Raw genomic sequence first — 144,179 nt, forward strand, 5'->3', positions numbered from 1 at the left:
TAAATTGGAATGGGCAGCTTTATAAGCATGTTGTTTGTTTGTTGTAGTTTTGTTAGGTTTAACGTCCCAAAGCAACCCAGGCTATGAGAGAAGCCGTAGTGGAGGACTCCGGAAATTTCGACCACCTAGGGTTACGCGCACTGACATCGCACAGCACACGAGTGCCTTGCTTTTCGCCTCCATCGAAAAGTGGCCGCCGAGGCCAGGATTCGACTTCACATCCTTGGTCACAGTAGTCGAGCGCCGTAACCACTGCGCCACCCCGGCGGGCTACAATGATGTTCGCACGAGGCGGGATAAACTGTGTGAACAAAAAAGATTGCGCGCAGCCTGTCTTAATTTTGCTAATCATGATAGTGAATTGGTCACTTCTCTTAAGACGAATTCAAGCTTTACGTTTTGCTACTGGCTACGAAACCAACCAGCCTTTGTCAGTAATTTGAGGGCGAGCAATTTAAGCATAGGACTGCGCATACGTCACTGCACGCCTTCCTGATAATCTCTTACCTTGGTATCCGTATGTTGCCATAAACAAGCCTCTTTTCCAAGTTCATCTTGCTCTCGAGTTCAGCCTCAGTGATGTTGTCCCCTTGTGTTATTCTCCGTATTACGCGCAATGTGTCTTATCATCTTTTGTTTGCGCAGCTGCAGGATCGCGCAGCGCTACCGAAGGAAAGTCAGGGGCCTTCGTAGCTGCTGCCTACAAGTCCACACATGGGGAACCTGTTCAGCCGTCGTGGAGGCAAAACCTCCCAGCCCTCTCTGGCGTCGTCCGAAGCCGTCTGCCGCGTACGTGCGGGGCCTTGCACAGCCACAGAATCGGGTCGCCTCTGCGCCATCTTCAACAGGCTCAATACCCTCAACGACTGCCTGCGGCCAATAGGACTCGAGCTGATTGAAGTGCTGCCCGGAAGACTGTCCCTGGAGTGGTACGAAGCACCTTGGATCGTAACCGCGGTTGAAAACGCGTCCCGATACCAACCACGGAAACTGGAAGACTTCCAGAATCTCCCAGGTTGCGGAGACAATGGGTGTTTGACCGAAGAGGACAGACTGACGGCGCTATCCGTTGTCCAAGGCGTCGTCAGGAACCACCGCTGCGTCGTGTCGGTAGACGTTGTGGGCTACGCTTTCGCCGGTCACGAGGAACTTATCTCCGAGGCCATCACCCGGGCAGGGCCGTTTCTGAGGGCTCTCAGGATCAGATCCGTTTACCGAGTAAGCCAGGCGCTCGTGGACGACTTGGGCCATGCCATCGGATCCCTCAACCATTTGCAAGAGCTAGCTTGGACGCACGACAAATTGCAGAGGCCCCCTTCGGACAAACTCCTGACCTTTCTGCGAATGAGCACAACCCTGACTACTCTCGAACTGACCGAGGTGCATATGCCAGCGCCGCACGCAACAACGCTGTTCAAGGCTCTCAAGAAAAATAGCAGCCTCAAGACTATGTGCCTCAGCGCCTGCCTTGTCATCCGCGACCCCAATGTGACGAGCGCAATAATACGGGACTACGTCAGCAGCCAAAGCTGCGGGCTGCTCTCCTTGACAGTCCGCAAAAGCTGCACCAGTTATCCACCTTCCCTCAAAGCCATTGTGGACGGTGTCTGCATGAACAAAAACCTGCAGGAGCTGGACGTCGCCGGCTTCTTCCTGGGTAGATGGAATTTCACCATCATCGCCAAGCTGCTCAATGAGAACCAGACGCTGCGACGCATCACACTCATTGGTAGTTCCTGGTTGGAGGCCTTCCAAGGGCGCTTTGACTGCAAAGAGCGCTGGAAGAAATGTGACAAGGACGGACCGAACGACTTCTCGCGATGCCTCAGGGGTATCGCTTACCACAAGTCCCTGGAACAGTTCGACGTGGATATCTCGACTTTGACGGTCAACGAGTGTCTGTCGTTTTGCAAGGCCGTGAGCTGTAACAAAGTTATCCGCATGGTCACGCTAGCCCGCATGCACAACGAAGACGTGAGCGCCATTTGCGGCGTCATCCGTCAGACAGGCACGGAGGACCGCATACGCCTGGATCACAGCTACGTCCTCAAAGAGCGCTCGGATGATCTGATTGAGTACCCCAACCTGATCAAGACGGTGGTTTTAAACCCCGCAAACTTCCGGGACGCGCAGTTCTTTGGAAAGTCCCTGGACTTGTTTTCTCGCTGCGCGAACATCACCACGCTGTGTCTGAGCGTGGGCAACGCTCGCTTGTTCGACGCCGACGCACAGTCCGTCGTCGCAATGTTCTTGGAAACGACGACGAACCTCAGAGCTCTGGAACTCAGGTTTCCTATATGCGGTGTTCCGCAGTGGAGTCACGGCCGCCTGCTAGAAGCCTTGTCCACCAACAGAAGCCTCCGGACGCTCCGACTTCACGGGATGCGACTCAACGAAGCAGAGACGCGGCAGCTGACCTTTGCAGTATCAGGAAGCAGAACGCTATGCGACTTCGGCTTCTTCGTAAGCCAGTGCGACCTTGCTGTCTTGGAAATGTTCCTCTTCGAGCTGGCATCGTGCTTCGCGAACAACTACACGATGCTTCAGCTGAGCCACAGTCCAGTAGCTGAGTGGACGGACTATCTGAACATTCAGCGAGTCATCAGGCGCAACCGCGCCTTAGCCATGAGGGCTGCGCACTTCGTGATGGGCGTCACACAAAGCAAGAGCTGCGCCAAAGCCCTCGAAGAGGTCTCTACCGGACAAGGAGTGATCAAGCAGGTCGCCGAGTTTGCTGGAGTAGACGAAGCCATGGCGACCGCTGTCGTGAAGCAAGCACTGGAAGGTCTCGTTGAAATGGACGGCTACATGAGAGCTACAGGCGTCGTGCGAAAGAGCGTCACTTGCCGCTGGGCACCCGATGACATCAATCGGCCGGTGCAACTGGACGGGCTAGATGCAGATAGTTGGCGCCATGTGCGGCAGTTCCTGAAATTGGTGGATGTGGTGGACAGCGAGTGAAATGTCTGCCTCATTGAATGTGCTTTGGTCGAGCGCTGCTGTAAAATAGAGCTTGAATAAAGGCAAATTAAACCCTGCACTGGTGATATTGGTGTAAATGCGAGACGCGTTCAGGCGCTTTAATTAGCTGCCAAACGTGGTCTTTGCGTACACTTAGCTGACGCTGGTCGAGGCGCTTTCTTGTAGAGAAGCTTCTGCAAGCCACCATTAGCCCCCCCCCCCCCCCCCCCCCCCCCCCCCCCCCCCCCCCATCCCCCCATAACTTAAACAGCACACTCTCTTTGCAAGGTTCTATGGGTAGCCACGTAGCGGTCGAAACAACAGTCTATCGTCTCTTGTAAAATTTGCTTGGTCCTGCAGCTTGACCAAGTATATGCTGCGGTTGTGGTGGGACACTTTTTCTCACAAAATTTGCTTTTAAATTCGTTGCACAGTATCAACGTTGAAAACCTTTGTCGATATATACCTAGCCGCTGCAAAACCAGAAATCCGTTTAGAGGTATATGGGTACCCTGTTTCAGAAAGGTCGCCACCTGTGCACATAAGCACCAGGTCACGATTGAGATTTGTAGCCGAGCGTCAGTGATAACATCCGTTTCAAGAATTTTGAAGACGCGATTTTGCTCGCTTTGTGGCTCAACTAATTTGGCTAATTCTTGCAGAATTCGAAAATAGCGCGCCTGCAGTGCTCGCATGACGACTCCTCTCTCCATGCTTCGTGCGCCACAGAGCATCGCTTTGCACGCAACACGGACGCGCGTTTTTTGAATTCCGCGTCAAATGGCCAACTGTAGTTAAGCCGTAGTGCTGAGGGTAATCGCGTTTTCGGAGTCCTAGAAACAGATATATAGCTATTACTAACCGTTAGTTTCAAAGTCACGGGTATCGTGACACTTTTTCAATCACTGCTTCTATACAGCTTAAGCGACATCTAACTCTTGTATGTAAGCATAGTAATTAGACATTGATCTGTCATAACAAACCACGGTTTCAAAAAAAAAACTTTCTAGCGCTCTGTAATTGCATTTAGGCGAGGCAAAACGCGACGTTGCAGTGCTCTGTGCAGTAAATATAATGGTGTTATTTCTCACTGCAAAGCTCGTCTCGTTTTGCCGACTATAGCACGCACGGATGCGCAAGATACGATAAAGCTTTCTAGAGCAGCGAGCAACACCGAATCCGCATAGCGTTGCGCTCCTCACAGACGCCTGTCACGAAAAGAATAGTAAATGAGGAGTGAATATGAAAGGCGGTAGGTACTGCATCAAATGTAACGATGAGCGAATATTGCCGCGAAATATTGTTACGTTTATATGTAATTGCTGCTGGATAGACGCAGGTATTCTGCCTTATCATTTTGCCTGTGACAGTACGTTCTATGCAATGGCACGATGGCTTTTGTTTTGTTTGTGCATGCTCAAAACTGATGGGCACGAGTCTATCGTATTCTTCGTCGCGCAAGATGCACCGAGATGTGTGTCGAACGATTCTAGGGATTCGCATCTGTTTCCCCCTTGCTCCATATGTTGTTCTATAGTAACCTCTGCGGCTTTATCAAGATGTTAGGCAGAAGCTTACCGGTATCGCTCAAAAGAAAAGTATACAATAGCCCCTACGGGGCTGAAACAGGGTTTTACGTAATTGAGGACAACGCAGATAGCTGTGGAACGAAAAATGGTATGGGCACGGCCGCTCGATGGAAGCGCACTAGGTGCGGCCTGCTACATCGCCCGAAACCGGCGGGAGGCGCCTACTTCCAGTCGCCACCGCCGCGGCGCCACCGTTCGGGGACAGCCACGCGCTGAGAGCTGCGCCTGGCTGCGCTTTGAGAGAGGTGTAGGCGTGGTAGAAGTGCTTTATTTTAAGGATATGAGAGCTCCGATTCACACAATTTGGCAACAAGAATTAGTATATACTGTCATGTCTAGTGTGACCATGTCAGCACTTAGCACTTGCTCGGCAAGGATGTACACTGGAGAGTACCCCGAAAAACTTAGTCACGGTGGTTGAAGACCACTTGAATGGAGAGCTCACATCACCGTGATGTTGCATCGGATCCAGTTGTTCGTCACATAAAATGTGACCCGGCTGTGAACAATTCGAAGCTGTTCAGCTGCCATGGTAGCCTAATGCATAACCGCTTAACTGTGTCGCGAATTCCGTGTGTCATTTTCATACCATTTACTCATTCCTGCATACAGCTTTTATACACAAATTGATGTCAACCTGTTCTAAGCTGCCAGCGCTATCCAATAAAAAAATGTCCTACTATGAGCAACCTCTGTGAAAATGCGACATGTAACCAACCTTTCTATCTCATTCTGACAAATGTTACTGTGGAAATATGAAGATGTTTATTAGGTTAAGTCTAGATGATAACCTGGGATTTTCGACTCAGTTGGAGACCTTAAACTTTGTACGCCAGAACGCTATCCGTCATGGCTTCCCGCATTTTGCATGACCGGACAAAGTAAGCGCGCTTGATAGAGCCGGTCTGCCTCAATGTGCTACATATATGCTCCGAAAGATTTTAATAATATTTTTATTGGCTGCTAGCAAACCCATACAGTTTTGCTGGTTCGTAATTTTCAATGGAAGAACGCGCATCGAGTGTTGCTGTTGTGAAACTATTAGCTGTAATCACAAGAATGTTCACGTGTCAGAGCGCAACTGCAGCCGAGATTCAGCGAGCAGCCGAGCACGCTTATTTAATGGCTACACAAAAAAGGAAGAAAATTACCAATCGCAGACGGAAAACCTTTCTTGAGAGAGGTTTATGCCATAGCCATAAACATTGCTCCACTGTTGAGTTGACGTTTCCAGCCCAGCTCGCTATCAGTGGGGGCAGCAACTTAAATATATCTTGCATAGCGCCTTAGCATGGGAATGATCATTGTTTTTATAGATTAGCTGCAGGTACTGTGTACAGTGAGAAAACAAATGATTAAACCAAAAGTTTACACAGCTTGCTACTTCACCGGACCTCTTCAGACTTCATCATCCTGTTATGAAGGTGCGCGTAAGCTGACAAAGCTTTATTACTTCCTTTTCAAGACTCCATTGTTCTTGGTTTTCATTAACCTGTAACTGGTCCAGTTGACTATATTTCCTGCAACAGGCTCTTGCTCGACTGACATGTCGCTTCAAAATCATTACCAAATATCGCATAAATTAAGCAACAACCTGGTAGTGATGAAGAAATCTTGGGGTTCTTAAGTCTCCTTGAGGAGCCTCATCAGAGTGCCCGCACTTTGCTAGCTGCTTATTCACCATATCCCGTAATTGCTGCCTCTGTCTCATATCATTAGAATGCAGCCTTAAGCCACCGCATTATGTGAAATAGCACCCCACACATAGCTATATAAAGCCCCTCTTTACCGCAGCCGTACGAACGTGCCCTATAGGAGTATAGTGTGCCTGACTTGGGATCTAAGGGTCCTCCCGCTTTCAATAATTCCCATTTCACCCTTACATCTTATTGACTCTCTCTGGTTTGGCAGCTCCTGCCACATTGAACATGTCATGTGTTCTCATTGCGCCAAAGGTTTGTGGCCATATCACCAACTAAAGTGCCTCTTACCACAGAGGTTTTTTTCCTACTGTCCGCCGAGAGAGCGGGCGCCGGATTTTCCGTGGAACGTGGCTTTTCGGTTTATCGCATCGGCTCAAACAGTCTCAACAGTATAAACAAATGTATGCACAGGCTCCTTTACTTGCAAGGCCACTCAGACTAGCCCGGCAAAATTTAGAATAAATTGCATGCTTATATATATATATAAAAAAACACTTCGTAGCTTTTTCTGATATGTCCTCGCAACATAACCTGCGAGAAAAGCTTCTGGTGCTACCTCATCGTGTTCATCTGCTTCACAACACATAGTTAAAAATCCTAGTTCACTGGCCAGCTCCCTGGTAACTAAATAGGTTAAACAACGTGACGGGAACACAGGAAAAGAGGACGACACAACTAGCGCGGTTATGCCGTCTTCTTCTCCTGTGTTTCCGTCGCGTTGTTTGCACGGTTAACCTAAATTAATCACCAAAAAAATCCAGTCTGCTGTCTCTTGTAGCAAATTCAATGGCAGCTGATAGGGCATTATGCTTCAGCATCTGGACTTTTTAACCGCAGCGCTGCTTTCATTTCAGAGGAAGCGAGTGCATTTCCACTCCTCGCTGCTGTCTGCCTGAAGCGAGCTCAGCAGATAAAATTACAGGGTCTCTTAGATGTCTCTTAAGCGCGGCACGGCGAAAGCCTACCCTTCTCCTATGATTTGCCTCTCATCGTTTGTCACAGTTCGTCATTTCAAGTCGTCGTTTGATATATTGGTCGTTTCTCAGTCATGATGAGCCTGTCTGCGTAGTCATTGTAGCCCTTATCACTCATAACTATGCAGGTTACTCATTTAGAATCAGCAGTGGTCATTACATATCGTTTCACATATTGATCATTTCGTTGTCATTAACCGTAATGATGAGTCATTTCTAGCTATTATAGTCATTACCACACATTTCTAAGCACTTTTATTCCTTTCTAATCAATTGCGGTCATTACATGTCGTAGCTTGATATACTGGTCATTACAAATCATTTTAGTCATTAACCATTATTAGTTATCAGTATTAGTCATTATCTCTATCAATGTCTATAACTTTTATTGATTACCTATCACCATCATTCATTTTCATTCTTAATCTCCCTCCTTGCACGTCCGCTTATGCGACTGGCACACCAGTGCACAGATGCGACGCACAGATAACAGGCACAGCTTCTGCGCATAAAGTTTCTTTCCATGGCCATAGAACGGCTTTCGCCTTAAAAAACAAACGCATCCAGTCTCAACGTTAACGTGCTTGCACACGCGCGCACAAAAAAGTTTGCCTTTACCACGCAGACGCGAGGCGAACGCGCTCAGACCGGAAGCAAACCGCGCGCTCAGAGCCGGCGACCCCGGCGGCGACGTGTCCCCGAACAGTGGCGCCCTCAGCAGAAATAGCGGGCTCAACTGTAAACTCCCCAAGGACGCGCTTGCCCATTGACGGCGGCGCGACGCAGCAGGCCGCACCCAGTGCGCTTCCATCGAGCGGCTGTGGTATGGGTAACGTTATCGGTATCGTGTACCTAAATAGCTCTTTGTCCGCAGCAAGTGACAAAGGTCTGTAGAAGCAAGTCACCATTCCGGTGGTGGTGGTGGTGGTGGTGATGAAAACTTTTATTGACCGGAAGAGGTGACACCGGAGTTCCGGTACCACTCGCAGGCGTCCAGAGAGCCCGATGTCACCCTAAGATGCAGGGGTTAGTAGACGAAACGGTTTGCCGCTTCGGTTGCCAGACGGACAATGTTGGTCTGTCACCGTGGGTCTTCGCTATGAAGCGAGGTCTCCCGTGCTTCTGCGTCCTTGAATAAATTGTAGCCCGGGGAGTGGCTGCACTCCCAGAGGATATGTTTTAGAGTTCCCATATAGTTACAGAATTTGCAGAATTGGTCCTCCGAATTTCCAGTTTGCATGAGGTAACAGCTTGGCTAGTGAATCGATTTATTCTGATTTGTATCAGTGTCACAAACCCCCACCTTTACGGTCAAGAGGCGCGGGATCCCCTTTACGGTTACCTGTCGTCCCTCTATAAGGTTTGAGAACACAAAGTTAGGCCGGTCAACTGTAAAGGGGATCCCGCGCCTCTGTTGACCGTAAAGCCGGGGGTTTATGACATAATTGGCGCCCGCGAACAGGACTGGTCAACCAAGTGTCGGTGAGAGAGAGGAGTAGGTGCAATTTTTTTTTAGTGCTGTGTCTTAGCACTGCATGACGCTTCACCCCTAAGATGGCTGATGCAGGATTAGAACGGCTTGTTGAGTATGGCCTAACTTTTGGCTTTGCGGGTCAACAGCTGCTCAAATGGGTAGATCAGGAACGAGCTCGTTGCAGAGAACGCAATGAGGAACGTGCGCTCTGGGAAGATTGTCTTCTGGGCCTCTCTCGCGGCCGCTCCGGGAAAGCGTATTGTGTTTCATCGGGCTCGCGATCGACGCATCGTTCTCCTCACCTGTGCGGCCGCAACCCAGCCTTCGACGCCTCAACTAGCAAGAAAGTCGTGAGAATTCTATTTCGTCACAGTGCTGTTCAATCAAACATTATTTTCGCTTTTTTGTTAACCTTTACCTGACTTAGTAATATTTTTTTCTAGGCTGTGTTTTCTATGTAACCCTTGCCCATACTCATTATATCTGGAATACTTGCTTTATCTTTAGTCTTTTTTTATCGCAGCGTTTTGTTAATTGTCGGGTTTTCCTCTTGTCATTTAACTAGTCGACTTTCTGTCAATATCTTGTCGTGGCGTTTTATTTTATTTTATGGTACTCTATTATTAATGCGAAAGCGTTACTTCGCTATGTTCACAAATTTCTGTCCGCAGACCGTGTCCGCAAAATCCTGTCCGCAGCAATTGCGAGTCATTGAGAAGTGGTAGAGGTTAATGAATGGTGTCAATCGATAGCGGCTGATGTAATGTTGCCGCAGAAATAATAATTAGGCCAATAAGATAGTTAGGTAATTAGTTAGAGGCAAATGAAAAAGTAAAGGCAAAAATGATCTCATTAGCAAATGGCTTGGCGCCACATTTTAGTGTATCGAATACTAAAATAGTTAATTAAATCCGTCAATTAAGGTGACGTCAAGGATGTGACGTCATACAACCGGAAGTAGAGACGAAAAGGGGCATAGGAAGGGAATGGCGCCTGGGATAAGATCGGGATAAGATTGGGAATTGGGATATTTTACAGGCCAAGAGAGAAACCCAGCCTCACATGTAGTAACTGTAGGCGGTTTGGGAGTCGATGGCGATGTATATGGAATCATTGTGTGTAGTGGCTAATGCGATCGCTGCCTTCTCTATTTGCGCGACGCCTAATTTATAGCCGTCAGCCCCGCAACCGTATAGCCTCGCCGAGTGACGGCTACTGTTGTGACGCCTTTGCAGGGACCCATAGCATCCACAAAAAAAAAAAACTCCTTTATCCTTGGAGTTCTCAACCATCGTCCTACAATGAAAATTATAGTTACTATATATCTGCCTTCCTTTAATATCCTTACTGGTATGGATGAAAATTTGATTTTCACAATATCTAGTCCTTTTCATTGCTGCAATTTATTGAAAAGGATTTCTATTTAGTTCAATCTACTGTACTGATATTTGAAATTACTTGAAAGTAATCTGTAATGACATTAATAACTATTTGATATATTATTCAATTCACACCCAGTTTCTATTATTCACATTCACTGTGACCACAGTTCTGATACTTGCACACCCAGCAACAACTCCAAGCCTGAGTACCAATTGCTGCATGGTCGAAGCGAGAACAGCTACTCAATTGAAAGATTCTGGTGATGAATCATTGAGTGGACTCAGTGCTCACTAACCAACAGTTCCATTCAAAAGCTCGTGTTTACACATTGCGAATCAAACCAAAGCGCAAGTCTTCTTGATAGTGCTGAGCTGAAGACCAACTATGATGGTGCACTCCACTTCTAGCCATACACAGTCACTGCTTTCAAAGTACCATTGCTTCCGACCCTGCTATGTAATAAAGTCAAGTGGCATACCATGCGAAGCACCTCCTCTATGTCCCTCCGTGCATTTACTGCTTTGCTTAGATATGCGCCTGTGTAGGATGCAATGTTGCTTTGAAAGCAGTGACCATGTTATAGCTAGAAGTTGGTGGCCCTGTACAACAGAAAAAAACTGTTGCAATGAAGGCATTCAGAATTATTGACTAGGCAGGTTAAAGCTTTTTAGTCTGGGTACACAGTGCAGAGTTTAGTCTGGGTACACAAGTGACAAGACTTTGAAAGTCTAGACTTTTACACTGCTAGTATTCATTGCAAGGATGAGCAACTATGAGAAATGTTGTACAGATGAGCTGGCTCAGGGAGTTGAAATGTTATGTCCAATAAATATAAATTTTTACAGGTAGGTGTCACTGTTTTCTCCATTGAGCAGTTATCTTGATATTAAAAGGGCATCACAATTTACCATGCAAAGAGGGACAAAGTGCAATATGTCCTCCTTTGATTGGCCTTTAAAGGCTTTAAATATTTAAATGCGCAAAAACACAGGACGAAGACGATGAGACAATGTGTCTCCTGCCGCTTCATCCTGTGTTTTTGCACGTATGTGTATTCAAGAACATACTGCAACCAACTAATCCGGCAGCAAGTTCTTATATACATGCCAGTTTTCATATTTTTTTGGCTGCAGTAGTAGATTAAGTCCACTCACTACGAACTTCGGATATAACAAATGCAGTCCGTAGGACTGTTAGGGTCTCTGTAAATGAGACAATGTTATCTTTGCACCACATTCTGTAAGGTCATCGCCTCCTTAGGAAATGTGATGCAAGAATGGTAACAAATTTGGCAATATTTGTTCCTTTTTAGAACTGAATAAAAATAACAGCAACAGTTTGCAAATAGTATGTTTTATTCTGCCTCATTCGCCCTTGACTGTTAAGATGGCATAACGTCAATACTAGTACTATATGCACCACTAAAGGTGAACACAAATTTTTAAAACAAGATACAACCACAGTTTCTGTCTCTGTTTAAAGAATTAATGATAGCAGTAAAACACAAGTCATTCGTACACGTAGCAACCTCTCACAAAATGGAAATTAGCCCTTTCAGATGCTACGCACAGAATTTGTGTAAACGCAAACTCGCAGCTTTTTTTGAGATTGCCACTCCTGAAAAGAATTTCTTTGTGGCGAATTTCCCATCCTTATGTAACGAAGCACAAGAGTATGGTAGGAAATAGTCCATCATTCTTGCAGATATTTTGCCTGCAGTACAGTCTTTTTTCAGAAATTTCAATTATAACATGCATCTTCGAAATCAAAATTATTTCCATGATCCTTCAGAGGTTTACTTGATAAGTCGCAGCATTTCAATGTTTCAAGCAATTATTCCACTTTGTGTGGAATTTGGCATATTCCTGCAAAAGCTAGAACACTTGTATGCTGCACTTGAAAACAAATTACAGTTTCAGCTATTAATGTGGACAGTTCAGTTCTTGAGGAAAGCTGTTCATAAAGTGGGCAGTTCGTAATAACAAATCTCGAAGAAAAAAAGACTCTGTCCCTCAAAAAATTAATTACGAGATTAAGGTGTGCATAGTGGTGTGCCACAAAGTGGAACATAGAAATATTTTTTACACCCTAATATCTATTACCATAGTAGCACACACACTTTGAGGCACCTACTAGTGGTACAGCATGAGGAGAGCCTTGCAGCATAATGATGAATCTCCTACGTAGACTGCTCAGAACTCGTGAACCACAAGTACATATTTGTACTTAACCAGTTGACAGCTGCTGGATGTGTACTTGGCACGAGGTACTTTATTGCCCCTCATGCAATATGGCAAATATAGCAGCACATGACTATACCTGGCTCCCTGCCACATTGTGACTGGAAGCCGAACTACTCATGCAATGACTCGGGATTACAGTGGATATCGGCATTCAATGAGCCCCTCCATTTTGTGCCCTATTGCAACTGCCGTAATCCTCAATTAAAGAGTTTTATAGCCCATCACTCTGCCTGAGTGGCCTGCCACTGGCGTCGGCAAAACCAAGTGTATTCTAGAGCTCTCGGTATAAAAGCTAAGATATGAAATGTTTGAAACATTAATGTGCAGCTCAGAGTTGCTAGCCTTTGTTGGGTAAAGCTTACACCAATGTCTTAAAGCTGTGTCATTAAGAATAAAACTGAATGCCAGATTTAGAAACTTGGAAACAGCAACTTTTTATTCCCACTCGGGTAACAGGAACATGATATGAATCATTCAAGTTCAAACAGAAAAGCAAAAATCACCAAATGGCACACATTGCAAGATCAAAAGTTCCACAACTGTCAAAAAAAAGTGTTCTCAAAGCTTTTTAATCTCATGTGGAAGTATATCAGTCCTAATTATGATTTCAGTGCAAAAATTGCACAGGTTGGTTTTTTTAAAGTAGCCATTCTGCAGTTGCATTTTCAGTTCCTGGGACAGCAACAATGTAACATATGACAATGCATGTTCCCTGAATACTAATCCTCAGATTTTGCGCTCACATCATATATTGCAAGTGAATTAAACTTTGACACCTCCATGGCCTATGTTTATCATAGCAGCATCAATATTCATGATGAAATACTACCTCCATGCCTCCCATTGAAAGTCGCAGTCTTAAAGATGGCCAGCTCACAAAACTTGAGTCTTATACTTGAGCTGAGGGCTCAGTCACATTATACGTTATGTCCAGGTCCTCAGTAGGTCAAAAGCACTTTAAATGAGCAAATTAGCTGAACCAGCACCAAGTTAAAGCTGAACTCGCCTCTACTGCACACTTTAGGACACTACAAACATGTAGTCTGCTTCAACAACTCATACCATATCCACCTCACTTAGCATCAAAACAATCCAATCTCCAGCCTCTCACAATCGTCAGCTTCCCTACCTTATTAAAATAAAAGTGTGCTAAACTGCTCATTGACCAGCGCCTATCGATGCCCTTGGAAGTGAAAAAATATTAAACTAGCCAACTTCTAAAACATTTCATTTAGCTCTTACCAATCTAATAAAACGATGTCAAGTCTCAGGAGCAACCTTTCACTCCGTGCTGCCAGAAAAACAGCATTCAAATCCAGGTAAGGGCTGTCCAACCACACTTCAACATTCTTCTTCACCGAAGTTGCAACAGGAACCTAGAGGAACCTTTAGCACTCTGCAAATAACATGTGTATATAACCAGCACACGTAGGTGTACTTGTAACATGGATGTAAAGACTTGTTTCGTGTCATGCTTATCGCAGTGTCCAGACACACAAGTGTCGCAAGGAGGCCTCGAACGCAACTTCAGAGCTTGCAGAAGAAACCGCCGGCCACAGGAACATTCTCGCCAGTCACGTAACGGGCATCGTCAGACACTAGAAATGACACAACTCCAGCACAGTCCTCTGGAGTTCCCAGCCTACAAAATACATTCAGCCAATTTACCAAAGATGAACAGGATATATGGACTCTGACGATAATAGAGACCAAGAAAAGCATAAGGTCAGCTTTTTTTTTTTGAATATGTGGCACTCACTAACGGGAAATAAAAGATTGTTTTTTTACGGCTGGAAGATATATCACCAAGTTTTGAGGAAAAAAAAAACCACATGCCGTCAATGGGTTCCGGAGTCATGAGTTCAAACCTGATCAGAAGCATGTGGGTTCTCCTTCTACTTACTAATCAGCTATTTTTCAGCCACAAAAATGAGAATATATTATTGTTATATTTCACATGGATCAAGCCACAAATTAAAGAAAAAAAATACATTCCTCAAAGCTTTCATTGTTTATTGTGGCTATTGGCTTTGCTTATATATACAGGTCATAACAAGCCCCTCAATCCCCTCTGTCTGCTAAAAATGAATAATGACACAGGGGCAGATGGTTGGAAGACCCTGCCATGAACCTCTCATAATACTTTAAGAAAATTTATTTCATTTAAAGGAAAATGTCAAGAATTTTTTTCCTTTCAGGTGACATTGGAACCGAAGAACGCTTGCACGGATTGGGAACAAGGGAGAGCTTATATGCATGTATGTGCATGCACAGAATACCTGTGCAGAATGGCCTGCATAAAGTACTGTACAAGGTCATCCACTCTTAGTGTGAGCACGTAAGCAGATGGTCACTCTTTCTCTCTTCAAAACGCCATTGCACTCAACATGGCCTGATATTGAAGCGAACAGGCACGGGCAAAAGGCCTGGAAAAGCCTGCTTTGCATAGCCTGCCACTTCGCCTCAATGCATCACCACTTCCGACACAATGGTGCTTTGCAGAGAGCAACTACCTGCTTGCATGTTCGCCCTAAGACTGGATGTAGCCTGTACATGAGGACAAGCACTTGTTACATGCCATTTAACTGTCTCTCATTCATGAATAGATGTGCCCTTTGAATAGTTTCTGGAATCTGGGTTTTAACAAATTTTCAACTAAGTATGTATAACAACGCTAACAAGGAAAAGTTTGCCCATCCTCAGGTGACCTGCGTACTTGTACCATAACTTGCCTGTAAAAACTATGTTGGCAAAGTGCTCTCCTACTCATTTTATGTGTACTTGACTCCATCAAAGTTGCCTATGTTTCAGAACATTGAAACAATAGACACCAAATTTTTAAACGTGTGCTTTCTTCTTCAGGCTATTGCACAAAACAACAGTGTATATGCAGAGAAATGCAATAAAGTCAGGCAGAGAAATTCAGCTAGGCCTGCTTGATAATAAAATTTTTAGTGTGTTAGCATTAATACCCCACTTCATGTCAAAAACCAGGCTTCTGAAGGTGATTTGACTTTGACTTTTATGACCCACAAACATAAACAAACATGACCAAACTGCAAGGAGCCTGGATTTCAATACCCACGCTGGTGCAAACAAATCAGCTTCAATAACCACTGCACCAGAGTGCCGTGCAATCACTGAAATCAATCACCCCTTGTTAAGTGTCACCCCTCGTGCTTTGTATTACATGCCGTCATCTTCATCCGTTTACACCCCTACTCAATAGATCCAGAATATACACCGTTATCATATCACATTGTTAAGGTACTTTAAGCAATTTCAAAACTTTATACCATGCTAAAAAACTTCAATGCATTCGATGGTTTTGTGCAATTCCAACTCTTGGGCAGGCTTATGTAAGAGTTGGTGTAGCAGTGACCATACTGCTGCAGCTTTATGTCTTGATCGACTTCAAATTGTCTAAGACATCACAGCAGCTACCTCTCTGTTCAAACCAAAACAGCACGAGACAAAATAATTACAAATTGGTGTGTCAACTCCTTTAAGTCCTGGACCAACATCTAACAGAGGAGTTCTGTTTGCTACATGCATGTGAACAGCATGACAAGAATACTGACAGTGGCCATAATGAATGTGCGTTCAAAGTAATATAGGTGACTTCCAGTGCTGAGTGAGCTCACAGGTGGCCTTAGAAGCCTGCCACGATTTATAGCATGAGAGCATACAACAGAAAACATGAACCAATTGAAAGGTTATGTATAGTCGATCACACAGAGCTAGGCCAGCCGTGCCTCTAAAAATCAGACCAGAAATCAAATGGTAGATGCAAAACACATGCAATTGTGCATGCTGAAAGCAAACTGTTGAGTGCAAGAATATTTTGAGAGACAAGCATTGATACCTTATTCCGTTCATTCTGACAAGGACATTCACAAATGGCCCGATTTCATGAGATTGAAAGAAGAAGTAGAAGCCTTACAACAACAGCGAAATACGCCAGCAGTTGAGTGCTCTTGTTTGCACTATTTTCTCCAGTGCCACATCCTTGTGGCCCAGTATTCAAAGCAATGCACAAACTAGCCCAACTGCCTATACTGGAAATCTTATATTCTTGATGTACGTCCTGTTCTTTACACCTTACAATAATTAAGATTGCACCGCAAGCAACTAGCCCAAAAGTAAGCTCTCTGCCCATAGTGGCTTGAACATTAGCAGGTTCAGAAAAGTGTATAGGCTACAGTGTGCCTTACCTCTTCTGTGGAACTTGTGCAATTATGGCCTCTTCTATGGACTTGTCTTTCCATAGCTGCAATGCCCAAAAGTAAAAGAACATAAAGTGAGGAAATGTGAAAAGAGAAAGCCTCTACAGGCTATACAAGCCGAGGCTGGGCATAATTCTAAGAAACTAAAGCAGGGCAGGTAGAAACAGAAAACAATGCAACACATATGAATTGAAGCACTTCTGTACACAGGCCATCTTATGCACCAAATTAGGCTTGTTAATGCTTGTGAGTGCAAATTAGATTACAATATATCATTCCACCATGTACTGGGAGTTGGAACCTACTCGTTAGGATTCCTTACATACATGCACAAAAGTAACAATATGCCATTAATTTTGAACTCTACAGCATTGTAATATTCTATATTTTGTGTGTTACCATGTTTGCTTACATACTCATCTTAGTTCTGTAAAAAAAATTTGGAGCTAAGTAGAACCCCGCTATAGTAAACTAGGATATAGTAAAGTGAAACTGAACTCCCAATTTGTCTTCCCCTTACAGTAAAGACATTTTTGATAAAACTCTGTTATAGTAAAGCGTCTCTGGCCGCGGCGACATACTTCTTACAAAATGACATTGCCACACGCGCGTTACCTAGGATCACGAAACAAATTTTTCCGCAAAAAACAAAAAGAAAGAAGCGCTCATTTTAGGTAGCTTCACCACTTCACCACCAGGCCCACTAGCACTGAGGAGATGCCAACTTTACGCAGGCCTTGGTGCCGCGGGGGAAAGTATACGATGGGTAGGAAAAAAGTACAGCTGGCTATGAAAGTGGAAAGAAGGCAGTGCGGTCACTTCAGAAAGTAAGAAAGAATAAAAGTGCAGCAAGAAATAAGGGAGGGAAGAAACAGCCGAACATTCACAGCACCGTGCAGTGGGAAGAACAAGGCAAGGGTGGCAAGAAGTGGAGGCATGCCATGTGTGGCTCAAGTCACGCACATATTTCTCATATATACTTCCTCTTAAATAACAGAAACAGTGGAAGACGACGCCATGTTCATGCAAGGCATTGGTTTTTACATGAGCTCAAACTTAGTTGTATTCGTAGCTATACTGTATTCATGCTTAAAAGGTACTTCCACAAGATATTAAAAAAAATGTTAACTGAAAAAAAAAGGCACACAGATAAAAAGTATTTTAGAGCATTTTTTTTTTCTTTTTTTCATGAAGTAACAATTAAGGCCTATTTCGAAAGTAGCCATGTAACTACCAGACAGCATCTTCAGGGCCAAGTTATCACCAACTGATAGACCAGACACTCTGATATATTAAACATTTTTGCAGGTCCAAGTGAGTTTACTATAAATGGGTTCTACTGTACTATAGTTATTACACACGAAAAATGTGCACTGTCAGGAATTATAACTTTTTCAAATATCAATGATTAATGCATGGGATGCATTTGCCTTGTTTAGTTTGTGGGGTTCAACCCAGTCAAAAAAAAACAGTTGGTTACAGCTGAAAAATTTCCAGTTGGTACCATTTGAATTTTCCAGTGTTTTGCCCCCAATTGTACCAGTTGGCACCAACTAGCTAGAATTTGGACAAAATGGGATCAGTATGCCCGGGCAAATGGACTGCATCCAGGATAGGGTACCTCCTGTGCAACATTTTTAAAATATGCTTGCGCCCCCTTACATTTTTGTAACATTCCGATGAAGCGGCAGTTGGGGTGCACATGGGATGTGCTAGCTGATATTTTACAATACAAATGAAACAAATGTTCTGAAATAAATGAATCATTAGAACAAGCCAGGCACATATATATCAAACTTAAGTCACACACTGCATAGACAGGCACATACAGAAACATACTTCCTACACATGTCGCGTATACTTTTGAATTTATATATTCAAATTTATATATTCACGGGGTCAACAAAATAAATGCAATTGCAAGCTCGAAATGTCCAGGAAGTTTCACACACTGACTTTAAAAAACATATTTGACATGATGGTGTATCTGAAAAATTCCTCACTGAAATAAATTGCTTCAAAAGTTCCATGAGAAATGATTAACGCAACTGTTTCCTCATGTATGGTTCCAGAAGAGTGCACGTCCACACTATGTTTTACAATAGCTAGAGTGCAGTGCCAACAAATCCTCTGCTCACCGCTTGACTGAAGTTGGTCTTGATGACGCCTGGAGCGATGCAGTTGACGCGGATGTTGAGTGGCGCAACTTGCTCAGCCACAGCTCGCGTGAGGCCCAGCAATGCTGTTTTGGACACGCAATACGCCCCCAGAAGCTGCACGCAGGAGTTAATGACGTTCAAAAAGACGAAAACAATGACGCACAACACTACCGACTGTGAACAAATAAATTATGTTTGGGGATGTGCAATGAAGCCAACAGGCAAATTTAAACCCACTGAAGTCAGAGAAGTCAGAACTTCTACATGGGGCACCAGAACAGTGGTCCAGCAATTAAGAAAGCTCTTGTCTTATAGATTTGCCATGCTTGTATTGAATATACGCCAACCTTTGCTTTCAGTGAGAATTTGTGAATTTCAGTCTCGTTGAACCAATATGTCATCTAGGTACATGTTTTCAAGAAATTATGGAGACCATGCAAAGTATGCATGGTCTATTACACTTTCTCTACTCCTCGGTTTCTTCTGAACTCTAACAGTCACGGTAACTTGCGCATGCCTAAAAACAAGCAGATACCGTTGTAGAAAAGTTGGTATAAATGGTGCATACGCTGGCTGATGTATCATGTTCTTCATGCACATTACCTGTAAGACTAGGCTATGAAATCAGTTTCTCTAAAGCAAGTGGTAAGCTCTCATCGCGCTCACTAAACCTGTTATAATTAAACTCAATTCAAATGCTTAACCAATACAAAGCAATTATGCTTCACCTTTTTCCTTTTTGCATTACAGTAATCAGAAAAAGCAGCCATATTATTTTACCTACATTATTAACGGCTCACCAACTTTAAGAACACCCGCAGGCTTACACAAGAGTACCCAGGTTTAACTCAAAACAACTGACCTTAGGTGCTAGTTTATCTTTCCTGTCTTCTGTGAATGACCTATGCACCAATAGTTCCATTTCACTATCTTTCTTCAGTTCAGGACTAGAATCTAAATAGTCATAGTGGCGCATTCAACTAGTCAACAGTCTGCCCTGTTCAAGTTCCATACCCCTGCCCTTTATTTATTTGCTTTACCTCCATCCTGGTTCAGTTCTTGTGACTTCTTTATACTTAATTGCATTGTAGTACCATATTCAAGTGTTTATAAGTCTATGATTGCATGCTATCGAAAGAGCCATAGAGCAGACACAAAATTATAACACAGCTGCAGCATCCCTAAGGTCTCTCCTGTACTGGTGGTGCCATACTTTGGTTTCTGCAAGTTGACACTCCCCTGCCTCTCCGCTTTCAAATATTTAAAGAATTCAAGTAGAGTTGCAGTTCTGTAAATATGTTACTTGCTGGTTTAATTTTTTAATGTATTCATGATCAGTCTGAACTCACAAATGTATTCTTCACAAGCATGCTATAGTCCCGTATTGAGAGAGACTGTAGGCTTGCCTGATTATGTCAAATACTCACAGAAACATTGAATACATAGTGGTTGTAAACAAAGTATACACACATGCAAAAAAGTGAAACAGTGCAGCATGTATATCACACACCAAGTCAACAAGGCTTCCTGCTTGCTGCAGGCCTCCTGAACCAATCAGGAGAGTGAACCCATTCAAAGCTGTCTGTATAGCTGGCCTTCTTTGAACATTACTACAACCTAATAGAATTACTTGAGGTTGTTTATTATGCCCTGACACTGCATCACACAAAGGCACCAGTGCATTTGACCAAGAAGGAATGCCGCCACCACAGCTGGGATTCCATCCTGCTACCACAACGTGAATTCACAGTTAATATAGGTATGCATGTTCCCCCTTTGAATCGTTGCTTTGGGCCCATAAAGCCAACAACAAAATAATCGAGTGGAATGCTGAGAGCATACTTACTGGGATTGATTGATAGGCCCCTATGGACGAGACATAGACAATGGAACCTCCCCTGAAGTAGGAAAAAGGCAGAGTCCTCAGTTACAGTAGGAAAAAAGGCACAGTTGTCAGTTAGCTGACCCATATAAATGGAAATGAAAGAAACGACAGTTTTTCACAGAAAATCTGTGGCTCACCCTCGCTTCTCCAGGTGAGGCACCACTTCTTTAGTGAGCAGGAAAGCACTTTTAACATTGATGTCAAAAATCTGGCAAGAAAAGAAAAAGAGAGAATAGTTATTTCAGGGCTCCTGAAAAATGGCTGCCCAATGTATTTCACTTCTAGCCAGCACTTCAAGTCTCACTATAATGCAAGCTGACATGGCAGCATGGTCCATTAATTCCCATCGTACAGAATGAAAGTGCAGCCAAGCTGGTCCCACCACCAAGAATATCAAAATAAGGCAGAAGTAAACATTACCTTGTCCCAGGCACTCTCTGGCGTCTGGCAAGGCACAGTTGCATGGGAACAGGAAGATGGAAAGAAAAAAAAAACACGCATCATTCAATTAGAGTCCAGCAGAAGCAAAACACTGTTGGCTCAAATTTAAATTAAGGTATGAAATCGCTGGTCTTAAGTGAATGAAGAAAAAGAAACCTGCCACGAAAGATCACAGCAGTGTGCCTGCAAGCCAGATGTACAACAAAGAAAGGACAAAAACTCACCAAATGCCTAAGCCTCTGGTAAATGGTAGAAGTAACAGCTGCTGAGATAGCTACAGTAGTGAGAACGACGTGTGAGGTGGATGTGGTTGCAACTAGCTATGCTCCATTTACAGCCTATAGCAATCTCTACAAAAGCTTTTTGCCTAAAGCGCCTTTTTCAAACATTAATTTTAGTGTTCAGGAAACACATGAAGACTGGCTAGATGCTAGATCAGTTTTGTGCACGCTTACAAACACAAGCAAGTTTTTCTGGGTCTTCTGTTCGACATATGTACAACTAACTATATACAGTACAGTACAGTGCAACAGTACGATCAACATACGACTTTACTTCCACACATGCAGTAAATAATAAATGAACAACTCACATCTAGGACAGGGGCCATCACTGGGTTTATGCCAGCATTGGAGACCAGGATGTCAATGCCACCATGCTTCTCAATGGTCTGCACAAAAGTTTGAACAGTCAGAGTAAATATGACTGGATTAAAGGTAAATCAAATACTTCAGCATTATTTTATGCAGTCAGTCCTACAGTAACGATTAATAAACAAAGGCTGGTAATACAATGAATGCATCTATGAAACATGTTATACTTACTTTCACGAACTAAAATGTGCACAAAAATAGGGCAATAATTCTGCACGCAAAAAAAATATATATATATATATATATTGGAGTAAGATTTACAAATACTGCTGCTGCACTCATTGAAAACGTGCTTCACCCACATCTTCGAACATGCTCATTACAGACAACAACAGAACAGCTGTCATGAAAACATTTATCCGGAACAGATACTATAAAAAAAAGAGGAAAAAAGAATAATGCTAGGTAGATGGTCAACAATGAGACATGAAAGGAAAATAAAGTGAAGCTCAGCTGTTAAAATATGTTTCAGGGACAGAAATGCCATGCTTCGTTGCCGGAAGGGCCAATGGCAAACACATTATGGCAGCTATATTATTTGCCCAATCAACCATAAACAATGGTATGCTTCAAACGGTTGTGACAAAAGTATACACATGACAAAAGTATGCCACCCACTTATGAGCAGGAAAATAGTTCACACAAGGATTGCATAACACCCATAATCTTGGGATAACAAAGCAACCATTGCTTGGGCTTTGAGGCAGTTTTCAGGTCAGGGCACAAAGGGGAAAAAAGTGTCTGCCAGCACCCTGCTCTTGCAGGCTGAAGCAAGAAGCGAGGCTTTTTCCTCTGCGATCTGTCTACACATTGTCAGAATTGCAAGAACTACAAGGCAAAAAGACACAGATGAGGAAAAGGCGTGCCTAGCAAGCGTCCACAACTGTACGCTAAGCCTTCAGGAGAAAGCAGTACACTCACTGCCCTTTAAGTAAACAACGATAGCAACCATCTGCACAGCTGTCGGCAAAGTACTGGCATTCAAAGAGGTTGCCATTCTTCAAGCCCCACACCTCATGCCATGCATGTGCGTTTCAGATTTTAACCAGCCGTATACAAGCAAACCACCATTTCGATTCTCTTGTGCTCTTTACTGGTGACAGTATAATAATACTTTGAAAAGCAAATATAGCTTTGAGGTCATGCAGCTCACCTAGAACAAATTGCCCATAGAAGTGGTACATAAATGATTTTTTTTCTCCCCTAGCTGTTTCCTTTATTCTATTCTGACTATAACAGCACTTGCCACTGTGAAATTGCTTGCAAAGATGCTTTTGCGCACATATTTTGTCTTCACGCGCACAGTACACTAGCCTGCTACTACACGGAATAACATTTTCATTTTGCTTACTATAACAAGAAAAAGTACAAGCCAATACTAGCATCCACTGCTACAGATACTAGCAAGCAAATTAACTAGAATTTGTATATTGCTCTTTTTGCACTTTCCTGGGACTCCCCAAAATTTAGAGAAATTCCCAGTCAGTTCTCTAGTTCCCAGCTCCTATGTAAATACCCTTTCTTAACAAATCTGAATGAACCATGCAGCCATTCGAAGAATTTATCATCCAGGTTTCAGCCTCCAGACTGGAACTATTCTGAGCAAGCACTGACCAGTGCATTACAACTGCTGTCAAGAAGACTAAACAATGTGAAGGGGTTACCCCACCAAATAGCAGGAACAACAGTTGCTAATTATGGGCTATTTATTGCACATGGTGTGAGTGTTACTCAACTGAACAGCACACGAAATCAGTTTTTTTTTTTTTCTTTTTTTAGTGAACTGCGAAGTTCACCCATGCCCAGCCCCACAAGTATTTGCAAGAGCCATCGTTCCGACTGGCTAGGCGGCTTCGTGACATCACAGCCACGTGGCCTCGCGCGGTTAATTCAAACTAATACGGATGACGCCATTAGCCGCTGCCCCAGTTACCGTATGACGTCACACTTGACGTCACACTTGACGTACGCGGAGACCTGGCATTTCGCGCTACGCCTCACTAGCATCCATGGCATTCTAGCCACCCTACCCATGGAGCCCAGGCAGTGCCGGGCAGGACCGTCAGGATTTGTGAATACAGGAGCGTCGCAAAAGCGGCGCTGTTCGGTCACGACGGACGCCGCTAAACTTGGCGACAGTAAGCTTTGGCGGCAGCCGCGACCCCGTAGCAACGAGAAGCTAGACTGGCGGCGAAGCGGGAACGTGGCCGGGTAAGACGAGCTGCCCAAACACGTCGGAACCGCGGGATACCAGACTGCAGCGGCTCGGCGTATGTGAAATCAGGCAGCGGGTGAGAAGACTGCAGATGTAAGGCTGCTGAAGCGTTGGCCGAGGTGCTAAACGTGACCGAAGGCGACGACCCAGCAGCACGCCTTCAAAAAGAGGCTTATTTGGCTGCAATTGCGGCCATTGGCGATATATATATATATATATATATATATATATATATATATATATATATATATATATATAGGTTAAAGGAATAGCTTTAACAGCGGAACAATTTATGCCACGGAGGATTTGAGTGAGGATTTTACCCGCGATATTTAGTTTCCCTTTTCTTACCTAATTCTGCATTTCTCTCATATCTGATGCTTGTGCTAGTAAAAGCCGGAACAGTGCCAGTGCCCAGAAGCTGTAAGCTGTCTGTGCACCGTGACATCATCAGAAGCAGCAGCATACGCCATCACCAATTGATAAACTATGGTGGTACGGAACTAAATGGGGGTCCAACGTTCATCGATACTTTTATTAGGGTACAAACTTCGCCTCTGGCAGCTGAAAACTGACACGTAACCCAGTCGGAAAACAAAAAAAAAACTACAGAAAATGTTCTGCTGTCCCGAAAGAACTTTTGTGCAGTTTTTGACAATTAACCTGTTGTGACAACAGAAATGTCTGTAGTAACATAAGAATTTTCTGTAGTTACAACAGAAAAGTACTACAGGACTACAGATTACAACAGGGTACTACAGAAAAAAAGGTACAGTACTACAGGTAGGTATACTACACAACTGCAGAATATGTTGTATTTTTTACACGGTTCTGTAGTTCTTATTTCCTTTTTTTTTTTTTTTTTTTTTTTTTACTGGGGCCCTAAATTAAAGAATAAAGTATTAGAGCGAGTTTCACATTTGCCACAGGGGCTCCGCAGCACTCGGGCCACTCACCAGTTTGATGAGGTTGGCCCGGTCCTCCGCCTTCCCCACATGGCACGGCGCCCCAATGACGTCCAAACCCTGCGCGGCCAATCGCGAGGCAGCCTGGTTCACCTTGTCCTCCTTGCGGCTGCTGACGACAACCTTGGCGCCATCTTGCGCCAGGCGTTCGGCGATGGCGTAACCAATCCTGCAAGGGTGGAGAACGTCAAAAGCAACCTCAAAGATAACTGTACCCTCACACTTATAAAAGGCGACTATAGTAGTATAGCTATCAATGCGGAACACCACCACAAAGACGTCGAGGCGACTTGCCGAAATATACAGAATTAACAAAAGAATTGTGCATTGTTTGTGACTCGGGACAAGGATGTAGCCTTGGTTCCTGCATTTTGCATAAGGGGGCAGTCTGCTTAGAAGGATCAAGCCGCTCCTGAGATCACGCATCTGAGACTTGCACTAATGCCCCCAACGACCATATACACAGTGCTTTATCAAGGGTCTCGACGTAATCACGCCGTTGGTTCGCGCAGAGAGACAAAGATTCAGGATGCGTAAACAAAGACGTTTTAAGGCCTGCGCGGCTTCCTCGCCAGTTTCATTGTATACCCGCGGAGGACCGGAAATACGCAAACCTTCACTTATTCGCCGTCTCTGAGCCAGAACACCCATGTCTGATCCCAAGAGGACAGGCGAACCTTGGTGCTCGGACACAGGCATTTAAAAATTAAGAAAGACTCGGGGCAGAGAAGCAAAAGAATTAAGGCACTGGTGGCAAGGTATACAAGGATATCTTGTTCGTCTTTTTTCTTCAAGCCTCCAAAGGACACAGCTAGAACGCTGCGAAGAGCGCTTATTGAAGAACGGAGAGAGGCTTGTTGACGAGCCTTTCTGTCGCCCCACATGCTACGTGTCGTCATATATCACATAGTTAAATTGCGCAATATAACTGGATCAGAATTATTTCGCAGGCTTCAGAACATTGAACGACAGAAAATATATATATATATATATATATATATATATATATATATATATATATATATATATATATATATATATATATATATATATATGCCATATTAGCTATGGTTGCTTAAACTTAGCCCTAGAATAGTAGTAACACCAAATCATCAGTGAGTTATAAAATCTCCCAAGCTTACATATCACGCATACAGATCAGCATGTAAATGCGAATGACCGTGGCCTCAAAATTTATACTGGCCAAACAGGCGTACGTTCGAAAGGAGACTCGCAAGAGGCACGATTAAGAAACTATACAGCTCTAGCGCAGCCTTCGCATGAGTATGACGGATTCAAACATTTTCGGGAAACACGGCATGCATAAGAGGGCGGTCAAAAAACATTTGAAGCGCATTATCTCCGTCGTTTATTCATAGCGTCCAAAAACTCGCGCTCATACGCGCCACAAAACCGCACGTCACAACACCTCTCTGGTTTCGTCTCAAAATGTGATGCGATGGTTTTAGCGAGGTTTAAAGGTGATATCGCGGTAGCTGCAACAGTACCGCAAAAAGAAAAAAAGAGCGGCTACGTGGAAAGCACGGTTACAGTGGCTACAAAAACAGTGGCTACAAAAATGGTTTATGAGCTATTATAGCCCAGTCATCAGGATCTGCGACATTATAGATATACCTGTGTGAAGTTTCAGCATGTGCCGTGTATGGAAACAGCACGCCCATCAGCTATCTCAAACCTGAACGTGAGTCATCAACAATTTCAATCCTATTGCCCACTGATCAGGGAAATACAAGGCTCCCCCACGAACTAAAAATGAAAAAGCAAACAAATGAGCGCGGTGGAAGAGCATAAATAAATAAGGCACGAAGAAAATGCGCACTTTTATGGGAAATCGTTAGAGTGATGCAAAGCGTCGGCACCGAGGTAAGCGCGATCCATGAGCGCCACAAATATGCCCCCTCCCTTCACGGATATCCTGTGTGTGGAATGTGATTCATCAAAGATGACGCATTTCGAGAAAAGCGCCCGCAAGAAAATACAGCAGACTTGGCTGTACAGCAGGCCAATTATGTACAGCAGGCCAGCAGGCAGGCCAATTCATTGGACAGCTAGCTGCCCGAATGTTAATCCGCGGACGGCGGCGGCGACCGGCAAGAGGAAGTGCGCAACCGATGATGGCCTCGGGCAGAGACATATATTGTTCGCGAGAAGTCGCCAATGTAAGCAGTACTGAACTAGATAAGAACAGGAAAAAAGACTGCCCGAATACAAAAAAAAAAAAAAAAAGAAAAACGAAAAAGTTATTGCGATGCGATCTCTGCAATCCGTTCGCGTGCGAGGCCCACGTGTGCGGCGCGCTCCACCGGCGTGTCGTCTGTTCGATGAAGAAGCCACAGAAACATACTGCAAGGTATACCAAACAGAAACAAACAAAAAAAAAGCCGGCCCAAACCTGTCGCCAGTATCTAGATACAAATTTTCGAGCAGCTTCGGGGGAGAAGCATTGGCGGAAATCTAATTACTACAGTTCTTGCTATAAAACAAAAAATAATTTTCGTCTTTCTGGCATTTTTGGCGCGCGTCCGGCCGCAAAAGACATGCATACGCGAGAACGTTGGAGTTATCGTCCAGCCATTAGATTTAAATTCCGGGCGTCATGATAGAAAGGAACCGACCGCCAACAATTTAAGGCGTTTTCAGAACGCCGGTGCGCGTACAGCCTCTGAGATCTGCTTAGGTAAACCGGTGTCTACGCATGCACTTTAGTTGCAGAATCGGCCGTTGACGGCGACACCTGCACTTTGTTTTAGAGCGCAGCTGTTTGGAGCCCGCTCCTCGGTTGTTTCGCGTCGGAGTCGGCCTCATAACCAGCTCCGTCCACCTTTCAGTCTCCCAGCTCAACCTCCCTCTTCCTGCGTGGCACCGACCGCGCGTGTTATCTGATTGCGTTAGAGTCTTACAGTGGGGGAACGTAATCATTTCCTCTGTACTCTGACGCCAGCGGGCCATAATACGTGGCGTGTGAGCAACCGTAGAACTCTAACGCGCGGCGGCATATCTTATCTACTCTGGGACTGCCCTGCTTTTTCTACCGGACGCTCCAAGGTCGAATCCTACCGCCTGAACTACCGTTCCCTTCTAGAAACTGATGCTAACACAGATGATATTTGCCAAGTATGGCTCACATAGTGGCCTGGTCAGAGCAATATGAATTGAGTGACTACCTGTTCAAACAATGAAGATTCTGCCTACTCCCCTTTACCCCCATTCATGGCCATGAGCCTTCTTATTCAATAAAGGACGTTCAATCAATCTGATTGCTGCGCGCGCTCCCCCGTTCGCCGCTGCTTATACCCCCCCCCTCCCCCCTCTTCCAGCGTGGCGGCGAAGGTGCTCTCCGGTTGCCGAAACGCCGGCTCGCTATCAGCGGATCACGGTGCGTGCAGCCCAAGCCGAAACGCAGAGTCACGTTCTCTTCACTCGCTAGCTGCGTCAGCGGCATCAGTCAGTCGCTGCTATTTTATTGAGGGGCTTTAGCTGCTATCTGTTCGTCGCGCAACGTTCCTATGGGCCCACGCGCTACCTCCCGCAACCTCCCGATAACTTAATTGCTATCTTCATTTCTCCGACCACAAAGCTTCTTTCATGAAAGCCAAGAACTGTTAGGGGGTATTTCTTGAAGAAATACGTGTGAAAAATTAAAAAAAAAAGTTGTCTGTGATTGTACATACGTGTCTTGTTCGAAATCTTTGCCTCAATCTATCGAAAAGGTGTAACAGCTGATGAGCTGCGCTGAAATTTCGCATTAGGAAGTAACGTAATCATCGGCATTTTTTGTGTCTTCGTTCAACTTATAAAAGCTTCTTTCGCAGTGGTCGGATTCGGTGATAATGATTTATGACCCGACTACTCCTGCTCGCGGGTTCGTACCGGGTTGCGGCGGTCGCGTTTTGATCGATGTGAAACGCAAAACGCGCCCGTGTGCTAAGCTATACAGTACATGATTTCCAGGCCGTCGATGTTAATCATGAGCCTTCCACTACGGCATCCCTAATTACTTCAGCCTTTAATCTATCTACAATCTGATCTATAATCTAATAATCTATTATTCGACGTATTGCAACAATAAATGACACCGCAATTAGGCCAGCAAGGTTGCGGGGATAAGCGCTGACCTGACTTCTTCGCAAGATGAATTGATTACGGACATACTGGCATATCAATGACCACAAGGTTATTTTAACACAGTGCGGCAATAACGCGGAAACGACAACATGGCGCAATATATATATATATATATATATATATATATATATATATATATATTCCTGCATTGAAGATTGCCAGCTCGTTCCAGAATTCTGCTGCTAGAGCTGAAATAAGCTGGAGCGTTTGCGATGGCGCATTTTTTTTTTTTTTCTTGCTCAGCACCTCATAGACGTTTTGTTCTCGCGAGCCTTCTATGAACGCCTAAGACAGCCTTCATAGAATAGCGGCTTTTGCATGAAATGCAAACAGCGTCGTCAGTTTTGCCTCCAACCGACCAAAGCACATTTTCCTTTACTTCCCAGAACGTGGCTTCAAAACACGCTTGACATGGTACCAAACAGGCAGTAAAGAGCTCATCTAACATATGCACTTTCCACCTAGATATGCATTGTCCGTACTGCCCTAAACGATCCGTACGCCGGACATGATGTCGGTAATTCGTATTATTACACGGAAACGCCCATAGTTCTGGTTCGCCAAAACAGCGGCTACTGCAACCAATGAACTGATGTTTGGGCGAGATGGCATGCCATTTCAAGAACAGCAGCTCAACTTAGAAAAAAAATAATGAAGGAAGACACGGACAGGCGCTGTCCGTGTGTGCCTTCCTCCCGTCCTTGTCAGAGTCGCGATGTTCCTGAAATGGTCAGACAGCCTTGTTGGCAACGATACATGCATTGTTCAAGGAAGTAGTCGATGCTTACAAATGCTGGACCAAGAAATTAAGCAAAAAGATAACTCCATGAAGCTACCGACAATCAGCAAGGCAGGCAATAAACAAAAAGGCCAATTAACAAGTGGCATGCACGAGGCACTCGCGTGTGCAAGGACTGGGCGCGTCGCATTCGCGGCCAAGAAACAGAAGAACCTTGTTTCGTAATGTTGAGGCAACTACTATTACACAAGAAGAGGTAAGGGGGGGGGGGGGGGGGGGGGGAGCACATATACGAGGAAAAAATGTTTACAAAAAGAAAACTGCGTTGCGAAGAATGCGGTTGCGAAATGTGTAAGCGCAGTCACGAGAAGGATGCAACAGGAAGGTCTCAATCGTTCATTTCGAATCGAACGTGAGGAGATGCAAGAAATGCTTCGACCCGGCTGCTGGATTTCAATGACACGGTGACTTCGTTCTCGCCCAAAAATTACAGCGACGCTACAGTGCTCTAGAATATTCTAGAGCATTCTAGAATATTCTAGAGCACTGTAGCGACGCGTTCGACGGTTGTCCAAGCATTTGAGACACTAATCTCCCGCATGCTATCTGCGCACCATGTTTAATGGTTCAAACTTTTTGCTTTGTAGACTTTCAAGAGCAAATAATGCGTCATTTTTTGCTTTCAGAACTCTCTATCGCGGCATGTCCCGCTTAGGCACACCGGTCTAGCCCGTATAACCCCCTGTGAAACAAATTTTAACCGTATTTTTCGAACAGGGTTTGATGTAATAGCCTGCGCATTGTTTCGCTGTTACCTTTCGCCGCCCGGTGCATGACACTGACTAAATGTGACCGTGCTGCATCGCCTCGCATTTTACTGGTGTTGTGCAAGCCACCGGAATAATGAACATTTCATTCTCTTCACCTCCGTCCACGTCTGTTGCGCTGTTTTTCTATCAAGTCCCCACATTCCTGTCATCAGAAAGCAAATGGGAGAGGGAAGTGGGGAGAGGGGGAGATATGATGGGTTCAAATGCGTTTCAGGAACTCCTTAAGTGTCAAAGCCGTTCAATAAAAAAAAAAAATTATGGAGGCCACTTAAGGTCCGACGTGAAAGGTACGACGCGGCATGCTAATGGCTCCCATCTGCGCGGCTCCCCTTCCGTATCCTCTTTCGCGGTTGTGCATTTATTATATCGCGCGCGCATTAGCATACAATCGCAAACTACTACATTAGCACGCAGATAGCGTCGACTTTCCGTAGAATGGGGCCCTTAACGCTAACCTGTTAATACACCATACTAATACTGCTCAAGAGGAAAGCCTAGAAGAGCCAGTGTATCTAGCAATACTCTTACCTGGCTCAGCCGAGTGAACAAAACATGTATTGGAAATAGAAAAAAAAAATCTTGTAATCGAACGGGTGGCGCCCTATATTCCAGAAAGCCATGAAACACCGCCGACACCAGGGCCTTCACCACCAGACCTCAACCATGCGGCGAAGATTAGAGCAAGTCAATTCTTCCTCCCTTCCTCCCATCGCTCAGGCGTCGGTTTTATATAGGTTTCGATATCTGGGCCGTGCTGGTAGATCACTGCGATACAGATTTGCTCTGCTGGTTGTACACTGACATGCATTCAGCCTCCGAAGCCTGAGAGAACAGCCAGATAAGTACGTACGGCTTATAGAATAAATTGGTTTGTTATGCTTATGCTTATGCGTACACCCGTATACCGAACCTGTCAAGTTCCCTATTCTATGATGCCAACCACTACGGACCACAGTAACCACGTCGACGGGTTCGGCCTGATGGCTGTTTCAAATCACCGCATAAAATGCCCGCTTATTTAGGAAACATTGCACGATGCGGCCCAGTTCTGTAGCCCAGCGTTGTAACGGGTAGATTGGGCACCGCGAATGCTTCAGGTCACCCGGCAGTGAATAACTCGCCAATTCGCTTACAGGCTTTTCCACTGCCGTGGCACGGCTTGTGCCTACGCGAATTGATTGGCGGCAGTCAAGCGTGGACGAAAATAGAAGACCTCGACTGCTGCTGCTGCTGACGGCGTTGTACGTCGCCTGCTCTGACGCTCCTTCTACAAGCAATGGAAAACTGGTTTGGGCGTGCTGCAGATGCGAGCAGACGACAAAAAGCGCGCTAGGCTCGAAAAATAAAGAAACTGAAAAGACTACACCCTAGGTGTCGTTCTCGCGGCTTTCTGATGGATTCCGCATCGCGCCGTTCCTCACCTGCCCCGCCCCGCGGCCCATCACACAGTTTCGCTCATCGGTGATGACAGAAACAGCACGTATGTGGAGATGAAAAGGAGAAATATAATTGCCGCGCGGTCGTAAAAGGCGGAATGCATTCATCGCAGGCAGCTTCCGGCAAGCTCGCTCGTCTGCGTCTCACACACGTAGCAGACGACAAACCAGCGGCGATATGGCTACGCCTACGTGCAAAACGTCCGAAGTCCAGCCTTTTGCTATAAATGCAACACGTATATGTGACACAAGGTCGGAGCAGAACCGGTATTTGCACCTGACTTGGCTAGCTGCATTTTTTTTTTTCTACGTTATCCGGCAATAGATGAGCGCGCACCGGGGAAATTGAGAATGCAATGCAGACTACGCGTGAAAGCATTCTAAAGACTATTCCAGAAATAATGCTGGCAGGACGAACAGAGAAGGCTATTTAAAAACCTTGAGCATTTTGTAATGTGGCCAAAGAACGTGACGCCGGTGATTCCCAGCAGCCAATCAACATCGTCGTACAAGACAAGAGCGCAACGGTCAGGAGTCTTCCGACGTGGCGCCTAGCTGTATCCGCAAACAGCGAATGAAGCGGCGGTGCGGTTGTCACCCACTCTTGAACGCGTTGTCATGATGTTGTTGAGTTCGTCTGCAAATCGAATGGGTAATTCACTTTTCACCGCATGCCCGGTAAATAAAAGGAATTATTTTAGGTTGACCATCCAGTACTGCGACAGCGTTCGGAGACGAAAAGAATGCGACCATTCAAACAGCACGGTAATCAATCAGTTTCTGGCGGCGCTGTACTAGCTGTCCCTTGAAAGGCCCCGTCCAACACATCGTCTGCTAGTGTTCACTATAGCAGGTGAATGCAGTTTTTCGGTTCCCCATATAGTGATCCCAGAAGCAGAACAAAATTAGCACAGATTAGCCGCTAAAGGAAATCTGAGCGCAACTGCCCCCCAGTAAAATAATCTGCCATGTTTCTCGCTAGTTTGTCCAGCAACAACGCAGGCTGCTGATAAAACTGAATGTAAAGATACTTCCCCTACCAGATTCAAGCATGCTATCGTCCATTCAAAGAAGCACCAGTTGCCGCCATATTGAAAAGGGCGGCCAGGTAGCATGCCTCCATGATCATCGGCGTTTAGTCGCTCGTTTGCTGTGCGTTGTCAGCGCACGTTCAAACACCACAGGTGGTCGAATTTTCCGGAGCCCCTCCACTACGGCGTCTCTCACAGCCTAGTCGCTTTGGGACGATAAACACCACAAGCCAAACCAAAAAGTAGTTGCTCACGTATACCTAATTTACTCGCGAAATCGGCTACGCCTGTATTTGGATTTTTCAGCTTAAAAAACCTCTGTCCAATGAGAGTGTTTTTCGACTGTCGTAGTCTTGGCACAGACAACCGGCGTTGCACCACAGTGTCCCTTTAAATGTATTCAGTCGACGGCATTCTCGCAAGAGCGGACACCAGACTGCGTTATGCAAATATAGAGAGAAAAACGCATTGAAAGCCCGCCGAGGAAACCTTCCGACAGCAGCGACAGCGAAGAACAACTAGTTGACCAAGGTGCATGTAATTATATAGCGGGGACACCAGAGGCCAACCAACTGGCAGACGGCCGAAAACGATTACCAAATCAAACGGCCTCCGTGACCTGGTCAGTTTGGTTTGGTTGATAGTGTACGTTTAACGTCCTGGGGAGACCGAAGTCATGCCGCGAAGGACGTCTAGCAAAGAACTCAGAAATTTCGGTCACAGTGTATCTTTTTTTCCTTTTTTTTTTTCTTTTCTTTTAAGTGCACTGACACAGCACAGGATGCCGGCGCGGCCGCCGTATCCGGGTACCACTGAGCCACAGCGGAGAGGGGAGGAGGAGGAAGGAAACAGTCCTTCGCAGCATACGGTCCAACCCTTAAATGAGCTGACGATTACCGATTCGGCGATCACTGACCGTTCAACTGGGTCAAAATTCCCAAAACATAGACGGCAGTTTACATTAGGTAGCGAAATACTGGAGGTAGCAGGCGAATATGTCTACTTAGGACAGGTAGTAACCGCAGATCCGCACCATGAAAAGGAAATAACAAGAAGAATAAGATTGGGATGGAGCGCATTTGGCAAGCACTCGCAGATTATGACTAGCAGCTTACCGGCATCGCTCAAGAGGAAAGTATACAACAGTTGCATCTTACCTGTACTCACGTGGTGCTGAAACGTGGAGACTAACCAAGAGAGTTCTACTTAAGTTGAGGACAACCCAGAGGGCTATGGAACGAAAAATGGTAGGGGTAACATTAAGAGATAGAAACCGTGCAGAGTGGGTCAGAGAAATAACTCAAGTTACCGACATTCTAGTGGAAATTAGGAAGAAGAAATGGACATGGGCAGGACATGTAGTGCGAAGAGAGGATAACCGATGGTCGCTGAGGGTAACAAACTCGATTCCAAGGGAAGGAAAGCGTAGCAAGGGGCAGCAGAAAGTTAGGTGGGCGGATGAGATTAAGAAGTTCGCAGGGGTCAAGTGGATGCAGCTAGCACAGAACCGGGTTAAGTGGAGAAATATGGGAGAGGCCTTCGCCCTGCAGTGGGTATAATCAGGCTGAAGAAGAAGAAGAAGAAGAGGACGGCATGTAGAGGGGATTTACTTTCAACACAGATGGAAGGCACTGCAGAAGTCTCCAAACAATGCCCGTCGGGAAAGAGAAAAGCGACTGAAAATTACGCATACATATACGTACAAACGCTTCAAAAAAAGAAAAAAAAATAAGTCGGCCTCTGCAGGTAGCCAAACGTCAGACCTCAGATGCTAGCTATAAACGCTGAAGTGCACAGGAGACATAAAAATAAAGCACACGTATACTGGCGAACACCCTTGCAGATAAGTGAAAAGCCTCAAATTATATATATAAGATGGTATCAATAGGTGCAGGGAGTATATAGATTGAGGCTGATAGGAGGCTGATCGGAGGCAGCCTCCCCAGGGACACAAGCGTTGGCGAGACGCCAGCAGCGGATTATAAATCTCTGACGCATAGCGTTTGCCAACTCGACGGAGATGTGCGAGGAGGTGTCTTATTGACCCCCAGACATTTCGGGTCTTTCATCTGTACGCAACGCGAGTGCTGCATAACTGCATGGATCTGTACTTATTACACATACATTACCTACGCATATACTTATTACGTATGCTTTTCGATGGGGGCGAAAAGCAAGGCGCCCGTGTGCCGTGCGATGACAGTGTGCGTTAAAGATCCCCAGATGGTCGAAATTTCCGAAGCCCTCAACTGCGACGTCTCTCATAGCCTAAGTCGCTTAGGGACGTTAAGCCTCATAAACCAAGCAAAACCAAACTTATTACACATACTTATTTTCTTTCCCAGGCTGCTTTGCTGACACTCGCTCTCTTCCTCACACGTGTACTCACTGGCATACAGTCAGTTGCAAGCTACATTATGTAAAGGACCAGAATATTTTATATATATATATATATATATATATATATATATATATATATATATATATATATATATATATATATACACACACACACACACACAGGGACGAAAAGAGAGAGAGAGAGAGATCTCCGCTTAACTAAGCAGTGCGGACGCCAAAGTATTGGAGCCGGGATGAAAGGTCGCATTGCAATCTCACCTTCCTGTATCTACTGCCCCAGTTTGCACTCTTGACGTCACGCGGTTTCGTGACATCCATGTCATCTGCCTGAGTGCCCGCTATCAAGGCTTTACATCATGCGTACTCCTCGCACTGCGTCATCCGCCCTCTAATATGGTGGCACATTAATAACGCCACCTTGAAGAATGCGCTGGCATCAACCGAAGAACCAAACAGTAAAAGGCCCCGGCCAGCCGACAAAACAAGCGAGATAGTTATTCGCAGCGAAATAGGCGAAGCGCCCCAGTTAAAGAAAAAAAAAAAAAAAAACGTCTTAGAATCATTGCAAAAAGTAAAAGCTACCGAGCCCCGAATGCGTGGATGGGGGGAGAAATGAGCTTTCCTCGAAAGGGGCCGTTACGAAGTCAAGACGGGTACATCGGAAAGGAAAGGCGAAGAGAAATGATAGGAGCCGTCACATGCCACAGTATATAGCAAGCATCTGCTTTGGGGTTATAGTCTGCTCTTGATTAAAGACGTGCTAACGGGTACATCGGAAAGGAAAGGCGGAGAGAAAGGATAGGAGCCGTCGCATACCACAGTATAGCAAGCATTTGCTTTGGGGTTTCTCCTCTTGTTTGAAGATTTGCTACTAGCCCAACGCTCACATCATGTCCCGTCTGCCTTGACGAGCTGGGAAGTAATCAGTAGACGCATTTCGACGAGTAAACGGCCGACAGTCGACGACCGAGCTTGACACTAGCCGCATGACGACAAATTACGCTGGATTTACGCAGGAAATTCTGGGAAAACAGGCACACAAAATTAACGCAAGGTCATACCTATTTGAAATTCAAATAAGGTATCTTTCAAAAATGACTGAATGAATAGGAGCACAACATGAAAATGAAATTACAGGAAGGAATCACGGTCACTGGCGCCAGAAGACGACAAGAGGATTCGAAGCAGTTCAGTTTCCTGCGAAACCGGCTCTTCGTTTCGATAAGCTCGCAGGAGAAGACCCGCCACGCCGTCTGTGAAAACCAAACCGACGCCTCTTTTTTTATTTTATTTTTATTTTTATTTAGAACATACTGCAGTCAATATAGACCAAGCAGGAGGGCAATACAGGACAAAAGAAAATGCATTTCAGCGCCACCATCGGCAAGCAAAAATATAAAACGAACAGGGTACAGTGCTAACATATGATGGGGAAAAAAATTGAATCAGCAAATAGGGAAGCAAAAAATCAAAGCAGGGCTTTTCGTACACCTTCTTCAAAAACTGTTACATTATTAGCGGAGAAAACATCTTTTGGAAGTGCATTCCACTGGGAGACTGCGCGGAAAAAAAGAGTTCTTGAATCTGTTAGTACGGGCAAAGATTGGTTCCAGGTTGTGATGATGATGGCTACATGCACCAGCTACATGCACCAGACTACATGCACCAGCTATGAGGTAAGTTCGTTGTCCTTGATATTTTATATATAGAAACATTTTATATAGCTGCCTCGTGGCCTTCTCTATCTCCTGCTTTCCTTTTTTAACGTTAAGAGCATTGCTATCCGGCGTCGAAAAAAAGTTAGCTGTGGTTTAGCTTGTGGTTAAACCTGGAGTTACGCGAAAGCAATCTGCTTGGCTACGCTTAGGTTCGGCTTCAATGTAAAGACATGGCTTTTGCACATAGTAATTTACTCTATGGTTTAAGCTTTATTTATGCCATAGGGGAATCACTTCACTGAGTATGAGCACCCCTTGCCTATCCTCGTTGACTATTCTCATTCGGGTGTAGAAGACGTCTAGTGGTACGGCCTCGTCTCTACACCGCCGTCACAACGTTCGAACGAACCTTCTGTCCCAGCAAACCGCTGTTGTCGTTCGCCTCTACCAACTACCTCTTCTCCTTCTGGACAGGCATGGCAAAATGGCGAGACTGTGACCAATCGCTAAAAAGAAAATTACGAGAGACTTTAGTGACTAAAGTATGAAAGGCGAAAGCCTGAGTGCCGCATTCTGCTACGCGACTGGCACTAATTAGTAATTTAGTAATCAAGTAGGCAATTGTTTACTTACACAATAATTCGTTAATTAATTAGACAATAATTGTTAATTGATGAACTAATTCATTAATTAGTAATTGATCATTGACATATGGCCATATAAGGCACGCACTCGCGCATGCTGTGGTGGTGCTCTGTGATTGGTCGAGACCTCTATGACGTCATCCCGCCTCGGCCAATCAGAACGCCGCAAAAGCGGGACACATTTTGTCCACGACAGCATGAGCCATTACAGGCTTTCGCCTTTAAAAAAATCCGCCGGCATAAGCGTCGGCCGTTTGAAGGCTCGCAGCCTCGAAAAAACAAGAGCATTCCTCTGGCAGATGGTATTTGACAGGTGACACGGCCAAGCACTGACAGATCCGAGGTGAAATGGCACGCCAGCGCTCATTTCTCTTTCGCTAATGGAAGTGTGGCGTCACGAGACCAGATGGAATGGTCAGGTCGGAAGGAGCTGCCAACCCGGGCAGCTCCTTGCATATGGATGGGAGAGACGGGAACCGAACACGCGGGACCTTTGCACACCCCCGTATGAAGCTTTGCTGCCTCGAAAAAATGGCGAGCATGACTGTTGGAGGAAGTATGCGAATGTCCACTTCTCTGACCACTAGGCTATATGGTGGTCCCATTGAACTCGAAATCGCCACCTGAAAGACACTGGACATCCTGTGTAGTATATAAGTCACTTAGAAGGAAGTGCCACCTAAAAGAAAATTGCCACCGCGTGATCAATTATTGAGAAGCGAGCAATATGTCTCTGTGACTTCTTTACACAGACGGCAACACAATCATGTAGCATGCTGTAGAAAAGTAATACTAAACCGCATATTATACAGCATGAATATCATGATTGGTTGCTTATTCTTTTTTTTTCTTACAGAATACCTACGATTGGTCCAGTAAGCTTAATAAAAGGCCAAGCAACCTTAACGCCGAGATCCCTTTTATTACCGCGAGCGTATAGAATTCAACACCAACGAAATGAAGGTACAGCTACAGAGCGTTTTTTTTTTTTCTTTTTCTTTTTTTTTTTGTCACGAAGCCTTACAGCATATTTTTTTTTCTACCCTGTTCTCCTTAAAAGCCACGGGTAAAATTGTTTTGCTCTGTGCCCTGCTGTACTATGCGACTTCAAGTGTGTGCGAGTCTTAACCTGCTAATACCATCGTTCATATACCCATTTTCACATCTGTCGAGCAAACAAAACTACATTTATTGCCAATAGTATACCACCAGAGTCCGGAGTCTGCTAGTTCTCGTAGTAATAACGTTGTTACTGCACCATTGCAGTTTAGCATTAAGCACAAGATCCTCGGCATTCTTCAGCGTGTATTCGCTAAGAAGTCCTTACATTTAACAGCTCCGCATAGTCTACTTCGTAACTGATGTCTCCATACGTATTGTGGGAGCTACAGGTTTCATCAAAATTTTAACACTGGCATCCCTTCCTGCGATCATGCTAGATTGGTCTCAAATCTTACAAACATGCATAATGAACCTATTATCCATCAAAATGTCTAAAATGTTTTTGCAGCGTTTCCGGTTGTAATGACAGTTGTTATCTTTGACGCGGGTACATCAAAGAAGCCTCCTATCTTTCCATGATGTTGGACTCAGAGAAAAAAATAAAACGTGCAGTTTACTAAAACTTCACACAGCGCTCAAGGGACGTTACCCACAGATTCGCTTCGATCTCTGAATGGCAACCTAAACCGGCGTGATATCTTGGAACAAGTATTTCTACCTCACCTCATTCCCCTGCATCTTTCCGTGTGAGCGACATACGAGGTTATTTCTTTTTAACAGCGCCAAAGCCAGCTTGGCCAGAGAGCGCCACTGTTAATTTCTTATTTTTTCCTGTCTGAATGTAAAACGTAGGGTGAAAGACAAGCATTTTGCCCCGGAGAAGGCAATGACCAAGCCAGAGAAAGGATTGTGCGGACCGCAAAACCAGAGGATATCCATGGCATCCCCGCTAATCGTGAGCCGAGAAAGTGGTAGTAGTAGTACTTCTTAGTGGTTAACGGTGCACTGGTAACTAAGACCACAATTTGCAAGCAGAGTGTGGTTATTTTTCTCGACTTTAGTCGCGGTCAGAGATTCAGGTTTGTTCTATATACTGCTTATAAACCGATCTTCCGTTTTGTGCAAATTAGATCTTCCATTTCACCTCGGTCCCTACGCAATAGCGATATAGCGATAAATCCAAGGCAGGACACAGTAGAAACAACGCGGCCCATAAACAGTACTCAGGCTAAAATTAAAGGTCGCAGGAAGTATACGCGCACGCGAAGAGAAAACAGGGGACAGACAGGATGCAAGGTCCCGAAACCGGAATTTGACCTCCGCGACACTGCTGGAAAGAGAGAGAGGAGAGGAAAAGGAAGAGAGAGAGCGCGACACTGCTGGAAAGAGAGAGAGGAGAGGAAAAGGAAGAGAGAGAGAGAGAGAGAGAGAGAGAGAGAGAGAGAGAGAGAGAGAGAGAGAGAGAGAGAGAGAGAGAGAGAGAGAGAGAGAGAGAGGCTATACCTGCGGTAGACAACGACCTTTCTTCTGCCGTGTCGGCAGTTAAAGGCGAGTTTATCTCGAGAGGGTTGTTCAAGAGCCTAGGCGCGCGGCCTCCAAGAGCGGCAACAAAGGGACGGAAAACCTCGCCCGCATTGCGCAAATAAAAGCGATTAGACACACAGATACGCCACTCCAGACAGTCTAGAGCCAACAGCACTGACGAAAGGCGGATTTGAATTCGGCGTGCACGCTACTCATATACCGTATTTACTAGAGTATAACCGCTCAACAACGAGGTCGGGCGGGTGAAGGTGCTCCCAGAATGGAGTGAAATATTCGAGAGAAACTCCGCCTCGATAGTATAACGTGGTAACGGTTAATGTAACTTTTCAACAACTGTGGTCCCCCTCTTTGCATGTTGCTGCGCACTTTTATTTATTTATCACAACATACAAAAGGCTCCCCTTTAAATCGTGTCAAACGAAGGAGGGCCCAAGGATACTGTGCCTGACTCGCGACCCGGGGGTCAAAGTTGCGATTCCTACCTAATAACATCAATTTTAATTTCAACGCAATTTTCCTTGCATCCTTAAATGCATTGCTTGTGCCTGTATATACCCACGAGGTAAGCCAACAGTCAGCGAAATCGAGGAAGGCGCAGGGGAGGTTTAGAATATTTATATTATTCGGAGTTGAGCGGAAACTAACGCTGATCGTTTTATGCCTGAAAGACAGCTAAGTAGAAGAAAAAACAACCACATGTCACTCGTGAAGTCACAACTCATCCTATGTTTTAACGACTTTCAATTTCGTGTGACGGTACGACCCTCTCGACTAATACTGATTACCACGCGCGCGTTAAAATCATTTCACCTTCCTGCGTAATATTAAAAACCAATTAAGGACGTCGTGCTCAGTGACCTAAGACATTTGCGGGTGGGCCTCAAGCAAACTGCTGTATACTGTACCATAGTGTATATATTTCTTTTATTTTTACCTACCCTTTTCATTCTCCCTATCACTCACCTCTTTGATTTCCTCTACCTTCTCCTCGCTATCCCTTTATTTCCGCCGCCCCAATTCAGGTGCTTTAGATATCAGATAGCAGATACCGGGGCTGGCAAACATCTTTTCTTTCCTTTGTATATACAATAAATAACCACTACCACCACCAATTAAGGATGTCGTCCCACCTTCCTTCCTTCTGTTACGGTGCAGTTCAGGCGTCCACAAAAAAAAAAAAAAAAAAAAAAGTAAGGAGAAGCCTTTCTATGCTCATGGAAGGAAATCCCGTGCGCGAGAGTTGTGCACGAGATCTGTCTATTCCGTGACATTCCGCTAGATGTGTTCTTGTTTAGCGTTCCTGCCATCTGCAATGCCACACTTGAACGCGCGCCAAGAACGCCACGCGACGGTGATGTACCGTCCAAACTCGCACTTGCCGGAGGAAGTGTGACAGATTCTGCGCCTTTCCTTCTTGTAAACAAATTATATGTAGCAACTGCAACGAACGCCACTAAGAGGCAAACGATGATAGGCGAATGACATTCTCTTTTAACGCGAAAGCGTTACTTCGCTATGCTGTCCGCAGACCGCGTCCGCAAAATCGTGTCCGCAGCCGTTGCGGGTAATTGAGGAATGGTATAGGTTAATGAGTGGCGTCAATCGATAGAGGCTGACGTAATGTTGTTGCAGAATAAATCAATAAATTAATTAGGTAATTAATTACAGACAAATGTAGAAGTTGTCCGCAGCAGTTGTAAGAAGTGGCAGAGGTTAATGAGTGGTGTCAATCAATAGAGAGTGACGTAATGTGTCCGAAATGATAATTAGGCAAATAAGGTAATTAACTAGATACAAAACACGCAAAATCGTGTCCGCAGCAGTTGTGAGTAATTGAGAAGTCGTAGAGGTTAATGGGTGGTGTCAATCGATAGAGGGTGATGTAATGTTGTATACGAAAAAATAATTAGGCCGATAGGTTAATTAGGGTCTAATTAGAGGCAAAAAATGAAAAAGTAAAGGCGAAAATGGTTTCATCAACGAATGGCTTGGCGCCGCATTTGAATGTATCAAATACTAAAATATTTAATTAAATCAGTCAATTAGGGTGATGTCACACAACCGGAAGTAGAGCTGAAAAATGGCATAGGAAGGGATTGGCGCGCAATACCACTCGTCTGACATGTCGATCGGCACAATTAAGCATCCTCTGAGAATGATCGCCGAGACAAGGTCCTCACCCTCTAAGCAGCATTCGATCCGGAAGGCCGAGCGTCGATTGACCTCGGAGAATGCGTGCGAAGCGCGTTCTACACAGACTACGTGCGCTGCGACGTGACGCGTGCGCGGAAGCCCTTGGAACATGAAGGGCGTTTCCAAGGCCCGTTACTCTTTTTCTATTATTTTAATTATGCAAGCAGAATACGAGTCTAGAGATAAGTGCGAACGATACAGTGGCGATAAGTCGGAATGAAGGGACCTTCTTAAAGGCCAACAAATACGGCAATCTTGATAGCCCGGCGCAACAAATGGCTTGCAGCCGAGATCGCATCGGTCGTCCTTTGGACAAGCCAAGATGCGGGAGCAGGGCGAAAATGCGCGCCTTTAATTCCACCATCGCGATGTGCACCGGCAAATATTTGTGCACGTTCACAGTCGCGCAAGCAAATTTGAATTCGGGCTGCGCGCCCACACGATCAGATTGACTTAATATCGATAGGCGATGACTGTCAAGCTGCATTATGGTTGTCTCTATTTCGCCCTCGATAACACCATTCATTACAGCCCGGTGATTTTCTGAATGACTGTGTGGATAAGGTAAGGTAGATAATGTACTCACGTAAGCGAACCACACTTCTTCGAGTTTGAGATAGACGAATCGTTGAGAAAAGGTCTTATTAGAAGGCAACCCTAAATCAGATAGGGTGATAGAGCTTTCCAACTGGCGTACCAAACGTTTAGCTCGTTAACTGATGCACTCAAACATAGACGAAAAACAAAACGAAATAACATTGGCACTTCGAGGTTAAAAACTGCCACTCTAAATATGCGCTGATAACAACCGGATGTCCGTGAAACCCAGCTTCTGGATGTAATTCAAGTGATCGACAGATACCACGCAGTAGTCAGCACGGACAAGGAATCGAGACGCTGGGAAGCATGCAATGCTTGTCTACTGCTGGTATCCGGCAAGAGATGGATGGACTGAATCATCTGATGTTGCCACTTAGCATTGCCAGATGGCGCCTCTCTGAACGAGAGAGGACGAAGAAGAAGGTGTCGCGCTTGCGCGTGTGTGCCGCTTCCAACATTCGCCTTCGACTAAACCCTGTGGCTTGCAGTTCTGTGCTTTCGTGTCTTACCCCCTGGTCACAGAGTACGTGACAATATCAACACCTGCAGTTTACACATGGTTGCAGTGTGGTCGTGTCCCGTACTCTTATTATCATTATTAATGCGAGGATGCTAACACGCTGCAATGCCACTACGTAGCTATGGCATTATTAGGAGGCGATGGTGCGCTAATTATACAAGCATGTTCATACGATTGTAAACACAGTCTCTCTCTGGCCCACTCTTTTCATCGGTGGATCGATGCTGAAGAGACACTCAATGGGCTTTCACTCCCAGTCGCCTTTGCCTTCTTTCATGCCTCCTCCTTCGCTCATGAGACGCTCGAACAGCAGCGAGACTGAACGCACCTTTCCTTGGAGCATATCAGACGGAGTGGCGGGCGATTTGAACCCCTCCGGCAGGACAACAAACTTCAACTGTCGTTGGAGTGAATGAATTCGGATAGTGAACACATGTGACTCACAAAATCGGAGTCCACGTGCTAACGCATTCTACTTCCCTTCAGCGGCATTACCGCTATTTATATCGCTTGTGATTTTATTTTATTTTTTTTACTTGGCAGTCGAAAATTCGAAGAACAGAAAGCTAGCTGAGCGAGTTGGTTTTTGTTATCCATATTAAAACAGCGCGAAAAAAGACAGAGGCGGAACAAGCCCATCGCTCGTGTTGTTGTGCTTGTTCCGTTTGTCTTTTTCGCGATTTTAATATAGATGAAAATTCACCATGCAGAACATTTCACAGAAGTCGCGCTCTGCTCTGCGCGCTTGGCAACCGCCCACCACAAGGAGCGCAGATCGGCTCGTCCGGATTTCCTGGAAGCACTAGTATCATCAGATTGTGAAATATAACCAGGAAAGCACATCTTAACTAACCAGTGAAAAAAAAAAAAAAAAACAATCTTGACTAATCCCCTCCGTAAGTACACTAATACTTATCGTTTCCTCGTTCGCGATCGACATTTTTATGAGCAGCAGGCACAGACAAGGGAGATCGAAAGAAGATAGCTTGTACGGTCGTCCCTACAACAGAGTTTGCCAGGCAGACGTAGGGTATCGAAATACAGCTAATTCTGTTCTCCAAGGTCGAGACAAATATTGTTCTCCGCTCCTAGCGCGTGGTCGACTTCAATATTAAATGAGGAACCGGAACTGTGCACGCCTTGAATGTAGGGCTGCATGTCCGCCGACGGCGTAAACATATTTCTACAGCTGGCACCGCGGTGAGAGGAGAAACAGAAACGCCTGTTATAAGACTTCCGGTAACGTAGCCATTTTTGTCGCGATGTTACAGGAGCATTGCCAAGTTTTCTTCGGCAAAGAACAAACGGAGTAAAATTGTGAAAGTGGGGGGAGACGTCGACTGTAGACGAGGCATAATTTATTATATTCTATGCACTATATAAAGTTTAGCATGGAGAGAAGACGGCGTCACACTTCCACGGTGCATATATAATAGCAACGCTACCCTGATATCCCGTGCATCCACTAACACACGGACACTAAACTGCCCAACGAAACAAACAAAAAATGTATTTAAGATGAAGTATTTCTGTACACACTCATCGCAAAATGCCGCGGAAGCGTTGTGTGCAGCAGTCACCATACTAATTATTAAAATCAGTAAATGTGGTGAGGAGATCAAGGTTGACAGATTTGCTGCGCTTTGCATTTCCAGAGCGACAGTTGGCTATACAGAGCCGTCACTGCAACAGCTGTCGCAGTTACAGTAAGCTCGTTTCCCTTTCGGACAGCTACGAGCACCTCATACGCAGCCAAATGCCATCGAGGGGAAAATAAATTATGGGTGACACCAGTCTAAGCGGTTCCTCTTTTGCGTAAATGTAGTTTTCTGCTCGCCTAATTACCAATCATTTGACTCGTGCTTCTTGAAATCTAACACAACACCTCATCCAGCCACCTGTTGTAAGGAACCGCCAAACAGATATAAGGCCCTTGAATTTACCAAGCCGTAGAACATGTCTGCTGCATGGCCTTGGACTAACGTGCCTGTCTCGACATCTAAGAGCCCCGGATGGTTCATTCCTATCAAAATCCCCCACCTCAAATTGGAAGAAGCACCTCCTAACTTTACGAGAGCATGCGCTACCTTTTACGTCACGCAACACATCGACCAATCAGGGCTCGGCCATGCCAGCTGCCGACTACCACCTGCCAGAGCCATGCTGGGGATTCTTCGCTAGCAACGGCGACTATGCCGGACTTTTGGCAGAACCAGATCTTTAACACTATTGCAACAACGTACGTCGCAAGCTACTGGCAGGCCAGATGGCTAATCATTGGCTGGTGTAGGAGGTATTCAGGTAGGACGTCACGAGCGCCATCTTGTGGTGCAGAGCCCAGCTTCAGCATTGCAAGTGTCGATAAGGTGATTCGATATGCCCGCAGCCTTTCACCTTGCTACATGCACCACAAAATGGCGGCCACAGTGAAGTAGGTGCATGCTCCCTATAAGAACAGCGCGTGCAGACGACAGAAGAGCGCCTGGGGCATCTGCCTGCGCTGTTCATCCATACGCACATACAAAAAGAAAGGAAAAGCTAAGTGGAGTCTGACCAGGGAACAAGCAAGGTCACTCTAGAAAGAAAAAAAAAACCGATATGCCCACCCCTTGTCCCAATTGCCAACAACAATTCAGCCGCCTATCATCGGCAAACTACAAATTAAGGCTCCCTTAAGGTGCACATTGGACGTCACTGACTTTTACATAAAACCACCATGATCATCAATAAACTCTCCCTTTATGAGAAAGGGGAGAACCCGAAGTCGCCGTGGTCACAGCTTGACGGACCGAAGTCGTTTCGGCATGCCAGAGCAGCAACCAAGGGTTTTCAAAAGGAAAAGGTAGTAATTCATTGTTTTTGTCATCCATATAGATTATGTGCCTGCGCCGTGGCCCCTAAAGAACATTGCGGTGCAAAAGTCAGGAGCTGACTTCAACCGTCCCAGAATCATCACGAAGCACCACAATCCCGAAGCATGCGGGCATTCGGGAAATTTCTACTGGTCAGGTATTTCGCGTCGAAATGATGAGGAACGCCCACCAAAGGGCTTTTGCATCTTTAACAACCTTTGGTCGGAATTCCTTCTTGTTTTGACACGATAGGAGGCGCTCCTTTTTCTTTATTGTTTAATATAGTTACTGTTCTGCCGAAGTGAATGGCCGCGACTGCCATGAATCGAACCCGGGCATCATGAAGCTCGGCAAAAGACCATCGCAAGCAACCGCTGAAGCCGATCTCGACACAGGAAAAGAGTGTGGCACAAGTTTGCTGAGACCTCTGACGACATCAGATAATAGAGGCATCCCCTCTGCATCCAAGTCACTAGTCGCAAGCCCATTAATTCCTAACGTGTCTCCTTAAAATTCACCATGGTAATTACGTCTCTGCCTAGATAAGTAAAGAGCTCTCTCGTTCGTATCGTCAAATATTCCTATCTTCCACGTTAAGAAAACTGGCCACATACACGCGCTGTTCCAAGTACAGTCAGCGCTGGCCGGAACGGAGTTTATCCTTGCATTCTAAAGCAGCCCTACAGAACCCACCAGTGACCACAACTGCGAACAGTCTCCACCGACCCGGCAGGCAACGCACGCACTGCGCGCGTGCGTGCGGCAACCAAGTTCAGCGTGCATGCGCTGGCAAAGTAAAAATAAAATAAAATGCGCATAAAAAGTACAGTCCATTCGTTCGGCTTGGCTGCCTTGAAGGGGAAACTTCGCTTCAAGGTCGCAGTCTTTCAACGCGTTGCACAAGAAAGACTATAGCTGCTTTCAGTTGCTTTCTTCACTTTTGTGCGACAAAAAGTATTAGCGGCGATTCCGCCGAACGATCTGAATCGCGGGCTCTCCACTGCTTCAAAGCCGGAACACGCTTACAGAAGCGATAAAGACACGCACCGGATCACTACGCAACGGACCCAATATATCAAGGCAATAGGATGGGGCGACAACGACGGATAAGTTGCTATCACCAACTGAAACGAAACTGGAGGAAAACGGAATATAACTAGCTGAAAGTAGCAGGCGAGGGGTGGAAGGGTATGCATGTATGCAAGCGCTACAAACTGCACAGGGAAGTTGTGTTATTATGACATGAATTATGCCACACGCGCGGAGGGCACGGTTTAGAGGGGAGATCACGGGGATTATGAAACTGGCCGCATATGCTTGCAGCAACCAAACTCGAAATTGCAGCCTTGGTGGTGGCTTACGGGGCAGTCGAGGACACATGGTGGGATGTCTTTCCTTCCGTGACGTTTCATTTGCCCAGCGCACACATGCAGGCTGTCGTCGCAGTCGCGCGAGTGCGACGCGCTTTTCTTTTATTTGCCGGGCAGTGAAGAAAAAAAAAATCGCGGTAAAAGTGAAGCTAGGCCTTCAAAGCTTCACGGTGTCCCGGACGCATATACCTTAAATTGTTTTGTTTCTACTTGATATCTTTGTTTAATTTTTATTAAACGCAATGCGATAGTCTTCTATCCTTTCCAGAATCCATTAACGTCAGTGCGGTGCTCACTGTAGTAAGCTCAATATCGCTATTGTTTTTTTTTCTTTTCGCGACAGGAAGTTACCAATGAATTGAGAAGGTATAGTTTAATCACAGGTGGCTCACTCAAAGCGCAGAACAAAAGAAAAAAAAAAAACATTCCGATATAATCCGAAATCAATGAAAAACATGTCATGACAATTGTGCACCTAAAATATGTGCGGTGTCAATAACAGAGCCTCGATTTGTTGTTTTATCAACAAAAAGGAATGAACATTAAGGCCAATTTTTCTGAATTTAGTAAGTCAGTATTTCTCATATCGCATGCAGTTATGCAGAGCAGACATTATAAGCGAGCTTTTATTTTTTCCGGCCGAGCTACTCGTACGGCTTTACAATCATATCCTATCGAAATTGTTTGCGCCTCAGCTGTCATTCGTACTCGCAAGGTTTCAGCTTTAGTATTTGAGAACGGTCTGCATTTTCTCGTCACTTATTGCATTGAATTTCAAATCTTTTTCGCGCCTGCATTTGCTTTTCTTTTGGGAAATGGCAGTGAGCATGTTACTGTATAATTTTGGGCTCTATTTTATTCGTACATTAAATGATGCGACAAAAAACAAAACAAAATGCACAGCATTTCGAATAGCCTGTCACCCAACTTTTAACATGCTTGCACTGAACCAACGAAGGCGAGTGTTTTACAAGATGCCGCGACGAATCACCAGTAACATTTTCCAGACATTGCAGCAGGTTCGCTATCAACAAGATGAACGCTTGTTTCATCGAGCGCTTCGCTCCATGCCTCCTCCGGCAAAATTCTTTTATGGTACTGCAAAGTGAACAGCTCCTTCCGAATCCCCGAAGAAACAGCGGGACTGAAACAATGTCGTAAAAAAAAAAAATGAATGCTCGGAAGCAAATGAATGCTCGGAAGCAAAATGACTTTCCTGTCTGAAGCCAGCTAGCTTTCTAACGGCGCCAAACGTCTAGTCGTCTCGACTCTCGAAACCTGAGCACACAAGAGTAAAACACCACGTCGGCAACACCGGGTATCGCTGAGGTCGCGATTAAAGTCACTCGCTGACACCCTTGTATGATATACCAGCCTCAACGCTCATGGCCGCTGTGCCCACTATTGCACACGCACACACCTACGAACTGCAGCGCTTCACAGACATTCAAATGAGCGCGACGCCGGGACAGCTGCAATCGCACGGATCGTCGCGCAAACGAAATGGAAAGCGAAAGCCCAGAGAACGCATCTCGCTTCGAGTGGTATCACGCATCGACAACAAGGCCCAACGTCCTTTAGTGCATCCTCGGTTCCCGTACAGCTTCGGCGCCGAAGACCGCGCCATTCATCACACATCCGTAGGCAGTCACTCACCCTTCGGTTGACGCTGTCACGATGGCAACTTTCCCCGCTAGTTTCTTGACATTCGTAGCGGTCGACATCGAAGCCCGGGCGATCGGCGTGCTTGCGGAAGAAATCCGGGTGAGGGTCGACAGCATGTGTACGGTGCTCATGTTTCGAGCTTGTTCGATCAAGTCGGCACGTATCATTCACCGGCAAAAGGACACCGCACAACCAAAGACGGCAGGGACGACGCTACTCTAGGTTTTCTTTGACAACCAGTGCTGCCGCGCAACAGTCACGAGACGTTTTGAGCTGTGGAAAGAAAAGCGTGATCACTCTCCCTTTTCTTCCCTTGCCATCGCTCTCCTCTCTAGTTTGTCGATTGCGGCGCCACTACAGCTCGTTCGGAGAAGCGGAGAACTAGTGAGATCTAAAAATGCTTGCTCTGCTGCTGGAGCACTTCGGTCTTTGGCACTCGCTGCTGCTCGCTGCTTTGGCGCGTAAACCGAGACATGGTACTATCGAGGCACCCTAGAAAAGCTTTCGCGGACCGCGGTGGTCATTTCCTTTATTTCCATATCACCGTTTTCTTATTCGTTTTAGACGCGCTGCAAGAAGTGTGCTAAAGAAAATAAACTTACAATTAAAGAAATAAAACAGAGGTGCAATATGCGATAACGTGACACTGTGCAGTCTCGGAAAATAACCAGAGCGGCCGCGATAACTTGTGATGTTATCAGTGCACGAGGTCATATATAAGCGGGTGAGTGTGACGTCAAGTCCTTCTGCAAGATATCACTATAACATCACATGACGTTCTCGTTCTCACACTGCCGAAGAATTAAGAGATTTCATGGCCGAATTGGAAGGGAATTTGGAAGCTAGCAGAAGACATGGTCGTGTGCTGATTGTTTGCCGAGATGGGTGACATTGTTAGGCCACCTGACATGAGCAAGTTTTGATGTGCTCTAGCAAATTACAATTTACAAATGTAATTTGTAAATTGTATGTGGTTGGATGCAACTCAAATATGTCAAACCTAAGACTAAAGTCTTTCTCGCAGGTTGGGCAGGAGAAAGTCACTGACAAATGGGATCCCATTTGCTAATAATTATTAGCATTATTAAGGCCGCGTTATACTGCTCTCACTAAGCTATGCTTTAAACAACATGTAACAATAGAAGACAAACTGTTTGATAAACTCAAATAATACAGGGTGTCATTATTAGGACTGCAAGTCTGGCGTCGAGTTGGTGAGGAAAGCGAGTTTGTATTGATTCATATTTTTGCAGTGCAAAATATCGATGATGTCGTGAAGATGAAAGGATTTCGCAGTACGAGTGTTTCTTTCGTAGATGGTTTTGTGGTTTTTGACTCCATCAGCGTTGTCAAGGATATTGCAAAGGCGTTGAAAGGAATATGCCAGGGTCTCAGGTGATGACTATTAAGTTACCTAAGGCAGGTTTTATACAATTTTTAGACTTGATCGCGTGTTGTGAAAGATGAGTAAGAAGAGAATATCTAAGAATTGCTTATCTGCTCCTCAGCTGCAAATCTGGGAATTACAAGTTAGTTAATGCGGACACTGTGACTTGTTGCCCGACAGCGTCCATGCCAAAATCTTGACACAATCACGCTGAGGCTAACTTCCTGGTGAAGATGCAGATGTTAAAATACGCTGGTTTTCCGGAGGAACTTTAGCGCAATTTCTGAAATCTTTGCAAAGATGAGAATGAGTGCCGTTCTTGGGAGGAAAACGATAGCGGCATGCAGAGAAGGATCAGACGCGTGAAATGCATTTAAAACATTTCTCACCGGCTAAAAATGTGCGAGCCAGATGAGGCGTCAATGTCGTTTTTCCTACAAGAAATAACTTGTACGTAGTGTGTAGTGTGATGCGCAAGAGAGGGGATTCATGGTAACTCACAAAACGAGACTCAGTGAATTCAGTACGGAGATTGTGTACAATGTCCCCCTCTCTTGTTGCAGGAACTACATCGATAAGACCGGCTGATATAATAATTGACGGCTGCCCGATGATTGCAGGTCGTTAGGTGCTTTTACTCCTAATCTTGCCTTGCATTGCGGGGACTACAAAGGGTGATTTCCTGGTTCGGATAGTACCTGTGTTCGTTCACAGCGATAAGACAAGAAGGGAAGTGATATACAGCTTACCTGATAAAGAAAGAAGCGGACCCCTATGTTGCAAAACTCTATCCGACTGCTTCACAATGGGGTATCTTTTGTTGGCCATTGTTTGCGTTCGAGGACATTATACAGGAGGTTTCTGTTGTTGTTGTTTGCTTTCGGTTGTTCCGAACCATGTTACAGGACCTAGTTACACGAGCGAAAACTCGTGGTTTTTTCATGGATTAACAAGGTTGTACACTGTTTGACGGTTTTAATTGAGGGGGACGTTTTGATTGAGTTCTCTGTGGAAATGAAGCCGCAGTATCGGTCTCGCTTTTTGGTGAACATCCACACTTATTTAGATCAAGGTTATTCGGACCCAGCGAGGCGAAAATTGCATCCTGAGTAGTAGAGTTTTTTTTTTTTTTTTTTTTGAAGACTTGCCATATGACATAGGACGGGGCCGTCCCTAACTTAACATACGTCATGTAGACTATTTATTCTCTCATAAAAACCGGAGCACGCTCCAGCTTTTAACGTTGTCCATTAGCCACAAGTGCACGTCTTCCTCTCTTGTAGCCGACAGTTTAAGCTCTTGTAGTCGTGTTGTTCTTGATGTCTGCATACCTAGGCAAGTCCATCAAAAGTGGCGCTCAGGGCATGTGCTCGATGTTGCATCTTCTTGTGAATAACCATCCGACGTTGCCGAACATGATTATCGAGTGTTAGCTCACGAGACACCACCGTTGAGGTGGTGGTGGCGAAAACATTTATTAAAAGAGAGTTTCAGACTCTGAAGACCCTGTTACATGGTTCCTTAGTCGGGGACACCGCATGACGAGGCCCCGTGTCGCGCCCGTTTTACTAGAGCCTTTAGGGCCTCTTTTGTGGAGCAGTTGAGGAGGACAGTCTCCTATGCCCCTCGGGTAGGGGAAGGGAGAAGGTGGGAACTTTGAACCCATGTCCATGTGTTAGATATGGCAAATCTCTCCAGAATGCTGGCAACGCCCATCGATGTTGGTGTCAAAGTGTTTGAGTACGGCAAGACATAGAAGAGTTCCTGTCTGCAGGCGCTGCAGAGTTCGCTCCTACACCTTATTGAGCCCCGTACCATTTGCTAGAATGTAGAAATCAGATTTGTAATGGGTGCCCACAAGTTGCTTGTAACTGTCATTCACAAAGCAGGTAAAGTTGTGAATACGGACAACCTGAGACCCACCTCACTGACCTCGTGTGTGGGAAAACTCCTGGAGACGATGGTACGGGATCGCCTTTGTTCATGCATGAAGGATAAGGGCCTCTCTGCAGACATATGTTCGGGTTCCGCCCGCACATGTCTGCAAAGGATGTCCTCCTCCAGCTACACAGGGACGTAATACGACCAACAGTCATGCAACATCACAATGACAAGGCCATCCTTGCCCTCGATCTCATGGGGGCGTTTGACAATGTCAAACTGGTAGCAAATTCTTTAGGCGCAGATACGGTACAGCATGGAAAGACCTGCTGATTAAAAACATGGAGTTTTAAGATTTTTTTCGCAAATTAATCCGCATTGGCATGTATAAAGAAATGCACAAGATACATCTCATTCAATCCTCTATTTATGAGCTTATATATAAGCTTTGACTTAATGGTTCTACGCCAAATTATTTTGTGTCAAAAACATCATGCTGAATTAGGTACAGATTTTTAGTTTTTCGGATATAGCCGCGCATCACAGTTACAGTGTTCTATGTTGTCCAGTGTTTTTCCTGCTTTCCACCTCTCGGGGGAAAAAAGAAACAGAGAACACTTTTTTTCTCACAATTCTCCTTTCCTTTTCCTCCCAAGCCTTCTCATCCTTTGAAGAAGCATTCGTTCTCGCATAGGCGGACGCGGCTGCTCCGACACTCCTCTTTCAATCTTCCTTCTTACATCGCTCACCGCTCCCTTCTGTCTACACGCGACAGTGACAGCGACCCAAAGAAACTGGCCAGTGTATTTTCCTTCCCCTCTCTTCATTTCACGCCCGCCATATCACATCGTCGTTTTTTTTTTTTTTTTCTTTTTTTGCCCAGAGTGGGAACCTATATTTTCCTTAGCTTGGCAGTAGTAATCTTCGCTTCGGAACAGGTGTCTGTGACAACACGCGCGCGCGCATATGTTTGTGTCCGTGTCCGTGCGTGCGCACCGACGAAAAAAATGAATTTTCTTCAAAGCTTTTGCGTCCATAAAAACAAAACACGCAACGTTGTAGCGACTTCTCTACCATTGATACGGGCCAGGAACCGTACCTGGTAGCCGCGGCACAGCATACGACACTTCTCGCAACGTCGCCTGTCGTCTGCTAAAAACGTGCACCGCTGGACCACGGCAACTGAGAGTTCGCTCGGCCCTTTTTATCTCTTCTGTGGTCGTTCTATAAAAGCGGTCAAGCATAAAATCGCACAGAGAACAATAGAATGACTCTCTGGTGCGCCGTCAACCACATTCCCGCTCGCTCATGCCTTTATCTCCGGGAAGAAAAAAAACAACTAACAACTTGATTGGACAAGGCCTCGGACGGAACAAAGGCTAGGCAGACGCGCTGTCTGCACGCTCCCACGCCAGAGCGTGTTTAATCCTGCCAGATGCAACACTTCCACCAAGAGCCAAGCGTCAAGAAGCAACGCAAGGCTACAGGGTGCACCAAGTTACAGATTGTCGCGTCACCTATCGGCTTTCAGAAAGACGGCTTATCAAAATCGGCACTTCCGAGGTGGAGATGGTTTTGTTGCCTAGCCTTTTCTAACGCGCAAAGAAATTATGTTCACGGTAACTACTGCGAAGGCGGCGTACATACAGAGCTTTGATGCAAACAATTTAGTCGACCTCGAATGACCCTTTTATATGTAACTGCTCCAATTGGCCCATAGAGTGCTCTCTCTTTTTCGATCCAAGGGGGTGCGCATATCGCCAAGTTTGGAGAGCACAGCCCGCTACAGTTGCTGAAATTTGAAGCGTGTTTTCTCCCCACTAAGACATCTGGCCTCTCCTCTAAGTACAGCGTAAACGCTGCGACGCGAACCAAAACAGCGCTACGCTAAAAGCGGAGAGCAAGAGGAGGTTAGGCAAGAGCGTGAAATCAAGTGGGAAGAGAGGAAGTGCATGGAGTGCGACGGTCGGCGGCTGCCCGTCGGAGTTTCGGAAGGGTCCGGCTACTTCGAGCGAGCTGCTTGGCGCGCTGTCGTCCTTCGCGACCGGCTGCGACCGCGGCAAGAGGATGTAAGACCCATCTTCGAGTGGCTGCTACGGTGCCCTTGGGGCTGTGCGAAACATGGCTCAAGGTAACGTCGCACTCAGGTGAGTACAATGTAAACGCGATGACTGCGCGCGTGCCTTCGAAAGCTCGTTAAAACTGCGGTGATCGACCTTGCTGGGAACGGTTTGTAACGTGCTGATCGTGAGCAGGGTGGAGAGAGCGCTGTGATTTCAAAACGTGTGGGCGAGCAGCGCAGGCCCGTTCGTCCGTCGCCGATGGGTGACTGAACTGAGTGCTGAACGCTTTAAGAGGAAACTAAAGCAAATCTGGGCGTGCCTTGGGGCGGAGTTTGGAGGAAACGATGGCAGTGGGGTTGTCCGCATGTGTGAGATTGTTCCAGACTAGAGAAAACAAAAACACTCGCTGTTTGTAAGGAGCACTGACTTGTGTTTACGGTGCGATGAAGTTGTCGCAGTGGGAGCGGCTTCGATTTGTGTAGCAGACGACACGCGCCGACAAAGGCACAAGCGCGCAGCGTCGTCTGCTACGGAATTCTTGCAGGTGGTGTTGCGATGAAGATGACGACGCTGTTCTGTCCGCATTCCATTATATTTTGCTCATGAATGTACATGTCTAATGCTTGTGAACTGAGCGACACGCGGCGCATGAATCAAAACAGCTCGAAAACGCCAGGCGTCGCTTGTGCTTTCTTTTATCAGCGCCTGTAAGGCATTCATTATCAATTCGATAGGTTATCGGGATCCTCAATTCTACTCTTCCTTATATGCGACCTACATCGCGAATCGCCGCTTTTCGAGGGAGTAATTGCTTGCCCGTTTTGTTAGGTTTTTGATTTTTGCTACTCCACACTCCAAGTCAGGGAACTCGCTGTTGCTGCAACTTGCCTTTCGAATTCACGGAGAGTACCTACAGAGAAGTTTGTTTAGTTGCGTAAATGAACAAGTATATAAGCCTGTCACTTAATACAAGTTGATGGGATGAAGTAAGGTCGATAAAACGATGACAAAGTAGAAATATTAAAAGGCCAGCATGACACGATCATTCATTTCGATAAACGCTTGAGAACTGAATGAAAAAAAGAAATAACAAATATTGGTTTCAATGTAATGTCTAATACCTATGTAGCGTTTTATTTCGCAACTTTTCTTCTGCGTATGGTCGACATCATCATCATCATCAGCCTGATTATACACACTGCAGGGCAAAGGCCTCTCCCATATTTCTCCACTTAACCCGGTTCTGTGCTAGCTGCATCCACTTGACCCCTGCGAACTTCTTAATCTCATCCGCCCACCTAACTTTCTGCCGCCCCCTGCTACGCTTTCCTTCCCTTGGAATCCAGTTTGTTACCCTCAGCGACCATCGGTTATCCTCTCTTCGCACTACATGTCCTGCCCATGTCCATTTCTTCTTCTTAATTTCCACTAGAATGTCGGTAACTTGAGTTATTTCTCTGACCCACTCTGCACGCTTTCTATCTCTTAATGTTACCCCTACCATTTTTCGTTCCATAGCCCTCTGGGTTGTCCTCAACTTAAGTATATAGAACTCTCTTGGTTAGCCTCCACGTTTCAGCCCCATAGGTGAGTACAGGCAAGATGCAACTGTTGTATACTTTCCTCTTGAGCGATACCGGTAAGCTGCTAGTCATAATCTGCGAGTGCTTGCCAAGTGTGGTCGACTGATGGTCGACTGACAAGTATGGTCGACTGAAATCTATAATTAAGCCTTCTTTCTGTGTTACATAGTACAATTAAGGCGGCCGACTTTTATCTGGATCATTTGTGAGGCGGCCAAATGTGAGCAGAGTTCGCGAGTTCCATATATCAGGGCATGAGCAATTTCATGCTTTCCGTGAAATGAAAAATAATTTGTATTGCTTGCTAAGACAGGCAAAATACCAAAAGTATTGAAAGCCTTTGTTCTAAAGAAGAGAAAAAAAATTGTGGATAGAGAGTCTGCGAAATAAATTTGAACATCTGGTTATTGACGATAAATTATTTTTGCTACTAATTCTTACATCAAAAAGCACCTCCGGCTTTACAGATTTGTACTTGGAATTTTGTTACATATATTAAATAGTTCAACTAAAGAGAGTAACTAATGCATAAATTGTAAAACATTCATTTGAGCAGACTCATTAGCGTTGAACAGTTAGCGAGTGATATATATATATATATATATATATATATATATATATATATATATATATATATATATATATATATATATATATATATATATATATATATATATATGTATGTATGTATATGATATAGCGCAAACTGGAGATGTCAGCTGATTATAAAATATAGAAATGAAGCATCCGGAATATAAAAAAAAAACACATAACAGTGGACTTGTTTCATCTTTTCGATCGGGGACCAATCTTTGTCAAGAATTAACGTGTACTTGTCCTTTTAAAATAACTATTCATAGAGTGGGTGAAAAAGCAGAAGGACGTGGGCGAGGTAGAAATGTTGCCTGCCGCGACGCGTAGAAACCGGACACCCAATCACAGGAAGGGGGTAGGAATTGGGGAGGCACGGAGTGCCCATCCTATATTGTCAAAGAGGGGGGAAAAAAGAGTGGGGAGAAAAAGCAGAAAAGGAAAAAGAAACGAAGGAGGGGAGGGGTAGTTTAGCCTAGAACAAAGGAAGAGTGGAGGCGCCATTTGTGAGCGACTGTGCCGCTACCAACCCTGACACCGGTGTGGATATGTATGTATGTATGTATGTATGTATGTATGTATGTATGTATGTATGTATGTATGTATGTATGTATGTATGTATGTATGTATGTATGTATGTATGTATGTATGTATGTATGTATGTATGTATGTATGTATGTATGTATGTATGTATGTATGTATGTATGTATGTATGTATGTATGTATGTATGTATGTATGTATGTATGTATGTATGTATGTATGTATGTATGTATGTATGTATGTATGTATGTATGTATGTATGTATCTAACGTCCCAGAGCTGCGAATCGACTATGGGATTAATTTCTAACTCCTGGGGTGATGACGCACGCATTTCATGCTTAGTTTTTAGTTTCTCTATACCAAGAAAGCTCCGTGTTCTGTGAGAGTCGTTTATTCGCAATAAGAACGCGGTAATCTATCGATTCAGATCCCCTTCGACTTTGCATTCGCAGTATCCTTTGAATTGGAACAGTTCTGAACACTTCATCGTGTTACTGTGCGCACCCTGGGTACGAATGATCAAAATGTCTTTTCCACAAATTATGACGCCTGTAGCGGTTTATAGAACGTACAGCGCGACGTTTTACTGAGTGCAGCGGTCACAGTTGACTGATTTCGGCGCAAAAGCAGCGGAGCGTAACAGTGCAGTATGCGTTCCTTTGCGCTGAGCTCTGTGAAAATGTGAAAGCGGCCCATTGTTTTCGTCTAAATTGCTCTAGCCCTCCTGCCGTTTATCTTTCCATTCTCAGGAGCAATGCCTCTATAATATAGCAGTTCCTGTATAATGTTGATTAGCTGGAAAGGGAAATGCGACGTTCGAATGGCCTACGCCAGTAACTTTATACCTAGAGTATTCTTTCTAAAGGCCGTAAGAGGAAATAACTAAGAAAAACAGTAAAAAAGAAACAGTCTGCCTTCTAACCGTGACGTTTAATCTTTCATATGTTTTCTTTGATTTTGATTATTCCTTTGTTTACTATGTTTACCTCTTTAGGAAGGGCAAGGCTGTTTCTCCATTGAGTAGACTATTCGAGAATTTTCTTTCAAAGCACGTTTTGATGCTACCGGGTTCGCATGAACAGGAATTTTGAGTTAGGCGAGTTCGAATGAACGCGTTTCAGCTTATGTTGCTCATGTTTTCTTTCCCACCAGGGAACTGTGGCTGGCCTCAGTGTGCGCGCTGGCGCTGTCCTCGTCTCCGTCTCTACTGTGGAACGTGGAAATACCCAGGCCCGTGCCCAGAAACGACTTTGAACCGTGCGAATCAGCCACCGTCCGGCCTGCAAAGCAGCCAACAAATGCCGGCGGTCTAGTCATTAACGTCACCCTCCTACTGCCAGCGATCCACCAGGGGGTGAGGGAGAGTGTCAAGTACCTGCAGAGGCACGGTGAGGGAGAAAGTGGACGAACATTGTTTTCACTCCCTTCTTGAGCAGTAAATATTGACACGAGTGTGTGTTGCGTAGTCGCAACGATATAGGATAGAAAGTTGAGCTAGTTGGTGTCTGAAGAGAGCAGCGCCAAGTCTGATGATAAGGAGAAAAAAAAAAAAGTAAAAACAAAAAACATTCGCAGGTTTTTAAGCTAGTCCGAGCGAAAGCTGTGCAAATGCACACTGGATTCCCTCTGCAATTCTAAAATAGGAGATTCGCGGGACAAAAACTTTCACCGCAGAAAATGCACTGGGAGATGCGAAAGCACTAGCTCTTGCACGACGTCTTTGTAATTTTTATTTTTTAATATGTTTACCTTGATTTCATTTATTTATATTTATTTGTCATTGATTTTCGTCATTTCATAATTGTCTGTTTTTATTAACGATTTTTATTTATTACTGTCACTAATTATTTTTATGTTATTATTAAGAATTATCATCATCACTGATCATCATTATTATGTTTTATACAGCCAAATAATGCTTTCGCATTAGTATTTGGTTTACAAGAAAGGAAAGGTGCAGTCTGTACACTTTCTCTGTGAACACTTGAGCCGCGTTGTAATGGAAATGAGCCCGAGCTAAACTTGGCTGTGGTGGACACCTACACTTGATCTGTGAATTGGTTTACAAGGAATGCTCCGCCGCGGTGGTACAGTGGGTAAGATGCTCGACTACTGCGTCGATGTACCCGGGTTCGATCGCGACCGCGGCGTCTGCGTTTAGGTGGAGGCGAAACGAAGTAGAGTCCATGTGCTGTGCGATGTCAGTGCACGTTAAATGTCCCCAGGTTGTCGAAATTACTCCAGCTCCCCACTACGGCTCCTCTTTCTCTCTTTCTACTTTCACTCCCACCTTCCTCCCTTCCCTCAAGGCGCGGTTCAGGTGCCTGCAACGTGATAGATACTGCACCTTTCCTTCCTGTGAACCAATTAGTGCAATTTATAGGGAAGGAAAGGCGCAGCATCTGGCGACATATTTGAAAACAGATTTTACGGACTAATGCTCTTAATAAGACTCGCGTCTAAGGGCATGACGCGATGCCGTTAATAGCTCCCGTTTGGTAGCTCTCATTGCGGATCCATATTCGTGTACACGAACTTTTCTACTCGTTAATCACTAAACCCTTAATATGCTCTTCTAATATCTCACGCATACGTTGGCATACAGTCGTATGTGAGAGAGCACCCGACGTGTATGTAAAGCATCGCTTAACTAATCCGTATGGACTTTGTGCGTTGCCTAAGGGTCGCGTGTCTGACTCGGAATGCGAGGGTCCTGGAAGGCTGGATTATGATTTCACCCTCCTCTCTCAGCGGAGAGCCCTTAGTCAACAGTTCCTGCCAAATCGGCCATGTCACGTGGTCGCGTGACGTCAGAAAACCCTATGACTAATAAGTGTCCGGCCATTCCACCCACCATGTAACACCAGTTATTAAACTATGCCTGTGATATTTCTAGCAGCTTACCGGTATCGCTCAAGAGGAAATTATACAACAGTTGCATCTTATCTGTACTCACCTATGGGGCTGAAACGTGGAGGCTAGCCAAGAGGGTTCTACTTAAGTTGAGGACAACCCAGAGGGCTATGGAACGAAAAATGGTAGGGGTAACATCAAGAGATAGGAAGCATGCAGAGTGGGTCAGAGAAATAACTCAAGTTACCGACATTCTAGTGGAAATTAAGAAGAAGAAATGGACATGGGCAGGACATGTAGTGCGAAGAGAGGATAACCGATGGTCGCTGAGGGTAACAAACTGGATTCCAAGGGAAGGAAAGCGTAGCAGGGGGCGGCAGAAAGTTAGGTGGGCGGATGAGGTTAAGAAGTTCGCAGGGGTCAAGTGGATGCAGCTAGCGCAGAACCGGGTTAAGTGGAGAAATATGGGAGAGGCCTTCGCCCTGCAGTGGGTATAGTCAGGCTGATGATGATGATGATGATGTGATATTTCACTCACAACGCAAACACCGACAACGCCGAGAACGGACCTTCTGGGTAAGAGGGCATTTAACGCTTCCGCGTTAGAACAGCACGGTTCAAGGGCCTGTGCCAACCTGGTTTACCGCAGCAATCACAACGGTCACGTGCCTGGCGCTGGTCACATGATGGCACAGCACTTCGTGTGATCGCGTGATCAAACTTTGCGATCTTTTGCTGTTAACCGCGTATAATAGCTTTTAGTCAGTAGTCAGTTTCCATTCAAACACGCGCATGGTTGCAAAGCGTACGACCCGCGCCATAGCTGCTCTTTTCTTAATACACTGGGCATAACTTACTCAAGTGGCATGCACGCCAAGAACGCGACATTCGTACCTGCCGCACGCTCGCAGGGTTCCAGAAGTCCAAGTACGAGAACGTGACCTGGCCCAGGCTGAGGCGACGTCCGGGAGCCCGGGACTTCGAGACGGTCGCCTACGCATCTCAGTTCGCCACCGAGTACATCGCTGGAAGGTATTCATATCATGCGGCGTAGACGGACTGCTTTAAATCAGCTTGTAAGCTATTTACAGCATGTTCAATGGAAACAATTTTTCTTCACTGAGAGACGGTTCAGTATACGATGTCATTGCCTCCGACGGTGTGTACTATTTCCGATTGCTTAAGCGCTTGAGCATTGAACTGCTCGCATCGATGCTGAAAAGGCTAACGGAATCAAGTCTACCCGTTTCTGCATGCACTTCATTGCGACTTACCCTCCTCCCACCCTCTCGGTTTTCCTGAAACAAAAAGGTCAGCATATAAGACTTCGGTGGGGATGGTACTCGTGTTCATTTGCTGTCTTCAAAGTGAACTATATCTTGCGATGCCTAAACAGCCGCATTAGTCCCATATATGGTACAGGAGGAGAGATAAAAAGTGCAGGAACAAGGGTCAGGTAATATGGTACTGAAGCTGAAATAAATGGTCATGAGTTAAGCGTGTATAATGTGAAGGCAAGAGAATGGATGGTCCTTTAGATAAAGCGGCAGCGATAAGAGAGGGAAGTGTAGAAAGGGATTGTCGAGAATCAGGCGGGTGAAATTAGAAAGTTCATGGGAATGAAATGATCGCAGCTGTATACTCGACTGGATCGAATGAAGGGATATGGGAAAGACATTTGTGTCGCAGCAGGCGTAGTCAAGACGACAGTAATGTTGAGGGATTTTACGCATTCTAGTGACTTCTTTACTTTAGGCGGCGACAAAATTTCCAGGAGGATTTTGCGAAGGCTTTACCAGCCCCATCAATCGGAAGAGCCGTCGGCGTACCTCCCACTTGCAGAGTGCCAATGCTCAACTGTTCGTCGACAGCAGTGTGAAGTGAGCGGGACCGTGTAGAAAGGCAGCTATGCGCATCGTGGAACATGCGTGCGAGGGGAGTAGTGACGAGAGTGTAACGTCATCGTTCGGAGCTCAAGCCAAGGCTACTCTCAACGCGCGTGCTTTTGCATCCCTCCTCGCATAAATGCGTCATACATATCGACTTGGTCTACCGGCGGACGTCTTCGGCGGCGCATCCCATTGGCCGCAACGCCAATTTGGCATGTGTGGTGCTTTGAAGAAACGTGTGCGTTCTCGATTCGACGCGACAGCAACAGCCGAAGTCCGGTTCGAAAAAGCATGCGTGGTGGCCGTACCGGTGCTGTAGCACGGAATTTGAAGAGGCTTCTGTGGCCTTTGCGGTCGTGTTCATGCTCTTCTTAGCAGTCTAAATGAATCTACCGAATTTTGATAAGTTTATTAAACAAGTTCGTCAAGTAATGAAGTTCGGGAAAGATGGCGGTGACAGGGCACCGATATCCAGCACCAGAAGATGGTTGATAATCCAACGGCAGAACCTTTGCTGCCAAAATTGATTAAGATTCTGACTGGTCGGTATAGATCATCGAAGGCTCACAGTATGTGGTGCTTATTCGTTCCTATGTTGGTGTCTAGAGGGATTCTTAGTGGCTAAATCTGCTCTGACGGTGAGGCTAATTATGAGCGAGTTCCAAGAGGCTGATGTAGCAGCCCGGAGACATGCTCTTGTGTAAAACGTTGCCGTCTTCTTTATAAGTAATTTCTGTATCTCCGTCATTGTTAATGACTGCGGTTTCTCGTCTGGCTTGCACCTGCGCAGGTTGAAGCTTAAAGCAGGTGACGTACACGGCACCGTCGTGTGCGTGGACGTGAGCGACACCGCGTTGGGCCACATCTGCCCCAAGGACCTGACCGAGGAAACCGTGTGTCCGCGGAAGGCGCTCCACTACCGCACACAGGATGGCAGCTGCAACAACTTCGACAGGCCGTCGTGGGGTGCCACCTTCTCCACGCTCGTGAGGCTCCTGCCTGCCAGGTACGCCGACGGTACGTTTTCCTCATCAGCTGGCCTTTAACTTCTCGCGAGATTAGCAGCAGCTATAACAGCTAACGCTGTCACAAAACTTTGCTCTGTAATATTAAAACATTGCAGGGATATCAAGACCTCGTGTCTCAACGGGCGGCTCTCCGCTGCCCAGTGGCCGCCTGGTCAGCCAGACGTTGACCAGCCTGGACCGCACGGGCAGGTCCCTGGACGACCCACGGGCCACACTGATGCTGATGCAGTGGGGGCAATTCGTGGACCACGACGTGTCCCTGACCACGCTGTCGGTGTCACGCACCGGGTTTCCTCCCAAATGCTGCCGGCCGCTGATGTCTGCCGAAGACGTGCACCCTGAATGCATGGCCATCGCCGTCTCGTGGCAGGACCGGTTCTACCGGAAGTTCGACGCCACCTGCATGGAGTTCAGCCGCTCGGCGCCCGCTGCCAAGCGAGGCTGCAGGTTGGGTACGACATCTGCGAAGATGCGGTCCTGATGGTCACTCGTATACTCTGGCATTTTAATTTACAGCGCAAACAGGACTTGAAAGTGCTTAGCACGTTGCTGCCGTATACAGCAACTGCTGGCTGCTGAGCTGTCGGCCATTTATTGTAAAACGGCAGGATCACTGAACTTTCGTCTGTTTTACTCTGTGTCACCCGCCGCCGTAGCTCAGTGTCTAATGCGTTCGACTGCTAATTACAAGGTAAAACGATTAGAAGCCTCATCAGGGTTAACGGTACCGAATTCTGCGGTTCGGAGTGTCGTCACCCATGTCCTAGAGGTCTACTTCTGCGTCGATCTGGTACCTTAACACACAGCAGATAAGGATCACGTCAAGAAACTACTTACGAAGATAAGGATCACTCTTTCAAGCAGGAGCTAAATACAAGCGTTTTAGGAGTGACCAATTAACCTATAGACACGGCGAACACATGACACGCCATATGAATGAATCTCTGAACTAACAGTGAAAATTAAGGAGGAAAATGAATTGGTGCTAAATCAAAGCTTTGAAGGAGCCAAAGAAATTTGTCTAGCAATATATGCTTAGCAATCTCTTCCAAGCAGTTTGCACAGTAATGAAGCCAGTCACCTCCAATATTTTAAATACAAAGAATCGACAGAACGCGCGCAGCATCGCTCCCCTATAGTCATACCATCATCCAAGCACAACAGCTGCATGCACCTCCACTCGATTTACATCTCGACGCTGCACCCGGTGCACTCCGTACCGCCACTGCGCCCCCTTGGGACGACACTGCTTGCTTGGGATCGATCCCGATCGTCGCAACCGCATTTCGATGGTGCTGAAACGCAAAATGATGCTCCAGTAATGTGCAAAGTCACTTCGGAGTCATCCACTGCGAAATGCCCATATCATAGATGCGCCTTTTGCTCGCAAAAGCTTATGAACCATCACTAACCAACATATCCGGCCTAATGTGCTGCTTTGCGGTGACTGTTAAACATTTCACTAACTAGCCAAGCGTTCCAGCTAACGTAGCCTTCAGGTTAAAGCTGTTGTGACGAGAAACACTGGCAAGAGCGAGGAATTAAAAAGACGTTTTTGATCAGCAGAGTTTTACATGATTACTGTCGTTTTACTTTGCTAAAAAACCATTGCTGGGCTATCGTATTCTTGGTTACTGTTCAGTGTTGCACATCGTACATCTAAAAACCACTCACAATTGTACGTGGTAAAAATGCTTTGAAGCTGCTACGCTTACTTCACGCGTTTTGTGATCAACTGACGCTTCTGAAATATGTCTGCAGCAAGAAGGCTATTCAAAAACGTTTTACAAATGTTTCAAAAGCCACTTGAAGGACACATCAAGTTCAAGCAACTGGCAAATACTGCAGGAATCTAGTTGGCACCCACTAGTGTAGCTCTAGTTCTCACGCAAATTACATGCAGTCAAGGCTTAAGCTAACTTTAGCGGAAGTCCTCATTGTCGTTTGGAAATTGAAGGTGCATACAGCATGCAACGCTGCCTGTCCTATAGGGTTCTACCCATCAAACTAAAGCATTTAACATCCATCAAGCTGCGGTGTTTGTGCAGCGGTGGTCGTCAATACAGAATCAACCATTCATGACATTGCCCTATTTCTCGCCTCAGGTGCACGAGACCACACGAATCAGGTCACAGCCTTCATCGACGCATCCACTGTTTACGGCTCCACTGCCGAAGAAACCAACCAGCTGAGGTCTTTTCGGAAAGGTTGGTGTGCATCATTAGTTACCTGGACAGCGATTTCTCAACATGATCATTGCAGAGCGTAATGGAGCGATATACAAAGGCCCGCTTATACACCAACGTAACAACGTGTAAGATAGTACTGCCGCCCTAATTTACTGCCATAGTGAAACACGCCTCACCACTCAACCGCTATGCTTTTTTTTTCTTCAGTTCGCCGAGAATAAAGTAATGAATCGATTATCTATAAGTACTGAACATTCTCATCCGTGGCTATAAGTGGCTGGTCCTTATATTTAATAAATGCACATAAGAACGAATTGAAGTGATAGAAATGTGAAAAAAAAAAATGTTATTCCACTCGCCAATATATATTCCATTTAAGATTCTTTTCCACTCCTGATTGGGTTCTAATTTTGATTCTATATTCCAGCCCTGATTTATTATCATTCTTTTATTTCGTTTGTATTCAAAATCGCGTCATTTATCAATTTTGCTGAATCATTCACTACCTGGCCACTCTCTCCGAAAGCAAATGAGAGGAAGGAAACCATCCTATATAAACGCCACCTGCATTGGTTGGTTGGTGGAAAAGTCGCAAAGACATCAACACCGGATAGTTTTCGCCTTCATGGAACTCCTGGTACCATATTGCATTCAGCTGCATCGCCTTAACCACAAATAATTAGCAATATACGTTCTTAACTAGATCTGTTTGTCCCGAATTTCTACACCGTGGTTAAGGCTGTCGGAGATGCGGAGCAAAGACATGACTGAAGGTCGACCATGATTGGAATTGATTTTACCAGAAAAATAACCTGAAATTTAAACGGATGTATTTTTGTCAGGTAACGATGAGGGGTCTTGAAATTTTTGTAATGATTTAATACGTATGCCTTTAGTGTGAGCAATTTGTTACGCTGCACATATTTCTTTTAGGCTGCAAGTTTATAATACAATGACGTTACTTTCAAAAACTGATCTAATCGTTTTGTTTCCATGCCTACTTTGCAGGGTCTAGAAACGGCAGATTTCTTTAAGTTCGCATTACTTGGCTAGTTTTTCTTTCTTTTTTAGGAGTGGCGTCATTATATGGCCAAGCTACGTATTGTGGTATGCACGTGGCCGCGACTTTTTTTGGACGTTACTAATTAGAAGAGTGTATGCCACACAAGTGCCGCTTGTCTGCCCACGCCCTGGTTACTGAAAGGACTCTGAATAAACATCGAGAAATTATTGTTAAATTTTATTGCTGTGTTGACGCAGCTGAACTTTTTTCCCAACCTGACACATTCCTGTCGTACAGACGTCCCTACCTTTCCTGCAAGGGCGAGCACAATCACACTCGAGCACAACCTAGATATTGATTATTTCACTTCCAATGATAGCTACATCAGGGATACTTTGGAAGGCCTATAGTGCTGTAGTACTATAGCTAGAGCCTTACACCTGCTGGCTGTAACCGAAAACTCAGTGACGTTGTGATTCCGAGTAATGTGATTTACGTCTGACCATTGAGTATGAAACATTGTCGTATTCACCTGAAAGCGGAGAATGTTCTGTGGGTCATCTGTGCAATCTGTAATTGATGTCTGTGTGACACCGCACACTACATTATATATAACAGATGACATACGCCTGCTGGAAGACAAAACTTGTTCAGTGTCGTTTCCACGCCTGCACTGCCTATTGTCGTTTGCACATAACTCGTTTCTACCTGCAGGCTTGCTTCGCACTCTGGATGTGAAGTGGTCCAAGCCTCTGCTTCCCCCGGGCTCCGAAGCCGAAATCCTCGAATGCCAGGAAAGAGGACGGAACTCTAAGTGCTTCATGGCAGGTTCGTATTTTGTACCCGGTATCCAGAATATTGAATTGCATTGGCACTGACGCGAATCAGAGCATTTCGAAACTTTGCTAAATACAAAGAATTTCTGCAAACTATGAAATACCGAAAAGCGCTTGGTTGCGCATTCCACTATAAATTGTACGAGATGACAAAGCAGCATAATAGGGCTGAAATAAACCTATTTCACTACTGCTGTTGTGACGAGCACGTTTCCAAGTTGCGCGGCGCCGGTAGCGTTGTCGGTGCAACACTGGGTGACGCCAATTGGCCAAGATGCTCTGACACCATGTATGACATCACTGAAACTATAGCTCGTGTTCAGTAGCGGGCTCACACATACATACACACACACAAAAAAAAAAAAAACACGAATGGCGGCTTTTTTTTTTTTTTTTTCGGCGCCGTAGGTGACTCCCGCGTAAACGAGCAGCCGGGCCTGACGGCGCTGCACACCGTCTGGATGCGTGAGCACAACCGTGTCGCCCGCATGTTGGCCTCACTCAACCCCAGCTGGGACGACGAGAGACTCTTTCAGGTGCGGCACGGGGCCACAGCGATGGTCCCCCGAAAGTCCCACATGTGGAATGACGTTACCATTTTAAACATTCAAGCTAAACGTTCTTGATCTAAGAACTTCCTCCCTCCAGGAGTCCCGACGAGTGGTGGCTGCCGAAGTGCAACACGTGACCCTGTGGGAGTTTCTGCCCGCCGTGCTAGGCGAGTCGGTGACGCAGATCTTTGGCCTCAAACCGGCCACGGCGCCCCGCTGGCGGGGCTACGATCCCTCCCAGAACCCTGGCGTTTCCAATGTGTTCGCCGCAGCAGCCTTCCGCTTCGGCCACAGTTTGGTGCCACACGCCTTCCACCGCTACGACAGGCGCCACAGGCTTCTCCTCAACGGTGGGTCGGCGCATGCGCTGTTGGCGTGTACACCCTATTATTGCCAAACGAACAGTGCAAGCTGTCCTGGTTTCAAGCGTCCTGCCGTCAGTTTCCTATATCCACCAATATATTTTTCATGCGTCTGCATTGTATCTGAACTTTTCTGTCCTTATATGTCAAACCAAAAAGTTTGACCTATATGCTCCTGTCCTTTTCATTCGATGCGTTACGTTTGCCAGTAGGCCGTGAGAAGGGCTTATGCGTAGCGCGCCCGATTAGTACCATCAGATTGAACTTCTTCACCATGCCTCAAGGTTCCCATAGCTTCTACTAACGATCACCAAGTAGCCCGACAACAAATTTGGTTATCAAAAGGAACGATGGCTTTTCAGCATTATGCCTTTATTTTGCATTGAAACGCGATATGGCATCCAACCTACGACCTCGCGCTCAGGAGCAGAGCGCCATAGCCTCTATAGTGTCCCCGCGGCGGATATTTGATTATCTTTTCATCCGCGCTGCAAGTATTTTTATTTACCTCCCAGCAGACTTAGCTGAGCATTTGTGGTGCGAGTAGCGGTTTCATTACACTAACTTACACACACGCACAAAAAATAAATGTTTACAGTGGAGATTTGCGAGCGTAGACGTATGCCAAATGAACCCTTGAGCGATCATGGACACGTTTTTGCCATCACGTACTGCTTTTTAGCAGTCGAATGAAAGTAACTCGGGGGTGTAAATTTACAGCGTATCTTATTCGCGACCCAAAGGCAAGAGGTTAAATTCCACAGCTTGACAACCCAATTTCCTATGTATTAATAACTAATATATTGTAACTTGACCAATCTTGATCTTCCGCCGGTTTTTACGCTGAAAGGAGCCTTCGTTACCGCGTTGAAACGCTCCGTCATTTAACCTATTCTCGCTTTACGCTCGCCGGTGCATCCAGACACTCCCCTGCACTCGGAGTTCTTCAACCCAACACACCTCTTTCGACCGGGAGCCGTGGACCGCCTGGTCCTGGGTCTCGTCAACCAGCCTGCCGCGGGAATGGACGAGCAGCTGAGTCCCGAGGTCACCAACCGGCTCTTTCAGCCCCAGGGTCAGGACTTCGGGCTCGACCTGATGGCACTCAACGTGCAAAGAGGGCGCGACCACGGCCTGCTTCCTTATGTCGCCTGGCGGCGTCATTGCGGCCTGCAGGAAGTCCGGGGCTTCCGTGACCTGGAACAGTTCATGGGACCCGCGGCAGCGCAGGCGCTCGGGAAGCTGTACGCGTAAGTACAGCAGCCTAAATGAAAATGTATATACGTTTTCTGCCTGGAAAAGAAGCTCCATCTGCTTAGCTGATTGACCGATCACAAACGCTTTAGACTGGTCGGTCTTTACGCTAACGGGTGAATAGAAAGATTCGGACAGAGCGGCGCGTGCAGTCTCTCGTCTTGATAGTTTGCCATGGACAAGTTATATGCATTACGTTTTTGTTATTGTTGTCATGCAAATATTGGAATAGTTTATAGAAATACGAGATTACTGATTTGAATGAATCAGATTTTTCCAGTGAAAATCGCCCAGTTTACAGCTGAAAACAGAGATTGTTGACTGCGTAAAGTGGTTGGGTGATATATTGGTTAATCGGCCAAACGTCAGCTGGTACCCTATATTAGTTAGTCATTATTTGCGTATGGAAGTATAATTATCGGTTGACGGATTCAGCCACTGACGCGTTGGATTCGGTGAACTGAAATGAACAGGTCGGTGGACGACGTGGACCTTTTTCCGGCGGGCATCGCCGAGAAGCCCGTGCTGGGCGGAGTGGTGGGTCCCACCCTCGCTTGCCTGGTGGCCGAGCAGTTCGTGCGGCTTCGTCGTGGAGACCGCTTCTGGTACGAGAACGGAGACCTGGCCTCATCCTTCACGGACGGTGAGCACGTATGCTGCCATATAATATATGCACCGTATGGAGGTGCACATACGCTGCGAAAAAAAAAATAATAAAGAAGGGCAGATGTCTGCCCTACACTATAGGTTGCATGCAGAAGCTGAACTCTGACACTTCGCTGTCACGAATAAGCGTAACTTACAGGTATCAAGGCGCAATTTTTTCTAAAATAATAATCACTATAGTGGGATGCAGCTCAAGGACACAGTGACAAATACGCCTCCCATGATGCACTTTAGATAATGACGTCAACTTCTATTGCTTTGACGTCCCAATTAATCCCGTTTTAGTGGGTGCATTTGCGATTTCACATTATGGGATTAACTGCGACCTCATGACAACTGGTCGACGCCATTGGCTGAAAGGCGCCTTTTGAGGAGAATGCACCGCTACTTTCCTGATTTGTATCCGTCTATAAAATGTTCGCGCCCAGCACATTGTCCGTAAGAGCAAGTTGCGTAACGTAGCGCATAAAAATTATGTGCACGCACAACACATAAGCGTTGGAAGTTTCGTGCGATTAGCAACATTAAAGATTAAAAAAAGACATTCTGCATTCCGCACTGTAGGGTCAACAAATAAGAAAATCTGAATGTTTAAAACATGGCCCGCTGACTGTATGCCTAAAGTTGCGGTAATTGAAGAGCATACCACTTTACCAGTTATATGCAAGGTGTCGCACTACTTCCTGTCCCTCCCAGCTGTAGCTGAAACTGGGGGTAGGAAATAAAATTAAGGGTCTGTGAGTGAAAATGGCCAACTATATTGCCTGGTTACTATGTACGTGATTCGCAGACCAGTTACGCGAGCTGCGCAAGCTGACGCTGGCGCGGGTGCTGTGCGACAACCTCGACGACATCGAGACGATCCAAATCAGAGTCATGGAGCAGGTGGACCAAAGACGGTGAGCTTCCATATGTGGCTACGAAGAGCGTCTCTGTGTTTTATTCTAGCCATCGGATGTTTCAGAGATGCCCACCATTAACATCTACAAATAAGCGTTTTAGGTAAAAGATAGCTTCAGTGACCAATGCTGTCGAGCCAACTTATAACGGCCGCAGGTATAACAAACGGAGCTACCGTCAAAATATGTATTAGTGCTGAAGGACCGTTCTCCAGAATATCCGGCGTCGGAATTGCCGGAATTATCGTTGTGAGCGAAAAATCGCATGACATGGCTCTGTCAGATGGTACGGTCGACAGGTGACGTGGCCGTCCGCTTACTGTTGTTGGATTATGTGAGGTCATGTGACCACGTGACACGGCCTAGTTGGCAGGTGCTGCCAACTCGGGCTCTGCGCCTTTGAAAGCGGGGGAGAGAGTGTGAGTTCGCAATTTAGGCTTACAGAATTCTCTTGAATCCTGAGTCGCTGAATTCCTTTGACTCGCTATCCCTACACCACGCGATCAAGGTCGTACAGCTTGTTAAAAGCGTAGGTGTGCATGTCTATTTCGGGTGGATGCTTTCACATGAAGTGGTATCTTACGACTTCATGGAGTGCGTGCAAGATAACAGAGGTACTAATAAAAGGGAATACAATGAATAGCAAAGTGAACGTACGATAACCAGAATCCGCAAGAGTATACGCAAACGGGAGCCAATAACGTTGTCGAGGCATACATTTATAGGCGGAGCTTTAATGCCTCCCCCGACCCCACCACGCCCATTATTTGGTCTACGGTACTGCGTCTCAGTTAAGACGAACAACTATGGCCCCACCATTCGGTTACAACGAACGAGGAGACGTCGTAAGCTTGGTACCAGCGAACGAAGGAGCGCATGACCGCACCGGAGAACTTGGAAAGCGCTTAATAAGGCCTGTTTTGAAGAAACAGACTTGCACAAGAAAATGCTTTAAATAAATAACCACAACTTTTGTCTGGGTTTGTATTTTTAGCCTTTATAGGAGAAATCCGCTTACTACAAACTTCGGATGCAGCGAACGCAATCCGCGTCACCGTCGGATTCGTTATAATAAGTGGGCTGGAATGTATAATATCAGTATTGACGAACCTCAGAAAGCACGTTAATCATACGAAGTATAATGTAGGGAACTAATTTCTAATACCTAACTCTAATTAGCGAATTTTAGAATAGGGAGCCCTATCTGTAAGGGGGACTGGGTAACTGCGAAGGGACAATGCACACGCGCAGAATGCTGCGCTGAAAGGTGAGGGATGCGGATTTCATTCTGGACACGGCCACTCGCGCCCGGCCATTGCCCTATCCACCTAACCGATAGGCTCCCCTATTCTGAAAATTCCTACTATTATGGCTAGGCGCCTGTTGCAGCTGGAGATTGTAGCAAGCCGTTAGATGCAGTCGTATCAGTTTTTAAATTTTATGAGAACGCGATTACTCTCTGCGCTATGGCTAAAAATATTTGTCATGTCGCGCCAAAAAGTAGGACTCTTTTTTTGTTGTTAAAGCGGGCGCCTTTTGGCCAGCACGTCACTCTGGGGTGCACATGTCACGTGGCCTACTTTTTTTCTTGTGGCGTATACGGTGCCTCGATGCTCGCGCCTTCCGATGACATGGAATGGACGTAACGGGGGCTGGATCAGCATAGAGAAACATACTTCTGTAGTATGTTTCTCGCGACGCGGCGAGCACGAGGAGATGACGTGGCGTATGCGCCAAAGAGTGACATGCAGCACTGGGAGCCATTGCTTTGCGCTCGCCAAATAAGTAAATATTTCGAAAACGACCGTTTCGCAAAGTGAGATTGTCGAAATTCGTTGAGCGATAACGAAGAGGATAACCTTGTTTTTGAAATTTTGTAAACTGATATAGCTGTTACCGATGGCAGCCACGTCTCCAATTACAGCTAGGCACCCCTACCTATCTCAGTTAGAAACTTATAATTGGTTCACAGGAAGGGAAAGGCGCAGTATCTATCACACTTGCGTCTGTGGACAAGGTGGGAGTTGAAGTGCAAAGAGAGAAAGAGGAGGCGTAGTGGAGGGCTACGGAGTAATTTCGACCACCTGGGAATCTTTAACGTGCGCTGACATCGCACAGCACACGGACGCCTCTTCGTTTCGCCTCCATCAAAACGCAGCCGCCGAGGTCGGGTTCGAACTCGGGTACTCCGGACAGTAGTCGGGCGTCTTATCACTGCACCACCCCGGCGGGGCAGTTAGAAAGTTAGCTTTCAAAAATTAGTTAGCAATCTCATCTATAACATGTTTCTCATGCTCAATAAAGCCCGCGAACACTGGTTTCATACTATATGCCACAGAAGCTGTCATCTGGTATTTCGGGTAATATCTGTGCAGGATGTTGGTATACTGCAATCATCATCATCATTAGATTTGCGGCATCCGCGACCTAATAAACCAAACTTCTTAACTTTACTCAGCTCTGTGCCTTCACTATACTGTGCGAATATCATGCCCTACCCAAGCATCATCATTCTCTGCTTAGTTATATCATCGACCCGCATTTGTTTCCGCGATGTTTTGTTGTAACCTTTTTGCCTAGTTTTAACTCAATTACTCCCTTTTTCTTTTCATTGCAGGAACAGAAGGCGACCGTGCACGAGGATCCCGGAGATGAATTTTTCGTTTTGGAAATATTAATATATTCGCACCTGTACCTAATCTTCTCGGCTCACGTTCCTTACTGCTGCGAACGTGTTTCCTCCAAGGGAATGAAGAATAATAATTAAACGGCTGAAGGATTGACGTGAAAAAAGCGCGGGTTCGTTCCACCGGATCCTGGATTTTCTTACTTGTTTGTTCATGACAACAAAATAAGCAGCTTTAAAGTGCTGCTTAGAACCAGCCACCTCGAATGGTTCTTTAAAGACAAAATTGCACGCGTACGTCTTTTGCAGATAAAAGCAGGCATCTCATTTACATGGGCGATGTCATGAATGTAACGTAAACTTCTGAGCGTTTTAGCGAAAAAAGTCGGTGTGAATTAAGGAGTGTGAAAACTCCCAAAGAAGCGTTTAATGGCACTCCTTTCGAGAGACTCCTTGTTACAAAACCATGGGATCATGAGGCGCCTGAAGGGGACCGTGCTGAGGGAGGAGTGGGCGGGGGGGGGGGGGGGGGGAGGGGGGAATGGCGAAAACGTTTGATTTAGATTTAGCGTGAAATTTTTCTTTTTTATTGCGTAAGCAATACGGCGCCAGGTTTCAGCCCGTCGCGTAAACCCGGCCGGTAGCCACGTTTGACCTTTAGAGCAACCGCAGATGTGGCCCCTCTTCAACCCGGACGGTAGCCACGCCGCGCCGCAGCCTAAACATATCGCACCACACTTGGCTACACTACATGCTGAACCTGAGCGTAGCCATGCAGTATTGCTTACGCAACCTACCGGGTGTAACTAAAGCTAAAGGCCAGCTAATTTTTTCCCTTAAATTAATGTGCGCTTCAAGCCGGTTTGCGTTTCTGCTACATTGTAACTTACGTTCATCGAAAACGAAATGCAGGCAAAGCTCGATGAGCGTCTCGATCAACTTAAATGTAATGTTCCGCAGCGCCAACTGAGTATCTGAATGCTCTATACTCAGGGCCACCTGGATCGGATCCAGTCGCGGTTTTGTTTGCACTGAGCGTCGGTATAATGAGGTGGCAGGTGCCCCGCAAAGGACGCCCTTCAGCCATTTGTGAGTTTTAGAATAGGGGAACCCTATCAGTTAGGGGGATAAGGGAATAGCGGCGCACGATTGCCCATGCGCAGGATTAAAGCCACATTTTCGCCTCGCATTTACCCTATTTTCAGCTAGAGGATGGAATAGGTAGTAGCGGAGCGTGAGTGCGCATAAGCAGAATACCCCCCCCCCCCCCCCCCCCCCCCCACCCAATCGCCTTTTGAGCGGAGCATTGTGCGCATGCGTACTCGCGCCCCGCAATTACCCTATTCCTCTAACGGAAATAGGGTAATTGCGGGACGACAATACGCACGCGCGAAATGGCGCAATAAAAGGGCGAGGGGTGCGCCCCTATTATAAAGCTTAAGTTTTAGAATAGGGGGACCCAACCGGTTTGTGTAATGGGGGATAGGGTAATAGCGAGGTGACAATGCGCACGCGCAGAGTGCTGTAATGAATAGGCGAGGGGTGCGGTAATCGCTGTGGACATGCGCACTCGTGCCCCGCTATTACCCTATTCTAAATCTCTCTAATGACTTCGACCGACCCTCATGAAGCTAGTGAACCCTTTTTCATCTGCGCCATGCACCCTGTGAAGTTAGCAGGTCCAAGGCGATTACCCACACTGTCTTAAGAACCGCTTGACGCCATAGATCGAGGGCCTCTTTCGAGGGGCGTTTCTCGCTTCCAGACAATAAAACTATGCATACGTCCTCAGGACGTCCTAAAAATCTACTTATGAGGACGTTTGAGGGTATGCTGATAGTAAACAAGCCCTCACGTAGTCCTAGCTGTAGATTTCAGCTTTGTTTGCAGGACATCATTACGACGATCTGACCAAGACAGATTTCGCAAAAGTGTTCATGGTCACGCTTAGCAAGGTGATTGAGTTGACCCCCTTTGTAGACGCCAGTGCTCACATGTTTGCGTCTTTGTGGACTCTCCGTACAGAAACAGGTATATTCTGTTTGCGCCTCAGTGCCAACATATATATCATGCATATTATACAATTGACCAGAATCCCAAGTTAAAACCTACCAGAATTTGTATGCTCAAGTTTGACGTTTAATGCATAAGATATGAGCCGCGCGTGCGAGATATGCGGTAGATTGATACTAGTGCGATGCCACAACGTTCTCTTCCGAGAGGACGTCAGTATATACTTGAGTTTCTTCCCCAATCGTCCGGTAACGCACAAATTGCGAGGACAACTTTTTGAGCCCATGTTGGCAATGATAGCCTCCAACTCCAAATGTAATGCAGGCGTCCAGTTTGACGTTGTTGGGAACATATGCTCCCTTCACTAGGGCATGATGGCCTTGTTTACTTTCGAGACAACCTGCCTTTCGAGAAGGAAAGGGAATTAAAAAAAAAAAAAGACCCGCAAACACGCTCTTAATTCATAGCACGCAGCGGATCATATTGTTGCGGGGTTGTATTTGATGTAACGAAGCTGCGATGGGCGGAACTCGGTGCAAAGACTTCAGGAGCCGGGCAGCATTCACTTTGTCAACGTCGTCGTCTTTCAGAACACTTCGTCGTCCACGCGTTCCTCGGTCGTCGTCGTTGTCTGTGAGCACACCACTTTGGTCACGCGTTTACTGGTAACAATATAGATAAACATTTCCGGTTATATGCCACGCACTAAGCTGCTATTTATTATTTCAATGCTCCTCGACATTGCAGAACGCGTGCCTGTTCTTATATGCAGGGTATTTCACATAACTTGAACCAAGGAATAATAAAATAAAAAAAAAACGGTGCAGCGATGCTTAGTGAAATCAACGGTATATAATTTTCCGTCGTGTAGTACTCCTCAAAGTATTGTTTGCATTCCGCCTAATTAGTTAATTAAGGTAAATTTTGAAAACTATTGATTATTCACTTTGGGGCCAAGTGGGTTTCATCAAGTTGTAGAGGGCATTCGGAAACAGCATATCAAATTTTTTCTACCAACTTATACGTTAATTCAAAACGTGTTTGGCAGCGCTGCAATACGGTAGCGCGGACCGCAGTCTCGTGGTACTATATTTTTTATTCATATTTCGTAGGCTTCTTTTAAATTGTAGGAAAACCGATCACGTAGTAGGTAGGTTAGTAGAAAACACTGAGTCGATTGCATCTTAACAACTTAATGAAGTGCACAATTGGCCCTAAAAGGGAATAATATGATTTTGAATAATTCATTTTAGCTAATTAGCTAATTGTGTGGAATATAAATATACTCGAGCTTTAGATATGACGACAAACAATATATGTTGTTGGTCTCAGCCAGATACGCTTTTTTTTTTTTTTAACCTTTGGTTCAAGTGACGTGAAACCAACGCGCACTGAAACACCCTGTATACATATATTGTTGAGGAAAAATTGATTTTCAATTCGGCTACAAGCAGTGATACCTTTTAAAGACGTGTGCGGTGCAGGAAACTGACTCGACATCCGGGGTAGGTGTCCTGCGAATGCTTGTTGATAATATTGACTACAATGCAATATTGACGAAGCAACTTGTCCAGATGTTGGTCTAGGACTACGCCAAAATTTAGGACATACCATTATTTCATTGCATAAGGACTTTCCGCGTTTCGTCTTCATAGAAATGCTAGCAGAGAATAAATCCATGTCCTCAAGCAGCCAAGCACCACCACGCGACCACGCCACTACTACCGAGCTGCCGCCTGCTGCAACCGTTCGACCGTTCCGTGTCGGCTCCGTGCACTGATCGAAAGCGAAACTGCCTCGGCTGCATTCAAGGAGGTATGCCCGGAGGGCACACTTTTCAAGAATATTCAGTTTGCTGAAACAAACTATTTTATAGTTACATACTTATTATATTATGACATAACAATGACACGCAACAGCTACTTACTTGTTACTTGTCCGAGGTTCGTCTTTAGCCAGCAATCCCATCGCCACTACTATCAATTTATGAGTTTAGTTTTTAGTTTTACTTTAGTGTTTTGGTGCTGGCGAAAGAACAGCTGTCCGTCGCGGCTGAAGCACCAGAGCAACATTCCTGGGTAAGTTTCGCTTTTCCCGGCTGCACGTGCTTTCACGATAACTTCTTGCCCAATTCAGGGCGCTCCTTCAAAGCTGCGACTCTTTCTGAAGCTCATAGCAGGTCTTCGGATCGCGATCTCGTTTCCACAGGTGCGCAGCGTTGCTTCATTTTAATCACGTGCAGTTTTCTTCCAAGGTGAAGTTTACAATGTATCTCTGGCTCCGTTGCGTAGAGCACCGTTCTTTCGCTGGTAGCCAGTTATATCAAGCATGCTTGCAGCATATAGGGGAACGCTGTAGGTGCCGTGATCATTGTCTTGCGTGCTTTCATCGTCGGCTTGCCGCTTTCTCGAGTTGGCAAGCATGGTTCTGCTATATCATTACCCTTAGGTGAGGCAACAGCGTCATAGCTGATGCAGCATCCGTGCGCGTCATGATGATACTGTGCTTACAAGAGCGCTTTCGTAAGATTTAGAGCGGGGCATGTAATGCGGAAATATTTATCGGCCCCTGGATAATAAAACTGTGTTGTCAGGTTCACCGCGGCGCGTACATCCGGCAGTGCCTTTGTCTACAAAGAGTTTTTCATCTTGGTTTTCAGTGTTCTGCATCTTAAGAGGTGGGCGTGTGCTATATTTTATGTATAATTTCAGAAAGATGGATTATCCTTTAACACTTTGTGCGTGTCGTTTCGCACTGATATCTCAAAACTTCGGCCGCTGATCAGTCTTGGCCTCATGAATACAGTGCTACTCGTACGTTTGACGTGGATGTAATTTGGGAACAGAATAACCATGCTTACCTTCGTTCGTGGTCACTCTGTACTGTTAATTTTGAAAACTTACTGCATTTTTCTTAATAATCGGGTGTGCCGGAAGCTGGCTGCTAAAATAATTTATGAGGGCCATCTGTTCTCACTTAATAACATTATTAAATGTGGGAATGTAATAAGTTAGCATACTTCGGTGATTTTCTTGATGTTTATATAGTATATCGTGTCCAGTTCTGTTTATTTAATTACCAGCTCGTTGTCAGCATGCAGGCATGCTTCACTTGGAAGACATTTGTCATGTCCATTTGTTTCTCCAATTGCTTTATACCGTTGTATTGATTTACCTAGTGTGTGGTAGTGGGTTTTGTGTCGTCATCGTTTTATTTGCCATTTTTTACTTTCGTTTTGCAAGACGTAAAGCACTGTAACTACTTTGTGTATATGCTTTTTGTATGAGCTCTGTGTTCTAAGAGAGAACATTAGTCTTTGGGTGCTATGTCATTGCATCAACTTGAAACACATACAGTCATCATTCAGATTTTCACCAAATTATCAAGTGAATTTACTGATGCTGTGGTAGTCAAGCAAGGCAGCTTACGCTGACTAGAAGAATGAGAAGACCATATATCCTAAATGATGGGCTTAACTATAACTCTGTTTCACAGCATACAATATTTGCAGCACTGAAAACCTGGGCCAGTAAGGGTGACGTGCACAATGAGGTTGTGTCGTTACACTGATGGTGATAGGCAGGTGGGAAAGTGGTCGTGTAGTGTGTGCCATCTTAATTGGTCCAGGTTGCCTTTACCTTTCATAGTGCTACAAACAGGTTGTTAAACGGACAGATTACAATATGGAGTGCAGTTAGGTGGGCACCTTAATTTTTACAATGCGTTTGCTATTGTCAGTTGCAGGGCTTTCACCTGTTAATGTCATATGAAATGCTAAAACATACTATATCTTACATGTAAGTTGCCATTCCGAAAAAACAAAAAGAAAGAATTTGCTCTTTCTTTATTAGGTGCATGTCACCTGTGGAGTTTCGTGATAAAAACAAAATTTACACTTTGTGTGTTTTCAGCCTTTACAGTTGATGCTTCGTTGTGCTACTTATAGATTCATGTTTTTTTCACGTGGTCTGTAGTCTTCACTGAGACCCATGACAGCTTGGCAATATCCTGATGGGCTATTTTGGCCATTCAGTTGGCTTAGGGCCAACTTCAGCTGGAAATGTCACGTTGTATTCATGTCATATGCACCTGGTAGGAGTTTCTGAGTGGTCACTGCAGAAATCCAAGGTGAAATGAATTATGCAGTAGTGACCGAACTTTCAGTTCAGTTCAGTCATTCAGTCGTGTCCGACTCTTCGTGACCCTATGGACCACGTCACGCCACGCTTTCCGGTCTCTCACTATCTTCCTAACATCACATAACTTCATCTGCAGTGCCTCGAGGATGCCATCTAACCATCGCGTTCGCTGCCTATCCCTTCTCCGGCGACCCTCAACCTTTCCCAACATCAAATCTTTCTCCAGCGACTCCTCTCTTCTCATCAGATGACCAAAGTAGCTGAGCTTTAACTTTAGAATTTGACCCTCCAATGAGCAGTCAGGGTTTATGGTCGACAATATCGACTGATTTGATCTTCTGGCAGTCCAAGGAACTCTCAAGAGTCTTCGCCAGCACCACAATTCAAACGCGTCAATTCTTCGGCGGTCAGCCTTTTTCACAGTCCAACTCTCGCATCCATACATCACAACTGGAAAGACCGTAGCACGAGTTATACGGATCTTGGTTGGCAGACTAATGTCTCTGCTCCTTACTAGGCGGTCAAGGCTAACCATTGCTCTCTTTCCCAGAAGTAGGCGTCTCCTAATTTCATGGCTGCAGTCTCCTTTACATCTTTACTTTTACTGAACTTTACACCACAAAAATTCATGAATAGGTCAAAGTACTTGTACACCAATAAATATATGTGACGTAATTATTCATCATCATCATCATCATCAGCCTGATTATACCCACTGCAGGGCGAAGGCCTCTCCCATATTTCTCCACTTAACCCGGTTCTGTGCTACCTGCATCCACTTGACCCCTGCGAACTTCTTAATCTCATCCGCCCACCTAACTTTCTGCCGCCCCCTGCTACGCTTTCCTTCCCTTGGAATCCAGTTTGTTACCCTCAGCGACCATCGGTTATCCTCTCTTCGCACTACATGTCCTGCCCATGTCCATTTCTTCTTCTTAATTTCTACTAGAATGTCGGTAACTTGAGTTATTTCTCTCACCCACTCTGCACGCTTCCTATCTCTTAATGTTACCCCTACCATTTTTCGTTCCATAGCCCTCTGGGTTGTCCTCAACTTAAGTAGAACTCTCTTGGTTAGCCTCCACGTTTCAGCCCCATAGGTGAGTACAGGCAAGATGCAACTGTTGTATACTTTCCTCTTGAGCGATACCGGTAAGCTGCTAGTCATAATCTGCGAGTGCTTGCCAAATGCGCTCCATCCCAATTGTATTCTTCTTGTTATTTCCTTTTCGTGGTCCGGATCTGCGGTTACTACCTGTCCTAAGTAGACATATTCGCCTACTACTTCCAGTATTTCGCTACCTAATGTAAACTGCTGTTCCCTCCCGAGGCTGTTGAACATTACCTTAGTCTTCTGAATGTTGATTTTCAAGCCTACCTTTCTACTTTTCCTGTCTAGGTCATCAATCATTATTTGCAGTTCATCCCCCGAGTTGCTTAGCAAGGCAATGTCATCAGCAAATCGCAGATTACTGAGGTATTCTCCATCTACCCTTATCCCTAACTGCTCCCATTCCAAGTCTCTGAATACTTCCTCTAAACAAGCTGTGAATAGTACTGGGGAGATTGTGTCTCCTTGCCTAACACCTTTCTTTATGGGAATTTTGTTACTCTCTTTATGCAGAACTATGGTTGCTGTGCAGCCACTATATATATCTTCCAGCACTTTCACGTACGGCTCGTCTACCCCTTGATTTCGCAATGCCTGCATCACCGCCGAGGTTTCAACTGAGTCAAATGCTTTTTCGTAATCAATGAATGCTATGTATAAGGGCTGGTTATATTCCGAGCATTTTTCTATCACCTGATTGATGGTATGGATATGATCGATTGTAGAGTACCGTTTCCGAAACCCTGCTTGATCCTTTGCTTGATTGCAGTCTAAGGTTGTCCTGATTCTATTAGCGATTACCTTAGTAAATACCTTATACGTAACAGACAGTAAGCTGATTGGTCTGTAATTTTTAAGGTCCTTAGAGTCCCCTTTCTTGTGAATGAGGATAATGTTTGCATTCTTCCATGGTTCCGGTACCGTCGATGACACCAGGCACTGCGTATACAGGGTGGCCAGTTTTTCTAGCACGATATCCCCCCCGTCCTTCAGCAAATCTGTAGTTATTTGATCCTCTCCAGCTGATTTCCCCCTTTTCATAGTTTCTAGTGCTTTCTTGACCTCGTCCTTCGTCACTGGTGGAACGTCTGACTGTTTTTCCCTACCGCCAATCTCATTACGGTCCTGACTACTTTGGCTACTGTAGAGATCTGTATAGAATTCTTCGGCTACTTTGACTATCTTTTCCATATTAGTGATGACATTGCCCGCCTTGTCCTTTATCGCATACATCTGGTTTTTGCCTATGCCCAATTTCTTCTTTACCGCTTTAAGGCTTCCCCCGTTCTTTACAGCATGCTCAATTTTCTCCATGTTATACTTCCTTATATCGGCCACCTTGCGCTTATTGATTAGCTTTGATATCTCGGCCAATTCGATCTGGTCTGTTGGATTGGAAGCTTTCATATTCTGCCGTTTCTTAATCAAATCTTTCGTCTCCTTAGACAGCTTGCCGGTATCCTCTCTAACTATCCTACCGCCTACTTCTACCGCGCACTCAGTAATGATATCTCTGAAATTATTGTTCCTTCCCTCTAGGGTAATGTCGCCATCCTCAGTTAGAGCTGAAAACCTATTCTGTAGCGAGATCCTGAACTCTTCTGCCCTCCCCCTCACCGCTAATTCGTTGATGGGTTTCTTTCTTACTAATCTGTTGCGTTCCTTCTTCAGATTTAGGCTAATTCGGGACCTCACCATCCTGTGGTCACTGCATCGCACTTTCCCGATTGCCTCTACATCTTGCATAATGGCGGGGGTTGAACACATTATGAAGTCGATTTCATTTTCAGTCTCTCCGTTAGGACTTTTCCATGTCCATTTCCGGTTCTTCCGTTTGCTGAAGAAGGTATTCATGATTCGTAAGTTATTGCGCTCTGCAAACTCAACTAGTAACTCTCCCCTGCTATTCCTAGAACCAATGCCATAGTCACCTACTGCCTTGTCTCCTGCCTGTTTTTTCCCTACCTTGGCGTTGAAATCGCCCATTAGTACAGTATACTGCGTCTTTACTTTTCGCATTGCCGATTCTACATCTTCATAGAAGCTTTCAACTGCCTGGTCATCATAACTACATGTAGGTGCATAGGCTTGTACAACCTTCAGTTTATACCGCTTATTAAGCCTAATTACGATGCCTGCAACCCTCTCATTAATACTATAGAATTCATCTATATTGCCCGCTATATACTTATTGACAAGGAAACCTACTCCTAGTTGTCGCCTCTCTTGTAATCCCCGATAACACAGTACATGCCCATCCTTCAGTACAGTATATGCCTCATTCGGCCTCCTAACCTCACTAAGCCCTATGACATCCCATTTCATGCCCTCTAGTTCCTTTAACAGCACTGCTAAGCTAGCTTCACTAGCTAGGGTTCTAGCATTAAACGTTGCCAGGGTCAGTTTCCAATGGCGGCCTGTCCAGCGGAGCCAGGCTTTCTTAGCACCCCCTGCTGCGTCACAGGTCTGACCGCCGCCGTGGTCAGTTGTTCCGCAGCCGCTGGTGACTGAGGGCCGGGGTTGTATGGAGCTTATCATAGGAGGTTGCGGCCAATTACTGCACCAGGGTGGCCAACTCCTGTTCTGGTGAGGGAGTGCGTTGCCGGAGGTGTTCACCGGCATCAGGTCGCACCCCAAACCTGTTTATGCAATTCCATCGACACGCGGATTTTTTTTTTTCATCCGATGGAGAATTGCGCGGCACCGGGATTTGAACCCCGGTCCTCTTGCATGCGAGGCGGATGTTCTACCGCTATGCCACCGCTGCACGTTAATATATTCATAACTTATTGAAATAAATGCAATGATAACATTTCCAATGTCTTGGCAACATATGAAAATAGTGCATGATAGTCACGTTTGCTTTGCTGTCTGGAACCTGAATCATTTAAGTGTGGCTGAAGAAAACATTTACTAGAACAGACTGAGCAATCCAACTGAGCTTCCCATTCACGCAAAACACAAGTTCAAAGTGCTTCATGAAGCTTTCAGCATAGTGTGATTAGCACAAGAAAGGAGCAAGAGCACACCACTCTCAACTGAAATTTTAGTCAAGTGACACTGTTTATAAACGCACAGCTGCTACCATGTTATAGAAGAGAAAAGGAAAAGAACCGGGCCTGCACATTCGAAACTGACCATGTTTAGGTTCCCTGTTTTTCTGATGTATGAACTGCTATTAGTATACGACACACCTCAAGGAAAATTTTACTTGTTATGCTGAGATGCGTATAATATTTTGTTCTTTTTTGACTGTATATCTTGCATCAAGCAGCATGCTTCATGATGCTTCTGAACCAAATATTTTGCTTTAATGCATTGTAAAGGACTGCTTTTGAACTGAATAAGCTTCCTGAAAAGTTTTCATATATGGCTATCCAGGCAGCTTTCTCTGACAAGTTCGCCAGCATGAGGCAAGTTTAAGTGTCCATCATAAATTTTTGTAAGGCATACCTCTGATGCATTCCTTCAAAATTAGAATAAGGTGCTATACGACGGGGATATTCTCTTTCTACTAGCCTAGAAAAAATAGCGTGCTGTACAAAAGTTCACTTAGTCAGTACTGAGCACTAGCAACATTAGCTACAAAGTATGAATGCTCGCAAACGGAATTTCGGCATTTACTGTAAAAAGAGAACATTATAGCCATTGAAAAGCGCCCTGAATTTTATACATGACATGCAATGCAAACTTTGCATATGCACGTCCATCTGCACATCTTACAGGTGGGAGTTCTTCACAAACTTTCATTTTTTCACACCCTTTGTAAATGCAGCGAAAGTGACACTTGTTCACGTATTGCAAGTCATTCACATAAATGCTCTCCAACTGCAAAGCTTTCTTAAAGACTAATCAACTTTTGGCACAGATTTTATGAAAAGACTCCGTGCTACTGACATGAGCAAAGAGTGGGAAGAACTTAATTATTAAATAAATTTAATTCTTTTCCAACCAGGGTGTGCAGCATGATATTTAATAACGGTAATCCTTGTTCTTAGAATTCCACTCTATATATACGCAGTGTAATTCTGAAGAAGAAGAATTTATTTGGAACATGTGAAAAGGTACAGTCTTTGTTAAAAGTGTAGAGCCCAAGGGGTCTGCTTCTGAGCCACATTATGTGGCTTGTAATTCATTTCCATTGTTCTGAATCTCTTGAAGGGAAGAATATTTTTGTCCTACTCTTTCCAATGGAAATGACCCCCTCTAATGCTAAATCAGTGCCACTACACGGCTCAGAAGCAGACTTCTTGGGCTTTTCACTTTTGACAAAGGCTGTACATGAAAATAGGTATACAGACAAGGGTCCCAAAGTCAGATGACTGTCACGGGAGCCTCGATTGAATAATACAAACACGAATAACAAACAAGCAGCACGATAGAAAAGGCATTACACTTATTAAATATCATGCAATGCACCCTAGGTAGAAAGAAATTGAATTAATTTGCTAAAGTGGCATTCCATCGTCTTACAATGGTAAGTGTGGATTAGCAGCACAGCTTACCACACTACTTGAACACTGAAAATAGTGCACAAAACAACATCAAGGAGTAGTGAGTGAGGTCAGACACTTGCATCCTGTCCTTGTCTGTTCTCCTTGCCGCTTGAAGTACTAATATGCTCATTGCTCAAGCATGTCTCGTTATGAGAAGAGTTTAATTGTTTGTGTGCAGAGAAGGCAATCAAATTAAGCTTCTTGACTAACACTGCATCCAACAAACTTGGCTGTGTCATGTTTTTGTCATTCACCTTGTGCTCATTTGCAGGCTTTTTGTAGAACCCTTGCTCCGCTTTTGCCATGGACGAGACCTGACTGACTGAGCGTGTCGCTGCAAGCTGGACACCATGCCGGCATCCAATCTGTGGGCAGTGGACAGCACTGGGAGGGTGCACACACTGTCTACCGTGGGCACTCGGTGGCAAGAGCTGCCCTATTCTGGTGTTGACCTGAAACGGGTGTCAGCGCTCCCCACCTGTGCCTGGGGCATCGGCAGTGGCCACCAGGTGTACATGTACCTGCCCCAGAGTGATGTGCCCATCAGGGTTTCCGAAGTGACTTACGAGAACCAGGTCAGCGAACTGATCATGCTCTGCCACCATGAGAGGAAAACAGAAACATGAAGCCATTGTTGTTGTTGTTATCCTCGTAACAGATGGCATGTACCCATACAGGCAGATCGGCAAGGAATTGGGTGCAGAGAAATTGAGATGCATAATTACATCACCAAAATTAAAATTATTTTTGGAAAAAAGAGAAGGAAACAAAAAGATGAAACACTAAAATAATGAACTGGAGGGTCCCTTAGATGTCTCTTAAGAGGAGAATGGCGAAAGCCTACCCTCCCTCTCCTGCCATTTGTCTCTAGTCGTTTGCCTCTTATCAGTGTTCGTTGCACTGTTACATATAATTATAATTGGTTTACAGGAAAGGCACAGTACCCGTCACACTTTCTCCAGCAAGTGTTGAGTTTGTACGGTACACCATCGCTTCTGTCACGTGGCGTTCCTTGGAGCGCGAAGTGTGGCCTTGCAGATGGCAGGAACGCTAGACACATCTCATGGAAGCTCGCGGAATATGACAGATCTCACGCACAAATCTTGCGCACCGGATTTAGTTCAATGAGCCTAGAAAGGCTTTCGCCTTAAAAGGAAAAATTATAGCACACGCAGGAGATGAGCACTCAGAGACCTGTAGCCAAGTTTTTGAAAAACGTATATTAGCAAGGCAAGCATTTAGATTCCAGTAAGAAGTTTTAATTGGCTGGAAAAACAGACCTGTGGCTGCACCCAAGTATGGTGGCGCCAAATGACAATAAGATTGGGCTGCTCAAACTAAGTCCAAGCTGTTGCAACGGCTTCTGCAAAAACCGTTGCCTCATCATAGTTAAGTGGTGGCGAAAGAGCAAAGAATGTTTTATCGTTCCTGTTCACCGTGGAATACGCAGACAGGATTAAGTGCCAAACGAGACCTGTGCATATAAACCTTTAGGGTGAGATATGGCAGTACAACCTTGCTTGGGAGACCTCAATCTGCAGAGAGGTAGTTCACTTTTCTTCCTCTTCACTTCTTCTCATCTTCTATGTCCCATCTCATTGGTTGAGACTGTATGGTGATGTAAGCTGTGGCTTACAGAGCACATATTTCAGCGCAAGTCCGATCAGCTGCATGGGAAAGAATATGGGAGTCGTAATCACTAATATAGTAGGGCTTGCCACACAAACATAGCTTAGTATAAACCAGAGGAGATATAGGAAGGCTAGCTGTTGGCATTGTTTGGTCAGCCAAACTGTGTGTGTGTTTTTTTGTATTTATGGCCACATTTAGCTTTTTGTGATTGCTGACTTTGAATGTCTGAAGCAGCACACATTGTCACTATCATCATTTTTATTACTATAAAAAAATTAACGGATTCAGCAAACGAAGAATGGAATGCTAAAGTTTATGTATAAGCAGGCTGTTCTTGACTCTTTTCATGATTGCCACGTCACATAGCGCTGGAACCCCAAGGAAGGGTTCTGCTCTCGGTTGCTGCCCACTGACCGGCCTTCGTGGAGCAGCAAAGATGGGCTGGTGGCCCGCTACAAGGATGAAATCCACTTGCCTTCTTCGGGCTGGCAGTGGGAAGGTCGCTGGTACCTTGAGGACAATATGGATGGCCACTTCTTGGGAAACGAGGTATGCAAGGATGCGTGCTGCTTTGTGCATAAGAGATGAGCTCCATCTGTTGGTGGCTTTAGGGTGTTTTTCATGCACAGATGGTGTTATTGGTGGAAGAATAGAAATGGGAAGGAAAGTGAGTTGCGCACAAGAACAATTAAAGTTAATTCACATAAAAAAAACTTTGCATCGTTTCCTCATGGAAATGATGCAAAGGATAAGTCACCGCAAATATAGCAAACATATAAATAAAAGTTTCTCAAAGATTGCTCCAAGTCTTCTTTTTGATGTCTCTGTGGGATTTTTTTTCTCCTTAGTGCTATTGGCTGTACTATTTTCAATAGTACAGTCCTGATTCTACAAATTGCACGAGGTCACACAACACAAAAAAAATTTATAACATTTTAAAGTTACATAGTTCAAAGCTATCAGAATTCCTATGCTGCAGCAGGGTAACGTCAATATGTTTAAAACTAGTGGAATTAATTTACTGCCATATGTTGCTTGTGGGGCATGCCGTGAGACTGGTGACTGTGGTGTTAGCGGTGTGCAAGCAATTATTACTGCCCAATGGTGGGGTCGTGACCCATGTTTTCATGTCATCCACAGCGGCATGGGCGCATTTTTGGAACTCCCAAAGCTCTGCACATCTTAAGCTATGTTTTCCGATCTCAGAATTTTATGAACTCGTGTCGTCCGAAAATTCGTACCAGTGGGAATTATTTCATCGAAATTTTACTGTTGGTGCAAGTTTTCTCCTGACCTAGTGTGCAGTTTCTGAGGGGTGAAGTGCTTGGGGAGGAAAAGGGTTAGTGACTCAATCTCATCAATGAACTAAGATAATGCATTAGCCTTGGCGCTTTTTGGCTTGACCGGTCTTGTGCCACTGAAATCATTAAATCAGTTATCATCATCTCCACCTCGCAAACTGCTGTTCCTTTTTTCTGTTCTACCCCTCTCTAGGGCTGGACCTACTGTGTGGACTTTCCCTTCACATATACGCCGGAGAAGCGGTGGAACTCGATGGTGCGGCGGCGAAAATGGGTTCGATATCGTCGCTACGTTGCCACAGACCGCTGGGCAGAAGTGAGTTCTCCCCTCCCCAAGTTCTTGATCTTGATCCTTGTGAAGGTTGTTCTCATACTGTTCAAGGAGCTGAAGCAGCGGAATCGGTCGTAGTACAGAGAAACCCTCAGTTGTACAAATTTTGGCGTTACGAATATTTCAAAATAGCAAACCTTTAGAAAAAAGCTTTCGCGGCATTTTTATGCATTTTAATGCCAAAATATTTGAGGTATACAAATTTAGAAATAGTGAATATTTCAGTTAAATGAATTCAGTCAGTGAACACACTCAGGCTAATTTTTGAAATAATTTCGATGCATTCTTGCACTCTTTAGCATTAACACTTACTTTGCCATCAAGGCAAATCAGAAACTAGGGACATGAAACCGAACCACATGGTGTGTCTCGCTTTCATTTTTTCATCAATTTCTTGCAGCATCTTAGTTTTGGTAACAACAGCTGGGTAGCAGTCGGTGCGCCTAAGTTCGTAACGAGCGCGACGAAAAGGAAGCAGTTGTCGCTATCAGACAGAGTCAAAATCCTTCAGCATCTGCGAAAAAAAAAAGAAATGGTTTATGGCAAGTGGACGTTGTCCTTGGCGTGTGCCATGCAGTACAGTGCAAAATAAGACATACTCGCTATGCCCTGAAAAGTTCTTTTGCATATAAGATGCATAAACAGAAAGAATGTCACAAGTGCCTGCTTGAACTATTAGTTATGGGATGCTCACAGAGTACATTTATTGTGTGTATCAGGTGACATGATGAGGCTTTAGTCATTGGCGCTTAGTGTTACCTATGCCAGGAGCATTCTTTCAAACTTAGAGAGGCCTACAGAAGTAGGAAGGACATGATTTAGGTTTCACTGGCAGTCTTCATAGATGTTAAACTAGAAGAAAAACAGTCACAAGCAACATTTTTTTCTGCGGCCCTTGTTGTTCTGTATCATCTTTTTATCAAATTCTGCATTTTCACATGAGTTTTGCTCACAGATTCAGTGCGTAGTAACTTGAAAAGTGCTCTCGGAAATTGCATAGCTTGCTCTCAGAGAAAAGGTAATCAGCAAAAGTGAACTCACATTAAGGTCAAATGCGCTGTGCTTATTGTTGTGCAGTTGTAGAATCTTGCTTCACTCGTCCCAATGCAGTCAGTAGGGGTTCAAGACTGCCGGCTTGTTACCCAGGATATCTTAGACTGTCACTGAGTTCTTTGTGAATATGCCGCCATTTGTTTGGCTCTTAAAAATTGAGTCTTAAAATGAAACGTCTTCTTTTTCTAACCTTGATTTTCACTCGTGATGTCGCTGATGAAAAGCAAAGGAAAAGATGAATCATCAGTCCCAAGTGAACGGTGGTCTAGCCCACCCTCACCGCGCTGCGTGGAAAATATATGCTGACGCCACTGTAGCTTTATTTTGGGTAATGATGCCTGCATTTAATAATTCAGCTTTTCGTATAGCTTATTACGAACCTAATTTTTTCAGTTAAGGTAGCCTCTTTTGCACAGATTGTGGTTATCATTCAATAGAGGCAAGCTTAAGTCTGTCCTCAGTTCTCTTTTGACACCAGCTGAAAATAAAATCACCGCCTCTAGGAGATTTTGCTGTGCTTGTTTTTGTTCCTCCAGATAGAAAGCATTCACTCGGACCCAGTCCTTGAGCCTGTGGTTGACGTCTCCATTGGAGGAATTGAGATTCCTGGTGGAAATTGTGAGCACATCGCTGTCTGGGTCGTCACTGTTCTCGGCAGGGTGAGTGCTGATTTCGTTTTCGACGCCTCGACTCACTTGCTGAATTTCTGACTCCAACTTGATTGCTCTTGCTCTTTGTGGTGGTAAGATGACATTTATCTTCTCTCTGAGGGATATTCTCATGCGTATGACCTGAGTGTACAATAAGGCAGCCAAATGCTGTCCATTTCATTGCCAGTGATCTCTGTCGTGCATGAATCATGACCACGGTTTTCCTGCAAAGATTTTACACTTACAACTGTACATCAGTGTGCACAAAACAAAGCGCTACCTCAGGTAGCAGCTGAATATTCACGCCAATTGAAAGGTCGTCCACCATCACTTAGAAGCCTGTCGTGTAGCACTCCTTTTATTGAGTCTTTGTGGTACCATTAAATAAGTGAGCACTCACTGCTGCGGTTGTGTGTCCCAGGTGCTCTTCCGTGAGGGCGTCACGAGACTCTGTCCCGAGGGCACGTCTTGGACTCCCGTTCCAGTCCCCGAGAACTCTGAGGTCAGCCAGGTGTCGGTCGGTCGGACCGGCCTGACCTGGGCAGTGGCCTGGAATGGCAATGCACTCGTTCGGCTCGGTGTGTCGCGCAGCAACTACATTGGTGAGTGCTGCTTTGGTGTTTCAGCTTTCTTATCAGTCGGTTTTCACTGCCTTTTTTCTTGTCTCTGGATTGAGGACTGCGACCGTGTGAATGTGCTCATTAGGTCCACTAATGCATGCTTAATTCGAACTCATTCGAATAAGAGTCGGTCTCACGTTCCCAAGAAAAGGAAACTGTTCTCTTTAAAAATGGGCAGTTTATAAGTTGGAAAAGACCAGTAGCACGAAATATCACCATCTCCATCTGTTATGACAAGGAAACTGGGATGACTTCTGATTTATACTGAAACCTTGTTCATAATGAGGGAGCATTATTGCATCTTCAACTTTGTTACTGCTGAGCTATGTTTAACACTGTTTGCTCTTGTCGGGACATGTGGGGAGAATTTTTAAGGCAAAAGCCTTCCTAGGCCCATGGTGAAAATCTCGCATTTGTGAGATTTGTTCACGAGATCCCATGAGATGTGTCCGAGAGATGTCACAATATGTTCTGACGTCAATATAATTTCCCGTTTTGGGTATTTAGGCCTTCTTTCTCGCATGTCGAGGAAAGGAGTCCCGAGATGCCAATGTTGCTGATGACGAAACCAAAGAAAAGAAAGTAACAAACAAAATTATAACATGTACACAAACACAAAAGATAGAGGATGAAGAGATGAAGGAGGGAAGGCTTTCGCCATTTAGCTCTTAAGCGAAGCTAAGTGATTTAGTCGCGCATGTTTCTATTGCAGGGACTGAATGGACGGAAGTAAGGGCTCCTGACTCTGATGAGAAATTGCTGCAAGTCGCTGTTGGACAGCACATGGTGTGGGCCGTCGGAAGAAACGGAACGGTCAGTTGCTAGCAGTTCCTTGAACACTCAGTTTGAAGTCTGTTTGTTGTGTCTTTTGCTTTTCTCATAGATTATTTTTTACACATATTAATCTTCATTTACCATCTCAATACAAGCATCCATAGTTTTACATTGTATTTTGTCATGAAAATTATGGATGTTTATACGTCACATAGGGCCAGGGGAAAGGCTTGTTCATATGTGATAAGTCACCTCCTGCTATGGCTGCGTTTCGATGGAGGCGAAGTACAAAACTGCTCATTTGCTCTGCTGCCTCAGTGTGTGACTCTAGGTGGTCTAAGTTAAGGGGAAGCTGAAGTGGTTTCTTCACATTCGGACGGGATGCACCGATTTGAATATACCAAGTTTGTAGGTGAAGTGTGGGAACTGCTTTCACGCTAGTGTTTAAGATGATGACAGAGTACCGTATTTACTCGCATAATGATCGCACTTTTTTTTTTAAATACTGACGCAAATTTCGGGGTGCGATCATTACGCGGGGTAAATTTTCTACAAAAAATTTTTGAGCACCGAAAACGCAAACAAGTTGCAGGTCAGACGTCTTAGAACATATATCTCGATTACAACCAAAAATAAAAGCTGAGTAAGGCTTACCTTCACAATAAACACGCACATTAAGCATCACATGGAGTGCACAATGCCCATTTATTTTTTTTCGTCAGTACTCTAATCAAAGTCTGAATCCTCGCCATCCTCGCTTTCACTGCTGCACGACTCATCGGAAATGGCAGTGTCGTCGCTGGGAGCATCTTCTGCAGTCATCTACCCTTTCATCTCTGCACGTATATGGATGCCACGGGGAAAGTTTCCCTTCGGAATAGTCTTCCGTTTGAAGATCACGTATGGTGGCAGCTTCCGCCCGTCGGCCGTCACAGCAAGCATGACTGTGCATCGCTGTTTTTCTGCGCCAGACGTCTTCACGAGGACGCTCCGAGCACCCTTCTCGTTCACAGTTGTATTCCGGGGCATGTCGAACGTCAGTGGAGTTTGATCGGCGTTTCCAATTTGCGGCATGAGGTAACCGCATTTTTCGCAAAGCCTAGTGACGAAGTGATGGAAGTCTGTCACTTTGCTTTCATACGCGGCTGGGAGCCGCTGGCACAACGACGTCTGCCGCCTCAGGGAAAGTCCATTCTGTCGCATAAAGCGAGTCGTCCAACCGGAGCTAGCGCGGAAATCCTTTGCGGCGATTCCCAGCTTCCTGGCAGTTGTGCGCGCCTGCGTCTGTATCATTTCTAATGACACTGCACAACCATCCTTGCGCAGGTCCCTCACGTATTCTAGGACCGCCTCCTCAACACGAGGGAACTTGCCCGTTTTGGGTCCACGGAAAGCCCGCCGTGTCTTGTTCGTAGCCATCAGCTTCTCACGCTGCTTCTTCCAATAGCGTATCCTCATTTCGTCCACGCCGAAATGCCTACCAGCAGCGCGGTTGCCATGCTCCAGTGCATAGTCGACAGCCTTGAGCTTGAACGCGGCGGTGTAACTGGCATACCGCCCCATAGTGAAATGGCATAAACTCGCACAAAAACACAATGCACGCTACGACGCTGCCGAATTGCAAAATGGCAAACGCCGCAAAGCATGGAATCATGGGAACTCCAATGTTACTAGACTAGGTTGGGAACTCGTCGGAATGCATTCGCTGCGGGATGACTGCAGATCAACCACCAGGCGGCTCCATGTTCGGGGTGCGATCATTACGCGGGGAATTTAAAAAATGGAATTTTGACCTCAAAATTCAGGGGTGCGATCATTATGCGAGTGCGATCATTATGCGAGTAAATACGGTAAAAGGTGTCTCCTCTCCAATGCGCCAGAACAGTGCAGAGAAACCTGCAGTGACATCATAGTTGCTGAAGTCTGAGCTTTCCACTCGTTTCACCCACATGCTGTCGTGCGTCGTGTAATGTTGCCAAACAACTCTTAATGAGGTGTATATTCTGTAGCATTGATTTTCTCCTTTCAAGCAACCGTTTCTTCGCTTGAAATGTAGCACCGCTATACACGACGTCATCGTTGCGGCCTCAGATCAGGATGGGTGCATTGTGAAGAAATCTGAACAACTATGTGACTTTATTCGACGATTACATCAGCAATTCTAATGCTAGCACAAAGACTTTGCATTCTCGACCTGCAAGTTTCAAACATTTCACCGCTTTAAGTTTGTCAAATTATAAAACCTCTTCAACTCTCCTTTAATATAGAGCCCTGCTCTGTGTCATTTCTCATAGCCCAAATGTCATACTTAGTGGGGAAAATTAAGATATGAGCTATATCACTGGTATATGGTAGCGTGATATCTTCCTTTCAAGCACAAACTGTGGGCAAGTGGCGGGGGGGGGGGGACAATTTCACACAATTCCAGATTTTTGCCACAATTCCACAATTTTGTTACACATTATTGTTGCAATTCCAGAATTTTGCAAGGAGCATGCCAGGATTGCACACACAAAAAAAATTCCAACACTCTTTGAAGATTGATTACAGAATTTATGTCAGCTTCTCATACTGTATCCACAGTGGGACTCAGCACTGTTTGAAAGGTCTCAGCTATTCTTTTGACTCATTTATGGTTTAATAAGTTATTGCTTCTAGGCATCCTAAAGCATTTGCATTTGCAAAACAACCAACAGAAAATTGGTGCTCAATTGAGCCGCACCAGAGTGACCATAAAATATGGTAGCCAACCATTTTGACAGAGCAGGTTGCCACATTCATTTGGCATGCCTTACCCAGTGTCTTTGTGCGCAAGATTCCTGAGCTCATTTTTTTTTTGCGCTCACATTTGTGGGAATTGCACCGTGTGTAGGGGGACAAGTCATGTCCATATACATGAACACGGTGCCTGAAAGAGATATGCTGATTTTCTGTGCTTTGCCTCTGGTTTTAGGACAAACCACCTGACTTAAGCAAATTGCGCTAAGTATTCTAAAGTGGATTTGTTGGAACCTTTGGTTTCTTCAAGAACTTTTACTTGGGGACAGCTTTCTGGGGCTATGCAGCCAAGGATACTTGGGCAGAGCTTTCCTTAAAGTTTTACCACATCAAGTAATTATTGCTTATCTGGCCTCAGTTCCAGTTTGGGTTTCAGGTCTTCATTAGAAATAAATTAATAGTTTTTGAGCTTAATGTCAGTGAAGGCCTGTGTGAACGTAAATGCGTGACCATACTTATATGTTGTCTAAACACTGTCGCATTGCAAAAGCATACAGGAACAGTGTAGAATTTAACAGGTGCTGCAGCCATTGGCAAGTGCGCAATGTACTCATGCTGTGCTGGCTGTTTATGTAGTTTAATCTTGGTCTAACGATAATAATAATAAATACGTAATGGTGTCATAGTCCAGAGCAAGATCTGTGAAATTTCTGGAGGGACTATATTCGGCTGTGAAGCAAACTGGCGTGCTGAAATTTTGTAGCTCTTGCTTAGAAAGTTATCCTCCAGCATAAATTCATGTGCAGCTTGGCTGTCCCCATCTTTGCCTTCACCCTGTTTATTTTGAGACCGACCATACTGTAACTGGCTAATTGCTCATAGCAGGCTGCATTGCTGTACAGCCAGGCATTAATACTATATTCAGTTTGGCCATTGTTTTTAGGGAGCTGTATGCTTGCATGCTCATTTCTTGTCACCTTTTTAAATCCATAAAGGTTTCCCGAGGCTCCCGAACGTTCATGCAGGTGTTGTATTGGTTGTCTTTGCGAATTGCGTATGCAGTGGACCTGTTTGTTTACGAATGCAACTGCTTTTGACAACACCCACACAGGTTTGGTTTCGGAAAGGCATACGCAGTGAAGACCTTGGTTGTCGGGCATCCGTCACCGGGTCAGGGTGGGTGCGGATGATTGGAACAATGGCCATGATCAGCGTTGGCCCCAATGACCAGGTGGGTGATCATCTCTCCTTGGTTTTTATTTTGGTGGTGGTTGTTGCTTCGTTGCTGCACTTGCCATCCTAGTGTGGTGCAATTAAGGTTGCCAGACAAAAGGAAATTTGTACAGTTTAATAGGTGGATTTTGGTGGTGTAATATAACTAGCAGGCCACTGTCATGCTTACTTCGGCAGCAGGAATAAAAGTGTACGTGACTACAAAATTGAGCCTATTATAATTATTTAGATCTTAAGTTTTTTTTAATACACTGGCCTTTCAGACAGGTTGTAGAAGATTCAATTCATTTTATAACTGTAGACCAGTATGGTTGTAAAGTTGGCATCGCTTTTACCAGTGTTGAAAGCACAATCGGAAAAAGAAGAAAATTCAAATTCTTTGTGCAAAATTATTGATAATGGTTGCGTCAAAGTTTCCAGTGCAGAGCTGTTTTGTGGTTGGCATTGAAAGGTCATTGCAGTTCACTTGCAGTTCGTTTTGGTGCCTGTTTAGCTGCAGAGAGGAACAGCCTGCCTTCTGTTCAGGAAACTATTTTATGTGAAGTAATTTATTTTGGCCTGTGGCTTTATGCTAAGACTTGAACCCAAAGTGGTCTCCGTACTCATTGAGCAGACCAGGAAGCTGGCAGTTGGAAGTGCAAGGCATATTGATCAATTATTTGATGCAGTGGTCAGCTAAGAGGAAGAGTTGGAATGGGAATAATGGAAAGCATATGGGCTGCATTTTTCTATTGCCTTTTGTGTCTTTATGTATGTATACATAATATATTTCACACATTTCAATATATATTTTGCTCTCTGGCATGACAGTTCAGCTGTAACACGTGTATGACTATTTTGTGGTGTCCGCAATTCGCTCTTGATATGCAGTACAGTTTTTACCATGAAAAATTTGTGTACTGGCATCTGATGCTGCCATTAGGTTGAAACTTGTATTTTGGCCGATTGATTGTCAAACAACCTGTGGTATTCAGACTGTCTGCTCAGCGTTGCTAAGATGACAAGTAAATATAGCGGAGAAGTAAAGCATCCAGGCTGCCTAAGTGGCGCCACTAGTCTGCTGAGCTCCGGCCACTGGTTGTGGATGGATTTTGACTTGGTGTTTTTTAACTGCTGGGATAAAGAACTCATGATTTGTCATGCTCTGTTTCACCCAAAACTTTTCTTATTGCTTTTAACGCCGTTGGTCATGGCTGCGAAGGACAGGTGGCGAAGCTTTGACAATGCTACTTAAACATAATATATCAAGAGACACCATAAGAAATTTTGGTTACTTCAACCCCCATTTGTTAGTTTGGGCTGTATAAAATAAATTGCCCTGCTCAGTGCTTAAGATAGAATCCTTTTATGTCTCTGCCATGAAGCGGCCTTTAGTGTGGAATCCTGAGAGTTCATATCACTTTTTTCCGCCACTTTCAATTCCTGGGCATTGCAGGGTTAGCAGGCATCACTGTAGGAACTTTGCTGGGGCGTGTGCAAGTGACGAAGTGTGAAATGTTGCAGGTGTGGGGCATCACTCGTGATGACCGGCAGCTCTGCCTTCGCACGGGCGTCACGCTTGAGGAGACCAGCGGCCGGGAGTGGAAGGAGATTGTGGCCCCCTTTTGGAATGCGCCGAGTAGGACAGCCAGCGTCAGCTCACTTACCTCCCTGGGCAGTCTCCAACCGGGAACACCTCTACATGCCACGGCGGCAGCCGCAGAGCGCGGCGATGATCCGGTGCCCTTGACGGCAGAGAAGAGAAAGACATCCCATCACAACTCCCATTACGGGTCTCCGTCTGGTGACGTTGCCGGGGCAGCAACAAAGCAGGCAAGTCATGTGCATAATATGCGACAGTAACAGTTCAGCTGCCAGGTTGTGTCAACATGCAAACGAGTTTGCACAATCTGCAATGTAGTTTTGAAGGAGCACTCTGCCCATGTATTGGGAAGAAACGGGAATCACTTAACATGCTCGATGTCATTGTCATTTTCTTTTGGCAAGAGTTTATGATAGGCAGTAAACAGTAGGAAGTAGCGATAAGTGAGAATGCTGCACACGACTGAAGACAGTGCCCACTAAATCAGATGCGTAGGCAAAAGGGTAGTGCTTAAATCTTGCTGACACTTAAACCGTTTCACGTACGTGAAGAACAATAAATAAAAAAACAAAAAACTAATTTGTTAACTGAAGGATTCTGCAATGAATACTAATAGCATATTGTAATTCATGCTGATGAGAACAAATGTATGGTGTGCTTACTATTTTTCTGTGTATGCTGTAGAGCAATAGTAGCAGTTAAGGATGATGACGAAATTATTGAAGTGAACTTTTGAGCAATAACACCGATGTTTGGGCCAGTTGGTAATGATACATATTAAAACCCACTGTCCTGTCCCTTATGTGTTGCGCTAAAAAGAATTTTGCCTTGAAAACATGAACCAACTAGTCCAGGAACGAATGTTGCTAATCAGGCTGAATTGTGTGTCAGCTTGTTCCCCTCTACACCCCTGTGGCCAGGTATCCACACAAACTGTTTAACGTCAGCATGGGCTTGTCTGGCTTGGAGGATCAGTGTTGCAAGTGACGCAGTCCTACTTTTTATGAAATTCCGATATGCTGTTTCTGAGTCTGTGAGCATGTATTGTGAGGCGGAATGTGCAGCGGTGAGAGCTGTAGCCACCTCTTCTGTTGCTGTTGTGTCATGGTTGACTGCTGTAAGTGCATCGACTATCTGCCCTTTGTGGAGAACAGCCTCAGCTGGTTACCGCAGGACAAATGAGAACTTTTTTATGCTCTTTATGACGGCTGAATTGTTTTTCAGGCACTTTGCCTGTTGAACCTGTAGTTTGAACCACAATGATGTACTCTGAAACCTTTTCGATTCATAAACACAGATAATTTTAACTGCTGGCAGTATCCTGGTTAACTCCTGTGTGGTGTTGGCACTTGTTGGACATTGCTAGGCTTACCAGTTGATCCGGCTATAATGTCTGTTGGCAGTGCACGCTGAGTGCAACTTACTTGCTGTGTCAGGCACTAGTTTGGAACATCACTGTTTTTTTGTGCATTAATTTCTGAAAGTTGTTCTGCCATTCTGATGGTCACATGCTTTCTGTCTGAATGGTGTTTGCATAGGCTTGTTTTTGTGTATATATACTGTTTGCTTTTTATTGTGTAGTGGAGCTGCCTCTTGTTTGGTGATGCCACATATGAGAAGGCTCCCATATTGTTCTGATGCACTTCTCTCCTGACATTACTGGCTGTGCTCACAGAGCAAAGTACCTGATGGAACTGTGGAAGGTTGTTGTTGGCACATAGTTTTCACATCAGAAGCAGGTAACCATCCTCTAATTTTCTACCAACTTACTTTTAGTATGATGTGAATATATTTGACACTATTAGAGGCGCCCATATGATGATTCGATTTTTGGACGCATTTTATATTTTTTTCTAGCACTTTGAGGTCAGGAGCAATGACATTTTACTTTAATAGGTTTTACGAACACAAAAAAAACCAGTCGCGTGCTTTTTATTTTTTTCTCTCTCTTTGTAGGAATGCACAGATTCTCCGCTGAACCACTCTCCTGCCCATTCATCATCCGGAGAGCTTGCATCGTGCGTGTAAGCAAAATGCCCATTTCCTCATGATTGCCTCTGACAGACTGCCTCCTTCAGCTAGCACGTGCAACTCTCTGCATACCAGCGCGCGCGTGCGTGCGTGCATTTGTGTGTGTGTGTGTGAGAGAGAGAGAGAGGGGGGGGGGAATTTACACAATGACTCAGTTCCTACAAACACAGTGTGTGTTTTGAGAATGGGTCACACTCCTTTTCGTGACAGAATCATCTGCTTGAGAAGAGCGTTCAGAAATAAGTGGCAGTAGTAAAAATGAGAACAGAAAGAAAACAACAAACTGCGTGTCAGAACTGCAAGCGCAAAGAATATTTATATGAAGTGGTTTTGCATGGGCTAAGAGTTCATCATACGTGCCTCATCCATGCGAGCAAGGTGGTCCCAATGGCCAAAATGGGCCCACGCTGGATCACCCAACTCATTTCAACAAGTTGGTTTCTATCAGTCATACTAGTTATTCGTGCCAACTCCATTGTGCTAACATGAAACACAGCTAAGCAATGCTATAGCTGCAGACCGCACTTATCTTTCTTGTGTGGCTAAGAAGAAAAATTGATTGATTGCAGGGCTTAGCTCAGTCGGCAGTTGGTTGAGAAAATGCATTGAGAATGCCTACATGTTCTGGGACATTTCAAAACCATTACTTGTGCGTTGCTACTTCATTCAAAATCTTTTCTCCATACCACAGAAAACCATTTTTGATGCAGGGCATAATATTTAATACTTGGTAGGAAATGATGCAGGCTGAGCGCTCTACAGTGGCAGAGCTATCGACACACGTCATGCCCGTCCCACATAGCACTCAACAATCCAGCCACTTCTATTCTTCTGTTACTGCATTGATGAACAGTGCAGCAGTGCCTAGATGACTACTCATACTTGCAAGAGTAGGACACAGACATGTCTAGGCAGTCAGAGAGGTTAAAACATTCAACTGCAGCGCATGGCACAAAGGTACAAAAGTAGCATTTCTCAGTCTGGAGACACGTGACACCTGGCGTCTGGACTTCAGTTCGAGAGCTCCTTATTGGGGCCTGTAACACAAGTGTCGCTGATGCTCTAAAGGTTCCACACTTTTTTCTGTAATCATTAGTAAAGAAGGTCTGATTGGGTGCTTTTTTGTTTTGTGCCGTACCTACCATTTTCTTTTTTCGTTTATTAGCTGGACTGTGGCTGTCAACTGAACTGTGCTGTCATCACTTCTTCATGTTACTATGGAGCCAATAGTCATTCTGGGCATTTTACATTACGTTATGTGCATGTGCAGATGGCATTCTCGAGGCATTGCAGATGAAGCTATGTGATGTTAAGAAGATAGTGAGAGACCGGAAAGCGTGGCGTGACATGGTCCATAGGGTCACGAAGAGTCGGACACGACTGAACGCCTGAACTGAACTGAATGTGCATGTACGAAGGATTTGAGTTTCCTTTACAGTGTGTGTTTGTGGGGGCTGCCTATGTCCAAATATCCTAGAGCACAAGTGTCGGTGTATCCGACAACGTTCTGCACCGTGTACACAATTTGACGAACCCTTGGAAAATAGTTGCCATGCAGATTGCCCACGTGAAGCAGTTGACTAAGCATTTTGGAGTGAATCTAAAGTAATCAGGTGGAGGGCGTTGGGTTATCTCTAATGCTATTGCACCAGGCAGCCCAGGACTGCCAATGAACTAGCTGAATGGTTTTTCATGTCCCGTCATCATATGTTTCACTAGTGGCTGACTCTTCTTCTTTTCCTGTTTTTCTTTTCTTTCTTTGCTTTTTTTTCTGATCTCTCTAGGCGCTCCACTTACCCTGAAGACTGGGCCAATGTCGTTGCCCAGAACGTGGCTGGCTCCGTCACGTGGTCCTGGGTGAGCGGCATGGCATGCACCATCGACTTTGCTGCGCCTCTTCCCAACTGGTTCAGCCCGACAGGTGGGTGTGTAGGCAATCTCTGGTGGCTCTGCACGCTTACCTTGCCTCAACAGGAAGAAATATTTTTCATCCTCGTTTCTAAAAGGGCAATTTCAAACTCCGGTTCAATGTTAGATAAAGTAAAAATGAGTTGCGTTTGTGCTGTAGTTATGAATCAGTAAAAATGAGGGGGCTTCCCACTAGTGGATCCGTCAGAGACAAATGACACTTGGTGGAGCAGCTTCTTAATGAACTGGAGAACTTTATACAGACTATATACAAGACTTGATATGAGAGTCAAGCCGGATTTCCTTCCCCAAGGGAGCAACAATCAGAGACGAATGGAAACTGGCCGCGATCGGCTGCGCCGACCACTAAAGCAGAGAAACAAGGGACACTGCATCCCCGCAGTTGAGCTGGCGCCTCTTGTCCCAGCTCCAAAGCAACATTTGCTCCCAGTGCTCGGCCAGTGCGAGCGCCCTATCGCAAAGAGTAGCTCCAGCAAAAGAGACTCGAGCACCGTCCCGCGCTCCTGAGATGAGTCGAGAGCATGCTGCTTTCCACAAGTCAAAATAAAAACACAATCAGGGCAACATCTCACGAAAACTTTCGTAAAGCACACCAGATGCCCACTACACGTATGCAACGAGACGAAAGCCTGGCCCCTGTCGCGGGTTTTATGGCCTCCGGCCGCTCCCACTCGGGCGACGGAGCAGCGGGAGACCGCGCTAATGAGGGTTCGAGTCGAGGCAAAAGGAGTGCTCCTCCCATCTCCAATAGCAAAGGGAAAGTAAACTCAGACGGGGGTCCGAAGGAAGAGCTCGCATTTTAGAACTATTGCTCTCCTTCTAAGAACCACGCGCTCCCCTAAAGAAAACAGATTGTGATGCGCAGTTCAACACTATGACACCGTGCTGAGAAATGCTCTCAAAAATACAAGTACAAATACGTCAACACATGCATAAGGTCCAGCACGGAAACTCGCACAGGCAATCCAACAACCACCACTGAGGCCGAACAGAGCACGGGCCTTACAGACAGGATGATAATATTAGCCTTACTACAATCTCCTTATGTCAGAAAATACTAGTGGTGGGCATCATAATAATATAGGTCCTCTGTCGCACAGTTCGCTGAGAGCTCTCAACGAAAATGTTACATAACATATTACGTAAGTGCGCAAGAACTTGTTTTACGTGCAATAAACGGTGTGTTTGTAATCAGCAGTGAAAAATACATGTTCCCTGAATGTTTAATGGTTGCAACTTTTCTTAGTAACAGGGATGAGTTGTTTCTGAGGCTCTTTCTGGTTAAGTTAGCCCTTTGCTTTGAAAAAAGGGACACAAACATTCATTGCTGAGAAAATTGAATTTAGAAATTGGATCTTTTTTTGTTCCCACCTCTTTTGCATTATGGCAGCTACGAAAGGGACATCATGAGCGTAATTTGGAATGGAATGCCGTGTAGCCTAGCCTCAGGGACTTGCATGCAGTGGTCTTGACTGCATTGTAGCTTGCACGAGAAAACTGCTGGTGGCAGCTGTACTCTAGTTTCATTTTTTGACATTGACGCCCGGCTACTGTGCCGGAGTTCCCGGGTTCGATCCCGACCACGGCGATGGAGGCGAAACGAAGTGGCGTCAATGTGCTGACATTAAAGAAATTACTCCGGAGCCCTCTACTACGGCTCCCCTTTCTCTCTTTCTACTTTCACTCCCACCTCCCTCCCTTCTCTTACTGTGAGGTTCAGGTGTCCACGGAGCAAGTGTGACAGATACTGCGCCTTTCCCTTCCTGTGAACCAATTATTATAGCTTGTAAGAGCTCTGTTTTCAGTTGGAGTGGCCTCTTTTGTGTTGTATTATGTTAATGTAACATTACTGGGCAACTTAAAATTGTTCTCAGTGTCCTATAAGGTGGGATATTGCTTTCATATATATATATATATATATATATATGGCAGAAAAGCAATTTTTGGCAAACATTGTATCCACTTTTATGCCTCCTTGTCTATACTCTCCTGAATTGGTGCATAGCGCTAAAAGGACAAGGACACAGCGAGACACACAGGACGGGCGCTAACTTACAACTGAATTTTTATTGCAAGACCAGGCAATATAAGTACTTTCTTGACAAAGAAGAGGGGGGGGAACATAAAAGCGTTAAAATATAGGAAGTAATCAAACAGCGGTATCGTCAAACACGTTCACAGATTAGCAGACAAGTATTGCATTTCTTTGTCAGATAAAAACACTGAGGGAGCACTGATGCACATATCTTTTTGCAATGAAATATCTGACAAAGAAATGCAATACTTGTCTGCTAATCTGTGAACGTGTTTGACGATACCGCTGTTTGATTACTTCCTATATTTTATTTTAACGCTTTTAATGCCCCCCCCTCTTCTTTGTCAAGAAAGTACTTATATTGCCTGGTCTTGCAATAAAAATTCAGTTGTAAGTTAGCGCCCGTCCTGTGTGTCTCGCTGTGTCCTTGTCCTTTTAGCGCTATGCACCAATCGAACCATCACCAACTCGCCCACGCTTCTACTCTCCTGAAGTTTCTTTAGCGATATCCACTAGCAAAAAGAATTGTTCCATGAACCATGATGGCTCAGGTATATTGGGGAAGTGCTCAAATCAGTGATTAGTATTCTGTTTAGATACTCGCCTCTTGAGGCAGATTTGTTCAAGGCTGGGGTTTTTCCCCAACCCACTCGCACTAAGCAGGTGGCATCTCAAGGGATTCCAGCCTGCTGAAAGGGGAGGAAGATTCCTCGATGGGTGTAAATAAAGTTATTCATCATCATCAAGGCTGCTTTAATAACTCCGTTTGTTTTGTTGCACTTCTAGTACCATACTGCTGGTCAAGATGTTCTTTATTTTAAATTTCTTGTGCGAAAATTTTTGCTTACTCTAAACATATGAGCAGACACTGCGTTATTTAAGAAATTGGTTCTTTAATTGGTTCACAGGAAGGGAAAGGCACAGTATCTGTCACACTTGTTTCTGTGGACACCTGAACCACACAGTAGAGGAAGGTAAGAGTGAAAGTGGAAAGAGAGGAACAGGAACCGTAGTGGAGAGCTCTGGAGTAATTTCGACCACCTGGGCTCGGGCAAGCTGCTGGTGGTCGGGTTGAACCTTAGCTGCACTGGAGGGTGTCAGTGCAAGCTGAAATAAATTAGCTGTGGTTTAGCCTGTGGTTAAACCTGGAGTTGCGCGAGAGCAATCTGCATGGCTACGCTCAGATTCGGCTTCAAAATAAAGACATGGCTTTTGCACATAGTAGTTTACTCTATGGTTTCAGCTTTCATATATGCTATAGGGTAATCATTTCACGTATGAGCATTCCTTGCTTGTCGTCATTGACCATTCTTATGCTGGTGTAGAAGACTTCTAGTGGTATGACATCGTCTCTACTTCGAACTCCGGGGCACACTGCCGTCACAACGTTCAAACGAACCTCCTGCCCTAGCAACTCGCTGTTGTCGCTCGCCTCTACCAACTACCGAGTAACCTTCTTCTTCTTTTTCTTCTTCTTTCTTTGCTCTTCGGACAGGCACAAACAGGCATGCCGAAATAGCGAGACTGTGGCCAGTGTAGCCCTCGCTACAAAAATGTCAGGCAGTTTAAAATAGTCCGGAGCCCTCTACAATGGCATTCCTCAGAGCCCATGTGTCGCTTTAGGATGCTGAATCTTGCAGTTTGTTTGTGGCACCTGGGTTTAACAAGGTTTAACTACCGCTGCTCAAATTTACTACAGTTTCATGAATTGAACACATTGGAACCTGCTTACAGAAATCTCAAATGGTGAGCCAGCCAACCTTACAGCTTGTTTTCACAGGGCGGGGATTTGTACTCATCTTGTGGCCACTGTTTGGAATCTCGAGATCATTTTTCCATTTTTACTACATGGGCACTTTTGCTGGCAAGCAGAAAGTAATGTTTGTGCTACTGAGCAAAGTTGACTAACTTCTTGATTATAGCATGTTGTTCGTACTGTTAACTTCTTGCATGGACTCTGCTGTTAGTTCTGCCTCCAAGATTTTGTTTGCTTTTTACATTTCCTTTCTCTTCTTTTGGTTCAAAACTACCATTTTGAATTTTGCATGAATAGTCATTTGCTGGGACTAGAGGGTAAGCATTAATTCACTAGCTTCTTTGAGATGTGTTAATTGCACAAATAGAGCTGTCAAATGCAGCAGATAGTAAGTATGTACGTACAACAGGAATGCATAAAGCGCACAGGATTGTCACCACTGCCTCACAGGAATCGGGTCAGCAGCATCAGACAGTGGGGAAAAAGGGAGTAGCCAAAGCATCCTGTGCAAGACCAAGAAGTCGGGAATTTTATTTTTAATTTTTCTATTTATTTTTCCCCCCCCTCAGGTTCAACAATCGACGGCGCGCTTAGGCACCTCGAAAATGCTGAGTGGCGGAGGCTGGTTCTACAGCGGCTCCGTGACCGACAGAAAAAGGAGACGGAGAGTTTCAGCTACGATTCTGCGATTGAAAAGGTGACAGGGTCGCTTCCACAGAAGGCTCCATGTTTCTAATAACTGTAGCATGACATTTTATATTGAATTGAATAGCATTGAATAGTCAGCACACTGACTATTGGAGCAGTGGAGAAAATCACTACCTTTGTAGTCGGAAAAGATTGAAAAGCTTTTCAATCAACTTGATTGGTGGAACTGGAGTATCAGTTTGGATAAATTATAGATGGGAGTCAACAAGATTTTTTTTGGCAGAAATGGAAAAGACTGTTGAAGTGGTTGTTTGGACGCTGAAAGCGGTGCCTCTGCATCTTTCCTTTTGTCCAGTCTACGTGGGTGAAGTCTGCAAACGCACATCTGTGGCGTGATTCTCACCCGTGCCAGTGGGTTCGCTGTCGGCTCGAGCTGGAGCGTCTGGGCACGGAGGGCGAAGCGTGCGACCTGGCTCTCCTGAGACTGCTCTATCGTCATGCATGCTCCGACAGAAAGGTGAGGACAGTGAAGCCACACACTGCGGCCACCATCTATTCAGAGACTCAAAGGCAGATTTGTGGAACGAACAGGAGTGGCAGCTCTACCCATCTCCCAAGCAAGAAGTTTTATATAGGAAAGCTATCCTTGACCTAATTCTTACAGTGAAAGCTGTTATGGAATTGCTTTGGCCATATGGCCCTGCATTCTGCTGTGGAATTTGCAGTGTCGGCCATTAGACCGTAATTACTGAGTGAATTTGGTTATTGGCACCTGCCACCGTTGGCAGGTGGCAGGGTGAAGAGAAATTTCCCTATCTACTTTTAGGCTTTTAGAGCAAATATGAGAGAGGGAAAGGGGGAGGATGGGCTTGAGAGACTTGTCTGAAACACCGGAGCAAAAGGTTCTGTTGGTGCAGAAACATTACTTTTTTTACTTTACTCTATTTTTTGAAATGAAAACCTGACCAGAACTTCAAACTTAATCTGAAAGGTGCCATATTGGTTTAAACAGTCAGACAGACTGGCTTGAATAGGCTTGGCTGTTTATTCCTCATTTGTGCCACTCGAGCCACCCAGCATGCTCTCCATTGTCATCATGGTGGCATGTCGCGTTGAAAATGGAATCATTTTGTTGGTCCCCATCCTTGGCCTTTGTTTTAAGTTTGTGGATTTTTCAGACTCTTCAAATATTTAGACCATATTTTGTATCCCACAGAGTTTGAAAATCAGTCTGCAACTACATGGATTTTTAAGAGAAAGTGAATGAACGAAGCGATAACTAACAAGAGGATTGGTAATGATGGGCTTAAATTTGTTGTTATGATCAAGGACTGTGTGAGACTAGTTTCAGTGTGAGATTCTTGATTTTGATGTTTCTTTTTTATTTGTTCTGTCAGATGGCCCTGAACTTGGCTGAGGTGACGTCCGCTTGTGACCTGTCAGATCGTGAGCGTCGAGTTCTGGGAATCTACACGCAGACACTCAATGAGAAGCACTCCTACATCAAACTTGCATTTGGGACCGACCACGAACTGGAGGACTGGGTGTGTACTTTTTTGCAGGTTTCTTTTCTTTTTTTATCTTTAACAGCTGAAAGCACTCAAAAGGACTCCTTCGTTAAATGCCATGTTTGTTTGAATAAAGCATGCTATCATCATTAGCAGCAGCAGCAGCAGCACCATCAGCCTAGCTATACCGACTTCAGGACAAACACCTCTGCCTTGTCTCTTTAATCAACCCAGACCTGCACTAACCATGACCACAGTATGCCTGCAGACTTCCTAATCTAAAGATATTATAGTTAAATAGTAATAGTGGTCCTAGTAATGTTGATGGAAGCTTTCAGCTAAAAAAAGCTGCCAAAATTGATAGAGTTGACTTTTAATACTTGCACCTCGAAGAGGATTCTTATGTGGACTTTGACCTAGAGGGATGCCGAGGGAGAATAGGAGATGGCCTGGGCCGATAATATGTTACTATGTTCTGATGACAAAGACGTGACGTTTACTGTATATGCGACTTTTGTAAGCTAGGAATGGTCAGATAATCAGCTACAGGTGTCATCATTGCCAACCATTTTAGCAACCAAATCACAGCACATTGAACAAGATTTTTGTGTGTGTATGTATGTGTGCAAATCTCCGAGGCAAGCCAGCATTGCTAGTCATTCTCAGCCATTGATTATGGAGTGCTTTTTAATTTGAATAATTAAATTGGTGTGTGTTTGAATCAAGTGAGAAGAAAACATTTTTAATGCAATTTTGTAGGCAATAAATGGGGTTCTTTTGCTTCTAGACGTTAGAAAAAGCAACAGAGTTATTTTTTGCTGGGAATAAAAGCTGGGAGTTTTCCTTGGCGCCCCACCTAAAGAAGCTATGCTAATTGAGGGGTGCTCAGAAGCATCACTTGAAGTAGGCTGGAAGTTTAAAGTAAGCCAATCCAAATTGATGAGGTTCCGCCGTAGCAACAGTTGGGAGGTTTAGTTGTTTACAATGGCAGTTCTGTACTTCTGGTGGAAAAAGATAATTTATGATGGCATTTCAGATTGGCAAAAACTGGTGCCTTTGATCCAATAGTGTATTTGTTTGTGGGCTAGCTGACGCTTGCTGACAGCAGGTGAACCCTGTTTGCAGAGCTCAACTCAAGAGCAGGAAACGCACGCGATAGACACACGCGCATAACATATAACCTAGGTTTGCACATGTTTCTCTTTTGTGGAGTCAGGTTTTCACCTTAATTTTTCTGCTTGTGTTTAAATTGCTCGAGCATCTCTCTTATGGCCAGTGTTATCTTTCTCCATCTGTCCTATAGATAGCAACATTGAACCTGGTCGTGCTTGGCATGAGAGGCATGCATGACGGCACAGTCCTGCCCGGTGCTGTGTGGGGAGTTGCAGAGCGGGGTCACATGTTCGTCCATGATGTCGACATATCACAGCCACACATTGATGACATGGCCATGACTGACATGTAAGGGACTACTTGCATGATGAAGCGTATAGCTTTTTTTCTGCCTCCGAATGGTTTTATATGCAGTGGAGTTCAGCATGAATATTTTAAATGCTCAAAGGGGGTTTAAAAAGCAAGTTCTCAATAATTCCTAATGGCGTCATCTTGTTTAAGCAGGAATCAACTAGGAACTTGCTTCTCGAACAAGTTCAGCCAGTTAGAACCAGTTACGAGTATTTAAGACCTCGGTGAGCACTTCGAAAACTGAACTTCGTTGTCAGCACATTCATTTACTCAATCCCGGTTAGTGTCTGGGGTGACATTTTCATCTGGCATTTTGGTTCACACACATTGAAGTTTTATGCATAATTGCAAGTAATGTCGACTCTCTGATAAAAATAATGCAAGGTAGAAATATGCAATACAAGGACAGGAGACAGAGAAATGAAAACAATATGACACGTGCAGCCTGCCTCTTTTATATGTCACCTGAGTGTCGTATTTGTGCAGTCCTACCTTTTATTGAAATGAAGCAGCTGCTCTACAGGAGCATTCCATTGCATGCTAGTGATGTGCTTGAAATTTTGGCATGCAGTTTTCAATGAAGTTACTGCTAGTAGTTAGTGTATAAAACAACCTTGGGCATACCTGACACGTTAACTTTTTTTTCGTTATGTAAGATGAATTATATCTGCTTATCCCAGAATTAAGGCAAGAACAGTAAGAAATAACATGCTGGCCTTCTGTGATCTTTCTTGGCAGTCGCTAGGTTAATTGAATGGCCCCCTTTTTTCCTCTTTCCAAAAAAAACCAGCTCCTGGCGGCACCTAGGTGGGGGCCATTTCCAGATGGTCGAGAGTTGCCCTGCAGGAGTAACGTGGGCTCTGGGAAACAACAAGACAGCTTGGGCCTACACAGGCGGCTACGGCGGTGGTGTCTTCAAAGGTAACCCCCCCCTCCCCCTTTTCCCCACAGGGTTTCCTTTTCTTGTCAGGTGCATTTTCTGCATGCTCAAATGGCTTATATTCTCATTGAAAGAAGCTGAATGAAAATGCAAACGTCAGAGAGATTCCACGTTAGGAGAACCGATAGGGCACTTCTTTTCAAATAAAATCTGCCTAGGTTGTGGAAGGTCATGAGGTAAACGACCTTCTTTTTGTGTGCAGATGGCTATTGCTAATTATACTTGTTTTTTGGGGCGCAGCTGACAGTTGTGAGGTTCATTTTTCTTTATTTGTTTCAGTATTTTTCTCTTCTTTGTCTTCTTTATTGTAGCACTGTAGTTGCCTGTGGTGATTGTGAACAATCTGGATGGTTGCAGAAGATAAAGGGGCAGGCCCGTTTTTTGGGGCTTAGGCTGCGACACGCAGGGTACATATAATACCGCGGCTGATTTCGAGATTTGCCGGCGCAGCGCAGAGGAGGCTCTAGGGGAATAAAACAAGTTTAAAAGGTCCTGGAAAGGCTCTTTAAGAAGTGCCTCTTGAATGTGTTCATTCTGTAGAGCAAATGCAAAAGAGCATGCATGCGATGCAGAAGTCGTCAAAAGTTAACCAAAAGTTAGGAAATGATTTTTTAAAATTGCTACTATTCCCATGCCTTGTGGTGGCCACTGGTGTCAGTCATAAGTCATTTTAAGTCTCATGTCACCAGGAAGGGACTGTTGTTGGCTTAAAAGTGGGGTGCATATTGAGTAGGAAAAAGTGCATATTATCAGGCTAGTTGTTTCTGCATACTAAAAGCGAAGTTAGCTTAAAAACAAGTTAACTTCAGCTTTATTAAGCAGGGGACCACAGCGCATCTAGCTTTCTTTCTCCTCACTCCCCAACTGCTATGGTGGGGGACCAAGCGGAAAAAAAATATTCACAAGTGAATTGATTTGTCTGGGTGACATATTTATAGACAGAGTGCAGTATCAGCCTGTTCTTCTTAGGATTTTCTCGTTTTCTCACTCGACCTGGTCACTGAGTTGAAAGGAGAAGCATGGGGGCTGTTTTTAATCGCCAATATTCTTGGTTCTACATGTGCTAGGTCAGACACTTTTTGGGAAGATGGGTGATTCGATATCTACCAGTGTCATCGGCCTTCCTTGCCCTCAGTGAACACCCTTTCATTGGCCTTTTAATTACTAATATGCACTGTTCAGAGTAAGCATAAACAAAGGAGTAGCTGTCGAAGTGTACCGATAGTAGTCCTCAGCAAAGCTGCTTATCTATGCAACCATCTCAGTGACAGTGATGCTACTCTCACTAAAAACGCAAGATTCAGCCAGGCTACACTCCTGTTCACTTCCAAATGGCAACCATGGAGTCTGTTGGAGTCTGTTGCAGTGTAGATGTCATGGGTTTAATATTCAGATCAACTCAACAAAAACTGCAGTCTTCACTGCCGGGCAAACATCATCGCACCGAGACATAGCCGGAGAATCAATGTGCACAAAAAAAAAAAAAAAAAATAGATAGAGTTGTTTTCAATGTTCATTTAAAATGCAATTCTGCCAGTACAAGTGCATAGCCAAAACAGTTTTACGGATGCGTGACTCGAGTGTGGTGTGCTGCAGGGGTGTAGCTTTAACCTTGCTTCTATGTTGGGCCTCACGCAGGTGTGACTGGGCACAATGTGCGAGTGGGTCCCATGTCGGACATGAAGTGTGTCTACATCTATGAGAACCAGCGTTGGAACCCCATCTCGGGATTCGCACCCCGAGGCTTGCTCACGGACCGGTACATGTGGAGCGATGCCTCCGGGCTGGTCGAGTGCACCAAGGAGAAGACCAAGCTAGACTCCATCCACTGGCATTGGGTGAGTCAGTCTGCTTTGGCTTTTTGCTGCTAGCGATTGGTGCTGGTGCAGTTTACACTCTGGTTGTTTCGAACTTGCTCCTTTTGAACAGTCCGTTTATTCAAACTGGCACTTTAGTCTTTAGGCACTTTAGCAACTAGAGTACAGTAAGGAGCAAAAGTGGTATACAACATGCAGCCGGTGGCGGGGCTCGGAAAAACGGAATCAAAAAGCCATCTAGCAGCAGGGACTAGGACAGTGACCGCGACACATGCATATTGATAAAATGGCGAACCATGACAATTTGTTTCGATCCCAGATAGCTGTTGCCAGATGGCAAATTGAAATGCAATTTCCTTGGGCTCCGCCATCGTCTGCGTGTTGTGTACCACTTTTTCTCAACTGTACATAAAAAAGACTTGCTTTAATTTGAAATCTTCATAGTTTTGACGTTTTATGGTTCTTTTGAGTCTAAGTTGAATATTCGAGAGTCAACTGTAGTGCTATAGTGGTGCTTAAGGCTTTTGGGCATGTTTCTTTGTTAACTAGTTGAGGGCTTACGCTATGCATGATCACTACGTTACGCCCACTAAACTATTCCCAGTAAACAATTCGAGCTGATTTCTTCCATTGTAGTTTTGGCCATTGTTTAAACAGCACAATGTCATGTGTGATGTCACAGATAGAACAGGATCCTTGTGAGGTACATATCAAAACTAACATAATAGATGTTTGTTCACTGACAATTATACTGAGTTCTGAAGTAGGCTAGAATAAGAGTTGGAGCTAAATTTAGAAATAGGATACTTCAATAAAACAAATTTGTGCCAGCTCATATCTCAGAAGCACGGCTTGACAAAACAGTAGTTATAAGGAAGTTTTTGCAAACCCCACATAATGCCATCTTGTGGCCCTGCAGACACTATGTGACTGTTGAAACTAAAACGAAACGGCATAGAGCAAGAAACTCAAGTAATAACTGTGTGCTGAGTGCAGATATTGTGCATCACTTGCATCACTTCAAACAAGAAAAACAATTAGTGTGTCTACCTGTTTAAGATAGTCAAAGTAGTCAAAGTAGCGAGATAGTCAAAGTAGCCGAGGAGTTCTATACAGATCTCTACAGTAGCCAAAGTAGTCAGGACCGTAATGAGATTGGCGGTAGGGAAAAACAGTCAGACGTTCCACCAGTGACGAAGGACGAGGTCAAGAAAGCACTAGAAACTATGAAAAGGGGGAAATCAGCTGGAGAGGATCAGATAACTACAGATTTGCTGACGGACGGGGGGGATATCGTGCTAGAAAAACTGGCCACCCTGTATACGCAGTGCCTGGTGTCATCGACGGTACCGGAAGCATGGAAGAATGCAAACATTATCCTCATTCACAAGAAAGGGGACTCTAAGGACCTTAAAAATTACAGACCAATCAGCTTACTGTCTGTTACGTATAAGGTATTTACTAAGGTAATCGCTAATAGAATCAGGACAATCTTAGACTGCAATCAAGCAAAGGATCAAGCAGGGTTTCGGAAACGGTACTCTACTATCGATCATATCCATACCGTCAATCAGGTGATATAAAAATGCTCGGAATATAACCAGCCCTTATACATAGCATTCATTGATTACGAAAAAGCATTTGACTCAGTTGAAACCTCGGCGGTGATGCAGGCATTGCGAATTCAGGGGGTAGACGAGCCGTACGTGAAAGTGCTGGAAGATATATATAGTGGCTGCACAGCAACCATTTGTTACATAAAGAAAGCAACAAAATTCCCATAAAGAAAGGTGTTAGGCAAGGAGACACAATCTCCCCAGTACTATTCACAGCTTGTTTAGAGGAAGTATTCAGAGACTTGGAATGGGAGCAGTTAGGGATAAGGGTAGATGGAGAATACCTCAGTAATCTGCGATTTGCTGATGACATTGCCTTGCTAAGCAACTCGGGGGATGAACTGCAAATAATGATTGATGACCTAGACAGAAAAAGTAGAAAGGTAGGCTTGAAAATCAATATGCAGAAGACTAAGGTAATGTTCAACAGCCTCGGGAAGGAACAGCAGTTTACATTAGGTAGCGAAATACTGGAAGTAGTAGGCGAATATGTCTACTTAGGACAGGTAGTAACCGCAAATCCGGACCATGAAAAGGAAATAACAAGAAGAATAAGATTGGGATGGAGCGCATTTGGCAAGCACTCGCAGATTATGACTAGCAGCTTACCGGTATCGCTCAAGAGGAAAGTATACAACAGTTGCATCTTGCCTGTACTCACCTATGGGGCTGAAACGTGGAGGCTAACCAAGAGAGTTCTACATAAGTTGAGGACAACCCAGAGGGCTATGGAACGAAAAATGGTAGGGGTAACATTAAGAGATAGAAAGCATGCAGAGTGGGTCAGAGAAATAACTCAAGTTACCGACATTCTAGTAGAAATTAGGAAGAAGAAATGGACATGGGCAGGACATGTAGTGCGAAGAGAGGATAACCGATGGTCGCTGAGGGTAACAAACTGGATTCCAAGGGAAGGAAAGCGTAGCAGGGGGCGGCAGAAAGTTAGGTGGGCGGATGAGATTAAGAAGTTCGCAGGGGTCAAGTGGATGCAGCTAGCACAGAATCGGGTTAAGTGGAGAAATATGGGAGAGGCCTTCGCCCTGCAGTGGGTATAATCAGGCTGATGATATATATATAAATTATTTATTTATTTCAAAAAAATTACATACAAATACGAGCCTGCCCAAGCCAACAATGGGCTTGTGGGGCAGCGCTCGGCAGAATGGAGCAAGCCCAGGGGGGCACAGTAAGTCAATTGCACAAGACTCAAACTAAAAACTAAAGAAAGGCAGTAAGAAACGACGGGGAAGAAAAAAAAATAAAAAGAAATAAAAACAAAGAAAGAAAGAAACAAAGTTACACATACAGATTAAAGATATAAGATTTTACTTCTTTCCGCGTGCTGGAAGATAAAACATTATCTGGCAGGTCGTTTAACACATCAGGTACATAGAAGGCACGGACACGTTTCCCGTATCTTGTCCGTACTCTTGGTAAAGAAAAGCGGTCGCGTGGACGTAATGTTCCTGCGGGGACATACGGGAGGCAGAACTCATTGTTCCATATATAGGAAAGGATTACTGTTTCTTTGAATAACAGCCTGAACGAGGGCATGTGTGAGCATGAAAAAAGACTGGAATTGTTAGTAATGTGCACACCATACATCACCGCCCGAATTATGGATTTTAGTAATGCATCAACTTTATTGCGCCAAAACACTGAACAGAAATAAAAAGAACAAATTCCATATCTCAGCACACTGTACGCCAATGCATGTGCTATTGTTTTCCTTACGTAAATTGGGCATAGTGCTTTAATAGAATACAGCAGGCAGGCTATTTTGCGCAGCCTTTCACAAACGTTAGCCAAGTGAGTGTTCCAAGACATGTTAGAATCGAAATGAACACCGAGATAATTGACACTTGAGAGGTATGGAATAGGAGAGCAAGAACAATTGCTACACAGAGGAGAATGAAGAAACACTGGAGTGATGACAGGAATAGATTTCAGCGGATCGTGAAAACATACTAATTTAGTTTTATTTTGGTTAATAGAAATTAAGTTATTACGGTACCAACTGATAACATTTGTAGTGTCAGTTGATGATTATGATGACCTGTTTAAGCCTACTAACAGTTTGCACTCAGCAGGGCCCAGTCCCGAGTGCCAAAGAGAGCACTCTAGACTGGGCTGCACTAGATAGAAAGTGCCTTTATTAGCCCAGTGTGGTGGATGTTGAGAGTATTGGCGTCACTGGCAAAGTTTTGTGCTATCTCAAGTTTCGGGACGTACAGAGCCCTCAAATATATTTAAGGAAGCCAATTCTGCAGCTACTTCTGCAGCAATTGAAAGTATCTTATCTTGTGCAAATACAGTGAACGGCGCAGATATATTGAATTAGTGCTTATATCGAACTGCCTGAATACCATCCTGGAAATCCCATGCATAACTATTGGGCTTAAGCTCCATTTATGGATCGAATGGCACTAGCATCAATCTGGAAGAGCTACGTGGGATCACCTGACTCCTGTTGCTGCTGTGTGTTTGATCGAATTTGTGCATTTTAAAAGCTAAATGTAGCATTTTTTCAATAGTTTTCAATCACTGTAATATAGTTTCAGTGAACTCTCATTTTTGTAATAAATGTGCTTTAGAAAAATGTGTGATTTCAAACACTATGCCTATTGTGCCATTCAATGTATTTTAGGGCACCAGAAGTTTTCGAAAATATATTCACTTCAAAGTGGTAGTTTGAAGAAACTTGCTGTGTGCTTTCAATTCACTTTGAACCGAGAAATTACTGTTCACACAGGCCTGCTTTAGTAAAACCTTAATAGGATGAACATGGATATTGCCAATTATTTGATATTTGCCAATTTTATTGATAACCACATTTAATTTCTACTTAATGTATTGAACTGCCAGTGCCAAGTGGTGCTCGCTCAAATCATAGGCGTCAGGCTTCGCGCAGTACACGAGTGACTGTTGGTGGTGCAACAAGCGTTCGCGTGAAGGTTCGCATTTCATTGTGTCCGAAGTTTTGCCGTGTTGTCCCAGCTGTTGAATTCGACGACCCGTTCAAACTGAGCCAGCCAGTCTTCAGGATCCTCAAATTGGCCACCATGGAATGGCTTTGGAATCCGAGGGGTCTGCAGGGTGACGGGGAGGGAGGGGGATGTGACCATGTCTGCTGGAGTGGTCTGCAGGAGCGTCCCCTCAATAGAAAAGGCCTCAGGTCAGAACTTTAAGTGTACTATAGAGTTTTAGTTGTTTATGATGGCAGTTTTGTATCTCTGGTGGAAAATATAATTTATGATGGCATTTCAGATTGGCAAAAACTGGTGCCTTTGATCCAATAGTGTATTGTTTGTGGGCTAGCTGATGCTTGATGACAGCAGGTGAACCCTGTTTACGGAACTCAACTTAAGAGCAGGAAACAAACGCGATGGACACATGCACATAACATATAACCTGGGTTTGCACATGTTTCTCTTGTGTGGAGTCAGGTTTTCACCGTAATTTTTCTGCTTGTGTTTATCTCTCACAAGCCTTGAAGCCTACGGATTAGACGATGCAGAGGTGTAGTCACGAAAGTTGGGTGGATCGTGGGTTCTGCCCCAGAAGGGGGCTGTGATGGCACCTCCACCAGTGTCGCGGTCAAAGGAGCAGCAGACGTTTTTGTAAGTGTCGTGTGGACGTACAGGGCTGTGCAGGCCAACCCACGAAGAGTTCTCCAAATCTTCGAACCAAATCTAGGCCCAGCGTTTTTTACGCGCCAACAACCACTTCGCCGTCGTTGCGGCCCAGTGTGGAGGCCGCGAGGTGCGAGGCATCTGACAATATCGCATCCATCAACAGTGCTGTGAAAAATACAGAGGCATGCATGTTTGTTAACACAATGGTCAATCCAAGCCCACATCTTCTGAACCCGTTTACAGCACATTTTAGCCTTGTCATCATCATGCACTCATGTCGGCTGTCACGGAAGTAGTGAAAGACAGGGAAAGCTTTCACTTTGACATACTGTTTTCTTTACAATAAGGGGATGATGTGGAAAAGCCACCCTACCTGATGCTAATGTGCAATTCGACTGCATCATTGCGGGTTAGCATCGTTGTGTCAGGGAGCCTAACTACCTGGCATTCAGTTTATTGCGGTCTCCGAATTGCTGTGAGCTGTTCGAAACTGTCAATAAAATTTCAGATAGGGTGCTCCTATTTTAGACCGCAGCTCTTTGGTGCCCATTCCTGTGTTTCGCGGTGTCACCGTTGTTCCTCGTAACCAGCTCTATAAATAAATAAATAAATCTCCACCGGGAATCAAACCTCCATCCCTTGGATGCCCAGCCGAGCGCTTTAACCAACTGCGCCATGCCCAGGATCGTGAAACGCACGTCATAATTCTCCTAGTCTACTGTGATGATGATAGTAGCAATGACAATGACGCTGCAATTAGTGAAAATGACAATGATGGCATTAGCAATAATGACTGTGCATTTATAGTTGATAATGACATTCAAACGTGATGCACCATGTGCACCAGCAACATGCTTTCGCATTTCTGCAGTGTGGATTCCACAGTGCTCTTGGAATTTTAGAGTGCAGCTTTTTGGCACCCGTTCCTGCGTTTTGCAGTAACTAGTAACTAGTAATGTATTTGTTGGCATCGCATTGTCCCTTGTAACCACCTCCGCAGCCAAAAGAGAATGGTACCATAGGGTAGGATGTCAAGGAAAGGTGTGCAAGTGAAAATGGTTGATGTAGTTGCTGGGTATAGCAATATTTGGAGTGTTTACAGGCAGTTTTGAATGAAGGAATCAATGCAGTATCTATTATCCTTCACAACTCCGACACTTTGTGAGAGCCAGTGCGGGTGCAGGTTATGTGGATTTCACCCTGGCTCATCTCTTTTAACATGTTAGTTTCTTGATTCTGAGCAAGTTATATATGAACATTTACCATTTTCAACTGTGATGGCATCATTTGGAGTTCTCCAAATACTTGCTCTGTTTTTATGCTTTGCTGCGCTTTATCGCTTCCATATTATTGCATGCCATGCCTTATGCCAGAGGGTGCATATGTATTGAACTTCCAGGGGAGTGTGCATTGCTAGCCTGGGATGGCTGGCAAGCTTCACCATTTCATGAAATATGGCGAAGTACATAATGGGCACAAATTTTTAAAGCTTACCATGAACGAAGAAGCACTTGGCATCACTGAATGATCAAAATATATTGCAGCAAACTGATGTAATCTTTATTTGTTGCTTTCAACAGCTGCCAGCATGCAGCTGTATCACTTACTTTCACTGCGCAGAACAATCTTATGCTCTTTGTTTATGTTCGGTGTTGCAGAGGGTGAGCTTTATTATTTTTTTTTTTTGCCAGGTGCGTATCTGGAAATATTGCAGCCATGCACATCTGCTTGCACATTTTTTCATGCTGTTCTAGTCACCTTTGGCAGCTTTATCTACATGTTTCTTCCAAGACTTTCATTTAAGCGCTGACAAGGTATTTATAGTTCAACGATCAGCGAACACCCTTTTGCTGCTATCTCCGCCACTGGATTGCTTAGTTATTTGAGAGCGTGAGTCAGCCCAATAAAGCAAAATGCGCCAGTCTTTTATTGCTGACAGCATTGTCACTACTCTGCGATATTATACTGCAAATCTGAATTACTAGAATTGATTTCACATTTCACTTTACAGCGGCTTTTAATCTGCGTTCACTATGGACTTCTGGAAAGTGTAGGTGTATAGCTGGAGGCTCTTGGGTTGGAGATTCTATTTTATTAATGGTAGTCCAGATAGGAGTGGCTTCACACAGACGGATGTGCAATGGGTTTTTGTGGACTAAGGAACTGTGCATATCTTAATCTGGAGGCGCGCCTTTGCAGTGGGGTTTGTGGGGCACAGAGCGTGCAACAGTTATTTGAGAAGCGTCTTGCTGTTTGTGGCAGCATTTTTGTTCTTGAGCCACAAAAAGGAGTAACGCTAACTGCTATGGTATACTGGGTGCAACAGCTTGCTGTCATTGAAATTTGGTTCGTAAGACCAACTTTCACTGCTTTCTGATGCAACAGTGAGAGCAGGAACAGCAGAAGTGCCAGTTTACCTCATTCGTCTAAAGTAAGCTGTTGTGTAATTATTTTTATCACACAAGAGTGCATTGTCATCTCTGAACTGTGACCTCTAATGTTTCCTTTACTGCGTGGCTCATTTGTCATTGTCCCGCGCTGTGAACAGGCGAAATTCGAAAGGCATTAACACCTTTAGTCAAGTTCCACCTCAAAAGAAAGTTACCAGATAATGACTAGCTGAAGCCTGACTGCAAAGAGCAGTATAGTGAATGCACCATGCCGTATCTGTGTTGAATGCTCTGCTGTGTTAAGGAGCCATCCCACCTGGGATGACTGTCTCAACATAGCACAGACAGTGTCAGTACACAGTAAAATGAGCTACCAAACAAACTTCCCAAAGCAACAAAGGAATGTTCTCTTCAGGCAACATGGCCCCACTCCCAGGGAGCACTCCACATGGCATCGAAGGAACAACAAAAGGAAGCTCTTGTGGTGAGGCCGCGCTCGCTCAGCTGCACCTGCCGTTGCGACAGATTCCGCTCTGCATCCACTTGTTCTTTGAGTCCCCTTTCTGAAATGAGAGCAGAGCACACAGTCACAATGTCTGCCATCCCCCTGGACCTGGCAGTGGATGAGGTTTGTTTTCTCTTGTACCCGCTGGTGGGGCCATGTCTTCAGTGGGTTGTTGCGCATTGTTGTATGAAGGGCACATACAAAACCTTAGTTTATTACAGTTAAATTTGGTTATAACGAAATTGTAAAATGTCTGCAATTTTTCGTTACATCCAGGCTTTTGCTATATGCAGTTTTTGCTTGAAGACTCAGAAGGACAATGCAGAACGAAAACCAGATTAAGAATTGATTCTAAGGGAAGCCACCTTGAAAGCGTTTATAGTAAATCAAGTAAATCAGAATTTTCCTTAGTTACAGAGCGTTGGAACGTTTCGCGATCGCGCTGAGGGCGCGGCGCTACTGTGGCAGCAACTTCCACCTTCGTGACTCCGTCGCGGCTGGCGCAGCAGCATGTCTACATACGTCTACGAGGGAGCGGGGAAGGGGGGGGGGGGATCAGTTTGCGGGAGGGCTGCGCGCTCCTCTGTTCCCGCTTCCGACGCGCGGGAGTACGCGAGCAACCGCGTGGCAGCGATGCACGCGCACTTTTTAGAGGGCAGATCTTTGGCGCCCGTTCCTTGGTTTCGCGTCGGCGTCGGCCTCGTAACCAGCTCCGCCCCCCTTTCAGCCCCCCAGCTCAGCCCCCTTCTTCCTGTATGGCGCCGACCGCGTGTGTTGTCTGATTGCGGCGCGCGTCCCGCCGTTCGCCGTTGCTTATACCTCTTTACATGGTCGTTACATGGAGTTTTCAAATGCACGCACTTCAATGGGGACGGCGCTGGGGAATTTAAAAACTTCGTAATATCGAGGAATTCGCTGCATGAAGTTGTGTTATGTGGAGGTTTACCTGTATTTCTTTTTTGTTGTTGTCCTGAATTTGTTATTGTATGGACGGGAGTACACATAATGGTGGCATGAGGCCATTGCAAGGATGCCCACCCTGCTCTGTGTCTCAGTGATTAGAGCACTTGGCTGCTACTGGCCTTGGCGACCGTTTTTCGATGGAGGCACAGGCAAGCCCATGTACGATGCCATATCAGTGCAAGTTAAAGAACCCTGGGTGATGCATATATACGGTGTCCTCCACTATGGCATCCCCATAGCCCGAGTCGCTTTGGGACACTTAGAATGGAATTCCATTCTCAATTCTACCCTAAAATAGGGCGGTCCACCGTCCGAAACTGTTAGAATAAAATATATAATCGGGAAAGTTGTGTGACATCATGTATATATATATACATACACTCTGTCGTTTTTCTCTCCCCCCTAAACAACAAGTGCGTTCATTGCGCGAGTATATATGGTAACAGCTGTTTCTTATGGCCGCTCACTTATGGGGCAGAAGCGTAGAGAGCTATGGATCTGGAACTGAACGTGATTGGCGTAACTTTGAGAGATAGAAAGCGTGCAGAGTGGGTCAGAGAAATAACTCAAGTAACTGACATTCTAGTGTAAATCGGGACGAAGAAATGGACAAGGCATGTAATGCAGGAGGCGGCATACTGTTCGATGGGTGGATGAGATTATGAAGTTTGCCGGGATGTGGCGGCCGCAGCTGGCCTAAGATACTTGGAGGGATGCGGAAACCTATCGATGATGGCCATTATTGGTTTGTCCTCGATGTAGCGTGAGGCGAGAGAGTGAGCCGTTTGCTCTGGAACCCGTTGCTAACTAGCGAAGGAGCGGAAACTATACATGCGTACTCACCCAGTAGCGGCACGGTTCGTTGTCTCTGTTCTGCCTCAGCCGAGTGTCGGTGGGCTTGAGGCGGCACCACTCGATGCAGTGGTTCACACGGTCCTGCATCAGTGGGGGTCGAGAAGCGCTCGAATCATGGCTACTTCACGTTGACTGGTGTGCATTTCTGTGCCCTGTTCTGTGGCGGCAGAAGATCTCTTTTGTGGTAAACCATGCTATTAACTACAATCATGAAGTATTGTTGGTGCGATCCCGCTTATTACGTGTTTCGGCTTAATACGATTTCCTCCCTTTTCCAACCGATGCCTTATGGAAGCAATGCATTTTCTTGCGGCTGATACAATTGTATTTTCTCGTGGATTTGGGTAATACGATTGCGAAACCTTAGCTTAAAAACTTGATGCTGAGCGCCGATAGCATCGCGTGTTTATCTTTTGACAAGGTCTATAAAAGCGACGCTTTTGTCAAAGTTGGCAGAGCGCCAAGATTTAGGCACTCTTCGCGGGTGCGCGGTGCGGAGCTAAACGATAAAACTGCCTTGTTTTTACGCGTTTCAGAAAAGTTCGCTTCTGGAGAAACAAAAATCCTTTAGTAGGATACAACTTATAAAAACAACAGTTGCTAACTGTGGGCAGTGGCACGCGGCGTTTGTATTACTCCGCTGAATAGTAAACATAACCAGTTTTTAATATTTGACAATGCCAGACAAGCCAGATGCATCGAAATTATTGCGCCTTTAATTTGTTCTGATAGCTAGCTTTCTATTTGGGTAACCAGAAAAGCCCTAACAGCTGACTGCTTTCTGTCGCGGAAGAATCGTGTGTCGGCTACTGCAGACTTAAGTTGTATCCGACTATGCACAGAATGACAGGTTATTCAAAGCACGGTAATAACAGTAAGTTCTGTGCCAGTCATGTTTCATTGATGACTTTTTGAGGACCGTTCTGGATAACACTTTTTCGGATAATGTGTTTTAATTCTCTTGAGAGTCATATCAATGATATAGCACCTACACTATGTTGAATTAAAGAAAGCTCTTACTTGAGCGTAAATTCAGTACTCTAAAGGGAGTATGACATTTGTGTAAGGTGCGTGCATGGAACATAGAGTCTTTGCATTTACGTACAAGGCCTAGAAAAGTGCAAAAAAAAAAAAAAACGTAAGGAAGAAAATGCTGAATGCGTTGTAAAGCTGAAAACATTTGACACCAGCTCTAATGACATATTTCTCATCGTGCGTGGTGGCTCTCTCATTACGATGGACAATTTTTTTTTCTTTTTTTGGGAAATCACAATGTGATAGATGCGGTCGAATCTGGTCAGTTGACGGCTTTTTCTGAACGCACACAATGCAAAGCTTGGACAGGGAATGTTTGGGCCCTCTTTAACCTATGCTAGCAGGCCTAAGCTTTTATGCAGTTAGCTCTTAGAGTTACTGCACTTAAAATTTCTGCACAGAATCTGGTGTCCTACACTATGCGTACATGGGTTAGAAAACTTAGGCGCCTATTTTCGCTTGCATGTTTTGTTCTTTAAAATGATATGCTTCATATATTAGTACACATGCATGCAAACAAGGATCACCTTGAGATATTCACCTATGACGGCTACATAATTCATAAGTTCTTTATTGATTCTGTTTCGGTTTCATCAACTGAACTCAGATGGTGAGACGTGTAGTCGGCGTTTAGGTCTTGCAGCAGGGCACGAGAAAAGCAGCTGTATAACTGCTGACACAGTGTTGTTATGCCATCTTTTGAAGCGGGCTCGCTTAGATGCTGTGGTGAATTAAAACTACGGATCAGCGATTATATTTGGTTTTCCGCACCTCACAAGAACACCAGCTACATGTCACAGCCATGCAGATGAAACTCAAACAGCATAAATCGAGAAGTTCAGTCATAAATTATTTATAGGTCGTAGGTGAATAACACGCGGTGATCCATTAATAGAGAGATTTAGCTCACCGTGATCCGCGATCCACCACCGTGACCCTCTACCGCGCGTGGGCGGGGCGCACAAGCTGATTGGTCCCGACGCGGCAGGTCTATGTGCCGACATCAAGTATGTGGCGCTATCTATCGGCGTCAAGGGGATCTGGGCATGCGCAGTGGAAAGCACGGTGGCGGATCACGGTAGCGGATCGCGGATCACGGTAAGCTAAATCTCTCTATTGCCGATCGCATCATTTCCTAACTACGTCTAACCGCGACTAGCAAGCATCATCCGCACTCACGACAATGCAGTCCATGCGCTTCCGCAGCCTCAGGTCGTCCCGATCCTTTGCCGACCCGAGGTTGTCGGCATCGCTTCCTGCACCTGCGCCTCCCTTGTCCTGAGGGTCCTCTGCGGGCTGATTTTCCCCGCGGTGATCCGCGCCGTAGTTGTTGCCACCGCCGCGGTCGTCGTGGTCGTCCACGTCCGTGTAGGGGTCACGGTGGCTGCTCCGGACGCGGCCTCCCGGTCGCTGGTCGTCGCCCTTGGCTCTGCCGACTCTGCCGCGCTGCGTCCGGTGAAGAGCGGGAGGGGAGGGACGTGGTCACGGCAGCACTCACTTTTGGCGTGAAGCGCGAGCGATACCGGGTGTCCCAGCTAACTTGGACCAAGGGTTAAAAAAAAGTATTTGAGATAGCCCAGGGAAACCAGAGCCAGTTTCATACAGCTGCCAGACGTCTTGCGCACAGCAGGTATTTTTTTTTATTTCAGAAATAATTCATTAGTTATTTAGGTTAATTTTTATAATTTACTTAATATTGACTTCAGACAATAAAGGTGATTTGCTAAGTTGGAGAGCGCCTTCAAAACCCCCCATTCCATTTATTTGCGATAAAGTCGCAAGTATATATTTTCCGAGCTCCAAAGAAAGCCCGCGAAATACAAAAACAATCACGTGACAAGCTCATTCTCGCGTCACGATTGTGCTGCTCTAAACCGCGGATTGAGTAAATCGATATCACCTGCGGCCGTGTCTCGATGGGCCAGTTCTAGCGTTTGGCTGATAAGTTGGCGATGGTTGCTGCCCGCTCAGCCAGCTCGCTGCGCGGTCACTGCAACTTGCACCCTCACATGCGCCGACTAGCTCAAGCGGGCGAAGAAAACACCGCAGACATATATCAGCCTGTCGAATTCGCGGGCTTTCTTAAAGATACGCGTGAGTGAGGCTTTCTTTATAGCAAATAAATTGAATGTGAGTTTCTGAAGGTGTTCTCCAAGTTTGCAAATCACGAAGTCAATAATAAGTAAATTAGAAAAATTAACCAATTATGATTTCCGAAACAAAAACTTGCATGTGGTGCGCAAGACGGCTGGCAGGTGTATGCTACTGATTTCTCTTGGTTATCTGAAATATTTAATTTTTTAACCCTTGGTCCAAGTCAGCTTATTATATAGATGTGTCCAATGATGCCGTCAGTATGAGTAAAGAATATACGATACTTTTGGTGGTGGTGGCTCTCATGCCTAAGGAACAAAGAAGGATGGTCATTTAAGCAGGGGACTACAGACTTATTGTCCCAACTCGTTTCAGAAAGCCAGAAGCGAATCAGCACCGCCCACAACGAGTTTGACCATCATACCGGTGGTCGATCATGGCCGAATTTTTCTCATCCTCGAAGTATTGGCATTCATGGCTTAATCTACGTCAACATCGTTTGTACTGGAACGCTCGGCGTTTCCTGCAGTCTTACACCTGGCACGCTCGGCAGCTTCTGCTGTTTTAGTAAGCAGCAGCTAAATTCCCAAGTGCGCGAAAGTCAGAAAAAATAACCGCTGAAGTAGTTTTTGAATCCGATTTCGGCTCAGAACCAGGCTCGTACAACGGTGCGCCATAAGCCTTATCGACGGCTCCGGTCACTATTGCGAGACCATCGCAGTACTCTACGGAGGATTGCAGATTGTACGTATTGAGTAACCACCATCGCCATGCCGCGTGCTCAGGACACCTGGGAAAACGTTGGCAACATATATGCCGCATTGACTATTCGCCGATCGTTAATGGTAACGTCGATAATTCTTTTACCATCGATATAGTTCGACAGTGAGCCAACTATTGATAATTTCGCATTACTGCACTCTGTTAGACTATAAATTATGCAGTGGTTGTAGCTGAATGTACCGCGAGGTATGCGTCCATTACAAAGAAAAAAAGATCAGACAAAGAAATGTTTTGGTGTGCTTTGGTCCCGTGTGCTCACTGGTTGGTTTTCCAGTTCTCTTTCTCAACACTGAATCAGCACACGTTCTGCGCATACGCCTATGTTAGAGCCCGCTGGTTTTCGTCCATGTTCCGCAGCCGCTCTTCGTCCGAAATTTTACCCCAGCTGCCCGGTTTTCGAACTATGTCCATTCCATATCCCCCTTCACTGGCTGATTGGTAGTTTTGTTATGTGCGTCTACCGATAACGGTCTGTCTGGTTTAGTTTTCGCCTGGCTTGCACTTCTAGCTTTAGGAACAAATTCACATTCCAGAAGGTATCATTGCCCATTTTCAGATACTTCTCACCACTTTATTAGTTGTGTATCCCCAAGTGCTCTGTGCTTGTTTACCGAGGTGTCTCTACCCTTTTTTTTGCTGAGTTGGCTTTTGCTACGCGATGTAAAGCCAAAGTCCTCGTGCACAGGAATTTGACCTTCAAGTGACCTTGACAAATACTGCGCCTTTTCTTTTCTCCGTACGCCTTCCCCGTACCCTCGTTTGTCCACACTGCAAGCTTATTTGTATTGTCCATCGCTGGGTATTTTGGTATGCATGTAGCGCGGCAGGAACAACAAAAGACAGCAGAAGAACGGGACAGTTGTGCTCGCGCGTTCCATATGTGTGCTTTTTTCGTCTCTGTCACACTAAATACGTACCCAAAATAGCATAGAAAAATACCTAATTAGCCCAGCAGAAAGTTTTACTCATGCCTGGGGATGCCATGCCTTATTTGTATTATAAGTGGTTCGTAAGCACTATAGTGTTCCTGTGTATGCTCCCGCAGGGAGGCGGGAGCATACACAGGAACACTAGTAAGCAGTTGACCGCAGCCCTGCGTATCGGCATCGTGGGCAGCAGTGGCAGCAGCGCGACATGTTTCTTTCGTACCACATCCTCGCGCTTGTCGTCTTCCTCTTCGTCATCGTCGTAGAGCGTGTCGCCGGCGACAATGTCGTCATCCCCGTAGCCCTCGTCGCCTTCGTCGGCGTATTCGGCTCGTCCATCCCCTGCCCCACGGGAGGCGACCGCGGGTGCGTTCTGACTCGGTCGCGGCTTCGTCCCCGACTCCGACTCGGAGCCGGCTTGCTGCTGTCTGCGCAGCCTGAGCAGGCGCAGCATCCTGGCTCTGCGCGCGTAGTCCAGGCGGTCCCGCAGGGCCACGTCTCCGATGACGTCCGGAGGAGGGCGGTCTTGGTCCTCCTCCTCTCCTACGGCCTCTCTGGCTATTGCTGCTTCTGGCCTGTGGCGTTTGGCGAAAACTCCTGCGTAATGAATGGCGTGTCAGTTTACTGCTTCACCTTAAGAACCACAAGGGTCGAAATTAGTCCAGCGCCTTCCGCCACTAATTCTGGCCCCCCTCTTCTCTCATGCCTTTCTTCCTCCTTCTCTCGGGGTGAGGTGTCCGCTGACAAGCGAGAGTTACTGCGGGCCTGTCTTCCCTCAAAGCCAATATTTTTCACTTTCCCGCGGGAAGGCGCTCCGTGTATGGCATATCGCGTCAACTGTAATCAAACGCATGATGACGGTAACTTGATTTATGATATTTATAATAGGCGCTAGGGCGCAAGCTTGGCCCTCAAAGGGACAGTTGTGAAGATGACTTCCTGCGAAATGGTGCATCGACGATTGTAATTTTATTTTATTTGAAACAAACATTACTTTGCCTTCGTGTATTGTTGCATTGTTTCGTCCGTTTTCAGAAACGGAGACACCGTAAGTGATAGAGACCATAATGAACGGTGTTGCACACAATCGGCCAGTTCAACTTGAACTTAACTTCGTGCCGCGGGTGTGAGCTCCTTGGGAACGATTGCACAGGTGCGGTGAGAGCCGTAGGCGAGTGCCCTGGCCGTGTCGTCAGCTACTGCATTTCCGTGCGCTTGCCTTGGCCTGTAGTAGTTGGAGCACGCACGCTGTATCAGGCGACGAAGCCATAGCATGCACATACAGCTCTCACCTCGCCTGCGCAATACTTCTATGGGAAGGCGTTCCGCGGAGCGGAGTGGCGAAGGAATCTCACCCCCTGTGGACAGGACGCGTTATCAGTTTCTCTAAGAGACGGTGCATAGTGTGGCAAGCCGACAACACGCACAGGGCACGGAAATGTTTGCACTATATAGCAGATATTAAGGATGTCTGGGGTACTGGCTATGCGCCGTACAACTCAGACTGCTTGTGTGGAATCTGTACAGAAGAGCAAACGGGTCGGCAGTGCAGCAGAGAGCCTCTCTGCTAATGTAGACAAACCGTCTCGAATGGCGACGAGCTCTTTCCGTGCGCTTGCCTCGGCCTGTAGTAATTGGAGCACGCACGCTGTATCAGGCGATCAAGCCATAGCATGCACATACAGCTCTCACCTCGCCTGCGCAATACTTCTACGGGAAGGCGTTCCGCGGAGCGGAGTGGCGAAGGAATCTCACCCCCTGTGGACAGGACGCGTTATCAGTTTCTCTGAGACGGTGCATAGTGTGGCAAGCCGACAACACGCACAGGGCACGGAAATGTTTGCACTATATAGTAGATATTAATGATGTCTGGGGTACTGGCTATGCGCCGTAGAACTCAGACTGCTTGTGTGGAATCTGTACAAAAGAGCAAATGGGTCGGCAGTGCAGCAGAGAGCCTCTGTGCTAATGTAGACAAATCGTCTCGAATGGCGACGAGCTCTGCTATTAGAGAAGGAAGGTGCGTTGCATCTGTTATATATGAATATGTCTGGAGTTCCTCAGGAAGAGCTGGACAAATGAGGCTGCTATCGCAAGCTTGAAGCGGCCCTATAGTGTCTGCGCTACGACGAGGCTCTGCTTCTGCCACTGAATATTGAACGTGACGCATCGCACGCAGCGGGCGGTTGTCTGTTACCTGCGGTTGTTGCCATGGAGATTGCGAAGGTGTTGTATCGAGCAGCCGAGTGCAGACTCTGCAGCTAAAGCTTGACGCTTCAAGTAGCGCGCTGCACGACGCTGCTCCACAAGCTCATCAGTGGTGCTCAGCTGGGCTTCCACTTGGAGAGCGTCAGGCGAGAAAGGCCAGTGATGACACGTATTGCCTCTCTGTTGACTGCTTCCGTGCGGTCTCAATCTCTTAGTGTGAGAGGTTGAAATCGGGCTTGACATACAAGCCGAGACCGTAATACGGAGCGCACTAAGGTTCCAGCCATGGTCCAACTCATCCTCAGTACCCAAGTGAGGGCGAAAACAATCTAAGCTAGATGGTACCAGGGATATCGTTAAAGCCGCCATGACAGCCGCATAGCTAACATTCGTTGTAGTAGCGTATAAAGTGTGGACGTAAGCGCTATTGGGCGAAGGTTGCCTATCTTGGAGATTTCCCGGGCTTAGGGATCGGAACGACCTCAGCAGGTTTCCAAGGAGTCGAGACGTCTCCAGAGGTCCAAATTGTGTTCAAGGCCTCAAGTAGCCACTCTAAAGATGGCTCTTCACTATTCTTAGACTTTATGTGTCAATCCATCCGGCCCGAGAGATCTGTGCGGAGGTTTATATAGTTAGCTTACGTTATAATGACGAGTGCTTATGGTAATAGCCTACCCGCTAGTATAGACGCCTGAGCCGCACCGCGAAGTCAAGCGTGGAAGAGTGATGAGCCTGCTGCAGACGGTGCTGTCAGTGAGCACGAATTTGTGTACCTGATGCCGTCGTTATGAAGGTAAAACATGGCGGATGTGGTTATTACTCTTGGGGTGTGCAAGGAAGGGAGGCTGTGTGATGGTAAAGGTGGTAATGATGTGTGGACGACGTTACCCTTCATGCGTATGTCGGCAATTGTTCCGGTCGTATCAGTCAATAAAAAATTAGTTGTGGTTTAGCTCTGGTTAACCCTAGTTGAATTGCGAAAGCAACGGCTGAAGCTTCTTTTGCCTGCTACATTATTTCCTATACGTGTCTGCGTGTCGTAGGGGTAACGAGAATGCAAACGGCTCTGGCAGGCTGATTCTGATATCGCCCCCGTGTGAGAGGAGCGACCCCAGTTGGCAGATCCTGCCCATGGCATAGGGGTAATCAAACGTCATGACAGGCTGTTTTTTTTTTTTTTTTTTATGAGGAACCACGGACACGGCACACAGCGACGAGTGGTTAGACCTGGCGTAGTATTGCTTTCGCAATGAAATCAGCTGTGGTTTAGCTTGTGGTTAAACCTGGAGTTATGCGATAGCTATCTGCATGGCTACGCTTAGGTTCGGTTTGAAAGTAAAGTAAAGACATGGCTTTTGCACATAGTAGTTTACTCTATGGTTTCAGCTTTATGCCACAGGGGTCACTTTTGATCACTAAAGTGCGATGAGGCGAAAGCCTCTATCGCGCGGTGGTCCGAAGCCCTCGGCGCCTCTTTCTCTGTTTTCCCTCCCACCTTCGCGATGAGCGCTAGCGTAAGCTACCAGCCACTGAGCCGTGTGCACGTGCCTGCGGAGCCTAGGAATAACGTGAATGCAAGGTTTTGGCAGGCTGGTTGTGATATCGCCCTCCCATATCACAATAGAGGTCCGAGTTGGCAGCTCCTGCCTAACGTCCAGCTAGTGCTCGACCATGTCAGCTGCCAGCTACCGCCTCTTCTTCTTCTCAAGGTCAGCGTAACCACGGCCAAGGTCTTTTTCTCCTCCCCCTCCTCAAGGTCAGTGTAACCACGGCTAAAGTGCGACCACGACGAAAGTGCGATCACGGCGAAGAGGCGAAGTGGCTACCCGTAGTGTAGCTCTCGCTACAAAACAGGAGAAGCTATCTCGCATTGCTGGTCTAATATTCTCTGAAAACTTCAAGAGCAGTTTTAACTCGACAACGTTAAAGGCCCCGTTCACCGAAAATCTGGCGTCGATGGTCGATTGAAAAAACCATGAGCATGGAGCTGGCGGGCGGTAGCTGGCATCACCGCGCACTGACTGCACATATAGGGTTGCCTGAGGTAACGCTGCCAACTCGGGCCTCTCAAATGGGATAGTGATATCAGAATCAGCCTGCTAGGGCCACTAGGCCATGGTTGAAGTGGTTCTTTATATGTGTGGGTTGGTAGCCTACGCTATTGCGCCATACCCAATTAAAGGCGCAGCTTAAGTGTACCCCTTAATTTTTGTTGCCAAACAATTCGGAAATATAGCAGCGATGCTGTCCAGCAGCGCGTTCCACCTTCCGAAGTTGCTCAACAGTCTCTCACGCTGATCACAAAAGCGGATACAGGCACACCGCTGTAACAATTCATTTAAGCACATAAATGACGTGACGTGACACAGAGTGAACCTCGATTAGCAGTACCGGCGTGTCTCCACATGAGTAATATCGGACTACAAACTCCATCGTTATCCTGGTCTCAGCTGGACGAAAATTCCGGGAGTGCGTGTTGAATAGAGCCACCTTGATCGCGCGCTGGGAACCGCGAGCGAACGACGATTGTCGCTTACCAGCAACGCAGAGGAGAAGGCATACTTTGACGAGGAGGTGCATGTTCCCCACTTGAGGCGTCCCTGTCTAGGGTTGCGAAGTAGTCTCTCTCTCTCGCTTTTAGCGGTTCCCGCTGAAGAGAACGTTCGATGCCCTTAGCATGCGCAGTGCTTCTGCACGCGATCTGTGCTTCGCCGTCGTCTTTGTCTGAGGACGGCTGGCAAGGTATTCTTTTTCTTCTTCCCGTTCACACCTGCTATTCTCAGGGGTTAGTCGCAGGCCAAACAAGCACTGCTCGATTTACCAGCCTTGCTCTAGGGAGACATGACATGGCCGAGTCGACAGGAGCTGGCAACTCGGGTAGCTCCTTTGTTATGGGAGAGTGAGACAAGAATTGAACTCTGTGGTACCTTTGGACCCCGATTGAAACACGCTGCTGCTAGAGCATACAGGCACGTTCGTATACGGGTTGGTTAAAACGGCGCTCTACATCTTTATGTCGGGTGGTCTTCACATGAGGTGATAGCCTGCATACGACCGTATGATATATATGTAGGATAAAAGGCAGAAAGTGAGGGATTAGTGTATAATCGAGTAGCAAATTGCATGTACACGTGCAGACGGGAAACGTCAACTCTGTCGCGCTATGTACTTAAAAAAAAAAAAAAAAAGGAGCTGAGCTGTCACCCGAACTTTGTTTTGATCATATTTCTCTTGCTGCTCATGCCCATGATTCCTTCAATGCAAATGTTTATAGTTCCTGAACGTGGGACCTTCCTCTTTGTTCAGTTACTGTCTTCAAGAAGTCAATTCGTTGTATAGTTTAACAATTTGGTATTGTGCTTTGAAATATTTTATTTGAAATACTTTTGTGCACCAAGAGGTCGCTGCTGGTGCTGGGGTTTCTGCAGCATTCCCATATCCTCTATCGATCACAATCATTCGTTTGATCCTCTATTTTGAGAATGACCCGACTATGGACGCGTGTAGACAAGCCCATAGTCGGGTTATTCTCATGACTTTTGCAGACATAGGCTAGACATAGACATAGGACATGACTTTTGCAGACATAGGCTAGAAAGACATAGGCCTTAAGTCCCGCTGCGTCGTCAAGGCTCGTCTTCCCGTAGTGTCTGCTACCGTGTGTTGCCTGATGGGACTTCTCCGCGCTCCACCGGTGACCTATACGGTGGCACAGTGCCGCGAACTCGTGTCGTGCTCATCCCAGCCGAACATGGGGCACTGCACGAGTGCGCAGTGCACCATGTGCTGTCAGCCGAGAAACCTCTGCGTCTGCGAGTCCTAACAGCCCAACATTATATGTTGCTTTGCACTGGATCAGCGTCATTATAGTTTTGAAATGCTCAACAAATTATCCGTGCAACTGAATGGCGGATCAAAGTGATGAGCGGTTTCGAAAGGTTTAATATACATGCGCATCACAATTTCTCATGGTACACGATGTGCAACACAGAATATAAAGAGCGCGAAAAACCGCAAGAAAAGCGCATCTGTTCTAACTTGAGTATTAGAGCTGGTAAAAGCAACTGCATAGTCCTCGACGAGGTGCTCAGGGGAAAGTCTTTAAGGTAGCAGGTGGCATTCAAATTCTAATTTTTGCTATTACAAAATGAATCAAGGGTTCGATCGAGATTTGAGTCTTGCATCAGCTCCAAAAATATCTGTCGAACTTTTTCTTGCTTTCAGGAATTTGCTTTGTCCCCGTGTTTGCTGCGACATGGGGCGAGTACGCTATAGAGAAGAAATGCCCAAAGGAAAGTGCGTGCTCTGTCTGTCGTGAAAAGTTCAGAGGCTAACTTTCAAGAAAATAAATAACTACTCGTGCTGACTTTTGTATGGAAATGCCAAAGAATTAAAGGAAGAATATGTTAATAATATATATATTCGAATATTCGTTAACTTAATCGCTTTTCGCTGTTTCCTGTGTGATAGAGGCCCACAACGAAGTTTTCGGCAGTTGGCAGTAAATGTTGTCACTATACAGTGCGTTCACGGAGAATCGGCTAGTTGGTTCTCCTCCGGGTCCACCTGTTCCACGGGCAGGTCCCAGAAGGAGCACTTGTCCTTTACGTGCATTAGGTCCCGCTTGGCGCACCCGAACGAATCTGCGAACTCCTTGAGGTGTCTAAGCGGGACGTTGCACTGGTCCTCGTCCGCGCTGTGCGGCCCGCGCGCGTTGTTTCCCGAGGTATCCTCCGGCGAGCACAGCTTGAAGCAGTAGTTCAGGTAGAAGAGCTGCTCCCTCGAGAATTCCAGGAACGCCGGCATCTTTCCGCGGTCGTGGAGGAACGAGCGGTGTCGGTGCGCGCCCAGCACCGCTGGCAGCGAGGCGAAGTCGGCAATTTTTTCGTCCGCCGGTCGTGAATCGGCGCCGTAGGCTCGTTGCAGACAGGCTACTTTGTCTTCATACTGGGCCAGGACGTCAAGGGACCACCAGTTGTGAAGCTTTCCCTGGGCGTCCCTGTTATTTCCGCTAGAGTCGAACCCGTGCATCATTTCGTGACCAACGACAGAGCCGAGACCCGCGTAGTTGAAAGCCGTCCAGGCCTTGTCGTCTAGGTACGGAGGCCTCATGATGCCGGCTGGAACAAATATGGCGTTCATCTGCCTGGCGTAAAAAGCGTTCACGTCTAGAGGGGTGAAAGACAGTCGCTGGACGGTCGCTTTGCCCGAGGACAATGTCTTCATAACGAGTCTGGTCGAACTCCTGGCAGCCTCCAGTGATGCGGTCAGGTAATTCGCGTGCGTCGAAAAGTTGGCATAGTGCTCGTCGAGCACGTCTTCGTTCAAGAGGAAGGCAGGCTTGGCTAGGACTTCGCCCATGGCGGCCATTTTCGCGATGGCAGCGGCGCGTGTGGCGTTGTCCATCCAAGGGACGTTGGCGAATATGGCGGTGAACTCTCGCCTAATGTCCTTGGTCAACGTCACGGCGATCGTGTTCGTCCTTGCCGTGGGCGTCTTGACCAGATAAGGATAGCTTGCCGCGAGTGGCATCACGTCGATGACGAACCTAAAGCAGGCGTCAGTGTAACTCTCCCTGTTCTTGTAAACGAAGCTGGCTGCCTTGTAAGACGCTCGCGGGGCCAGCTGACGGAGGAGGGTCCAGCCGATGAACATTGGTACGAGCGTTGGTTTGGCTGTGTAATTAAGTATCTTACCGACTTGCAACAGGTAGTGAATGTTTGCTACCCTGACGTGATGATCGACATTCACCTTGAAGTACGGCTCCGTCTGCTTGTTGACGGCGTCGACCCACGCCTCGCCTCCGACGTCCGGGATGAGCTGGTACAGCTGATGGTACGCGATGTTGTCCGGCACAATATCATCCGTCTGCAAGGAAGGGATAATCTGCGAGTCGGCGTCGGCGATGTCGGCCATCAGCCTTTCGGCGCTCGCCGACCTGAAGCCTCGAAGTACTTGCAGGTGGCTGATGAAGAAGTCTTCCAGCTTTCCCGAGTCTTTGAGGATGTTGCGCCAGAGGAACCAGCTGATCATGTTGCTGTTTTCGTCTATGTCCACCGTTGGCCGTCCGCCTTCGTCCAGATCAACGAATACGTTTACTCTGAACAGCGTGTCGATCCTCCAGGTGAGCGAAAGCTCAACCACAGTGGCGATTATGCTGGCCGTGTCCTGTGGCTCGACTGCCGGAAACTTCGTGTAGGTGTTCATGAACTCCGTGAGTTTCTCTGTCTCGGACCGCTTTTTCTCGACGACGTCTTTGCAAGACTCGAACATGAACGCTGCCTTAAGCACGGCTGAATCGCTGTTCTGTCTGCGCACGGATGAAGTCGCATGGTGATCTCGCAGAACTTGTCTCTCGACGTTGCCGTCTTGGCGCGTATTGTTGGTGTCGTCGAATTCAGAGGAGCTTTCGTGCCAGGTCCTGGCGGACTGTCTTCGCCGATGGCGCTTGGTAGCCTCTTCGAACGCATCCAAAGCGTCAAGCAGCGTTTCCTGCTGGACCGTTTCGGCTACGCTTAGTTGATCTTTGGCGTGCTTGTGCATCCAGCCTGTGCATACGAAGCGGTAGAAGTTGTCGCACGGATTGACGGATCGAGTTATGGATTCCTTGAGCAGCCGCGTGTAATTGACGCGCCGTCGACCGCCGCGTTCATCTGTGGGTACATAAAAGAGCAGGTACCAGGCCAGCGCAGCGATAAGACCTATGAGGCATACGCTTCCGAAGCCAACCATACAGAGCTCCGCGAAGTCGGCCGTCACGAACTCCAGATCGGTCTCGCTCATCGAGCTTTCCTCCCTGTCAGCAGCAGCATTCCGAGCCATGCTGGTTTGCTTTGCTGTTGTCGGCGCCGGCCAACCGGCGCTCGTGGTGGGAAAGCCTTCAGGCTTTGGTCTTGGGCTTATTACGTTACCGGTTTTTTTTTTTTTGGCTTTTAAAGTAGACGTCAGTTTGCTCCGGCTTCCTTGGTCGGTGACTTCCAGGTATCACTGCTTTAAGTTTGTGAGGTGCAGGGTTGAAGGGGCCTTGGCCGTGGCACGTAGTTCTGTTTGCACTGAGTCAGGCTGAAGCGGGGTTGCTTTTAGTCGGCTTACCTCGATCGCAGTCGCCCAGGTGCACGAATGCGTACAGGCCAAGAGTCTGGCCGCTGAAGTTCTTGCACACTAGTGCAAGTTGGGGCTATCCGCGTTGAGGGTCGCTAAACCACGCTGTCCTCGCCTTCTTCAAAAACCCCGGTTGTTCTTTGATGGCGCCGTCTCGCTAACAGCGTGGTCCGCTATTGGATCGCGGTTCGACGCAGTAATGTTGCCCGAAATAGCAGCGACGTTCTGAGGCCAGATGTCCGCGTGCGCGCTGGAACGCGTGCTGCTAAGCCGTGAGCACGAGCTGCATCGTTGTCTTCTTCGCATGTCGACTGACCTTGGTGGCCGAGCGACTGTGGCGTGGGCTGCCGAGTGCAAAGCTGCAAAGTTCAAGCGGCGGCCGCGGTCCATATAGGAAAGGGATCAGTGTATTTGAGGGTCGCTGTCGAACGTTGCGCAAGTTGACAGGAGACTTGAAGCATTTACGTGCTTGTAATGTTTACGAGTGACGGGAGCAAGGTGCATGATTCAAGAATAGACTGATGCTATTAATCATTAATGGTCCTTTTTACTAGTGTCGCGAAAAAATTTAATTGGTCGAGATAGGTCACGTGTTCTCGCGACCGAGACGTCATAAACCACACCAGCGCTTAACCATGTCACGTGACCGTTGTGAATATCTCTGTCAATCGGGATTTCGCGGCCGAGTTGGCAGGGGCTCTGAAAGTAACCCCTGCGCTTATCGGTCGCCAAGGTGTGGCCACGCGGCATGGCCGAATCGGCAGGTGACATGGCCCTACTATAGTGACATCATGCGACCACGTGACGACGCGGACTTGGCAGGTGGCAGGTGAAATCGTCGAGCGCTGATTGGTCCCTGGGGTGTATTAGCATAATTAATGACATGGCCGAGTTGGTAGGTGCGCTGGCAGTTGGTAGATGCGCATGACACGTCACGCGACATGGCCGAGAGCGATGACGGTAGGCTGATACGCAACCTCCCGAGGTGAAATTTTAAAATGTATTGAAAATTCGGGACACTTTGGACCGCCTACGTGTATGAAGGCGAAAGCTCGCTCGCGCATGCGACGCCCGACTCGAAAACGCGCAAGGGAAGCGATTGGGGCATACATTGGAGGCAAAGTCCTTATCGCTGAACTATAGTCTAGCAGACGCATATCAGTTATCCAGCGAAATGGTATGATACCACCCGAAACGCTGCACGCAGAGCGGTTGCGTCACAATCAGGAGATCAATGGTGGCGCCACATGGAGGTTCATTAGAAATGCCTGGAGAGCGAATGGCGCGCCATGCGTTAATGTGTCAAGAGCCCCGGCACAGGACTATATGTTGTACATGCCGTCATCCCACTTTGCTGCTTCGGTCGCTCGGGAGTCAGACACGAGCGAAGGACTTGACAACTCGACATTCTCTGGGATTCGAACTCCAGATGTTACCCGCGGTTCAAACCCCAGGCCTTAATTTAGGACTAAAATCCTCGGCCATGCTAAAGGGAGCTGGCTGGCCATACTCTGGGACTTGAAGCCTCTACCGTCTCTCTTTATAAAACTATTGACACTATTACGTCACACGTCACGCAACTTCCGGTACCATTTCATGCGGACAACTTTCGCGACAGGTTCTGAGGACGAGAATTCGTGACAGAAGTCTGTAGCGGTAGTAGTTGCTTCCAATGCTGTCTCATATGCATTCTTTTAAGGTGACTCAAGGGTCCCCATAATTTTTTTTTGCCGCTGCTAGTGCGTGTCAGTGAGAGACATCTGCCTTGCAGTGCACCTATTAAAGCTGATGATATCTTCCGCCGGATGCGGTCAGTTTATTTTTACCACCATCTTTTCACAACATGCTTCCTCTCAAGTTCGATGATAGAGCATGGTGTGACAAAGTACACCGTCTATGCAGTCACTTTCAGAGAGCTGATCTCGCTGTGTCAATTATAAGTTGCGGGCTTCGCTCCGTGTGCCCAGATATCTGTAGTGTCGTAAGAAAGCACTAAGCGTGCAGTCACCGCCATCGCTGCGTGGTCGCCTTGTCGCAGGTCACTGACTGGGCAGTGGACTACCACACCCCGGGTGGCGTGGACCGCGACGGATGGCAGTATGCGGCCGACTTCCCCTTCTCGTACCACGGCTCCAAGGGCATCACCGACTACGTGCGTCGGCGCCGCTGGTTCAGGTGAGCGCGAGAACGGGCACTTCGGAAACCTCAGTGACGTCACCCACCAAGTAGTCCACAGGGTTGGCTCTCTGTCGCTTTTAGTCATGACAAAAAATGTATTTCCAAACAGCTCATTACGTGTCTTGGATAAGTCCATTTCCTCCTCGCGGTACCGTGACGTCTAAGCTGGCGAAGCTCAGTTGAGAAGTGCGAAGGATGGCGGGGTAGCGTTCCTCAAGGTGAGATTATATACTTTCTGCTGAACATGTAACCAGCTATAACTTATTTGGCTCGCATGTTCGTCACCACGGGGACCTAGCATTTAGGCAATTGTGCCCCTAAATGCAGAGAAAGGATAAGGAGCGCTGATTTGCCAGTCACTAAACGAGTCAGCTATAACTTCTCACAGCTACTCAGGCAGTGAAAGACGCCGTAGTGGAGGGCTCCGGAGTAATTTCGACAACCTTGGGTTCTTTAACGTGCATTGGCATCGTACAGCACACGGGTGCCTTGCTTTTCGTCTCCATCGAAAAGCAGCAGCCGCGACCGGTATTCGATCCCGCATCCTTCGGTACAGCAGTCGAGCTCCCCAACCACTGCGCCACCCCGGTGGGGCTCAACGATTACTGTAGACTCTTATCTGTGTTTCTGCCTGAAATACCAGCTAGTCCTCCAGCTCATTATCCTGAACGCCTTCAACTTTTCAGTTGTCTTACCGCTTCTCCATCTCCCTTCGTACCGGCGTCTTTTGTCACCCTTCACGAAGATTGCCCCCGCTCTCGTGCTCAGGCTGTGCCGACTCAACACGACCGGTCCGTGGGTCGAGGTGGAACCCATGCTGCTGCGCGACCTGTCGCTGTCCCTGGACTCCCGTCTGGGGAACATCGGCGAAGGGGGCGTGGCACTGTGGGCGGTGTCCTCCATGGGAGAAGCCGTCTACCGCAGGGGCGTGACGCCCGACTGCCCCGAGGTGGGTCGCTATTCGGCCCGTGGCGATTTCGCTATTCTCGGCCGAGTGATTGTAAGACCTGAGGTGGTCGCAGCTATGAGCAAGTAAAGGCTGTTGTCGAATTTGGTGATAGTATTGTGAAGGCAGATAACTTGGAACTATACTTCGTCTCACAAGATGTTTGCAGCATTGCGATAAGGAGGGGCGCTCTGAACTAATCAGGATCATGGGCACTGTAATAGGTAATTGGGCTCCTACCCACCTCTGGCCTCCAGCGCACTATAATAGACAATTGTGCTCCCACTGTCGCCCTCGCCGTTTCGGCGGGCAAGAGGATCGTATGAGCACAATTACCTATTATAGTGTGCAAGATCTTGAACGGGCCTGGGCCTCTTTGCCTTTCGCAGTGCTGCAAACATCTTGTGAGACGATATATATATGCTGTTAGAGTCATTGCCGCAACGTATTGGCATCGGGTTAGTGGACATGGAATCTTGTTGAATAGCTTCTCCAACTGTGCAAACAAAACACGGCGCTGTACGCGTGCATATTCGTATCCAGGCGTAGCACGGATTAACATTCAGATGGCTTGTTTGTTTGCTGGGTTTTACGACACATAAGCAACTAGGATATCAGCCAAGAGCGAGGAGATTTTTTATTAAAGAAACTGCGAACTATGCAGAACAAAGATGCCTATAAGGGAACATAAACAGGCTCGGTGTTGCGTCTTCCACACTCACCCTTGTCTTGGCGCTGTGCTTTCCGTCGTGAGCGATCAACAAGCCTCCCGAAGTCTTATTCGCATGCCAGGTTAAGGATGTGGTTTTGATTCCTTCATAGCTATATTTACGCAAGCTGTGTAGCTGTTAGCACCCATCATATTCCTCCTCGTCTCCCTCTTGGACGTGGCTCGTCGCATGCAGGGCAATGCGTGGATGCACGTGGCGGCCGAGCAGCAGTTCGAGGCCATCACCGTCGGCGCCCGTCACAGGGTGTGGGCCATTGGCCAGGACGGCTCCGCCTACGTGCGCAATGGCATCTCGGCCGAGCGCCCCACCGGTGAGTGACCACTGCGTCTGTCATGCGGTAAAGGGGCCCGGAGCACATCGTGGCCGTGACCGCAAGAACCGACCTGAACAAGGCACCTTTGATGCAAGGTTTGACCGAAAGTTTTCAGAGCAAAGTTCTGCTCTTCACACTGCGGTACCTAAGGTCATCTACTAGCGGGTTGACCTTGAGTTGCTGAAGCGGAGGCTCGCTCAGTGACGTCGCTGCACGTGTCCCGCGGCGAAGAGGCGTAGTACAACGCTTCGGCTCAGGCTGATGTTTAGCCATGCTTAAAAGAATTTGCGCTAATTTATGGCGATTTCCACTGGTCGATCGGAGCAGGGCGCCCGAGCCGACCTAGAGCGCTACAGAGCGAATCAGCCTTGGTCGACCAGCGGAACGTGTAGAGCGCGCGGCGGAAGTAAAGCTGAGCCGGTTTCGAAAGTTGTAGCCGCATCCCAGCGCCAAAATGTTTGCGGTAGATAAATAGGCAGGAGTGCGGCCCTCAACAACTTGCTTTCTCATTTTTTTAACGCTGCAGACGTTTTTCGATAGACGCACTTCGACATATTCGCGCAAAAAACGGTGACATCCAGCGTCCACTGCCGATGTCGCTGAAACGGTCAAAAACAGCCAAAAGAATCCAGCAGCATCCGGAAGTGACCGCGTCAGCGACTAGGACTTCCGGCGAGATCCGACTTCGGTCGGCGGATCGAGCTGGAGCGTCCCGAGCTGCCCCAAACGACCAGCGGAATACGCGCAACCTATCTTGATCGACCAGTGGAAATCGAAATCGTCGTCCCGGAGCAAGAAAACGTGCTCCGTAGCGACCAGTGGAAATCGCCATTAGTAAAAGCTCGTTAATTCGAACTTTACGGGACCGGGAAAGAAGTTCGAATTATCCGACGTTCGAATTATCGAATGGCCTCGAAAAAACTGTTAAGAACCATTTTCATTACGGTAAATTTACCGTATTCACTCGCGTAACGAATTCACTCGCGCGATGAACCCACCCGCCTCCGATTTTTGCTGAAGAATTTGGAGGGGAAAATGAAGGCGTCCCTCCGTTTCGCACCGTCACGGTCCACAGCGCATTTCTTGGCAGTGCGCCATGATTCTGCGCAGTGATAACATCACGGTGTGTTTACCTTTTGACGTTAGCTCTAGCAAGGGGGGAAGGGGGAGCTCACTTGGCAGAGTGCCAGCGCTTATCTGGTTGCGCAACCCTCGTTTTCAGTACGCTAGCTTTATCATGCCATGCTCAATTGGGGCAGGCGCCGTCTACTGATGCCACTCAATGATTGGAATGCGCGATAGCAGCAAACGCCTTTTGAAGCTAACGATGCTAAGAGCCGGCTTCATGATCGCGGATGACCCGCGTTCTTCCGTTGACGACTGATGGGTGAAATAATGAACGATTCTCGCAGAAAAAAAAAAAAAAATTATGTAACCCGTAGCGCCTGTCCTAAGTCATAGCCTTTGAAGGGCGTTGGCTTAGACTGCGCCGACAGTACTTATCCGAATTTCGGAATTGGCTCGAATTAACAGGCTTTGCTCACTCTTCCATGGTTTTACCTAAAGCTTTACCTGGTTTGATCTTTAGTCTTCGTTATGGACGTGCCCAGCCTCTATCTATGCCGCTCTTTCGCGGAGTGTCTTCTTCTCTTTTCTTTTTTTTCTTTTGCTTTTTTTTTTTTTTTTTCCACGTGCTGTGCACCAAGCCGCCCAGACACTGTGACGCGTAGTTCGAATTATCCGTAGTGGAACCGACTCGCATTCGAATTAACGGGCTTTTTTGTACACAGATATTTATGGAGCTTGGTCGGAATTATTCGAAAATTCGAATTAAAGAACAAAACGCTTCTCTAGAATGACCGAACTGCATGCTTCGGGCCGCTCCGGACTACGCGCGCGACATCTAGAGATAACCGTCTTATTCAAGACGCACGGTAAGTAAGCTGCGCTGTGGTGGAGAGCATTGCATAATGTTGATCACCTGGGGCTCCAAATATAAGCAGAGCCTTCCATTACTATGTCCCACTGTTAATGTGTAATGTCAGTTATACGAACGCAAGCGCAAGTGGCTTTTTATGTGTGTGTTTTTTTTGCCTTGCACTGAAGAAGAGAGTTTTAAATATGCCCCTCCTCAACTGGAGCTCGTAGCATCATTCCTAACATGCGAGGCAAGCTGTTTATTGCTTCTGCAGTGCCATTAGTCAACCATCTAAGGTGTTTGCAATATCCCCTCACTCGTCTGCCGCAATGACCGGAGAGTGGTGCACGGCAGCGAAAGCGTTCTGGCCTGAGCACCTCCAGGCTGTCACGGTGGTCCAAGAGCAGGAAAGTGCCATGTGCCTATGCGTCAGAGTCAGAGGGGTGGCAATCATTTGCACTGGCGGCTTCTATTGGTCGAGCCCATAGCCCGCGAGTCAGCCATGCCCTGTGCTCTGCGGAGTATGCTATGTTGTAGTTGATGTGGGAAAGAAAGTGGGAATAAAAAATAAAGCAGCCATCTGCGCTTCTGACTGAGATGAGGAACCTTCGTCACTCTCGACTTTTCCACAGAAGATGCCAATTGGCTTATGATTATTGATGTGCTAAACCGCTGAGCTTAGCTCTACTAATTTGCTTGTCATATGTTTCCCGGTCACGTGCCTATGGTGATGCCACCTATCGCAACCAAAATGTTTCATATGGAAGATGTGGCAGTTTGGGAAAGTTGGGAGAAGAGGAAATGCTTGCTCACAAGGCCTACACCCTGTGGATACTTTCATTTGTGGCTTTTCACATGGATAGTGGAGCACCTAGCGGGCTCTGTTTTCTCCAATGGTGGCATTATTCAAAGCTTGATGCTACATTAGTTTCTCTCAATTGGTTCAGGTCGCTGTAAGACGCTCAAGCATCCCTTTCAACACACTAAAAGAGCTTCATACCTAGACTGGGTGCTCAGAGTATTGTGTTGCTGAGTTGTTGAAAGCTGTTTATGGCACTATGGTAGTAATCGAATCACACGTGGTAGGCAAAAACCAAAATTTTTGCCCATTTGGCAGCTCTACCTCTCATGGCTTTTTTTCTCTAGGCACAGCCTGGTTCCATGTTGAGCCGCCGACTAGCAGCTCGCCCCTGGTCAAAATCTCAGCCGGTGACGCGACTGTATGTGCTTTGGATGCTACGGGTAAGCTGTGGCGTCGTGCTGACGTCATGGATGTGTTCCCGGAAGGCACTGCTTGGAAACTGGTCTCGGACAATGTCCACTCCGTCTCCGTAGGCCCTGATGACCAGGTATGCACTGACACACGAGCACAGGCATTGTTTCAGGTTGCTGTGAGCGCAGACAGATTTAATTAATTTTGTGCGTAGATGCAGCGTTTACTGTTTTGGTCAACCAGTTTTGTTACGCTGATGGCGTGATACAAAATGGGTTCTCGATAGCCGGAACAGCAAAGTGTGCACACTACATGAATACAAAATAAAACAAATAGGCAGATTCCCTTTGGGCAATGTCATTCATCCATCGTCATCAGTGAGCACTCATGATGTCATGTTCAGCTGCTTTCTGCATCGTCCCAGGCTCAGCTAACTGCAGAAATTATTTCAACCACACCAAGTTCCACTTCACACTTCGGAATCTGGGGGGCTATAATCAGCGTAGCGTTTTCACAAATGCAAAGGTGTTCACATTTCGACTATTCCTACAGCCTAACATGATGCTAAACCTGTGCAATGTCTACAGTGCACTGCAGCATCTGTCAAGGTGCTGTTTTAGAGTATAACACTTAAGAGATCGTCGCAGCCTTTCACAGTGGTCGTGGAGAAATGTTATAACTAGAGGGTAGCCAGTCACTGGTTTCTGTGGCTGGAGCCATATATGCACTATGCACAAATGCACCACAGTAGATCCATCAGACATCTGGCCAACATCCTGCCATTTCTATCACCATGAGTGAAGCAGGTACAATAGCTGCTTAATGTACCACCCAGGCAGATGATCGGCAATGCCAGGTAAACGATGCGAGCATCCTCTACAGAAGCAGCTATATAAACATGACGTAAATTGTGGCTGTTTGCTGACGCATTTACCACCGCCGATGCATGCAGAAACTAACTACACAATTTATGGCCGGTTATATAGCTGTAACACAAAACCGTAGCTTCAACCAGCAGATTCAATACGCTGTGGCGCCATATCGTAACAAAAGCTCAAACAAGTTGGTGATACCAAGGAAATGTTGCTTACTATATTGAAGGCACACTTGAGAGAATATGAGAATATGAACCATAATGAAATGGGACAACTGTTTGGGAAAAAAGAAAAGATGAAATAGACCAAGCACTTGGGCTATTTTACCGAGTTATGGTGACAGGATACACTAGTAATGGAAACGTTCCACCTAAGATGTAGCTTCATCTTTTTCATGTGATTTTAAGTGGGCAAATTAAAATTATAAGCCATTATTTATAATGAGT

At 45.8% G+C, this 144,179-nt stretch overlaps 6 protein-coding genes across 7 annotated transcripts in view; 3 read left to right on the forward strand and 3 right to left on the reverse strand.

Annotated features, from left to right (window-relative positions):
- The first annotated feature begins 714 nt into the window (after positions 1-714).
- Positions 715-2,961, forward strand: LOC146190035 (uncharacterized). The gene has a single exon (XM_084605403.1). It carries the CDS (start codon positions 715-717, stop codon positions 2,959-2,961), a length of 2,247 nt encoding a protein of 748 aa, XP_084461529.1.
- A 9,578-nt stretch (positions 2,962-12,539) lies between these two features.
- Positions 12,540-49,758, reverse strand: Dhrs4 (Dehydrogenase/reductase 4). The gene is made up of 9 exons (XM_084604771.1): positions 49,455-49,758; positions 24,863-25,040; positions 21,631-21,708; positions 21,018-21,041; positions 20,735-20,805; positions 20,559-20,610; positions 18,692-18,826; positions 16,542-16,597; positions 12,540-13,969 (listed from the first exon to the last, which is right to left on the reverse strand). Exons 1-9 carry the CDS (start codon positions 49,628-49,630, stop codon positions 13,855-13,857), a joined length of 885 nt encoding a protein of 294 aa, XP_084460897.1. The 5' UTR covers positions 49,631-49,758; the 3' UTR covers positions 12,540-13,854.
- A 5,094-nt stretch (positions 49,759-54,852) lies between these two features.
- Positions 54,853-73,845, forward strand: LOC146190037 (salivary peroxidase/catechol oxidase-like). The gene is made up of 13 exons (XM_084605404.1): positions 54,853-54,878; positions 58,664-58,899; positions 61,276-61,396; positions 63,044-63,270; positions 63,377-63,733; positions 65,387-65,488; positions 67,188-67,301; positions 67,718-67,845; positions 67,958-68,210; positions 69,145-69,472; positions 69,950-70,119; positions 70,933-71,041; positions 73,659-73,845. Exons 1-13 carry the CDS (start codon positions 54,853-54,855, stop codon positions 73,717-73,719), a joined length of 2,232 nt encoding a protein of 743 aa, XP_084461530.1. The 3' UTR covers positions 73,720-73,845.
- Positions 73,846-77,681: 3,836 nt separating this feature from the next.
- Positions 77,682-144,179, forward strand: part of Pex23 (tectonin beta-propeller repeat-containing peroxin 23) — a 69,268-nt gene continuing 2,770 nt past the window's right edge. The window contains exons 1-21 of one of the 2 annotated variants that reach the window (XM_084604772.1): positions 77,682-77,758; positions 85,698-86,001; positions 87,425-87,607; positions 88,553-88,675; positions 90,280-90,402; positions 90,815-90,995; positions 91,726-91,826; positions 95,617-95,736; positions 97,242-97,550; positions 99,277-99,344; positions 101,136-101,272; positions 105,641-105,768; positions 106,075-106,236; positions 107,117-107,263; positions 108,531-108,688; positions 109,482-109,612; positions 111,270-111,469; positions 137,598-137,734; positions 138,506-138,686; positions 139,589-139,724; positions 142,792-142,994. In XM_084604772.1, the coding sequence (XP_084460898.1) occupies positions 85,777-86,001; positions 87,425-87,607; positions 88,553-88,675; positions 90,280-90,402; positions 90,815-90,995; positions 91,726-91,826; positions 95,617-95,736; positions 97,242-97,550; positions 99,277-99,344; positions 101,136-101,272; positions 105,641-105,768; positions 106,075-106,236; positions 107,117-107,263; positions 108,531-108,688; positions 109,482-109,612; positions 111,270-111,469; positions 137,598-137,734; positions 138,506-138,686; positions 139,589-139,724; positions 142,792-142,994 (3,153 nt within the window). In that variant the 5' untranslated portion in view covers positions 77,682-77,758; positions 85,698-85,776. The other variant, XM_084604773.1, reaches the window with a different exon arrangement.
- On the reverse strand, positions 119,510-131,038 carry LOC146190039 (uncharacterized). The gene is made up of 5 exons (XM_084603427.1): positions 130,996-131,038; positions 126,474-126,847; positions 123,627-123,893; positions 121,401-121,493; positions 119,510-119,652 (listed from the first exon to the last, which is right to left on the reverse strand). Exons 1-5 carry the CDS (start codon positions 131,036-131,038, stop codon positions 119,590-119,592), a joined length of 840 nt encoding a protein of 279 aa, XP_084459553.1. The 3' UTR covers positions 119,510-119,589.
- LOC146190040 (neprilysin-1-like) lies at positions 132,986-135,280 on the reverse strand. Its single transcript, XM_084603368.1, has one exon. The coding sequence runs from the start codon at positions 135,278-135,280 to the stop codon at positions 132,986-132,988; it is 2,295 nt and encodes a 764-aa protein (XP_084459494.1).

Source organism: Amblyomma maculatum, chromosome 5 (genome assembly GCF_055883805.1).
Source record: "Amblyomma maculatum isolate TAMU_Amacu chromosome 5, ASM5588380v1, whole genome shotgun sequence".
Classification (NCBI taxonomy): Eukaryota; Metazoa; Arthropoda; class Arachnida; order Ixodida; family Ixodidae; genus Amblyomma; species Amblyomma maculatum.

What these genes read in the sequence shown, in the direction of transcription:
- LOC146190039 (XM_084603427.1), bottom strand. Translation starts at nt 131,038, where the DNA reads ATGCACCTCCTCGTCAAAGTATGCCTTCTCCTCTGCGTTGCTG. An exon ending in AGCGCATGGACTGCATTGTC is followed by an intron (nt 121,494 to 123,626) that starts GTGAGTGCGGAT and finishes CCACTGATGCAG; the next exon opens with GACCGTGTGAACCACTGCAT. An exon ending in ACGAACCGTGCCGCTACTGG is followed by an intron (nt 119,653 to 121,400) that starts GTGAGTACGCAT and finishes CTCTCATTTCAG; the next exon opens with AAAGGGGACTCAAAGAACAA.
- LOC146190040 (XM_084603368.1), bottom strand. Translation starts at nt 135,280, where the DNA reads ATGGCTCGGAATGCTGCTGCTGACAGGGAGGAAAGCTCGATGAGCGAG.
- Dhrs4 (XM_084604771.1), bottom strand. Translation starts at nt 49,630, where the DNA reads ATGATACGTGCCGACTTGATCGAACAAGCTCGAAACATGAGCACCGTA. An exon ending in GTGACAGCGTCAACCGAAGG is followed by an intron (nt 25,041 to 49,454) that starts GTGAGTGACTGC and finishes CCACCCTTGCAG; the next exon opens with GATTGGTTACGCCATCGCCG. An exon ending in TGATGGCCCCTGTCCTAGAT is followed by an intron (nt 21,042 to 21,630) that starts GTGAGTTGTTCA and finishes GTGCCTTGCCAG; the next exon opens with ACGCCAGAGAGTGCCTGGGA.
- LOC146190037 (XM_084605404.1), top strand. Translation starts at nt 54,853, where the DNA reads ATGGCTCAAGGTAACGTCGCACTCAG. An exon ending in CAAGGTAACGTCGCACTCAG is followed by an intron (nt 54,879 to 58,663) that starts GTGAGTACAATG and finishes CTTTCCCACCAG; the next exon opens with GGAACTGTGGCTGGCCTCAG. An exon ending in GCGCTCGGGAAGCTGTACGC is followed by an intron (nt 69,473 to 69,949) that starts GTAAGTACAGCA and finishes TGAAATGAACAG; the next exon opens with GTCGGTGGACGACGTGGACC.
- LOC146190035 (XM_084605403.1), top strand. Translation starts at nt 715, where the DNA reads ATGGGGAACCTGTTCAGCCGTCGTGGAGGCAAAACCTCCCAGCCCTCT.